Source organism: Molossus molossus, unplaced genomic scaffold (assembly GCF_014108415.1).
Source record: "Molossus molossus isolate mMolMol1 unplaced genomic scaffold, mMolMol1.p scaffold_m16_p_14, whole genome shotgun sequence".
In the NCBI taxonomy this organism is placed as follows: Eukaryota; Metazoa; Chordata; class Mammalia; order Chiroptera; family Molossidae; genus Molossus; species Molossus molossus.
Window position 1 is genome coordinate 63749606 of NW_023425349.1, and position 144179 is coordinate 63893784.

Genomic DNA, 144179 nt, shown 5'->3' on the forward strand with positions numbered 1-144179 from the left:
AATAAATAAATGTCAGTACACTTTGTAAAAGATTACATAAACATGTAACCTTTTCAAACATTACCTGAGTTACTGGTTTCATATACTAGAAATTTCTCTCACTGACATTTGCCAGGACTATGACTATTAGAATAAATTGCTCACAGATATGTTATTTTTAAATGTTTTCTCACATACAAATGTGTGGGAATTCTTAATAAGAAGCAGTGAAAATGAAGCTTAATAGAATAATAGAAAGAAACTCTATGAGATGATGCTTATTTTTGGTTAACTTTTCATAAAATAATGTCCTAGAATAATAAAGGGAAATGGTTATTACAGTACCATTTTTTTTAAAACAAGACTTTTACATTAGAGGCCAGACTCTGGGCCCACTGATGTGTCCTAAAATGTCCTTGCTGAAAGACTGCTGCCTGGACGTCCCACAAGCCACAGAGGGACTTGCATCTGGGTAGCAGGATGCTGGGAACACAGAAGAGGTAGAAACCCCTGTCAATCACCAGGAGGTCTGTGTTTGCTCTGAATAGAGAGCGCTACTCATTGCAAGCGTGAGTCCCTTTGTCCCTTGGAGGCATTCTTTAGTAGCCAAACCTTATGACAGAGAGAAGGAAATGCAGGGAGGCCTCATTTTATAATTCGTTTTATACTACAGCTGTGCACAGGTTTAAAAATCATTCTTTGATTTTTCAATTAACTCTCCTCTAAGGCTGATAACGCCTGAGGGTTGTGCCGAAGAGAGATTAGAGACAGGATGTAGCAACTACAGAAGAAACAACACTTGTTTTCGTCTATGGTCAATATGAAAAATTACCCTATTTGGTGAATGGAAACCTATTGCATGAGAAACACACACATATGACAAAATGCAAACTAAATGGCTCTTTTATACTCAAAGGAAAATTCAAGTTATGTTTAGAATCGGGTCCTCTCCAAATGCAACTGAATGACAAGCCCTGTGTCTCCCAAAAGAAACATCTCCTGTAGACAGATAAAAGGAATAATGCCTATTTGTTTATTTCTCTTTTTATGCTATATGGCAAAACTTTTGGAAGCTAATCATTTTTATGCACGGTAACTGCATTTCTCAAACAGTACTCTGAGCACTCTTATTTTCTGAGAAATATAAGGAGACTCTGGCCACAAACTGCCAGTTTTAAAAAAAAAAATATTAGTGACACATTTTTTCTAATAATTTGTTTTTAACAAGTATAATGTGCTTTCACTGTGTGCTACTATGATGGGAAGTTCTTTACATGTATTAATTCCTTTAATCCTCACAATTTTGGAGGTGAGTGTTAATTGTATAAGGAGGCCATTACACTGAGGTGGTTTTGATCCCATGGTGACCTACATCACAAACTGAAACCTAAGCCTGTAAATGCCTGTGGGTCATTAAATCAAAACCTAATGACAACCAATCACACACAGACAATTAAGCTTCAAGCAGAGCCAATAAAATAATTTTCTTCCTTTGCTTCTGTCTCTTCTCTGTGAAAGTTTTTCCCAGGACTGTTGTGAGGTGGGCCACTCCTAATGACTTCTGGTTTGGTGCTGCCCGATTCCAGTTGATTTTTGCTCAAATCAACTCTTAAAAAAGTTAATATGCCTCGGTTTATCTTTTAATATAGGTAATGTAACTACCATCACTTTACCAAAAGGAGAAGCAACCCACCCCTTGGTGAAAGGACTGAGATTTAGATAAATGGATCAGAATAGAGAAACCAGAAACACACCCATACAACATAGTCACCTGATTTTTAACGAAGGTGCAAAGTTTGCCCAATTTAATGGAGAATATGCTTTTCAACAAAAGGTATAGAAGCAATTGAACTTCTAAATGCAAAACTTGAAACTTTATGTATACATTGATAAAACTTAGAGAATGGAACCTAGGTGAAAATATTTGTTACTTTAGATTCAGCAAATAGTTTTTAAGGCTCAAAATCATGGGGGTGGAAATGATTGAAATCTTATCAAAATTAAAAACTTTTACTTTGCCACATTGTTAAGAGAATGAAAAGACAAACTGAAGACTGGGAGGAAATGTATGCAAATCACATTGATGACTAAGCATATGAATCTAGAGAATATAAATAACTTAAAATCAACAATAAATATAAATAGATAAATTACAAAACTATGAAGAGACATTTTGACAAAGAGGATGTATACTTTATGGGTGGCAGATAAACACATGGAAAAACACTCAACATCATTAATTATTGAGGAAATGCAAATTTAAATCAAAATGAGATACCACTACACAGTCACTAGAATAGCTAAAATGAAATGAAATTAAACTGACCATAACAAATGCTGACAAGGAGGCTGAGCAACTGTAATGCACACACATCGTTGGTGAGAATAACAAGAGGAAGAAATATAATCTGAGTTATGGGCAAGAGAAAATGGCTAATATACTTGGAATAACAAATACAATGACAGCAATGATGTTTCCAATGTGTCACCATAAATTTACACTAGAATCACTGAGGGACATATGTATTCAGAAGGCTCCTTGCCCTATATCATTTTCCCCACCCACCAACTGGTATTCCTTGCATTTCTCCAAGTATCTAAAATAACAACCTGAGTTGAAGTTATCTTTGTTACAACTACACAACTTTTTTTTTTTTTTTTTTTTTTAAACTATTATCAAGGTTGAAATTCTGCAATATCAGTGTACCTATAGTTCTTTAATATATGTTGGCTATGGAATAGACATACTGCTTCAATTTCATATGGTTTAGTCTAAAATTCTATTAATTTTGATATATTCTTATTTTACTAAAGTACCTCTCCCAAGGTGCTGTGTTCTTCCATTTCTTTCCTAAAATACATTGCTATTGCTGACAACCACCCAATTTTGAAGTTATTTAACTAACCCAAGATCATCTCTATTTTCTCCTACTCCATCTTCCAGGATTTTTATAGCTTTGCATTTTACAATTAGATCTGTGACGTGTTTTGAGTTAATTTTTGTGAGGGGTGTAAGGTCTGTGTCGAGAGCATTAAATATACTCTATAAAATAATTTCATAATGGATACATGTCATTTTACATTTGCCCAAACCCATACAATTTTTAAGAGTCAACCCTAAGGTAAACACTGGTCCTCATGTGACTAGGATGTGTCAATGTAGGTTTGCCAACTGTGATAAATGTACCACTCTTGTGCAGGATACTGATCATGGGCAAGGTGTGCATGTATGAAGGCAGAGGGTATGTGGGAAATGTCTGAACCTTTCCCTCAATTTTACTGTGAGTCTGAACAGTTTTTTTAAAAAGTCAATTTTAAAAACAACAACAAAGGGAATAAATATAGTACTATATTTTATAGTTTAGTAATATATTTTTTTACTAAGTGGCATATTTTACAATAGATTTAGAAATGATGAAGACATAAATTCACTATTTTTGATACCTATTTTGTATTAAATTTATAATTTATAGCTATGACCCAAAAGTGTTTCAACATATCTGATTTTCCCAATCAAAAGTAATAGAGAATTTACAAGCATGTAAATGTAGAATCAAAATTTTTTTCCTGGCCTTGGGTAAATGTAGTGTTCAAAAACATCAGTAAGTCAATTTGTAGATGGAGAATTTAAGCATGGTGTCTATGATTTGTCTACTTTGTAGGTAATTATGGTAAATGACGAGGAAATGCTTTTCTGTTAGGAAAATGTCAGAATTTGAAATTTCAAAACAGAGATAGATCTTTTCTAATATATTGTTTTTAAAGTATCCTGCTTGCCATGGCCAGTTTGGCTCAGTGATTAGAGTGCTGGCCTGCAGTAGAGAGAGAGATCTGGGTTCGGTTCCCGCTAAGGGCACGTACCTCGGTTGGGTTTGTCCCTGGCCCTTGTTGGGTCGTGCTGGTGGCAACCACTCAATGTGTCCCTTTCACGTCGATGTTTCTCTCCCTCTCCCTCCCACTCTATCTGAACAAAATAAGAAAAAATGTCCTCGGGTGAAGATTAAAAAAAACAAAATAAAGTATCCTGCTTTATTTATTATTCATGTTTCGATTCTTGTTTTCTGTTGGGAATGTAGAAAAGGTTTTAAAATGTTGATTTGTCAGTGCTTCTCCCCCGTAAAGGTAGAGGGTGCCATTTATAACTCCCCAGGAAGCACAATTTATATAAAATAGCTAATGTGAGAGACAAGAAAGCAAATAAATGATTCAAATTCTTCACAAAACCCTCAATTCTATTGTTAAAAAACAAACAAACAACAACAACAAAAAAACCCCCACAAACCAAGAAGGAAACTCCCTGGACTGTAACATATGATCAGTTATTCATTCGATTAGTGTAAACTGGCAGAAATGACATTATTTGACAGGAAGTTTTGTTTATATTATTTGAAGAAAATTTTAAAAAATCAAAAAACTTGAATAGAAAGGCTTTATTTAAGCAAGAGGCTCATGCAACACTATGCTATGCTCTCAGTTAAAGAAAAGCTCCCATTAACGTATATTTATGGTTATTTAAATTTTCTTTCTTTATGTGTATTTCCTAGAGAGAAGACATCTCTGCTTGATAATTCTAAATAAAAATGAATGCTTGAGATATAGACTTTTGCTTCAATTTTTTTTTGACAAAATATTTTCTGCCTTAGAGTGGATGTATAGAAAGATAAAACAAAAGCTATAATTATAAAATAATCCAGAAATCAAACAAAATGAAATATAAACGAGAAAAATTTTTGCTGTACCTCATATCACTACTATTCTATGTCATTTTATTTTATTATATTTATTTATTTAATTTTTCTTTGGATAATTTATTTATTTTTTATTGGATTTATTGGGGTGACATGGGTTAAGACTATTATACAGATTTCAGGTGTACAATTCTATAATACATCATCTATATATTGTGTGTGTGTTCACCATCACAAGTCAAGTCTCCTTCCATCACCATATATCTCCCCTTAACCCTCTTCTACCTCCCCATCTCCGTTCCTTCTGGTGGTCACCATTATTTTTTTTCGTGTCTATGAGTTTTTTGCTTAATTCCTTCACCTTTTCATGCTTTATCTCATTGTTTTCAAATAACATTTTTGGATAAAATATTATAGTTATTCATTTTAGAAAAATCACCCAAAAAGCATAATAAAATTAAATTTACTAATGATATTCCAAGTAATTAGATATTTAGATTTGTAGGTCTCTAGTCTTTTACTCTACCAGCATTTCTCAACCTGTGGGTCGCGACCCCTTTGGGAGTCGAACGACCCTTTCACAGGGGTTGCCTAAGACATAACAGTAGCAAAATTACAGTTATGTAGCAAATTACAGTTATGTGGCAAAATTACAATTACAGTTATGAAGTAGCAACAAAAATAATTTATGGTTGGGGGTAAGCACAGCATGAGGAACTCTGTTAAAGGGTCATGGCATTAGGGAGGTTGAGAACCACTGCAAGTCTAGACAGTCACATTAGACTTTTTTTTCTTTCTCTTTTCCCTTCTGTCTTTCTCTCCATTTTTATTTAAAAACGACTTCTTTATATCATCAAAAATTCTATAAGGCATAGTGGAATTGCTATTGTTTTATAATTTATCTCTGAAACATATGTCTATTTCTAAATTTACATTTTTAAAACTGTATAAAATACATTACACATGTCTTTAATGCTTGCAGAATTTCTAAAATTAAGTAGATAAAAACATGAATATTGTTATCCTTTATTACATTTGGCAGAATAAGCTAAAAAATGTATTTAAACTTGTAATTGCACCTTTCCTAGTTGCTGATTTTGTGAAATATGATTATAAATTACATAGAAAGATAATCTTTGTTTCATCAGTACAACAATATAATCTTATAATTACTTTAATTTTCAAACAAAACCTATTACTTTTGAATATAGCATTTTTTTAAACTTGTAATTGGAAAATTGTATCTTCTTCTAAAGAGTTTGTTGATATATTTGTTTAAATTAATATACTCCTTTCTTTTTTATAATCTGCAAGCACTGAATTTATAGAATGTCATCATTTTGGGTTGTAAATATCACAAATATTTTGGGTTTTAAAAAAAATAAACCATTATCTTGTGTTTTAATTATGTGTACCATAAAGTACAGAAATGTTTATGTATTTACTGAAGTTTCCTTTCCTCATCTTTTTGTATTTTTTTCTTTATTGCTTTAAATGGCTTTCTGTACTAGAAGTTATATAATGGTAAATAATTGTTTGTTTGTGTTCTATTTATTTTTTCCCTTTTTATACTATTGTAATTCATTCAAAATAACTAGCATTCTTATTATCCTTAATTTTTAAATAATACGTCACTTTAATTTTGTTCTTTTAGGTCTAAGATTTATTTATCTAATTTTTACATTTTAATAATTTCAAATTGTGCCTAAACAACTTTCAGAGTAAAGGTTTTCTCTGTAGTAGATCATATCTACATTGGTGTAACATTTGGCAAAGCTGATTCAGATATTCTTTGTGTACAACACTTATATTATTTATCTAACATTTCCCTGTTGAATATACCAAAGTTCAAAGATGTATATGGTATAAGTTGATAGTCTAATTTTATTTTTTTGCATGTAGCTGACCAATTTTCCCAACACTATTTATTAAAGAGGCTGTCTTTACTCCACTGTATGCTCTTGCCACCTTTGTCAAATATTAATTGAGCATATTGCTTTGGGTCCATTTCTGGGTTCTCTATTCTATTCCACTGGTCTATATTCCTGTTCTTGTGCCAAAGATGTAGGTTGAAAACCACTAATAAATTGTTTCCTATATTTACATTATTTGTTACGTATTTGGAAGTTTTTTAGTTTGACATAAAATCAAAACTTTTATACATTTCTAATAAGTTAATTATAAATATAATTTTAAATATATAATATTTAAATATATAATAAATATATAATAAAGGCTTGTTTTACATATAAATATAATTTTTTTAATGTCAGTTAAATTATGTTACAGTTAACTCCCAGGAAGAAAAAATTAAAAAGTGGGAAAAGACAAATACCAACTAGGAAAAACTAATAAAGAATGTGTAATGGAACCGATTAATGCCTTTTCTGAAGAATCCTGTAAAATATGACTTAGAATAGTTCTTCAGCTTCTAACAATTTTTTATGCCCCTAATGTGTAAAAACTATCTTATCATTGAGTTGAGATTGATAAAACAGAAAATAAAGTCTATTACTGAGTGATATAACACATCACAATATGGTAAATCAACAAGTCCAATTGATTTTTGACCATGAGAAAAAACTTTTCATTGAAAAGGGTCTTGTCCTCTCAAGAAAAAAGGACCTTTTATACAGTCATATGTTTGCTTTAGACTGAATTAATGATAAAATTAAAATACACTGATATTTCCAATGCCATGCCTGTTAGTTATCACCAATACTTAAACCGAGATTAAAGTTTTTTTATTAACTGAAAATGTTGGCCTATCTAAATGAATAACTAAAGTATCCTGTTCACAGCAGATTTTTTTGATGAAAGAAAAAAGATCATTTTAATATGACCATAAAACATATGTGAAACCTAATATAGGTTATTTTTCTTCTTACCAATAGAAGTGTTGGGTTATTTTCTTTCATTTTGAACAGTTTTCATAGTGTTTTAAACCTGAATGTGACATTTTGTGTGATGTGCCTGAGTCGAGGTTGTAATGACAGAGGAAGAAAAGAAACAAATGATGAGATAGTGGTAACAACAAAAATAAAGGCAGTAATGATGGACAAAGGAAAAAGAGAAAGGAACTCAAGGAAGAGTGAACAATACCTGTGGTAGAGAACTTTTTACTTCCTCAAAACATGACATTAAGAAAAATAACAATTTAAAAACATTGTTATTTACAAAAACAAGTTTACTAATGTGTGAAATATGCTGTAACTTCTTTAAAAGGTTTTCACCATAGTCCCATGGTCTTTGACTACTTGTTCAATGGAACTGAAGGTTTTTGATAAATTATAGCTTAAATATTTTTTTCTAAAAATAATTTTCAGTTTTTCCTGTACATTTCCATTTTCCTACCCATTATCAGTCTTCTTTTCTAAAAGATATTACCCACTTGAAATTGTTTTTATTTCTTTAAAAAAAAAGTTTTTTTCTTTATTGATTTTGAGAGAGAGAGATGAGGAGAGAGGAATAGATAGAAACATCAATGAACGAGAACATCAATTGGCGGCCAACTGCATGTCCCCCACTGGGGATCGGGCCCACAACCTGGGCATGGGCCCTGACTGGGAATCAAACTGGCAGCCTCTTTGTGCATGGGTCAATGTTCAACCACTGAGCCACACTAGCCAGGCTGTTTTTATTTTTTATAACTCCAATCTTGATACTCCAACTTTCTTAAATCTTATTTAATGAATTAATAATACATTCTAAAATTTATTTAGAAAATGTCTTAAAGGGTAATTCTAAAAACAATTTAAAAAAAATATATACAGTTCTAGTGTGTATATAGAAAATGCAAGAAATTCTACAGATAAACTCTAAAACTTACTGGATAATTTTTGGGGGTTCAGGTTAATTTTTTTTTTTTTTTTATCCTCACCTGAGGACGTTTTTCCATTTTTTGTTCAGATAGAGCGGGAGGGAGAGAGAGGAAGAGAGAGAGAGAGAGAAACATCGATGTGAAGGGACACATCGAGTGGCTGCCACCCGCACGACCAACCAGGGCCGGGGACAAACTGAAACCGAGGTACGTGCCCTTAGCGGGAACCGAACCCGGGTCTCTCTGTATCGCAGGCCGATGCTCCAACCGCTGAGCCAAACCGGCCAGGGCTCAAGTTAATTTTTGAAAGTGAATTTTAACCAGAAAGCATGTATAACAAGTGAAATAAAAATACCATTTTAGAAAAACATGCTAAGACCTGAATAATTTAATTATTTCTTAACGTATAATATTTTAAATGTCTATATGAAGAAGCTTTCTGTTGCATAATATTTCACCATAGGCTTTATGTTTTGGTAAACATTAAATTTAAATAGATGTGCACTTCTAGTGTTTATTTAAGAGCATCTGAAATTTATTTAATAATTTTAGGAACATTCCTTGTGTATATTTGTAAGATAACTAATGGAGAGAAGACAGAGATTTTGCTCTGTTTACCCTGGCTAATGTTTTGCCAGCTGAAATTCAGTAATACATTTCTATAACATCTATCACCATGATAGGAGTTTTGAAACACACCTTAGGATTACAAAATGTATCTCTTAAATTCAGACTAGATGTCAGTAGAATTATTTCAATACATTTTAATTCCACAGTTTACCTTTAACTTGTAATCACACTGGATTATTATTGAATATCCTCAGACGAATTTATTTTCTTTCTTTGTCATAATGAAAAATATATTCATATACAGTTGTATTAATTTCCTAGGGCTGTCAAAATTACCAAAAACTGAGTGGCTTTAAAATCAGAAATATATCCTCTCACAGTTTCAGAGACAAGCAGTCCAACATCAAGGTGCGGCAAGGCCATGCTGCCTGTGTAACCTGTGGAGGAAAAACCTCCCTCGCTTCTTCCTAACTCCTGGTGGCACTCATCACATCCTTAGTGCTCTCTGGCTTGTGGTAGCATAAGTCCTACTGCTGCCTTCATCTTAGCTTTCTCCTTTTTTTCTCTTTCTTTTATTATGAGTTTGTTGTTGTTGTTGTTGTTGTTGTTAATCCTCACATGAGGATATTCTTCCATTCATTTCCAGACAGAGTGGAAGGAGAGGGAAGAAGAGAGAGAGAAAGAGAAACACTGATGTGAGAGAGGCACATTGATTGGTCACCTCCTGCACGAACCCCCCGACTGGGGCCGGGGATTGAACCTGCAACCTAAGTATGTGCCCTTGACTAGGAATAGCACCTACAACACTTTGGTCCTCAGGCTGATGCTCCAACAGCTGAGCTGAACTGGCCAGGGCTTTTGTTCTCATTCCTCATATGGCCATTTTCTTAGAAAGACACCAGTCATACTGATTAGGGCCCACTCTACTCCAATATGGCCTCATTTAATTAATTGCTTCTGCAACAATCTTATTTCCAATAAAGTCACCTTCTGAGGTATTAGGCGTTAGGATTCCAACATAAGATTTTGGAGGGATGCATTTCAATCCATAACAATTGTGAAATATATTTTGGAAAAATATATAGATACTCAATGGGACATCAAAATTGAAAATAAATTGCACTACATTTCTGCAGGAAACCAAGAGTCACCTTGCAGGCCCCTCCTTGTCAGACTGAATTCTAAATGGTAGAGTTGCCCAAGGACTCCATCCGTAGCCCTCATTTCATTCCTACCTTTCCTCTTTGCCCAGTTAATCTCATCATGATGATGACCATTGGCCTCAATTCTTTCTGTAACATGTGTCCAGGTGTTCTGAGGATCAAGTGAGTGAACATCTGTGGGGCTTTTGCTGGTACACTAGATGAGGTTAGGTGAATATTAGTACTGTTTAGTACAGAAGAGCATTAACTTAAGTGACATCTTTAAACTAAGTTTAAAGAACCTGTTGTATGAATTCTAAATTGAGATTTCTCACTTCTTAATATCTTTTTCTTCAAATAAACTCAGTGTAAAACACAAAGTATTCTGTAAAGTAGATAGGTGTCACCTAAAGTGACAAAATAAACAACACTGACAGAAGTGATAGTCACCAAAAAAAGAAGAGTGTGAGTCATCCATGTAAAAAGATGGAAAATTAGGGCATGAACACTGATGTAACAGTGCTTTATACAAATAGTCATAAATAAGAAGGGAAAAAAGAACAGATCAAGTTTTATCTAGAAAATTCTCACAGGCCTTACAATACATGAACTTTCTAAATCAGTAAGACTATTAGTAAGAGAAGAGCTTTTGTCTCTCCTTCTGGTTAGATTTTTTTTTTTTTTTTTATCCTCACCTGAGGACATTTTTCAATATTTTGTTCAGATAGAGTGGGAGGCGAGAGAGAGAGACACCGACGTGAAAGGGACACATCGAGTGGTTGCCACCCGCAGGACCCAACCAGGGCCGGGGACAAACTGCAACCGAGGTACGTGCCGGGGAACCGAACCCGGGTCTCTCCGGACCGCAGGCTGACGCGCGAACCGCTGAGCCAAACCGGCCAGGGCTCTGGTTAGATTTTTAAAAATTGATTGACAGTTGAAATAATATAAAATTTGAATTTTGGTTACTCAATGATTCTACTCTTCACACTGTCTACACACACACACACACACACACACACACACTTTAAGTTTGAAACTAATTGAAAATCTAAAAATTGGAATTTATATGAGTTTTATTATTTAAAATTATGAAATGAAGATATTGAATGACATAGGGTAATCACTAGACAGGACAGAGCCCTTTAGAAAAAGGTTTATTAGCCCTGGCCGGTTTGGCTCAGCAGTTAGAGCTTTGGCCAGTGGTCTGGAGAGACCTGGGTTCGGTTCCCGCTAAGAGCACATACCTCGGTTGCAGTTTGTCCTCGGCCCTGGTTGGGTCGTGTGAGTGGCAACCACTCGATGTGTACCGTTCACATCAATGTTTCTCTCTCTCTCTCTCCCTCCTACTCTATCTGAACAAAATATCAAAAAATGTCCTCGGGTGAGGATAAAAGAAAAACAAAACAAAACAAAACAAAAACATCCTCTGGTGGGGGTTACCAAACGACAACAACAAAAGGGCAAAGGAACTGAATACACTTCTCCAAAGGATGCGCAGATGGTCGATAGCCATGTGAAAAGATGGTCAATGTCACTAATCTTCAGAGAGATGCAAATTCAAACCACAATATCACCTCACACTTGTCAGAATGGTTATGATCAATAAATCAACAAAGTGCTGACAAGGATGTGGCGAAAAAGGAACCCTCATGCACTGATGGTGGGAATGCAGACTGGTACAGCCACTGTGCAAAGCAGTATGGAGGATCTCAAAAAAAAATAAAAGTGGAACTGACTTATGACCCAGCAATTCCACTTCTGGAAATATATCCAAATACATCCAAAGCACTAATTCAGAAGAATATATGCACGACTATGTTCACTGCAGTCTTATTTATAATAGCCAAGATTTGGAAACAATACAAGTGCCCATCAGTAGATGAGTGGATAACAAAGCTGTGGTACATTTATGCAATGGGTGCTACTTGGCCATAAAAATGGAAATAGTTTAGCCCTGGCCAGTTTGGCTCAGCGGTTAGAGCGTCGGCCTGCGGTCCAGAGAGACCCGGGTTTGGTTCCAGCTAAGGGCACGTACTTCGGTTGCAGTTTGTCCCTGGCCCTGGTTGGTCGTGCGGGTGGCAGCCACTCAATGTGTCCCTTCACATCGATGTTTCTCTCTCTCTCTCCCTTCTTCTCTCTCCCTCCCACTCTATCTGTAAAAATATCCTCGGGTGAGGATAAAAAAAAAAAAAAAAAAAATGGAAATAGTGGAAATAGTTTAGCGACAGCATGGATGGACCTAGAAAATATTATGCTAAGTGAAATAAGCCAGTCAGAGAAAGTAAATACCATATGATCTCACTTATATGTGAAATCTTAGTGGCTTATCTACACATTTATAATACACATATAAAAATTCGGACTCGGCCTGGCCTGTTTGGCTCAACGGTTAGAGCATCAGCCTGCGGTCCAGAGAGACCCGGGTTCGGTTCCCGCTAAAGGCACATACCTCGGTTGTGGTTTGTCCCCGGCCTTGGTTGGTCGTGTGGGAGGCAGCCACTTGATGTGTTCCTTTCACGTCGATGTTTCTCTCTCTTTCTCTCTCTCTCTCTCCCCCTCCAACTCTATCTGAACAAAATATAAAAAAAAAAAATGTCCTCGGGTGAGGATAAAAAAAAAAGAAAAGAAAAATGTTTATTAGCATATAGTGACATAACTAACTGGGGGGTTCTGCCTCATCCTGCATGGGCAAAAGAGAGGGAAATGAAAGAGAAAGTGAGATGAGTGAGAAGGGATAAGAGATGAAAGAAGAGAGCAGAGAAAGAGAGAACTGAAAAGATAAAGAATGATGACTATGGGCCTGATCATGACAAGTAGAAGAATATGGTTAAAATATAATGTAAATAAATTAAAATGTCTATGCCCAGACTTGCTGCATGATTTATTTTCAGGTAAGAATCCGATAATGATGCTGCCCATCTTAACAAAGGAAGAAAATTTTGACCTTCAGAATTCAATGTGCATATATTTAAGAATAAAGAGCCCTGGCCTGTTTGGCTCAGCGTGTCAGCCCACAGACCAATGAGTGTCTGGTTAGATTCTGGTCAAGGGCATGTACCTTGGTTGCCGTTCATTCCCAGCCCTGGTTGAGGTGGTGCAGGAGGCAACCAGTCAATGTGTCCGTCTCACGATGATGTTTCTCTCTCTCTCCCTCCCTTGCACTGTATCTGAAGATAAACAGAGAAATATCCTCAGGTGAGGATTGCGAAAAAAAAAAAAAGAATGAAGATATATAATTGAGTGAGGGGGCATCCTGGAGCACTGCTCGCAGTAAGCCACCATTACCTCACATGGCAGCGGACTGCAGGTGCACTGCTCCTAGAAATGCAAATAAGGCCAAACTGGATGCTCCAGTCCAACAAATCCTCCAGCTAAGTACACCCATATAAGTGAACCTAGTGAAATGAGAAAAGAAACAATTCAACCAATACACACCATACAGATAATAAATTGTTGTTGTTTAAAGCCATAATGTTTTGGGCTCTTTGGTTTGTAGCAGTTGACAACCAATGCACTAACCAAACCAGGCATAGAGTGAAAAAAATATAATTTATGGAGATTTATTTTTTAATAAATCTATGTTGGCCATTTATTTTCACTATGATTATAATATATTATACAACAATATAGAATAGACAGTGTTGCTACCCTCATAGAACTATTATATGATCCAGCAATTTCAGTTCTGGGTATATATCCCAAAGAAACAAAAATACTGTGTCAAAGATATATCTACACCCCAATATTCACTGCCTCATTATTTACAATAGCCAAGGCATGGAAACAACCTAAGTGTCCACTGACAGAGGAATGATAAAGAAGTTTGATGCACGCACACACACACACACACACACACACACACACAAAGGAGTTTCATTCAACAATAAAAAGAAAAAAAATCCTGCCATTTGTAACAGCATGGATAGGTACTGAGAGTTTTATGCTCAGTAAAATAAGTCAGACAGAATAAAAACAAATATTCTATAATCTCCTTATACGTGAAATCTAAAAACAAAACAAAGCTAAACAAACAAAAAGAGATCGGATTTCAGATTTGTGGTTATCAGGAGAAAAATTGGATGAAAGTAGTCAAAAGATATGGTGATCAAAAGATACAAACTTCCAGTCATAAAATAAATAAGTACATGGGATGCAATGATGACTACAGTTAACACTGTTATATAGTATATTTAAAAGTTATTAAGAGAGTAGATCCTAAGAGTCTCATCACAAGGAAAAACAATCTATCCTTTTTATTGTATCTATATGAGATGATGGATGTCAATTCAACTTATTGTGGTAATTATTTTCAACATATGTAAGTCATGTCATTATGCTGTCACCTTAAACTTATACAGTGCTATATGCTAATTATATCTCAATTAAATGGAAGGAGGTGCTAATTCTTAACAAATTTTATTAATTTTAGAGAACAATAAGATGAAATCCCTTATTCTATGTTGCATAAATGTAGAATGTGGAAGCATGTCTTTAAATGTTATGCTTCTCTAAGCATTTTTTTCTACCTATTTTTCTTCCACAAAGGAGCACTTTGAAAATTAGCTGTACTTCTATAAATATGATTTAGATTCCTTAGGGAGAAAGCACTTGGAAAACAGAATGTGTAATGCATTTATTCAGTAAATTGTTACATCAAATCATCATCTATAGAAATGTTTATTGAGTTTGCAAAGTGCAAAACCATAAATATATCATCTTAAAATAAAATCTTATAAAAACAGTTTAGGAGGAAATCGGTCACCATTAATATTAACTTTTCTAAGTCTCTACTTTACATGACTTTTAGCAGCTAGAGTCTATCTATATTTGCAATTCCTAACACATAAGTGAGATTAAATTGATTACATTTCATTTTGTTATATTAGCGATTTTCCTTAAGAATGTTTTAGTGATATTCCTTTCCATCCACAACACAATTATCATAACTTCCTCTAGCTTTATGAACATTTACAATTTATGATGTATGACTAGTAGAAATCCTTCTACTTCCTCAAATTAAAATTATAGAATGCATTTAAGTATTCACTTATAGTATTAAAAAATTGTGAAGCTCATCATGAGCAAGCCATATGCCTGAAAATTCATCCACATAAAACTCATGAAGTCAGATTAAATGTAAAACTCAAGAAAACTGATTAATAGCCCTATGTCCCAAAGAAAAGACCTCAGAAGAAAGTTTGTAGCCTGAACAGTAGCCAGAGTAATTCAGGGTCTGGGAAATGGGCACTGGAGTAGTTGTGCAATTACTTGATTAATTAATTAAAAGGCTGTGGAGCGCCCTGGCCAGATTTTCTCAGTGGTTAGAGCATCGGCCCGCGGATCAGAGAGTCCCAGGTTTGGTTCCTGCTAAGGGCATGTACCTCGGTTGCAGTTTGTCCCCAGCCTCGGTTGGGGTTGTATGGGTGGCAACCAGTAAATGCGCCTCTCTCACCATCGATGTCTCTCTCTCTCCCTCTCTCTCCCTCCTGCTCTATCTGAAGATGAATGCAAAAATATCCTCAGGTGAGGATTAAAAAATAAATAAATAAGGCTGTGGAGTAACTGATTCAGTTCCTTGTCTAAGAACAGCCAGTACCCAAAGTTTTCTAAGGGGCTAAAGCTACAAGCCACTCCTAAAGGGTCGGTTTTGAAGTGAGAGAAGGGCATTGTCTTACGTGACCTACACCACTGTCAAAGCAAAGTAACTCGACACCCAGAATATCATCCCACTAACAGAGAACCGGCTTAGCCACACACACAGCAATGGATATCAAGTGACTTCTCATAGAAATCTGTATTTTTTCTCAGGGAATAGAGATTCTTATCTTAGATGAATAAACACAATTGAATTATCAATAATAGTCAAAATAGGTGGTTATTTATAACCACCAATAACCAATGTAGCTGGAGAATATATATAAATATCTAAAATGCAAATATATATTTTACATCTAATTCATTTAAATGAGATTAGACTATCATGTTTAAATACAAAAATAAAAAGTCATTTTCTTGTTTTTGACCCTTTCCATAAGGAAGAAAAAAATGTGTCAATAATCTACTTCTGCTTTAAAAAAATGAGTCTTTTAACTGCTTAAAATTTTTTTCTTTGATATTTATGTTTATATTATTTTAAACTTATATTTCTGATTTATATTTTGCAAAAAATAGAAGTTTTAATTTAATTTTTAATAGGGCTACACATTAAGAAAATCAATATAAATGATAGACTTCTTGTTAAAACTTAAGTGTTACCCATCAAGAAAATATAGACTCACTATAATTTGGATGCGTCACTAGATTATTGTTAGAAATAATTTTTGCAAGAATAGCTTTATAATGTTGAATAGCATATACCTTTCCGCAGCGTATGAAAAGAAGAAAAAATCGCTCATTTTTATCTTAGGAGATTTTTCCAAAAGGAGGTAAAGAAGCCTGTGGCCTTCCAAACCTCAAAGTGCTAGGGTTCCATTAACTAGTGATGTGAGTCAAACACAGTATGATCGAAAACCTCACAACCTAAATAAGGAGAGAAAAGGAACAGAATCAGTCTATGAATAAATTGATTCTAAAAAAGGGAATGCTTTACCTATAAAGCCTTTGAAAGTCTTACTAAAAACTTCAAGAGGTGGGTGGTATGCTTAATTTTAAACTTCAACCTAGTCACTGAATATCCAAACAGACTTTTAAATTAAGTTTGGCAGTGGAAACAGGAGAAAGCTCAGCTTCTCTACACAATACTTTGGAAGAGCTTTTTTAAGGGACGTTTTTGCTTTTATTCCTACAAGGAAGGAGTTAGAAATCAGGGATCGGAGAAAAGTCAGAGGAGAAAAGAGGGAACTTTGGAAAGCTGAGAAACGTTACAGGAAGCTTGAACCTTGTGGTAGAAATTGTGAAAATAATTTCTAAAGACTGGGATACTTAGAAGTCAAATACAGTTGTTTCAAATGCTGAAGGTTATGGTTTCAAATCCCAGCTCTGCTACCTAACTATATGACCCTGGGGAAACCGCTTAACCTCTCTGGTCTATTTTCTCATCTGTAAAGTGGTGATAACACTAGGACCTGCTTCGAAGAGTTGCTGTGAAGACTAATTGACTAAACATTTAGGAGATAGGAATACTGCTTTTAATTCCATAGATTCTCTTTGTGTTGAGGTTGCAGAGTAAGCATGCTCTTACTCGGATGGCTGTCCGCGCGATACTTCGTAGAAAATTTGGGGTAAGCAGACTGCCATCTAATCCTCCCCGTGGCATCAGTGCTACAAAGAGAGGATCTTCAGCCCCAGACTACTTTTGAAGCCTTATTGTTTAGTAGCTCCTGTTCTTACATTCAGAGACATACCTCGTAGGTCTACACTGAACTTTTCTCAAGCTCGCGTGTGTGCTCTGTGTTCCTTGCACTCCAAAATGCCATGACTGCCGTCGTTACCTTATATCACGAGAATGAGTAGAGCCATGGACTCCAGGCCTGAAACCTGAAATATTAATTTACCATGTGTTAATTTAAGCAATCTGATATGCAGATATAGACAATTCATAAGTCTGATATTTTTTGTACATTAAAGAATATTTCAATAGGAAGATGTGAAAATGTTCAGACATTTTCCAAGTGTTGCTCTTCTGTTGATTTCTGTTTATGTATTATAGAAGTATGACCCATCAGTTCTGCAGCGAATGCTTGGTTTTCTGTTAATATTTTTGCGACTGGGCTAAAATGATTAAGCTAATAACATGCAATAGAGACAGGTGATATGCATCTAAAAATCTGTTTTCTAAAACAAGAACAAAAAACAACATGTGATTTTTTAAAGGCTTAGCTTAAGTTCTGTCTATTCCTTAACTAATTTGAACAAAATAAGCTGATGAACAAAATAGACCCAGAAACATGGAAGTAGGGATCAGACTAAAAATTCTCAAAAGAAGAGGTGGGGGGAGGAGGAAGAGATAAACCAAAGAACTTATATGCATATATGCATAACAAATGGACATAGACAACAAAACTGTGAAGGGGTGGGGGACAGAAGCAGGGAAGAGAATGTCAAGATGCAAATGGGTGAAAAAGGAGAAACATCTGTAAAAAAAAAAAATAAGTTAAATTTTAAAAAGGGGGTGAAGGGAGCTGAGTATTGAGTTGATAGCAGAGATAATAACAACTGATTTTGCTTTTGGCATCCAAACATTAAGATTCCTGATATTAATCTCTAAAAAAATTATAAATATCACTATCTCCTACCTAACATGAGGATTATTGTTATGTACTGAATAATATCCCACATACTCCTAAAAATTGAAACCAAAAGTTATCCAATACAGTGTTGATTTCCATGTCCTGGAGAATTAATAGTGATGGAGCACAAATCAGCAGTTGCCAGAGGTTATGGCTGGAGGAAGGCTTTCGCTGTAGGACAGTGACATGAAGCAGTTACTTTGTGACAACATCCATATACTTCATTGTGGTGGTGGTTACACAAACAAATATGTGATAAACTTTCATATGACTATACACCCCCTCCACAAAAAATAAAAATAAAAAAACAGTACATGTAAAAACTGGTGAAATCCAAATATGGTTTGTAGTTAATAGCAATTAACTGATATAAGTTCCCTGATTTTGATAATACGCTATGGTAATGTAAGATGTTATCATTGGGGGTAGCTGTAAACGATGCAAATGAACTGTGTACAGTTTTAACCTCCTGTGAGAATAAACTACTTCAAAAGGATAAACATTTAGAATATATGTACCAAAAATAATTTTATTTGAGAGTAATTGGCCTGAACTTTGATTTCTATCTTGAATTAAATTTTAATTTCAGTTAGCTATTGACACAATTTCTAGTTTATGGCAATAAAACCAAATTCTAAGCATTTGAGCATTGGTTTGTTTGTTTTGTATTATTTTTTTCTGATTTCTATAAAAAGATGGCAAAAGTAATATGTAAGATCCTAAATAATGTATAATGGATGTTAAACTACCATGTGGTTCAGATAATAAAATAGTTCCTGGGATTGTAAGGAAGGAATTTGTGGATAATATCTGGAGAACATCATGTTATGTCTCAAATTATACATCTGACTGTTGCTTTGATTTAAAGTGGACTTGGATATTGTTTCAAGACTTGAAGGACCATACCCAGGGTCATTCTGTGTGTGTACGTGCGTGTGTCCATATCTGTCCAACCAACTGCAAAGAGGAAATATCACTCTGCATTAAAAGTAATACTGTGGAAAAGAATTCAAAATTTTTTCATTGCATCTACATACGAGGAGATAGTTACACCATTATCCATTCTGTGCATAGAAGAAAAGTACTAGAACGTGTTTCAGAAAAAGTAATTATAAACATTTCCTGCTCTTTCTCCCCTACTACATAATATCAACTCTATGGACATATCATTACAATTCTCATTTCTTTATCTGAATAATGAGGATTATACACAACTTATTTTATCACTTCCAGCTCTAACATATAATTCTGTACATTTTAATAAGAGAAAGTACTACGCTTAAAATAATATGCTTTATTTACAACAAAGTTAAGTGTTAGCACTATTAACTAAGCGACTGTAGGAAAGCTATTTAATCCCTTTAAGTTCTATTTCCTCATTTCTAACACAGGTAAAATAATGTTTATTTCACAGATTTATTGTAAAAAATAAATAAGATAGTATATTTAAAATATTTTGCATATAGTAGCATTATCATTATTATGAAATAAATATCTACTATGAAAAACTGTATAAGAAGCCAAGTTCATGCTAGAAAATAACAAGCTGATACTTGGAAAACCACATTATGTTCACTAAGAGAAAAGTCCCATTTAATTAAAGACTTTCCTTTAAATTTGGTAGACTTTTTTTCACTTCATTCATTTTCTGAAAAACCTTTAAGCAGCACCACACTGGCTCAATAAATTTTTGAAAAATGAAGTAGAAAAATAAAAGCAAGTGCCAACAAAAAAATATATATTCTTCATTGGGGAAAATAAATGCGAGGAGTTTTAAGAAGTCCCTTCACTCATTCCATCTATATTATCGAACTCCTAATACTTGCTTACCACTGATCTAAAACCCTGGAGTTACAGCAGTAAAAAAACAGGAGCCACTTCCTGCTCTCGAGAGGATTACATTCTTGTAGGGCATACAAACAAAAAACAGAATCAATAAGGAAAATACATAATGTGTTTGATAACGATAGGCGCTAAGGAGAAAAGCAACAGATACTGGGGAAGGGAATAGGAACATAGTAAGGGTAATAATTTTAAATAGGTAGACAGGGAAGTCCTCCCTAAGAATGTTACATTTGAGTACAAATCTGAAAGAAATGAGGGAAAAGAGCAAATGCAAGGTTACAGACCCAGGGAAATTACTTTCCAGGCTTGGGGCACAGGAACTTTAAGAAGATCAGGATGATGACAGCAGAATAGGGAGATGAGGATGAAAAAAGATAATCATAGAGATAAAAGTGGACCAGACCCTGTGGTGCCTCATACTTGTTGGTTGAAAATAAGAAGGTAGCATCTACTTGAATGAATGCCAAGACAGTCCTGAAATGCCACACACAGAACGTCATACAGACAACCAACCAGCTTGTCCATGTACCATGTTGGTTTGAATAATGAAAGTCACTTGAGAATGGTTCACACATGGTCATTATTTTGCTGCAGATTACTACTTGGGGAAAGCAACCTAGGAGCTACTGGAACATAGTAATTATTGCCTGGAAATTTCAGGGAGGATAAGGAATATAAACAAAGATTATTTAGCTTTGTCTCCAAGGGCCATGAATTGTCTGGGGTTGTGGGTAAAGAAAGTTATCAAATCCATTGGCATTTTATTTTTATATTTATGAGTTGATATTCCATTATAGAATGAATGAAAAAAAATGAGGGGACTTTTTTTAGAGAAAATACACGATTTTTTTTCTCCCATGGGTGCTGTTTATTATGGATACAAAAATAAATATGTCAAAATTCATGGCCCAAAAAGAATTTTCCATCTAACTGACTGATGTTTTTTGGCCAAAGAGGTACTAAATATGGAAACACTTTGTGGATAATTTTAGTTGTTTAGAGAGCAGGAATACTTTTTTATTTTTAAATCATTTTTTTTTTTTCCAATTACAGTTGACATACAACTTTAATCTGGTCATTTAATTCATCTTCTTACTTTATTTTTCAAAATGTCTTACCAAGTTAGCAACTTACACAGCTAACATGTGGCACAGATGGGGTCTGAATTTAGTTCCTCAGAACTCCAAAATCTTTGTTCTCAGTCTACACCAAAATCCCTTCAGGCTACAGGTGTGGACAGGAGCAGGCTTCAACCATTGCCATTCCCATTAAGAACCAAACAGAGGCATAGAAACAGAGGCCAAACTGATGATTGCCAGAGAGAAGAGTGGGAGCGAGGATAAAATATGTGAAGAGAAATAGGTCAATAGCATTGTGATAAGTTTGCACATGACAGATAATTACTAGACTCAGCGAGGTGATCATTGTAAGGTATATAAATGTTGAGTCACTATATTTTATATCTGAAACTAATATAAAATTGTATACCAACTATACTTAAATTTTTTAAAAGAAAGAGAGAGCACTAGATTCGACTCAAATGACTTAATGCATGGCAGAAATCCTCTTTTTACCTAATAACTACAGAGTGTTTCTATTGAAATTATAAAAAGGAGGTTGATCTTTCAAGTTGGTAGAGAGTAGAAATTGTGTAGTCAATGGCATATGAGTAGCTCCAATGGACAGAGAAAGAGAGACATAATATAAATAATGGGCATATTATTTTTCTGATATTATCTAGGGATTCTCATCAGGCTTCTGAAACAAAAATGGCTATACATTTTAATAAACAGGAGTACAACACATTAACTATTATAAAAGAGAACTGCAGAATTCTGCAGTAAGATACACACATATGCCACATTTTAATGTGTAAATGAACAAAAGAATAAAAAACCACCATTGGGACACCTGACAAGTTAAAATGAGAAAAATCAAATAATAAGCTAATAATGGCTTTCCTCATTGAAGGCTCACAAGGGTAAGATAAACCAGCTGCCATTTTGTAGCTAGAGAGTTAAATACATGTACAGAAAGGTCTACAAAATGAAATAATGTCAGGTTTGTAGCTATGATAATTTATAATTTTATAAGCTAAGAATATTTTGATGTATATTGGATTATTATATCTATGAACTGCAGAGTGATATAAATTAATTCCAAAAGTCACCAGTACCACAGCTTATAACTTATTTTATACATCATGTGTTATCCTGAGGACATAATTCTCTTAATATGTTGAATTTTATTTTAAAATATATCTTCTTTGACAGCTAGAGTGGAATAAACTTTTTTCTCCATAAATAAAATCTGTGTTATCAGATTGTTTAATTCCAAATTCCATCAAATCAAGTTCTGTCTCCTGTTGTGGATTAGAAATTCATAAATATCCCCTTCTAAACATTTATGGCTAAATGCTTAATATAGAAGTTGAACTGTATAGCAAGTCTAACTGCTTGCCACGTGAAAAACTTTTGAGTGACAGTGATTACAGGTCCTTATCAAGTTAAAAATTAGAGTTTAACTTTCTTTTATTTGCATTTGAATAATGAAAAATGTGTCTGTACAATAAGAAATATTTAAACTGCCAAAGGAAATAGTTTGCTCTTAAAAGATTATACTAATTAATTGTGGTATATTCACATTTATATTTAGGGATGTTTGCTTTTAGTGTTGTTTTAAATTATTCCAACATGTATCTTAATCCACACCCTTTCAAAAAAAAGTTAAACAATAATGTTTTATAACACTTTTAGTATATTTTAAACGTATTAGTTACCAAACCAACAAGTTTTTTACTTTAAAGTTTAACAACTTTAAGAGATTTAATGATGTTTTAGTGAAAGTAAAAAAAAAAAAAAAAAATTCCTCTTAACAGAATGTGAAATAAATAGTTCATTCTCAGGAATCTTAAATTCAACTTCATGGTGATAATAACTGTTGCTATAGACTGATATTTTCCCTACAGCTTCAAGTTTATGAAATCATATTTTGGGTCTTTAGGTAGGCAAATGCATTTTAGGTGATCTAAAGAAAAACTAGAATGTTCTAAAATGAGTGATTTGAAATTATCTGTATCATATGAAAAGTTAAAAGCAAATATTTTGCATGAGATTCCTAGAAGAGCCAAAGAAAAGTAATCCATATGTACATACTAAAACAGCCTACTATTTTCCATATATCCTTAAATAAGTCTCTAATATTTTGCATATACTCAGTATTCTTAGTGCTCTAATTATATTCTAGGGTTTTAAGACATTCACTGTCTCTTCTACTTCTATTGCATCTTCATTATTGTTTAGCAAAGTTGATGGACAGACTTTTGGCCCATAAAAATTGCTTTTTAGATTATAGAAGCTAGTACGATATCGAATATTATTTCTAAAAGACAAACATTTCAAATTATATTTAATCATTTGGTTCCAAATGTATTGTTTCCTTGGGCTTTTGTCAGCAAAATATTCAAATGATCGATTCTGTGTGTATAACCTATTTTTAAAAACAGCTAAAATTTCTCCTACTTTATAGTATTTGTTTATAAAGTAATTTAATTTTCACATAATCTTTTATGTGCAAATGTTCTAGTAACTTCCATTTTATAGAATAAGAAACACATTAAAAATTTACATTATGGTCCAAATAAAAATGTTCCTCACCTTTAACCATTAATACCACTATACATACTAAAAAGGCTAAAATAAATATTACATATGTAAACATGTATGTAATTATATACACACACACACCTATATATATATTACATATAATATATATATTACATACACATATACACAAAATACATATGCACACAGAAACACACTGACATATAACTGCTGGCAAAGAGAGAGAAAAACTGGAACTTTAGTTGCTGGGAGAACACAAAATGGTACACAACTGTGTAAATGAGTTTAGCAGTTCCTAAGAAGTTCAACTAACACTTAACAATATGACTCAGAAACCCCACTCCTAGGCTTTTCCCCGGAGAAATAAAAGGTCATATTCACACAAATACTTGTATATCTGTATTTACAGCATCTTTATTCATATGGGAAATTTGAATTTGAAGTAACCCAAATGCCCGTAACTAGGTAAACAGATTTTTACAACTGGTCCATCACAGTACTTAGCAATGAAAAGGAACAAACTGTTGGTACACACAGCTTGACTGACTTCAAGAAAGTATGCCTAATAAAGGAAGCCAGTCTCGAAGGGTAACCCATTGCATGGTTCTAGTATATGGCATTCTCCAAAAGAGTAATTATAGTTGTGGGGCACAGATCAGTAATAGCAAGGGCTGAGGTGTTGGAGGGGGGTGTGACTGCAAAAGAGAGCAAAGGGGATGTTTGGAGTGATGGTATGCTGAACTGTTCGGTACATTGTAGTAGTTACACAAATCTAAATGTGTGTTAAAATTAATAGAATTGTACACCTAAAGAAAAACTAGTCATTATTACTAAGTGAAAAATAAAGAAATAAAAAATAAATAAAAATATATATGCACAAATTATAAATACATGTGTATATACATATATATAATTACACAAAGATTATAATGCTAGTAAGTAGTGAATCTAAGATTAAGTATTGTTCTCTGATTCTGTATATAGCCCAAACTTGATGTGGGAAATTATTTATGAATAAATTCTACCTGTATGTAATTAGGTATGTCTTACACACACACACACACACACACACACACACACACACACACACACACATCATGAACCTGTAAAGAGAAGCAGCAGCAGCCAAAGGTAATACAGTATATTGGGTTAGTACACAGGGACATGAAATTTGTAAGCTAAAGTGAAAAGAATACAGGAAACAAATGACAAGGCTATAGGTCTAGCATGTGACTATTACTACGGTATACCCACAATTGAATTTGCATCACAGCAATAACGTTAAGTAACTAGGGAGATCATGGTAGATGAGTGATGACAATTTTGTAGCTCAGTTTGCCCTTCTGCACTGGGACACATATGGTGTCAACTATCCTTGTGTGCTGTCTGCTTGTGAAGCGGTTCTAGAGTTTGAAAAGGTGGCAGGAAGTGGTAGGACATGAGAATACAAGTGATCCAAATAACAGAGTCAAGGAGAGTCTGATGCAGGATTCATGAATATTTATATACATAATTTGTCTGCCATTTAGTGACTTTCTCACCTTAGACAGATCATGGAATCTCTCTACAATAAGTTTTCACCTTAACATGAGGGAATAATAGTAATCCTTACCTTATGATGTTATTAAGAGGATCACAGATAATTAATGGAAAAACATAGTCAATTATAAGTAAAACATTTGCTTTATTTGCCTTTTTAAAGGTAATTCTATTGTTTAAAGAGACAATAAATACTGTATACATTTGGTAGGAATTCTGATTATAACACAATGATAGTGAATACAAAAGGACACTATAATAAAGAATACACTTTTAAATTATATATGAGTGCACATAATCTATATAAAGCAAACGATTGTAATTGGTAATGCTTTACATGATAATAATTAACAATATAGGACTTCACTTGAATCTTTGGTATTTTTCTAACTAATTAGACTCCATCCCAAAGACAAAATGATAAAGTAGCATCCCCTTTCAAAAACTGACCTTAAGCACTGTGACGATTTTTAAAGTATTCATGAAAATTGTGATCTATTTCCTTACATTTCATTATGCCAAGTAAATAAATTGGAGCAAGAAAAACATTTTAGAAATAGTTAGCTAATTTGGACACACCTTCTGATATTATTCACAAAAAGCAGTTAGTCTATTTTTTCTCTTAAATTCTATGTGACAGTGATTAAGATTTAGTTTCTTATTTTAGCTCACTTAATGATTCCAAATTCCCCACCAGACACACTTTTCCAATTAAAGTATTAATCAAATCAGATACTATCTTTCACTAGCAGCAAAGTGAAATCAACTAATTTATACTGAGCACTTATTTATAAGGTGGACTAGGTTTATGGGGGAATAAATAAAAGGAATAACTTATGAATTCTTGTTTCAAAGAGTGATATGAGCTGCAATCTGAAAATAAGCTAGGGAAGTTTCATGAAGGAAAATCACTAAACTTGGTGTTTAGAGAATAGATAAGCAGAGGTCATGATGTACCCATCAGTTTGAGTGAATGGTATAAACATATCAAAGGCAGAAAAATATAGGATTTACTGAGAATGACAGGCTGGTTTAAGGACTTTGAGAAAGGCAATAATTGGAGGTATATCACCATAGATTGTTTGGGACAAGATTTTTTTGGTTTTGGAATGCTAGGTTTAGGTGTTTTAACTTGATGCTGTTTTCAACATAGAAAGTCACTTAAAATGTCTGAGAAGGATGAAAGTTTCATTAGCGAAATAGTGAAAAAAATAGAGGTGGAAACATCAGTTAAATGTGTTTAGTTTTGTTTTTTTAATGAGGACAAGAGATACCTACTGTTGTCAACTACAGTAGTAGTAGAAGAAAGGAAAGAGCATATTCATGCTTCAAATTCTGAAGAAATGGAGTCATTAGAACCTAGGAATCCTGGAGTTGAAAGTGAAGTCAGAACTAACCCCAAAGAAAGAAAAGCTTTCAAGTCCTGGCAGCTTTAAGATTGGGGTATTAAGATGAACTGTCTGAGTGTGTGAAATGAAGTATTTTAAAAGCCTGTTGAATTTGAAGAAGCAGAACATTTATGTGAAAATATCAAGGGAATCACTGCAAATCAGAAAATGCAGACTAAACTAAAAAAAAAAAAAAGTCAGACTGTAAAGAATAATAATTTAAGAGTCTGGGGCACAGAAGTAAGAGTTGAGACTGTGGACCTGAGTGAGATCTCTGACAAAAAAAACTAACAAAGAATGTTCCCCAAGACAAGCTTGAGAAATGTCTATATATTATGTACGAGAATTTCAGGAAAAAGCATCAATATGGAATTTCAATATATATAATGAAATTTAGGGAAAGCAAACTTTTTAACAAGAATAAAATGACCAATTGTGTTGCCCTCTATAATGAGGCCAAAGAAAGTAGGACAAAAAGGAGAAAAGAGGATTGACAATTAGAAAGATTCAGTTAAGAGATTAAATTAAATTCAGCCCTGGCAGGTGTGGCTCAGTTGGTTGGAGTGTCTGCTTACACCAAAAGGTGGTGGGTTCAATTCCTGGTCAGGGCACATACCTAGGTTGCTGCAGGTTCAATCCCCCAATCAGGGTGCATATGGGAGACAACTGATCTGTGTTTCTCCCATAGATGTTTCTTTCTCTCTCTCCCTCTCTTCCTGTCTCTGAAACCAATTTTTAAAACAGGGAGAAGTTAAATTCAGAAAAACCAGATTGAAAGGAGTTAAAAACATAGTATTGATGAGCAACTGGAAGCAGCAAATAATATATTATGCTTTATAGAATGTATGCAATTGAATTAATCAGACGATTCTTGAATTAGTTACACAGAGCCAGGAATTGGAATTGTCATTGAAGCTCAGGTTGCACACAGCCGACAGTAAGGACTGTGTGCTCTGGATGCTGGAATAAGGTGACGCTGGGGACATGGAGAGCAATGGGAGTCATGAGAGCCACAGAGAGCCCGCCTAACCTGTGAGGGGAAGGTTAGGCCTCTCAGAGCAGGCAACCTGGGAGCAGAAATAAAATGTTGCTTCTGAAGCAATAAGCAGGCATTTACCTGGAGAAATGGAGGTGAATATGGGAAAGGATGAGTACTTGCTTGATGTATGTAGGGAGGTATCTCAGGAGAGAGAGGGAGGTAGGAAGAGAGAGACAGGGAATGAGAAAAGGAGAGGAAGGAGGAAGAAAAGGAGGAGTAGGAGGAAGGGAGGAGGAATGGATTTTCAAACGGCTGGGAGACTGCACAAAACAGGGTGACTGGAAAGTAGAATAGTGTGAGTTGTCAAGTGCATTAAGAAGGAAACCATGGCCTTAGAAATACTGCTAAGAAAATACAGCATTCCCTTGAGTACAATGAGCAACAGGATTCTAAGCAGAGGAGGGATATTTATCTCAATCACAAGATTAGCCTTGCTATTTTCTTAGCTTATGAAAAGGAAGAAAGTAAAAGAAAATGAACATAATCAATTGCCAATCATGGGTCAACATGTTTATTTCGTGTGTGTGTGTGTGTGTGTGTGTGTGTGTGTCTGTCTCGTCTTTATTGTTGAGGGTATTATAGATGTACCCCCTTTTTTTCTCCCCATTGTCTCCCTCCACCCAGCTCCCACCCTAGTCCTTCACCCCCCTATTGTCTGTGTCCATGAACAATGCATATATGCATACATGTTCTTCGGTTAATCTCTTCCCGCCTCCCCCCCCCACTTCCCTCTGAGATTCATCAGTCTGTTCTATGTTTCCATGCCTCTGGTACTATTTTAGTCGTGAGTTTATTTTGTTCACTAGATTCCACATATAAGTGACATCATGTGCTATTTCTTCTAGTTTTGAAATTTCTGATGCTTCCAATCATGGGAATTAGGAAACATGTAAAGACACTGAATTCTAGGTTTATGTTATTGGGTACCTCTAAATAAAAAATAAAAGTCTTGCTGGTTTCTGAACTTAAAATATGAGCAACCTTCAAACTGCATGTGAATGATTTTCATCATACAAGGAACTTTATTTGGGTCTGAGGCTCAAACCAGCATGACCTTGAGCCAGCCAGTGGGAACAAAAAGAAGAGCCACTCAAAAGAAAGGTTTGCACCTACTGATAGCATCCAGTCACATCGATGTTAAAGTAATTCTTCCCTGAATTTGAAGGTATAGAATAATGTCTGCACAGCAACAGATAAAATTCCTATCACTGGAATATATCACAAAGAAAAACTGACTGATGATGGTGCAAAGTAAATAGTTACTTGAGAGGCACTTGCCTACACAGCTAGCTTACGAAATAAAAGAAATAAAATATAAGTTTCCATCTAATTATTTAATGTGTTAGTGCTTCAGAGTTCTGAAAAAGCAATTTTCAAACTTGTTGTGTACCAAGAATAAATATGTCAATGTAGCTGTGCCATACATTTTCTTGCATTCTGGACGACACATCAACACCCATAATTTTCAAGAATTACTGACAAGGGGGAAAAATTGCCGATTGTAAAAATAAACAAACAAGAAAACTATTTTTAGAGATGGCTATAATAGACATGATTTCTTGAAATAAATCATCATATTTAAAATTCGTGACCCAAAACTATTGCTCTTCTCATCTGTCAGATTGGCACCCACTAGCACAGTGTGTGTTGGGGAAGAGATGCTTTTTATAAGATCTGTTAATTTAACTCAGAAATTAATTGGCTGAAAAATGAAGTAAGTGTATAATTTTAACATTTGTATAGCTTTATTAACTAAAACGTCAGGTGTTGAAATACATTTAAAGCTCTGTTATTCTGTTCTCTGCTGGTGTCATGTGGCAGATTCTCACTTGTTAATTGCACTGTGTATAAAAAGCAGAAAAACTAAATTGAAGGAAATAAAATATCTTATGTCAGTACTTTTGTGTATAGAAGCTTATTCCCACTATATATATATATATATATATATATATTTGCACTGCTATTACAAAACTAGCTTTTTCTGCATCACAATTCCATGGTCACACATTATTTTGACAAAATTATCCTTTTTTCAAGCCACTGCTTTCTACTGTAAATAAAATCTCCTATTACTCTACCATCAGCACTCACCACTATACAAAGATGCCAACCCAGACCTCTGGTCAGTGTGCTCAGTGGTTAGAGTGCCATCCCACACATCAATGGATCTCAAGTTCCATTCCCAGTCAAGGGCAGGTATCGGGTTTGCAGGTTCAGTCCCAGCCCTGGTCAGGAGGCAACCAATAGATGTGTCTCTCTCACATCAAAGTCTCTCTCTCTCTCTAAAAAAAAAAAAAGAAAGAAAGAAAGAAAGTGCCTTGGCTGGCTGGTTTGGCTCAGTGGTTAGAGTGTCGGCCCACAGACCAATGAGTCGCAGGTTTGATTCCAGTCAAGGGTATGTACCTTGGTTGCAGTTCATCCTCAACCCTGGTCGGGGTCATGCAGGAGACAACCAGTCAACGTGTACCTCTCACATAGATGTTTCTCTCTCTCTCCCTCCTTCCTACTCTATCTGAAGATAAATAGAAAAATACCCTCAGGTGAGGATTAAAAACAATAAAAGAAAAGAAAAATATCTTCTGATAAGAACTAACAATACCAAGAACATGCCTACCCAGACTCTCTAGAAAACCTTAACAAATCTCAATTCTTGTCACATCAGAGAGCAACTTACCAAAGTAGAATACTGATACTTTAATGAGTAACTCAGAATTGATTTTTCAGACTGTACATGATCACAAACACCAGCTTGAGAACAATTCTTTCCTCCTCTCCTTACAAACTATTAGATGGTTAAATTAAAAGACTGGATTTCAATTGACCACTTATTTCTAAATTTATAACGATGCTTACTTGTGAGAAACTATGGGATCACAGTTAATATTTCATAAACCTGATTCCTCAAACAATATTAAACATTTAGCAGATTGTACTCCTTTTAAATTCATTATAAACTGATATGTTTGCTATGAATTTTAGATATAAAAGATACTTCTAAAATTCCTGTTTTGGCCCTCGCTGGTATGATTCAGTTGGTTGGGCTGTATACCAAAAGGTGGCAGTTTGATTCCTGGTCAGGGCACACACCCAGGTTGGGAGTTTGATCCCCAGTCAGGCATGTGTGGGAGGTAATCAATCAATGTTTCTCTCTCACATCTATGTTTGCTTTTCTCTCTATATCTAATATCAATTAAAAATTATTTCTAAAATTCCTTTTCTGATTAAGATTTAATAAACTAAATGTTGAATATATATATATATATATATATATATATATTTATCAAAATAGAGGTATCTTTTTATACTCTTTACTTCCAGAGTCTAATGTTCTTGAGAATCTTTCAGATATATGTAGAAGAAGATGTAAAGTTTGCTTAGAAATGTAGTTTATTGAAAGGTGAAATGAGACTATGAATTCTTATATCACATGGCAGCAACTAGAAAAATATGTGATGATGTTGATGAAGTAAATAACTATAGTTTAGTAAGTGATTTAAATGAAAATATATGAATGAGGATGAGAAAACATGTACACCATCACTATAAGGTAGAGAATATATTCTGATTTTAATTGCTATGAAGGGTCTTGAGGACATATATCAGAATGAAAAGAAACAAATTCAATACAAATATAAACAAGAACACATTTCTTAGTTAAGTGGAGGAAGAATGGCAGAGGACTGAAAGCTGGTGACCAGTCTGCAGTTGAGCTACTACTGCCGAATGCTAGTGACTCGAGTCACAGTCATCAACGAGGAAGGCTATTTGGTGTGGGCCTGAAATAGAGGCCAGGTACAATCACGGCAAACAAGACATCCATCATGCTTTCAATATCCAGAGCCTCTGTGCTGTAAATTACCTCTGACTCAAACTGCAAAGATAAAAGGCCTAACTGCCCTAGGAGAAAATATTGCCACGTGTGGAAATGGTTCAGGAAGAAGTCTTCACTTGCTAGACACATTGGGAAAATGCCTGCAACTCAGAGAGATGAGAAATGGCCAAAAAGCAGGGGAGTCTTAGGAATGGAAACAGTAGAAACAAATTCAGGATAATATATTGGAAACTCAAGAGGGGTTGTCTATTCATTAAAAGCGTAAACACTGCTCAAAAAAGAGCCTTGTGGGACCTTGCAAATGATCTACGGACCCTGTGCCTGGCAACCCTGACTTGCTAACACATCCAACAATCCAGATTTATGAATAAGTGGATTAATCAGTAGTGAATGAAGTAAAACATGAAGGGTGATGTCCCTAAGATTTTTTTATACGCCATGTTAATATCCCAGAAAGCTTCATAGATGTGGTAGCATTGTGAGTTAAGGATTATTAACTGAGTTATATTTTAATTTCTATTAGCTTTTTCCTTATAAGAGATGGCTTTACATCCTAGGTTGTTTAATCTTCATCCCATTTTGGATATCAAGATGTTTTGTACGGAAGTTTATTTAACAAACTGATTTCTGTGTCACACACTGTACAAGACCTTGGGCAAAAACTGAGTCACAGAAACATACAGCCTACTTTGTGGAAGTGTAACGAGCATGACAGATATTTAGTAATTGGACAAATACTGAATAATATAACTAGAAATTTACTTAAAGTGATGGATAGGGGCTAAAGCAAAGGGATCTCAGGGCATATAGCCTTTAAGTGGAGAAATTATCGGTAAGAGCTAAGTTGATAAAGGAATAAAGTGGGGTGAAATGCTAGGCAGAGGGATGAGCAGGCCAATTACACTGAGACTGGAGGGAACATACGGGTGGAAGCTGGTGCAGGGAGTAAGGAAACGAATGTGTGCAAATGAGATTGGAACATGTTACAGGGGCTAATGATTCAAGAAAGCTAAGCTCTTTGAGCTTTATTCTGTAACTGACAAATGGCTTTAAATGAGAATGTCACACGATTAACTACAGTTCACCCTTGCACAACACAATAGGTTAGGAATGCTAACATTTTGTGCAGTCAAAAATCCATGTATAACTTTGGACTCCTCCAAAACTTAACTACTGAATAGTCAGGATAGGCAAGAAGCCTTACCAATAATGTAAACAGCTAATTAACACGTATTTTGTTTGTTATATATATTATATACTGTATTCTTACAATAAAGTAAGATAGAAAAGTGAAAATGTTAAATCATAAGGAAAAATACATTTTATTTACAGTATTTATTGAAAAAAAAATCCATGTATAAGTGGATCCATGCACTTTAAATCCATTGTTCAACTGTATAGTTTTCTTTATGGAAATTATTCTGACTGTAGGAGTAAATAGATTGGATAAGTAGGAGTGGGGTTGAAGAGGGGCCCCTATAATATTGTCAGTAAGAATACTTACAAGATTGTTACAATAGAGTGACAATCTTGGCTACCAACACCCTTTTCTTCATTTCTCCAATCTCTGGACATTGACCCAGGCCTCGGTGGGTCTTTTCTTAATTATATATGCTTACTATCTGTGTTATGTCTAGGTGAATTCCTCTCACATTTAATTATTTAAAAATCATCTAGATCGCAATTTCTCCCAAATTCATCTCTCTACCTGGACACAACACTTGAATTGCCAAAACTTAGCCTCCACTTTGATTTTTAATAAGTATTTCAAATTTAACATGTACATTGAACTCTTGATTTTAAATCGTCCAAAGTTGCTCTTCTTAGAGTTTGTCTAATCTCAATAATTAAGAACTTGCTTTTCCAAGTAGCTCAGCCAAATTTGTTGATAAAATGCTCGACTACTATCTTTTTCTCATACCCTGCATCTAACCATCAGAAAATCTTATTCACAATAAATCAAGGATATAACCTTGATTTGCCACCTCTGCCCCTAACATCCTAATCAAGTCACTAATCTCTCTCACTTTGATCATTCTTAATTGATCTCAGTTTTTCTACTCTACACCACTAAAGTATATCTCAACAAAATAACTCTAGGTCATCTGATACTGTTTCTCTTCTCAAAACTCTCCAGTACCTTTGAAACATATTTCAGATGTAATCCAGTACCAACACTGTGGCATATTCTATTTTCCAAATGTGGCTGTAACAACATCTACCATTTCATATTCTCTTCAGAAATGTGATCTTGCCACTTCTCCACTGAGAGGTTGAGTCCATGAGTTCATGGCTCCAATTCCTTGACTGTGGGTGGCTAGTGATGGCTTAAACTGATAAAATTTGGCAGAAATAATGATGTGCCAGTTCTAGGAACAGCCTTTGCCTAACTTAGAAACTTCCTCTTTCTGCTTCTTAAAATGCACAACTCTGAAAATCTTGTTCCTGGAACACTCCCTCTTAAAATGCAGGTCCCACCTTACAATAAGTTTAAGACATAAATAAGCAAGCCACACACAGGCTCTCAGTTTGAAAGTCCTGGATAAGCACCCAACAAATATCCAACACCAATCCAGCCAAGAAGCATCTATATATAGCCCAGTGGAACCTTCAAATAATTGCAGGTCAATCTGATGTTGGTGTGTATTCACAGAAGAAAATGCAAGCAAGTTTCCGACCCCCTCATAAAAATAGTGACATAGGAAAGGCCAACTTCCTTGTCCCTGACAAAGGTCAACAATTGAACAGTTACAGACAACTCTGAGAGACCTCTAGCATCTACTTGTGAAGTTTAGCAACACTGTGGAACAACAACAACAGGATAATTTCATAAGAAAAGGAAGACAACTTCATTCTGTCTGCATAGTCCCATCCATCAAACCAGCATTGTTCAGTGACAAGAAGAAATTTACCAGTCCCAAAGAGTTCCTATTGCCATAAAATTAAGAACAGGGTGAACAATCAACTTCTCCAGCTTCTCTGGACAGTGTGCGAAGGTCCCCCTTCAGTTTCAGTCCACCCAGACCAGCAAAGCTGAGCTGTATTTAATTGGCTAGAAACAAGAAAGCAAAGCAGAGGCTATTATTAGCTGACATGTAGCAGGAGCTATTTTAGTTCACATAGACCTGCTCAGAAGATACATTTATCAAAGGATACCACTGAGGAAGCCAGTGACCAGCATAACCTCCACATAACTAGACCTGAAGGCGACACCCCCACAGTATTGGCCAAGGACCAAACAGTTGTCGAAGCTGTGTGCCACAGGGGCCTAAACTGAAGAGATACAATGCCCCCCTGGACTTAGTGCTGAAACATGCATCTACACATGGTACCCTGGACCACTAGATCCAAGGTCACAGCAAAAATCAGCATCTCCTCACTCACAAACGAAAGGCTTCCTTAATCAAAGTCAGTCCATAAAGTTTGAAATATATGACTGTTTTTTCCAATGTAAAGATACCTGTGAGAGGCTACAGCGGTCACAAAGAATCCAGAAAACATGTGTCTACCAATGTAGGCCAGTAAACCTTCATGAACTGGCCTCCCAAAAATGGAGATCCAGGAATTGCCAGACAAGTCAAACTAATTGTTCTACAGATGCTCATAGAGCTACTAGAGAACACAGATAAACAATTTAATAGTGTCAGAAAAACAATATAAGAACAAATTGAGAAGTTTAACAAAGAAATAGAAAATATAAAAAGAACCAAACAAATTTTGGAGCTGAAGAATAATACAATGAGTGAACTAAAGAATTCAACAAAGGACTTCAACAGTTGACTTGAACAAGAGGAAGAGAGAACCAGTGAAGTAGAAGACAGGTAAATTGAAATTAATCAAAGAAGCAAAAAAGAAAAAAGAAAATGAAAAGGAGTGAAGTAAGCTTTTGGGAATTATAAGATATTCTTTAAAAAGTATGTATCATTGGTGTTCCAGAAGAAGAAAAATGGGTAAAAGGGATAGAAAGCATATTTATAAAAATAATGGCAGAGGATTCAATACCCCATTTTCAGCAATGGATAGATCATACAGACAGAAAATTAAAAAGGAGACCTTAGACTTGAACCACACTTGAAATCAAAGGGAACTAGCAGAATATATGTTTTTCTCAAGTGCACATGGAGCATTCTCCAGAAAAGATCACTATAGGTCACAAAATTAGTCTCAGCAAATTTAAGAATATTAAAACATACCTAGTATCTTTTCTGATCATAATGGTATGAAACCAGATGTCAATAACAGGAGGAAAGCTGGAAAAAAATTTTTTAAAGGGGTGACTAAGCCCTGGCCAGTTTGGCTCAGCAGTTATAGTGTTGGCCTGTGGATCAAAGGGTTGCAGATTTGATTCCTGGTCAAGGGCATGTACCTGAGTTGTAGGTTCAAATCCTTTCAGTGCACATGCTGACACCCAACCAACTGAGCCACACATTCAGGTTCACGCAGAAGGTAACTGATCAATGTGTCTCTCTCACATCAATGTTTCTCTCTCTCTCTCCCTCTCTCCTTCCCTTTCACTCTATCAAAAAAAAAAAAAATCAATGGAAAAATATCTTCAGGTGAGGATAAAAATACAAAATAACTAAACAACATGCTCTTGAAGAACTAATGGGTCAAAGAAGAACTCAAATGGAAATTTAAAAAAAAAAAAAAAAATAGCGTGAAGCCCTGGCCAGGTGGCTCAGTTGGTTGGAGCATCACTCCATACAATGAAAAGTTGTGGGTTTGATCCCTGGTCAGGGCACATACTAGAGGCAACCAATCAATGTTTCTCTCTCTATCTCTCCTTCTCTTTCCCTCTCTCTACAATCAACAAAATCATATCATTGGGTGAGGATTAAAAAATATGCTGTTAAAAAAAATAGCTTGAAGGAATGAAAATGGAAGCACAAGATATCAAACCTATGCAATGTTATAAAAGCCATTATAAGATGTAAATTAATAATGATAAATAACTACATCAAGAAAAAAGAAAGATCTCCAAAAATCTTATTTTACAACAACAACAAAAAAAAAAACTAGAAAAAGAAACAAATAATTTTAAGCCTTAAAGGAAAGATGGTTATAGCAAAGATTAGAGTGAAAATAAATACAACAGAGACAAAAATAATAATAATAGGAATGATCAACATAATTCAGAGCTGGTTTTTGTAAAGATAAACAAAATTCTACCTAGACTACCTCTGGGAAAAAATTAGTAATGAAAGAGAAGACATTACAATTGATACTATAGAAATAAAAAGAATCATGAGAGGTAGAGAGAGAAACATCAATGGAGAGCAAAACATCAATCGGCTGCCTTTTACACATCCCCCACCAGGGATGGAGACTACAACCTTGGCATGTGCCCTATCCAGAAATTAAACTGGCAAACTTTCAGTGCACATGCTGACACCCAACCAACTGAGCCACATCGGCCAGGGCTCAAACAAATATTTAAAGTAGAATTAATACTGCTCTTCTTCAAACTCTTCCAAAAATCTTAACAGAAAGAAACATTTCCATATTCATTTTATGAGGCCAGCATTACTCTGATACCAGAACCAGATAAGACCACTGTAAGTAAAGAAAGTTACAGGTGAATATTCCTGATGAACACAGAAGTAAAAATTCTCAACACAATATTAGCACAATTATTTCAATAAGACAATAAATTATCATTCACCACAATCAAGTACGATTTATCTTTGAGAGGCAAGAATAATTCAATATCCACTAATTAATAAATGAGATACACTACATTACTAGAATAAAAGATAAAAATCAGATGATCATTTCAACAAATCCAGAAAAAGAATTTCATAATTTATAACATTCCTCCATAATAAAAAGTTTCAACAAATTGAAAACAGAAGGAACATACCTCAACAAAATAAGAGCAATATATTACAAACCCACTGCCAACATCATACTCAAGGATGAAACATTCAAAGTTTTTCTGTGACCAGGAACAAGATAAGTGTGCCCATTCTCACCATTCCTATTCAACATAGTATTAGAACTCCTAGCCAGACCAACCAGTTAAGATAAAATAAATAAAAACATTGAAATAATAAAGAAAGAAAAAGAAAGAAAGAAAGAAAGAAAGAAAGAAAGAAAGAAAGAAAGAAAGAAAGAAAGAAAGAAAGAAAGAAAGAAAATTGCTCCTTTTTTTGCAGATGATATGATATTCTATATAGAAAATCTATGCTAAAATTCCACACAACAAAACAAAACAAAATACAGCTCAAATTAATCAGTAAATTCAGTCAAGTTGCAGGATACACAATCAACATACAGAAACAGTTGTATTTCTGTACACTAATAACTAAACATTTGAGGGGTGGAAGGATTGAGCCAAAAAAGAGAAAGAGAAAACATTCATGGGGATGAACAACATTGTGGTGATTGCCAGGGGGAAGGAACATGAGGTGGGAAGGGTATAGGGGGGTTAAATGATAATGGACAGAAACTGTACTTGGAGTGGTGAACATACAATACAGTGTATAGATGATGTGTTGTGGAATTGTCCACGTGAAACCTTTATAATTTTGTTAACCAGTGTTACCTCAATAAATTCAATAAAAAGAAAAATATCCTATTCATAGTAGCATCAACAAATTTAATATACTTTAGAATAAATTTAATGAAGGAGGTAAAAAATCTGTAGACTAAAAACTGTAAGAATTTGATGAAAGAAATTGAAGAAGACACAAATTGAAAGATATTTGTGTTCATGAATCAAAAGAATTAATATTATTTAAATGTCCATATTACCCAAAGCCATCTATAAACTCAATAAAATCCCTCTCAAAACTCCAATGGCACTTTTCACAAAAATAGAATAAACAATCCTAAAAATTGCATGGAGCCACAAGAGACCTCAAATAGCCAAAGTGTCCTAAGATAGGAAAAAACTGGAGGTATCATACACATACTCCCTGATTTCAAACTATATTACAAAGCTATAGTAATCAAAACTGTACAGTCTGGCATAAAAATAGACATGTAGACTATAGGAACATAACTGATAGCCCTGAAATAAACCACCACGTATATAGTTAACTAACATTTGATAAGAAATTCAAGACTACTCAATGAGGAAAATATAATCTCTTCAAAAAATGATGCTGGAAACTGGATAACTACATGTAGAAAAATAAAATTAAAACTCTATCTTATAGCACCAACAAATAAACTAAAAAGTAATTAACTTAAATATAAGAACTTGTGGGGTTGGGGGGTTGAAAAATGGACATTTTTTTAACCTTGTGTTAAGCACTCTCAACCTTGTGTTAATGCATTCTCGGAATCCTAGCCATGGTGGAGGGGGGAACCTGGCCCGCCTATGTGTATTGGGTGCTTTATTTACATGTGAAGGGTGTTACCTTTTGGCTTCAAAGTCTCTTACCCTAAAAAGCAAGAGACGGTGCTAGGGTGTATGCAGTAATGACATCTCAAGGAAATAATTTACTTAAATCCACTTGTGACCTGGGGGTACCAATCTGCAAAGAAATGGGACTGCTTCCAGAGATCTGGAGCATTTGCTACCTTGCAAAGCTCCCCCTCACTCCAAGCAGCGTGTGCACCGATCCTGGCAGGCCGAGACATGGCAAGACCTAAAATCTTAAAACTTTAAAAGGAAACAAGCACCCTGACATTGGTCTTGTCAGCAGTTTCCTGGATAGTATACCAAAAACACAAGCAACAAAATAAAAAAATAAATAACTCTGACTGTATCAAACTAAAAACTACTGCACAGCAAAAGAAAAAAATCAACACAATGAGAAGGCAACCTATAGAATTGGAGAAAATATTTCCAAATCATATATATGATAAATAGACAATATTCAAAATATAAAAGAACTCATACAACTCAATAATAACAACAACAAAATTCCAGTTTTTAAAAATTGGGTACAGGAACTGAATAGTTAATTTTCTCAAGAAGATATACAAGTGGTTAACCAAAATATGAAAAGGTACTCACAACTGTACTCACTGAGAAATACAATTCAAGACCAAAATGAGATATCACCTCACACCTGCAGAATGGTTATCATCAAAAAGATAAAATGTAAAGGGCTGTTGGTGGGGATATAAATTGGTACATGCACTATTAAAAACAGTATGAGCCCTGGCCGGTTTGGCTCAGTGGTTGGAGTGTCGGTCCGCGGTCCAGAGACCCGGGTTCAGTTCCCACTAAGGGCAGGTACCTTGGTTGCAGTTTGTCCCCTGCCCCGGTTGGGGTTGTTCAGGAGGTAGCCACTCGATGTGTCCCTTTCATGTCGATGTTTGTCTTTCTCTCTTTCCCTCCCTCCCTCTCTATCTGAACAAAAATGGAAAAATGTCCTCGGGTGAGGATAAAAAAAAAGGTATGAATGTTTCTCAAAAAATTGAAAATAGAACTACCATATAATTGAGCAATCCCACTTGTGGATATATATGTATGTATGTGTGTGTGTGTGTGTATAAATGAAGCTCTCATAAAAATATCTGCACTCCCATTTTTATTATAGGGCTATTCACAATGGTCAAGATATGAAAACAACCTATTCTCAATGAATAAATGGATCAAGAAGATGTGGTGTATTATTCAGCTATATGAAGGAAACCCTGCGATTTGAATGAACCTTGATGGCATCATGCTAAATAAAACAAGTCAGACAGAGAAAGACCAATACAATATGATATCACTTACGTGTAGAATCTAAAAAAGCCAGTGGTGATTGGCAGAGTTTGGGGTAGGGAAAATAGGAAGATACTTGTTAAAGAATACAAACTTCTGAAAGGTGGTAGAGTTTGCCACCCCAAATATACCTTTTGAAATATCGATATTAAGCTGGTTGTTTTTCAGAAAGGACTTAGGTTTAGATACAGGACCTGCTCCAGGGAGAAACTATAGATTCATTTAGTTTAATATAATCTACTGTGTCACACACAGGGAAGAACCTAGCGAGGCCCATTCAATCCAAGTCCTTTGTGTCCCATTGTTAAAAAATGGCCCAGCAAACATTTACTTACCAAACATTTGCTTTTCCATCTCCATGTGAATTACCTTCCTGACCTTTCAAGTACTCAACCACAATCCCTCCTCCACTTCTCCTTAGCTCAAGCGGGCCTATATGCGGAACTGCTCAGTTTGTCCTTGAGTCTCATATTCTTATGGCACCTTAATATATACTTATGGAGTAAATTTGGCTATTTTCTCCTGTTAATCTGTCTCATGTTAATTTGATCATTAGCCTAGCCATAACTTAGAAAGAAGTTAGAAAATCATGTCTTATGCCCCCATACTTCATGTACAAGATTAAGAAGTTTGGGGATCTAATGTACAGCATTGTGGTTATAGTTAATAATACTCTATTACATACTTAAAGTTGCTAAGAGAGATCTTTTTTTAATTTTTTTCCTTTCTTGATTTTTAGAGAGAGAGGAAGGGAGAGGGAGAGAGAGAAACATTGATGAGGGAGAACATCAATTGGCAGCATCCAGCAGGCCCCTCACTGGGGATGTGGCCCACAACCTGGGCATGTGTCCTGACCAGGAATCAAACCAGCGACCTCTTGATGCATGGGTTGACATTCGACCAGCTGGGCAAGAGTAGACCTTAAGTATTCTCTCAACAAATAATAATTGATCAATATGTGATGAGATGAAAATAGTAGCTTATGTGGTGGTAATCATTTTGCAATAAATAAATATATAAAATCAACCTGCTGCACATCTAACCTTGCACAATGTTACACGGCAATTATGTTTCAATAAAGTTGGAAAAAAGTAAAAGAATCCCAGCTGCAGCTGAATCAGCCAACAGAGCAAAGAGTTAATCATAAAGTTATTTTTCGGTAGTTGATTGCATATCAACAGATAAAGGCATATTTACCATGACCTACAAAACTAACTTGATATGGTCCTTCCATACTGCCATTATTTCATCTCCTACCACTCTCCTCCCTTATCCCATTTCAATCATGCTGATTCTTTAACATTCCTTGAACATGCCAAGTATATTCCTACCTCAGGACCTTTGAATTCATTTCTAATTATAATGCTCTTCCTTCATATAGTTATCTTTTAAAAAACAAAATACTATATGACTTCTTTACTCTCTTTACTGATCTGTTCAGAGGTCACCTTATTTTTAAAAAGTCTTCCTTAACTAATTAAAAAAATAAAAATAAAAAAGCCCACTTAGTTCTAGCACCCACTTTGCTTCTTCATTGGTTTATGCTTCTCCATAGCATGTATTGTTATGTTTTGTACTATCCTTGTTTATTTTATTAATTGTTTACCTTTCTGCATTAAAATTCAAGCACTATTAAAACAGAACCATTTTTTAATTTTTTTTTTAGTTTTTACTGCTATCCAACACATAAATAGTAATTGGCAGATCAGTACTTGTAGTATTTGAATTTATGACTGAAAATATTTAATGAATGATAAGTGGATGGAACAATAAATGAATTTGAAAGCCATAGGAAAGGAAAATACTGTGTCTGCTCTGCCCAAATGGAGGTATAGCAGCAAAAATTATGAATATAGAGAACATAAGAGAACGACCCCGGATTTGAAAAAATGGTGAAAGGTTTATTTCCACAAATGTCAAGATCTTTAAGGATATCTAATAATAAATTGGCAATTGGAAGTGTCTCAGAGGAAATCTCTTCTCAAGGGTACAGTCTAGATTATTATATGCATTTATAGTACAGATATCATGATTTAAGGCATCTGAGGGAGGTATCTTAGTCCATTTAGGGTGCTATAACAAAAATACCATGAACCAGGTACCTTATAAACAACAGAAATTTATTTCCCACAGGTGTTGAGGCTGGAAGCCCAAGATTAAGGAACCAACAGATACTGCATCTGGTGAGAACGCTTGTCGTAGACGGTCACCTTCTATCTATGTCCTCACATGGGGGAGAGGGGTAGGTAACTCTCTAGAGTCTCTTTAATAATGGCACTAATCCCATTCATGAGGACTCTGACCTCATGACCTAAGAGCCCCCTAAAGGTTCCACCTCCAAACACCACCACATTGGGACTGGGTTTTAACATATAAATCTGGGGAGGACACAAATGTTACCTGTTGCAGGAGGAAAACAGTATTAAAAGAAGAAGACCTAGAATGCAATATGTAGCAAGAAAAAAAAAGGTTAAATTATAGTAGACTATAAAGAGCCAGAAATAAAGGAATGAGAAAAATAAGCCTTAAAAACAGAACTAAAACCATGAAAATTTACATGATTTAATCAGAAGGTCAAATAACTAGAATGATAGCATTTTGATGTTCAAGGGTCTTTACGTCTTCTGCCTGATAGTTCTTTTTATAACCAGACAACTATTTCTTAAATCAAATAAATAAACAAACACAGTGACATCTGATGAACTAATAATGACATCTGTAAATAGCAAGGATAGGCATTAACTTATGACTTAGAAAAGGTATGAGTTAATATGAAAGAGAGAGAGTGAACAAAAGTTGGTACCACATGCCATTAGCTTTCCAGGAAGCCAACCTCAAATTATCCAATGTTAAAAATATATATAATAGGACATAAGAAAGGAAAACAAAGTAATTGGATATTGGGTGAGAGGTACCAGGAGGCTTTCAAACAGATCAGGAGGAGTGTCCAAAATGGTAAAAATATACTTTCAATGGATACACCATTATATCCAGAAAGGTTAAGTGCAACAGATCATTTCTATGTCTAGAATTAGCCATATTCAGAACTCAAAAATCTCAATTTAACTTCATATGCCTCCAATGCCAAGTACTTAGTTGAAAATAAAACCAATTTGCTGAGAGGTGGGCTTTGATTAAAAAAGAAAAAACAAAAACAAAAAACTGTAGTGCTGATTTGGCAATTGTAGCTGCATTCACTTTGTTGCCAGGAAAATCAGGAAAAACAAAAAGTGATGTAAGAGTTTTCCAAGGTTCTCTTCCTTACAATTCCTTTTCAGAAAACAAATAGTCCTCATCTGTTTGTTGTTAATTGTTTTTTGTTCAGTCAGGATAGTGTTCTTAAGCTTAGGGAACTCTTCCTTCCCTTGAGAAGTCAAATTAAATGTTCTCGAAAGGAGTTATGTCAGATTTTTTTTTTCTGTAGTAAGTCATAATAATCAGTTTTGTCCCCCCCCCCCCCCTTATTCTGCTTTTGGATTTTCTTTTTAAAATTTATCTTTATTGTTCAAAATATTACATATGTCCCTCCTCTTTTCCCCAATGACACCCTCCTCTTCACCTGCCCCACCCCCCACCCTGCCTTCAATGTACTGTTGTCCATGTCCATTGGTTAAGCATCTACGTTCTTTGAATGGGAGAAAGGAATAGAGAACCTGTTTGAAGAAATGACAGGAAACTTTTGGGATTTTTTTTTACTTTTATAATTCTGGGGATTTTAAAAGATAAGCAAAATATAAAATGATGTCATATGTGATTACCAAGGATAATTCTTTTTTTTTTTTTATACTCACCCGAGGACATTTTGGCATTTATCTTCAGATTGAGCGGGAGGAAGAGAGGGGAAAGAGAGAGAGAGAAGCATCAATGTGAAAGAGACACATTGAGTGGTCGCCACCCACACGACCCCAACCACGGTTGGGGACAAACTGCAACTGAGGTACATGCCCCTAGCAGGAGCCGAACCCGGGACTCTCTGATCTGTGGGCCAATGCTCTAACCGCTAAGTCTAACTGGCCAGGGCAAGGATAATTCTTATTGTCAGTTTTAATAATTGGCGTATTACCTGCTATAAAAGATTTTAAGGCTGGCATGCTTTCTATGGACTTCAGTTCAAGACTGTAAGGGAAGGCTCAAAGAGTCAAAAAATGTCTAATTTGTACAATTCTTAATCACATTCCTTTAATACAAAGTTCTTAGCTCCCTCTGGTGACACTGGTAGTTAGTACTTAAGCATTTAGATGCTAAAAGGGATTCTAGTGCCAATTACGATGTGTGTTTGGCTATGAGTTTCCCCATGCCGAGGAATGCTTGGACATCCGTTGGGTGTCCTATGATTCAACTCAATTCCAAGACTACCTACCTGGAAATATTTAATAGAATAAAATAATCAGTCTTTCTGACCCTATCTTGGTTGGATCTACCAGTTCCAGTAATATGTCAATGAGCAACGTTTGCTTAGTCCTGCACACAGATGTGCTCATCGTAAAGGGGATCTAATGTGTAGTCTGGGACTTACTGAAACAACCTTCCTGCTCAAAACTACTTCCTCAAGGAGAGAAGGAAGATATGTATAAAAATGATGATTGTTTATAAAAAGAGTTATAGGAACCTTGTGGCCTAATCACAGAAACCAAAGTTTGTTGACCAAAATCAAAGAAATTTCACCATTCGTCTCGAACCCTTGTTGATGTCCAGATGTCTGTGGTCATCAATCACCTCCTGATTTCACATCACTTCCATTTTCCCCCTTCCTCTGACATAAAAGAAGTCTGAATTCTGTACTTTCTCAAAATGGCTCTTTAGGGGCTGCTACTCTGCCATCTTCTCAGTCTGCTGGCTTTCAAATAAAGTTGTTTTCCTTGCCCCAACTTGTGACTCAACTTATTGGCTGTTGTGTGGCTAGCAGTTCAAGCTTTCACCTGATTAAAATCAGACTCCACAGATAAAGGGCTGAGTCCCCCAAGACCACGTTCTATTTCAGTTGCCTGTCACAATCCCAGTTGGTTACCTGTACTTTTTCCTGACGGCTATAAATCAGAAGTCCCCATGACCTCCACTTTAAATTCCAGTAATTTGCTTGAGTGGCTCACAAAATTCAAGAAACCCACTTATTTTTTTACCAGTCCAAAGTCTGTGTGCCCAACACTTTAAAAGGCCATAACTCAAAACTTCAGAATTTGGAGTAAAGAAAAATGTATTGGTCATGAAGGCACCAACTGAAAAAAATGGGAGACCTAATCTTCATATCCTTCAGAAATTACAGAGTTCAGGATTCTTTTATGTCAGGGAAGAGGAAATGGGAGGGACAAAAGGTAATTGATGACTGCAGACATCTGGATCCCAACAGGGGTCCCAGGAAGATGTCTGTTGAGTCTATTTGACATGAGTCCAGTCATGAGGTTCTGTAAATCTTTGATAAATAAGGGGCTGTTATTTTTTTTTTAATTCAAGCCATAAACAGAATTCCTCTAATAACTAGCATGTCTATATGCAAGACTAAGTATAAGTTATTAGCCTGAAGGTCTTGGGAACAAAGCAGGCTTGAGCAAGCTAGAGTCAGAGAGTCTGAGCACTTAACTCTGTTTCATACTCACTAGATTACTGGTTTAGTACAAAGGATACTAAAGAATACAAATCAGGCTCAGGTCCTCCCGGGAAGGGCGGCTGTGCTAGGGGACGCGCGCTGCGCGCAAGGACGTTCGCAGAGGGCGAGAGCCCGGCTCCGGGAGTGGCCCCGAGTCTGCGCCCAAAGGCTGCCCCTCCAAGAACAGAGACAGCGAGAAGACGTGTGCCTTCGAACCGGTCCGCCTGGGGAGCAGTGGGGACGGAAACCGGCACCACCTCCTGGTCTTCCCTGCAGGGAAAGCAGGAAAACGAGAACTAGCAAGAACTTGAGTGACAACCGCCTGGACTCAGATTGGAAGACTGTTCATTTGGCTATTGCTTCCTTCATTCCTGAAAAGTGAGCTGCACCTGTCTGATTAAGAAAAAAAAAGAAAGAATCTGAAAGAGAGAACAGAGACCAAAATACCCCAGCATTTCTAACATAACCATTAAAAAAAACTAAGACTCTGAGAAGTCACTTGCGGGAAAAAAAAAAAAAATGGCGGCGAAGTGAATAGAGCGACCCAGACCGTCTCCCAAGACCAAACTGGATTTACAACGAAAATAAAGGCAAACCTTCAGGAAGGGGCAGCCGAAAGACATCTTGGAGGACCACTTAACCAGAAACACCCACTCAGTCCTGGTAGGCTTGCGAGGACGGGAGAGGGGACCGAGAGCCCAGGGTCCGCAGCGGCCTGGGCAGGGGCCAGGGAACTAGACGGGAAGTTAATTCTACCGTCTTTCTTCCCACCGTGCACGGCCCTGGGAACTCTGTAGCCGGCTGAACTCCCCGCTGAAGCCGCACAGACTCCTGGCCCCCAGGGAACTGGGCGGGACCAGGGAACTCGGCGGACCGGAGAACTAGGCGGAAAGTTAATTCTACCGTCTCCCTTCCCGCCGTGCATGGCCCTGGAAACTCTGTAGCAGCTGAAGCCGCACAGACTCACGGCCCCCAGGGAACTCGGTGGGACCGGGGAACGTGGCGGAAAGTTAATTCTACCGTCTCCCTTCCCGCCATGCACGGCCCTGGAAACTCTGTAGCCAGCTAAACTCTCCGCTGAAGCCACACAGACTCCCAGCCCCCAGGGAACTGGGCGGGACCAGGGAACTCTGCGGGACCGGGGAACTTGGCGGGAAGTTAATCCTACCGTCTCCCTTCCCACCGTGCACGGCCCTGGAAACTCTGTAGCCGGCTCAACTCTCCACTGAAGCCGCACAGACTCGTGGCCCCCAGGGAACTCCGCGGGACAGGGGAACTCAGCGGGAAGTTAATCCTACTGTCTCCCTTGCCACCCTGCATGGGCCCTGGGAACTCTGTAGCCAGCTAAACTCTCCACTGGAGCTGCATAGACTCGAGGGCCCCAGGGAACTCAGCTGGACCAGGGAACACAGTGGGACCAGGGAACTCCGTGGGACCAGGGAACTCAGCGGGAAATTATTCCCACCACCTCCCTTGCCACCCTGCATGGGCCCTCATAACGCTATAGCCTGCTAAACCCTCGGCTGGAGCCACACAGACTCCCGGAGAACAGGGGACTTGGCGGGATTAAAGTGGGTCCTCCCTGGTGCATCCAAACCCAGGAGAGGGAGCCACAAACAGCAAAACACCAACACCCACTGGGAAAACTTGGCAGACTCCAAAGCCCACTGTGATAACGAAAATGGTGAGAAACAGAAACAAAAGCCAAATGAAAGATCAAAAGGCCTCTACAGAAGATGAAATAAATGAGGTGCAGTTAAGCAAGTTAACAGAATTAGAATTTAGAGCCATGATGTTGCGGAAGCTCAACAGCATGTGTAAGGACATGAGCAACATGAGTAAAGACATAGAAATGTTGAAAATAAACCATCTGGAAATGAAAAACCAACAGGAAGAAATGAAGAATGACATATCAGAAATGAAAAACACACTGGAAGGTCTAAAAAGCAGAGTAGGGGAAGGTGAGGACCAGATCAGTGAATTAGAAGACAGGCTAGAAGAAATCAACCAATCAGAAAACCAAAAGGAAAAAAAGATTAAAAAACAAGAAGAGAGCTTAAGAGAATTGTGGGACAACTGGAAACATAATAATATTCGTATCATAGGAGTCCCTGAAGAAGAAGAAAGTAAGCGAGGGCTAGAGAATATATTCAAAGAAATAGTGACAGAAAACTTCCCTAATTTGGTGAAGGAAGAAGGCATTCAAGTTCAAGAAGCTCAGAGAGCCCCAAGTAAGAAGAACCCAAACAGGCCCACACCAAGACACATAGTAATCAAACTGCCAAAAATTAAAGACAAAGAGAGAATCCTAAAAGCATCAAGAGATAAGCAACAGGTTACCTACCAAGGAACCCCCATAAGGCTCTCAGCTGACTTTTCACAAGAAACATTACAGGCTCGAAGGGAATGGCATGAAGTAATCAAGGTCATGAAAAACAAGGATCTGAATCCAAGACTACTCTACCCAGCAAGGCTATCGTTCAAAATAGAAGGTCAAATAAAGAGCTTCCCAGACAAAATAAGGCTAAGGGAGTACATTAGCACCAAACCAGCACTGCAAGAAATGTTAAAAGGACTGCTGTAATTACCAGGAGAAATGGGAAGAAAAATAGAACCACACTAAACAAAAATGGCAATAAATAAGTACATATCAATAACCACCTTAAATGTAAATGGACTGAATGCTCCCATAAAAAGACAGAGTAGCTGATTGGATAAGAAAGCAAGACTCATCTATATGCTGTTTACAAGAGACCCACTTCACAACAAAAGACTCACATAGATTGAAGGTGAAGGGATGGAAAAAAATCTTTCAAGCAAATGGAAAAGAAAAAAAAGCTGGGGTAGCAATACTGATATCTGAAAAATAGACTTCAGATTGAAGGCCATAACTAGAGACAAAGAAGCCCACTATATAATATTGAAAGGATCTATCCAACAGGAAATGTAACCTTGATAAACATATATGCACCCAATACAGAAGCACCAAAATATATTAAAAACCTTCTGGAGGACTTCAAGAGAGAAATCGATAGCAATACAATCATAACAGGGGACTTCAACACCCCGCTCAAATCACTGGATAGATCCTCTAGACAAAAAATTAGCAAGGAAACAGAGACTCTAAATGAAGCACTAGACCAAATGGATTTAATAGATATCTACAGAGAACTACACCCCAAAACTACAGAATTCACATTCTTCTCAAGTGCACATGGAACATTCTCAAAGATAGACCACATATTAGGGCACAAACTAAGTCTCTACAAGTTCAAGAAGATTGAAATTATAACAAGCATCTTCTCAGATCACAATGGTATGAAACTAGAAATCAATTGCAAGAAGAACATACAAAGACATTTTAACACATGGAAGCTAAATAGAATGTTATTAAACAATGAATGGGTCACCGAGGAAATCAAGGAAGAAATCAAAAACTTCCTGGAAACCAATGAAAATGAGGACACAACAATACAAAATCTATGGGATGCAGCAAAAGCAGTTCTGAGAGGGAAGTTCATAGCACTACAGGCCTACCTCAAAAAAGAAGAAAAATCTCTAATAGACTACCTAACCTCACAACTTAAAGAACTAGAGAGTAAACAAAAAGAAAACCCCAGAGCAAGTAGAAGAAAGGAAATAGTAAGGATCAGAGCAGAAATAAACGACATAGAGACCAAAAAAACAATCCAGAGGATCAATAAAACAAAGAGCTGGTTTTTCGAAAAGATAAACAAGATTGATGGACCCTTAGCTAGACTCACCAAGATACAAAGAGAGAGAACCCAAATACATAAAATCAGAAATGAAACAGGAGAGATAACAACTGACCCTACAGAAATACAAAAGATCGTTAACAACTACTATGAAAAATTATACGGCAACAAATTCAAAAATCTAAGCGAAATGGACAAATTTCTAGAAACACATAGTCTCCCAAAACTGGATCAGATAGAGATTGAAAACTTGAACAGACCAATAACAACAGAAGAAATTGAAGATGTAATCAAGACTCTTCCAGCAAACAAAAGCCCAGGCCCGGATGGCTTCACAGGGGAGTTTTACCGAACATTCAAAGAAGAACTAATACCCATTCTCCTCAAACTATTTCAAAAAATTCAAGAAGAAGGAAGACTTCCAAACTCGTTTTATGAAGCCAGCATAACTCTAATTCCAAAACCAGAAAAAGACACAACAAAGAAAGAAAACTACAGGCCAATATCCCTGATGAACATAGATGCCAAAATCCTGAACAAAATACTAGCAAATCAAATCCAGCAATACACCAGAAAAATTATCCACCATGACCAGGTGGGATTCATCCCAGGGATGCAAGGCTGGTACAATATTCACAAATCCATAAATGTGATACAGCACATAAATAAATTGAAGAATAAAAACCACATGATCATATCAATAGATGCTGAAAAAGCCTTTGACAAAATCCAGCATCCATTTCTGATAAAAACGCTCAGCAGTGTGGGAATTGAGGGATCATACCTAGACATAATAAAGGCCATATATGAAAGACCTACAGCCAACATCATACTCAATGGGCAAAAACTAAAAGCATTTTCCTTAAGAACAGGAACAAGGCAAGGATGCCCACTTTCGCCACTCCTATTTAACATAGTACTGGAAGTCTTAGCCACAGCAATCAGACAGGAAGAAAAAATAAAAGGGATCCAAATTGGAAAGGAGGAAGTGAAATTGTCATTATTTGCAGATGACATGATACTGTACATAGAAAACCCCAAAGACTCCACCAAAAGCTTACTAGACTTAATAAATGAATTTGGCAAAGTAGCAGGATACAAAATTAACGTCAAGAAATCGATGGCATTCTTATACACCAATGATGAACTCACAGAAAGAGAAACTAAGCAAACAATCCCATTTACCATTGCGGCAAAAAAATTAAGATACCTAGGAATAAACCTAGCCAAAGAGATAAAGGAACTATTCACAGAAAACTACAGGTCTTTGAAAAAAGAAATAGAGCAAGATGTAAAAAAGTGGAAGAACATACCCTGTTCATGGATTGGGAGAATTAACATTATTAAAATGTCCATATTACCCAAAGCAATCTATAGATTCAACGCAGTCCCCATCAAAATACCAACGGCATACTTCAAAGAATTAGAACAATTACTTCAAAAGTTCATATGGAACCAAAAAAGGCCTCAAATAGCCACAGCAATCTTGAAAAGGAAGAACAAAGTTGGAGGAATCACATTACCAGATTTCAGGTTATACTACAAAGCCACCAAAATCAAAACAGCCTGGTACTGGCACAAGAACAGGTATATAGACCAGTGGAACAGAATAGAGAACCCAGAAATGGACCCTAGGCAATACGCTCAATTAATATTTGACAAAGGTGGCAAGAGCATACAGTGGAGTAAGGACAGCCTCTTTAATAAATGGTGCTGGGAAAATTGGACAGCTACTTGCCGAAAAATGAAACTAGACCATCAACTTACACCCTACACCAAAATAAATTCAAAATAGATAAAAGACTTAAATGTAACTCATGAATCCATAAAAATCCTAGAGGAGACTGTGGGTAACAAAATCTCAGACATCTACGCAGCAGAATTTTTACTGACACATCACCTAAGGCAATAGAAACAAAGGAGAAAATGAACACATGGGACTGCATCAAACTCAAAAGCTTCTGCACAGCGAAAGATACAATCATCAAAACGGAAAGGCTACCCACTGTATGGGAGAGCATAATTGCCAATGATATATCAGATAAGGGGTTAATTTCCAATACATATAGAGTGCTCATACAACTCCACAAAAGGAAGACAAAGAATCCAATTAAAAAATGGGCAGAGGAACTAAATAGACAGCTCTCCAAACAGGACATACAAATGGCTAAGAGACATATGAAGAAATGCTCTACATCACTAATCATCAGAGAGATGCAAATCAAAACAACAATGAGGCATCACCTCACACCTGTCAGAATGGCCGCCATCAACAAATCATCAAACAACAAGTGTTGGCGAGGGTGTAGAGAAAAGGGGACTCTAGTACACTGCTGGTGGGAATGCAGACTGGTGCAGCCACTATGGAAAACAATATGGTGTCACCTCAAAAAATTAAAAATTGATCTCCCATTTGACCCAGTGATCCCACTTCTAGGAATATACCCTACGAAGCATAAAACACCAATCAGAAAGAATATATGTACCCCCATCTTTGTAGCAGCACTATTTACAATCGCTAAGATCTGGAAACAGCCCAAGTGCCCATCAGTAGACGAATGGATTAAAAAGCAGTGGTACATATACACAATGGAGTACTACGCAGCGGTAAGAAAGAAAGATCTCTTATCCTTTGAGACTACATGGAGGGACCTGGAAAGTATCATCCTAAGTGAAACAAGCCAAACAGAGAAAGACAAATTTCATATGATCTCACTGATTTGTGGAATATAATGAACATAACAGTTTGAGGACAATCTCCTAAGGAGTGGGGAGGTGAGAGAGGGATGAACCACAGAACTTATATGCATTTATGCATGAACAGTGGACATGGACAACAATCTGGGGAAGGGGCAGGGAGGGAAGGGGGAGGGGGGAATCAGTGGGGGAAAAAAGGAGAATCATTTGTAACAAAAATTAATCAATAACAAAAAAATAAAAATAAAAATAAAAAAAAAAGATGAAAAAAAAAAAGAACACAAATCAACAGCCAAATGAAGAGATACACGAGGCAAGGTCTTGAACAAATGAGGTTCTGTCCTTGTGTAATTTGGGGCCTGGCACTGAGGCACATGGAAGCTCTCTGGTTCCCCAAGGTCTCCTAACAGTATATGTAACTCTTGAACAGCCAGATAGATGGGATGAAAGGGTCAGTTATGGGGAAAGGGCAGGGAGCTTCTATGCCCTCTCTAGGAAAACCACTCTCCCTGAATTTCCAATGCAGAAGCTCTCCGAACCCCCCCATTCTGATTTTTATGGAGTTTTCATTATACTGGCATATACTTAGTCTCCAGGGACTGATTCAACCTCCAGTTCCCCCTTTCCTCTCCAGAAGTCATTGGGATAAAACAGTTTTTCATCTTCTTCCATAATTTCTCTGTTTTTCCTATTTTAGGTGTGGTCCAAAAGCCATCTTATTAACATAACAAAAGACACCTAAGCACTCCCTTACTTAGGAAATTCTAAGGGTTTTAGGAGCTTTGAGCCAGGAACTGTGAACAAGAACTAAATATATATTTCTTGTAAGTCAAAGACGCCAAATGATTTATATTGTTTTGTATGGTCATTAAAGTCTAGACAACAAAATATAGTAGAAATAATATAGATTTAGGTTTAGGCAGACTGGGATTAGCAGCCTATAACCCACCATTTATTGGCTACATTCCTTTGGGATTGTTAATTCTAGTTTTCTCATTTGTAAAATTGAGATAATATTATATGTCCTATTATCCTTAAGATTAATAACAGCATGTAAAATGTTTACCACAGGACATGGCACACAGTGCTAGTTATTATCTAAAAATCAATTGTGTTCCTGCACAATATTCACCTTTGAGATTCCAGATGAATGCATATCCATACTTACCTTTCACTGCGATGCTTTGTTTTCTTAAGCCTTCAAAGTATTGCTTTTATATGCAAGGACATGGAAATCTGCATTTAAATGGGAATCAGTGAGACAGAAAGTTTTCTCTGGGAGATGAAGGTCCTATTTTTCTTTTAACACAGGTTCAGGGGACATAGCTCTAAGCCAGAAAGGACTCCACTGGTGTCCTCTCTGCTTTGAGTTCGAGGAAGGCAGGCCTGTAATACAAAGGTATAAGCACCACTGGGTTGGTTTGGCAGGTGAGAAGTTTGCTATTTCTGAAGCATATATGTTGCTTTCTGATTCTAACAAGCCACAGGCTCTTCTCATTGCCAAAATTTCTCTTTTGTCAAGCTCCATAGGAAACTGATGTAGTACATGCTCAAAAGACATCCAATTTAAAGCTATAAAGTGGCCATTGACTTCAAATCTCCACTGCAGGTGGGAAAAAGAAAAAGTTTACAGGAAGTCAGGCCAGTCTTAAATTATGCTTATGTTATTATGAAGGGCCTTTAAAATCCCCCCCAGGGATGTTAGTTCTGTGAGAGAACAGAAGATGCCACTGAAGAAAGGCTACTAGTTCTTTCTTGTTTTTAATCCCATTATACTTTCCCTAACATGTAATATGCTGTTTTTGTCATCATCATAATTAACTAACTAATATTAAAATAGGAAGAGAACCAAGGGGAGGCCAAACATTGTAAGCATGGTCATCTGGGCAGCTTCACCAGGGAGCTGCAACTTCACACTCCTCAGGGAACCACCGGTTCATTCCCTGCAGATCACTGGAGAAAGTGATCAAAGAGGAATATGGGTGCGTGCACAGTGCAGTCAGGTGACACAGGGAAGGTGCTTGCCTGTCAGTCTGACCTGGGAAAAAGATAATGACTATAGGGTGCAGCCACTGCAAGCATGCAAAACCTTGGAAGGTTAAAATCCCCCAAAGAGTTCTTTCTCTCGTACAGTCCTGTTACTCACTCCTTCTGTGCACTAGCCTGCCACATGGCCTCAGAAGCCATGTGGACCCCACATACAATGGACTGCAGCTTGGAACACAAGCTAACCTAGCTAGATGCTGGACTGGACTATGCTGTCCTATAAAGTGGAAGCTCTGGGCAGTGGCTTTGATCTTAGCCCTGCTGAAGACAAGATTGGCTTTTTTCCATGGAGGGATAAAGGGAAATGGGACCTTAGAAACCCAGGGGTTTAATTACATGCAAATAAAAAGTACTCATTCTCCTGTACGAGTCTCAGGAAATTCCTTGCAACATCACAAGAATTTCACTAACACTGACCACAGGTGGGGACACAGAGGGTACCTCTACCAATAACTGTTTGAGGTCTTCAGGCTGGGTGTGGATTTCATTTAGTGATTTTCTATCAACCATCCTAGTCCCAAAAAAGAAGAACACATAGGCTTTCATTAAAAACAAAACAAAACAAACAACAACAACAAATAAAACACAAACCAGAAACACATTAACTTTTGTTACCCTACTTATAAAATTATTAAAAGCAACAGAAAACTCTAGGAAATGATTAGCACTTCACTGTGAAAAAAAATTTTCGTACCCACGAGACAGATCTTATGAAAGCAGTATGTTAGTTTACGATTCTTCACTGTGGCCCTTTTCCTCCAGCTAACAATACACTGTGTAACAGCTGCTACAGTAAAAAATAAATAAATAAATAAATAAATAAATAAATAAATGCTGAAGTTTATTTGTCATAAAAGAGTGAGAGACTAGGGTATGGAGAGAAGGGGCTTGGAAATATAAGGTCATGCAGAAACCCATACATCGCTCCTCTGTGTATCTCCTTCTGCCTCTGCCTAGGGTGTTAGATGTGTCTGTGAAGTTCAAGCTGGAAGCCTCCAGGATTGGTTCTAGTAACACAGGGTAGGAGAAAATGAGACCTAACTTCAGGCTAGTAAAGCACATCAAATGACTGAACTCTACTTATAAATTGACCTACATGCAAGGAACTTATACATCAACTCGATAATCTCAAAAGTTGGACGGAGAAAGCTGCTAGCTCATGGATGGTGGTGATTATGCACACGGACCACTTCGGGACTGATCTATTGAACTCAGAAATAGAAACAGAAACAACATCTGGCTCTGAACAGAAAGTACAGAAAAGGGGACAGTGTCTCGATGATTTGAGGATGTTCATATCTTTGAAAAAATTCGATATAAATATGATAGGGACCTATAAAGAAAGGACACCTGAAATAAAAGCGGAGATGCAAGGGGAGTCACTGGGAAGAAGGGAGGAAAGAAAATGGGGATGGGAAGAGAGAAATATAGATGGAGTAGAAAATATTAAAATACAAAATAAACATTAAAATCTTCTTTGAAAGTAATAAAAGTTTGAAGTAAAAAAAATTATTTTTCACTCATAATGCACAAGAACATTAAAAATAAGAAGAAAATAATAGGTAAATGATAGAGTAACAGACATCCCATCTAATAAGAAGATAGAAATTCTAAGACTTATGAGTTTTCAGTGGAAGACACATGATGAGGAATAATATCAATAATCACATGCATGAATCATTTATGACTTGCATCTACCATTATCTCATTTAATCCTCAGAAACATTCTATAAAATACATTCTTAGATCTATTTAACAACTGATGCTTGTAAGAAAATTTAAATTAACTGCTACAGAGTTAGTAAGGACCAGATACTGTAAATCAAGCCTGTCCATTTCTACAGGTGATGAACTCCCCAAGCTTTGTCTTGAGACAAGAAAATGGTAATCTCTAGAGGTAAGAGTTATTCAGAAATACACTGGCACTTTCAAGAACTTGAGCCCTGCTTCAGATAATCTAAACTCCTGTGAGGAGATTAAGGTTATTTGGGTTGCTACTGCCTTTAACATCTGACAAGAGTAAATAAAAATCCTCTTTAGATGGCTATAAACAAATTCTAGTCCTTTAGTTATTTACATAATTTTTACATTTGATATGCAGTACTACTTTACCTATTAACTGACAAAGAAACAAGATATAGTATTAATACAAAAGCAAAAACACAATAAGCAATAAAAACAGACCCAGAAGAGATTTATATGATGTCATTATCCAGATAATACTTAACATGTTCAAGAAGATAAAATATAAATAGAAAATTTGGTTGAGAAGTAAAATATATGAAAATCAATAAAAATAAGTGGATTTAACATGAAAACATACTGAGCTGAAGAGAGAATACAGTTATGTGCCACTTAATTACAAGGTTATATTTGGAGAAATGTGTCATTAGGTGGTTTTTTGATGTCAAAATCATAGAATGTACTTAAGCAGATCTAGATGATACAGCTTACTACACACCCAGGCTACATGGTATAACCTACTGATCCTAGGCTACAAATCTGTACAGCATGCACAAAATAAGATGAGATCAAACCAAGCACAAGAGAAAATGATGCAATCCAGAGATGTGCCAAATGTGAGATGTACAAGGCCGCTGCTGGTATAGCATGATATACTGTTTCAGAGCAAACTTTAAAAAAAAAATCCTCACTAGAGGATATTTTTCCATTGATTTTCAGATAGAGTGGGATGGAGGAAGAGAGAGAGAAAGAATGAAACATTGATGTGAGAGAGACACATCAATTGGTTGCCTCCCGCACAACCCTTACCAGAGCCAGGGATTGAATCTCAACTGAGATACATGTCCTTGGCTGGAATTGAACCCGCGACTCATTGCTCTGTGAGCTGACACTCAAACCACTGAGCCAAACCTGCCAGGGCAGAGAACAAACCTTTTTTATAAGGAAGGAATACAGTCTAAAATAATGATACAAAGTATAGTATAGTATATACATAAACCAGTAACATTGTCATTTATTATAATTATCAAATGTTATGTACCTTATATAACTGTGTGTGCTATACTTGTATAGGACTGGCAATGCAGTAGGACAGTAAGTTTGTTTATACCCACATCACCACAACACACAAGTAGCACACGGCCAGTAATGCATTGTGAATAATGCACAGACAACATTACCATGGCTGTGATATCACTGGGAGGCAGAACTTGTTCAGCTTCATTATAATCTTATGGGACCACTGTTGTGTATGTAGGTTTGTTATTAACTGAAATATAGTTATGAGGTGCTTGATTATAATGTGCTGGAAGAATGTTTAAAGATAATATCCAGAATGGAGACAGGAAATAAAAATAGAGAGTAAATATGAAAGAGAGGATAATACAGAGTTACAGTAAGGTAATCCAATCTGGAAAACTGGAGATGCAGGAAGACAGGAGAGATGAAATAAGCCTGCAGAAATATTTGAAGAAACAATGCCTGAGAATTTTTCAACATTGATTAAAGATATCTAGCTACAACTTTAAGAATTCAAATAAAGTGAGGGGGAAAAAACACACAAGAGAGAGTATCATAGTTAAGCTACTAAATAAAGGCAAGGAAGAACATATAGGGCGGTCAGGAATTGAAAGACCAAGATATCAGAGAGAATAAAAAATATCTGCAATATGCTCAACCTTGTCTGAAGCGGTCTCCTCCCAAGTTTGCATCAACTCTTAACAATGGACTGAGCAACCAAACAGAATTCATAAGTCTAGTGTCTTTGGAAGAGTTACAGGAAGAGGGAGACGAAGTTAACGTTCTGGGTTAGTAAGGCAGGAAAGCTTGAGGGGACAAGAAACACAGAAAAAAGAACTGTGGAGAAGTGATGGCAAATCTCGACTAGGGTTTTTTCCACCAGAAAGGATTTTCCTGTTTTCTTAGACTGTGCACAAGGATTTAGAACATCAGCAAAATGTACCAGCTGATAAGCAACAAAACTAAGAGCTTTCAACAATTCTGTTCTGCTGGAAAGGCAAAGATTAGAGTTAAAAGACCACAAGTTGTTATTTGAGACTATATGGGACATAACTTGGGAGTACAGGAAAACAAAAACTGATATACCTTAAGAAAATTACATGCCCTGGCCGGTTTGGCTCAGCAGTTAGAGTGTTGGCCTGTGGTCTTGAGAGACCTGGATTCGGTTTCCGCTAAGGGCATGTACCTTGGTTGCGGTTTGTCCCTGTCCCGGATTGGGTCGTGCAGGTGGCAGCCACTCGATGTGTTTCTTTCACATCAATGTTTCTCTCTCTGTCTCTCCTCCTCTCTCTCCCTCCTTCTCTATCTGAATAAAAAATGGAGGAATGTCCTCCGGTGAGGATAAAAAAAAAAACTCTTTGCTACCCAAAATGCAATGTTCGTGTACACCTCCCCAGTCGAGCACACCTCCCCAGTTGAGCCCACTTGTCTAGCAGATTCTCCGAGCTGCAAAAAAAAAAAAAGAAAAAGAAAATTACAGGCAAGTTCTAAGTATTGGAACCCTTGATTGGAATACTGTGATTGAACTATATTTAAACCCTCATTGCAGAAAGATATTATCTACCAAAGAACAGCACTTTCCAATAAAATGTTCTGTTATTGTGGAAGCTGCACGGTCCAATACTGTAGTCACGAGCCATATGTGGCTATTGAACACTTGAAAGGTGGTTCCTGTGACTTAATTTTTAATTCTATTTCATTTGATTATTTTAAATTTAAATAGTCATATGCAATGGATATTTTACTGGAGAATTATTATTTTTATATATATACATTTTCAAACAATGTCTAGCATTCAATCAAAAGTTATCAGATATAATTATAGGAATAAATGATGATAACTAAGAAGTGATACAACAGGATAATAGAATCTACCAGATGATATAGTTTTCAGGTACATGTGCATTAGATTTATTAAGGAAGTTAGTCAAAGAGAAACAGGAGAGAGTATGGAAGCAGGATAGGAAAGGGACAGGAGTTAAGCGAGGGATATAATTTTAAGCAGAATCCCATCTCAGCCTGATGTCACAGAAAGCTCTGGCATGTGAACTGCAGTGAGAGGCTGTTCTACATCAAAGAAAGGGCTGGGCTTTCACATTCCTTTGCTAACAAGTCACTGGGTACAGGCTCTGATCTAGAGGGACAAACATTACCAAGTACTTCTGGCTCTCTCCATGTCTGAGCAAAATCAAGTTACCTGAAGAATTTGCAATATGAATTATTAGGATTGAAGTACAGAGAAGCAGGGGGAAGGGCGCACAGAACTAAATTAAACTTGTATCTAAGTGCTGACTGTACCCTCTACAAAACATCGACACACTGGCAGCAACCACTAATAACAGTTCTCAAATGTGATACTCAATAGTACCAGCAACATCCAGGCACTTGCTAAAAATAAAAATTCTCAGATCAGCAGTCTTGTCTTTTATCTCTCTTATATATTATTATTTTAAGTATTGTTTAAAAATCTGTAATAGGGAATTTTATTATCAAAGCTCCCTCAAATCATTCTTTATGGTCTTTTTCCCTTGCTTATTGTTTGCATCCATATTTCCTTATGGGCCAGGTTACTTTAACTCAGTGCTGGATTTTTGACATATTACTCTGATCTTCCTCTGTCTCGCTTTTCATTTATACATTAGCCACTCTATATATTCCAAGTGTGAATTTGAAGCCTAAACTATAAAGAGACATACAGAGAACAAAGGTTAGCAAAGATGTATCTGTTTTTAAGAATATGGGAAAGTTCAACAGTCTTAAGGATAGCACCACAGGAGATGGCAGCTTCTGAAGCAACAGAGGGCACAATTCTTAGGGAGATGCTCGAACGGCCCTGGAAAAAGCCCACATCTGTCATAAATATATGCCACTTGCTTGCTTTAAGCTTTCACTGAGAATAATGGCTTCTTTATTTTATTCTACATTCCATCTCATGCAAGTTCTTCTCATCAACTAGCTCTAACTGAAACCCTGCTGACAGATAAGCCTGGAAATGTAATTTCCAGTCTTTCAAATCTTTTGACACAGAGGGTATTTTAGAATGTTGGAATGAAACTGTGTATGAAATAAAGAATCTGGACACATATCATGATTATTTTTGTCTACTGGTTCCTGAAACACTTTCCTCTACATCATTTATAGCCTTAGTGTGAGTTTACAAATGAATAGTATATTTTGAAAGTTTCCCTAACAAATACAAACCTTGGTTAAGGAGGATGGGGGGGGGGAGGCTGCTGATGAAGCATAATATTATGTTTAGAGATGAAGATGCTGAAAAAATAGTAGCTCTGATTGGATTATTAGTTATTAGTCATGTCAGCCAGGACATATTTCTCCCCCTTCTTTAGCATGCTTCCCTACACATAGATGTCTCTTTAAAGAATGTTACTGTGTATCCCCAATATCACCAAATGCCCAGGTTTGCCTATTCTGAGAAATAGAATCTTAACTGTAACAGGCATATGGTGTCTATTTAGTTATAGAACATACATTATTTTTTAAGTCACAACTTTGTAAAGAAAACAGATTTGTTGAGAATAACTGAGCATATATACTCTAAAAAGAGCTATGAGTATTTTATTTTATATGTTATTGCCCTTTAGGTAAAATAAAGTACTGTTTCTTTCTGCACACATATATTTCTCCCTCACTTTTCTTCTAGTGACAAATCAGTAAAAAATTATTTCTCTTCAGTTCCAAGAAGAGGTCCTGAGTATGGCTCATCAAGCCGGGGACCTTCCACACAGCAGGGACAGTTAGCCTCTCCCCTGCCATTCAGATCATCTATTCCAGAGGACGTAACTTTGCTTCCATGAATCTAGATTTATAAGTGAAATTGCAAATCTCCCTTACCCTCCTCCGCCAAAATGCCTCTTTTCTACAAAGCGTGTGAGTTGACCTGGAATTGTCTAGACCAAGTTTTACTTGCCATTATTTGTAAAATATGACAATCATTTATGAACTCAGTGGAAAAGGCAAGTGCATTTATCTACTTTGTTATTTTTCTTTTTTCAGCCTGGGCTAAAGTTATCCACATAGTCCATTGTATTTTACTGGATTTTACTGAGCTTTGAGGCCAAAATTTATTTATAAAAACATGTACTGTTTCAAATTACGGTTCTTTCTTCACATATTCTTCTTAGACATGTGTACAAAAGAAGTAACACATTGAGAAGATTCAGGCATGTATGGTGCCCTTTAGCCAAAAACATCTGTATCAGTTTCCTAGGACTGATTTAACAAAGTACCACAAACTACGTAGCTTAACATAACAGAAGTCTACTGTCTCACAGTTCTGGAGGCTAGAAGTCCAGAATCAAAGTGCCAAAAAGTTGGATCCTTTTGGGAGCTGTGAGGGAACATCCGTCCCATGCCTCTCTCCTAGTTTCTGGTGGTTTGCTGCTGATCTTTGGGGTTCTTCAGGTCATAAATATATCACCTCAACCTCTTTCTTTTGTCAACCTATGACACTGTCCCTGTGTGTGTTTTCTCTGTGTCCAAATGCCCCCTTTTCATAAAGACACAGCCGGACTGGATTAGGGCCAGCTCGAATAGCCTCATCTTAATTTGATCATCTGCAAAGACCAGGGCGTTTTAGGATGGATGCCTGATTGAATATGATTCTACTACCATCTTTCAATTTAATTTTTTCATGCATAATATAATACAAGCTGAAACTTCAAGATCCATTTTAATTTCGAGAGAGAAAAAAATGACTTCAAAGGAATAAAATAATATTAATACATAATTACCTGACAATATTAAATAAATAGCTTAATTTTAAAAAGACACCCCCCTCCTTCCCATAGCTGAGAACGAGAGTTCTAGTAGCCCGATAAAGACAATAAATGAGGCCCTAAGCGAGCAGAAGGCGGGGAACTAACTGGAGATGAGCTCCCTCTGGACAGCGAGGCACAGAAAGGGCTGCCCTGCATTCAGGAGAGCTGGAAAATCTCTGCACCCCACTCCCATGGCAGGGGCAGGAAATCACATCTTCTTCCTGAGGATCTTGGTGTGAAACACAATTTATGTTTCCCAGTACAAAAACAAACAAATACAAAAACATGGCTACAAATTAACATAAAATTGCCATAATAAAATTAAAAATTATTTGAGAGGATCAGTAATGGAGGTATCAGACCCAACCAAAAGAAAATGTAACTCTACAAGAAAGGGAGATAATACAATGTTCTGTAAAATCTGAAAAATAAGCAGTGAAAAATGCCTAACAAGATCAAAGAAGAAATCAAAACCATATTAAAATAATACACACCAAGAGGTGACTCTAGTGAAAGACTGCCTGGGTTTAATTTCCAGATCCACCATTTCTTTGATATTAGATACTTTTCTTACCTGCTCTGTTCTTCAGTTTTCCCCTCTGAATGGTAGGGATAATAATTATAGTATCTACCTCATTAGGCTGTTGTCAACAAACACTAAAGATGTGTAGTCTATCATTTCTGTCCATAAAGAAATAAACTTAGAAATGAATAACAAGAATAGAGCCAAAAATACTCCCCATACTTTTTAAAAACTCAAACTATTATATAATCTATAGACAAAGAGCAATTATTCCCACGCTTATCTGTGGTTTTGCTTTCTGTGGTTTGTTACCCACATTCAACCAAAGTCTGAAAATATTAAATGGAAAATTTCAGAAATAAGCAATTCATAAATTTTAGTTGCACACCATTCTGAGTAGCGTGATGGAATCTATTGCTGCCCTGCTCTGTCTTGCCCAAGATGTAAATCATCCTTTGTCCAGCTTATCCACGTGTTGCTACCTGTCCATTTGTCACTTATATGCCACCAGCTTGTTAGTCACTTAGCAGCTGTTTTGGTTATCAGATACACTATTGGGGTACTGTAGTGCTTGTGGTCAAGGCACCCTTATTTCACCTAATAGTGACCCCAAAGCACAAGAGTAGTGATGCTGGCAATTTGAATATACCAAAGAAATGCTGTAAAGTATGTTATATAGTGTAGGAAAAAACATAGTACATAGAGAATTCGGTGCTATCTGTAGTTTCAGGCATTGAGTAGGGGTCTGGAACCTATCTCCCGTGGATAAGGGGAGGCTACTGTACTCTGGAATTAACCAAATTTATTTAGGACTGAGAAAGAAGGTAGTTAGAATATGTCTAAATTTCAGGAATACAGCTATATTTATAGCTACAATTAAACTTGTAGTTTTAGGTATTTCTATTGGAAAAGAAAAAAAAGGAAAAGTAATGAGTTGGCTACCAAATCTAGAAGCCAGAAAAAAATAACAAAATAATCTCAAAGAAAGTGGATGGAAGAAAGTAATAGAGTTAAAAGAAGAGATTTGCAAAATAGAAAACAAAGAGATGGTGAGAAACATCAAGAACAAAAGCTTAGAAAGAAGGCATGCATTACCAATATTAGATATTAGTAAGAGGGCAAAAGTAAATAAAGAGCCCAGCTCAGTGGTTGAGCGTCAACCCACTCACCAAGAGGTCACCGGTTCAATTTCCAGTCAGGGCACATGCCTAGATTGTGGGCCCGATCCCCAGAGGGGGGCATGCAAGAGGCAGCCAATCGATGTTCTCTCTCATTGATGTTTCTCGCTCTCTCTCCTTCTCCCTTCCTCTCTCTAAACTCAATAAAGAAAAAAAAAATTTAAGAAATATAAAGAGGAAAATATTTGCAGGCAATATGACCATTAATTTAAAAATCTATTGAAATGTGTGAAGGCAATATTAGAACTAATAAGATTTCAAGAAAATCATTGGATACAACCTGTATATGAAAAGATGGAGAGTGTTTCTTTAGGTACCTTACGCCTTCATCAACATCAAGATACATCAGTGGAAATAAAAGACAAAAGTGTTAGTCCTTGTGGAAATTAGAAACCAGACATACAATTAGAAATTTCCAGTAACAGCACATAAATCATTTTATTATTTGAATTGCTTGATAACTTTTTTTGAGATGCGATTCTCCTATAATTTGCCACAAAATTACCTCTTTAGAAGTGTCCACATCAGTGATTCTTAGCAATATTCACCCCTATGTAATTCCAGACATTTTTCTTACCCCACAAAGGAACCCGTATTCATTAGCAGTCATCCCCAATCCCTTCTTTCCCTGTCCCTGGTAAAACCTTCATTTACTTTCTGTCTCTATGAATTAGACTTTTCAGGAAATTTAATTAAATGTAATAAAATAATATGTGATTATGTGTTGGGCTTCTTAATATATTAGCAGGATATAGAAAAATTTAAACCCTGTACTTTGCTTATAGAAATGTAAAATGGTGCAGCCATTTGGAAAACAGGCTAGTGGGTCCTCAAAAAGTTAAATGTAGAGTTATTATATGACCCAGCATTTTTGCCTTTTTATTATGCTTCCATAAAGTCAACCTGATCATATTAATCAGCCACTCCCTCACTTGTAGTTATTCCATAGACATACAGAAGGCAGTATGGTGTAGTACTTAATACCAGGACTCCAATCAGGAGTATCTAGGGTTAGACTCTGTCTCCCCAATTTTCTTGGGGTTGATGTCTGTAAAATGTCAATAATATTTCCATTTTCATTGGTTGTTGTGAGGACTAAATGGTTAATTTATATAAATTGTCTAGAATCATGCCTGAAATAGATAAGGACTTCATTTATTTATTCAGCAAGTACTTTTGAACTTCAATTGTACATTTCACACTATCCTAAGTGCTAGAGATAAACTGATGAGAGAATAAGCAGAGTAAAAGACCCCACTGTTAGGAAGTTTTCATGTTATTGGAGAAAACATATGTTTTTATGTTGTTACATTTTTTATTACAGAAAATATAAATATGTTAAATATATTGTATTTATGACATATACATACATATAATTAAATCAGATGATGATAAAGTTCATGAAGAAAAATAAAAGCTTTAAGCAACAGAGAGAATGTGTGATATATGCAAGTGTGCAGTCATGAGCAGTAACTTTGTGAAGGTGACATTGCTGCAGAAAAGTCACAGAGAAGGTCAAGCAGACACCTACAGGCACAGCATTAAAGCATTAGAGACAAAGTAAAGCGATGTGCAACTATTCTGACAGTATTAGTTCTAGTGGTCCAGGAACCGCATGAAAGCCAACGTGGTATGAGCTGAGTGATGGAGATGGAGGATGAAATAAAATGAGGTCACAGAGGTAGTCCAGCAAAGCAGTGGCCCTCACTGCAGGACAAGGAACAAGAGCATGTGCTTCCTCAGGACAAGGAAAGACAACAGTTAAAAAGGAGGAGATGAGATTTTACTCAGAATGCTCCTGGTTTTACCACTGATACCCCATATTCAGGGAAACCCTGAGTCCCACAGAAACCAGGACATTTGCCCACTCACTGATGAGTACTGAAACCTGACATTAGAGTTGGGTAAATGGAAACCTTTCTTGACCTTGATAAGAGTATCAGTAAAATAGTGAGGGGAAAACCCTTATTTCCTTATGCATTCAAGATAACATAGGAGCAAGTACCAGAATTGGGTTTATGAAGAATATACAAATCTTTCAGAGTTTTTTTACTTTTATTTTTATTTTTACAAAAGAAAATAGATAATGGGAATGTGAAAGAAGGATTTACGGTTTATTTGTTTTCATTAAATATATAGATCTCTACTCCACTCTTTCCATCCAATGATTTTGTTAATTCATCAGGTATGGTATATATAATACTTTTTAAAATTCCTTCTACTCTAAACTGAATGTGTTCCTCCAAAATTCATATGTTAAATCCTTATAGCCTTTGGGAGTTGATTAGGTCATGAAGTCAGAAGAGACTCATTTTTGTGAGAACACAGAGATACAGAGGCCCTCTATGAACACGAAATCAGGTTCCCACCAGACACCAAATGTGCTCGCACTTTGATCTTGAACTTCCCACACTGCAGAACTGTGAGAAATAAATTTCCACCTAATAAGCTACCCAGTAGATGGTATTCTGTTACTGTAGCCTGAACAGACTAAGATACTCCCCAAGTAATTTTTAGGATTAAGAAATTTTGGAAATGACACTAATATTTAATAATCTCAGTCCAAAGTCCTCTCTTCTTTCTCTCAGTTTGAATCTTACATTTTCCTCAAGGCCCGTGCGCAGTTTTATGTTTTCTATAATACAGATTCTATCATACCCTCTAATTCTTTTGTTTATATGGTGCCTTTAATTGGCCAGACCCCCAGTAAACTGTAAAGTTCTCCTCAGTAGTGATGTATTTCTCTTTCTTCTGTCTCCTACTTTGTGTCCAGTATAACATATATATATACACATATGTATATGTGTGTATGTATGTGTGTGTGTGTATATATATATATATATATACACACACACACACACACACATATCACTTGCTAAATGTTTGCCAGCTTGACTTAATTTGAGGATGCAGTTCTAGTAATCTGCAGTGGTTTACCGTGAGGTTCTGGAACCAAGGACATCTCAGATGTAAGAATAATTCATGAAGATGCACTGTGCTCTGGTGACTCCATACATTTACAATATAAAATCTTCTGATGGAAATTGCCCAGGAGTACTCTGACTAGGTACCACCTACAGGTTCACTGCACTATTTTAGTTGAAAGGTGCTTTGCTATCAATGGCCACTCATTATCATTTATCTCTAAGCAATAGAAATATTCTTCTCTCCTTTCTGCAGTAATATCCAAATAGTCAAGCACAATCACAGTGCTCTCTTCTCCTAGAGGTGTAATTTGGATTCTAAGATACTCACAATGAGAAATTAGAATGCCTTTTGCTTCGTTTATAAAACCTGACAGCTTAATTCCAAATACTCTAGAAATTTCATTAATGAGAAGGGAATAAACCCTTTAACATTAAAAAGATCTGTAATTTGGCCTATTCTAGTGAGCAGAGTAAAATATCAAATTGTTTTAGGCCAAGAGACAGAATTTTTTTGTAACTTTTATGATGTAAATGTGTCAATATAATGTCTTCTGCTGTATTAAGCCAGCACATAACTGATCCAATACAGACTGTGTGATACTCAGTTGCACTGATGTCGTACCACAGAGATAAGCTTGGCTGTGGAAAGTGGGCCATGGTCCATCAGGAGCAAAAGAAAAGTATTGACCAAGCTCCATATCTTTGGAAATGACCAAGCTCCACCCCACTCCCGGAATTGCCTGCCTATAGCAGCAACTCTGAGGTGTCCCTGCTTAACCCTCAGTAACAGGAGTAGAAGAATCTAAATTGGAACTGACAGTTGGGTTTGGAATGGTAGTTCTCTATTTGCTCCAGTTTCTTTTTTTATTCCGCTTTTAGGTGTATATAGAGTATTCACTAAATGCATTCTAAATTGCAAATTCTGTGAGATCAAATGCCTGACCCAGACAATGAAAATAATGACAAATGTGATTTTCACAAGATGCTATATTCACAATACTTTCCAGAGAATATGTTTTTCCCCTTCAACTGCCTGGGCTGATGAATAGCTATACATAGTTTAGTAATAGTTCATTTCATAGTACTTTGTGCATGTATCTGCAGTGATAGACAATTTTGACAGATATCACAAAGGCTTTAGTTTGTAAATCTCGGTAGCTTTTTCTACAATTATATATTTACTGAATATAGAAAAGCAAGACAAGTTAGGATTATTAAAGACAGAAATATTTTGTTTTTATAAATGGTCAAATGAAATACAAACATATAATCAAGGTAAGACAATGTTGAAAATAACTTTTCAAATAAATTTAAAATCTAGAATGGAGTAGGAAGATTGGGCTGTGTAATGCTTAAAAGGACAGGATAAGAAAATAAAGAAATGATAGGAAGGTATATTTCAGCTCAACAAAAAGAGGATGCTCTTATGTTTATTTATAATCAGTTCAACAGTGAGTTGGTTGTTAGATGTAGTGAATTTTCCATCTCTAGAGGTATTTAAGCAAAGAAATGGGATTAAGGCAGCAGTTTTCAATCTTGTTTCAACTACACTTCCTGTTATGAAATACCTTTAATGCTGTCCTTAATAAATGCAGATAGGCTTCATAAAACAATATTTATCATTAATGCTTATGATGTATTCTGATATTTTTCTATACTAATCAGATATGTAAAACTAGGGTGATGACCCTTACAATTGATTTTTGCATGTTATTAATGTTTCATAATATACTCTTAGATATTGAAATAAATATCGTTTTCAATCTGTGTCAACCTTATGATTCTATCAAAATAAAATAGTAGTGTATAATAATTTAATGTAGAAAATAACCTTCATATCTCTATTGCTTTAATAAACTAAATCTGACTTATAACTGACTCATAGCTGGCAAGAGAGCCTTTCTCAGTCATACAGTGGAAATCTTAATCCTTTCTAGAATCATGTCAAAATCTTTGGAGGCCTGGTGTCTTAGTCTGTTCAGGCTGCTATTGTAAAACACCACAGACTAGGTAGCTTATCAACAACAGAAATTTGTTACTCACTGTTCCCAAGGCACCAGCATGGTTGCATTCCAGTGTAAACACTCTTGGTTTAGAGCCAGCACCTTCTTGTGTTCTCGGGGAGGGTGGAGAAAGAGATCTCTGTGCGTTCTCATCTACAAAGTACTAATCCTTAGGACTTATCCCTCGTGACTTTAGCATCTGTTAATACCATCATATTTGGAGGCTAGGATTTCAATATATGCATTTTGGGGACACATAAACATTCAGACCATGGCATCCAGAAAAATCAGGAGAAGGCAAGGAAAGAACCCAAGTCACCAGTTTCAGGGTAACCATTAAAGTGCTCATTGCCCAAGACTCTTGGGTCCTCTTGAGATAAGCAGCCCTATTAACTCAAGGCCATGAAGAAACAGGGGCTACTCAGTTTCAGCACTCATGGTCAAAGGTCTGGGTGCCTAGTTCCCCTGACAAGAGAGAATAAAAGATCTCAATACTTTGTGGAATCATCACCACTGACCACCCACAATCTTTGATGCTAACTCTAATGTATATATTATGTAAAATATATAATAAAAATATTTAAAAATGTGGTAACCCACTACTCTGATCTTGCATGTATCTTTACATTGTTCCTTTTTGAAAGGTTTGATGTAGTCCAATATTCCTCCATTGTACTAACTCTTAGGCAGTTTTAAAAAATTATATAAATAAAAATTACTTTAAAAATTATTTAAATATAGCATAAAAAGAATTTATATCAAAATCAGATAGACCGAAGTTAAACTCCCATGGCTTCTTATTTAATATGACTGAAAGTCCTGATTTTTCTCATCTGTAAAATGGGCCTCAAACCTACAGTGTTGTAAGATTAAGCCATAGAAGAGTGTCTAGAAACTGCTGTAGCCAAGAGGGGCTTATGGAGACATGACAATAAACTGTGATGTGACATACTGTGTGGAATCCGGAAACAGAAAAGGGCATTAGGTCATCTTAATAGAGGATGGATTTGAATAAATAATGATGTATTAACATTGGTTCAGACATTGTGGCTAATGTACCCTATTATTTAAGATGTTAAACCAGGAGAAACTGGGTGTGGTGTATAGGGAAACTCTCTCAACTATCTTCGCAATGTTCTTTCAAATCTAAAAGTATTCTAAAATTAAAAGTTTGTTTAAAAGAATGCCTAGTCACATAATTATTTAATACATATATAAGTTTCTGTATTTATATATGTGTATGTATATAGGTATATTCATGATCAATATATACACACACATCTATTCAAATACTCATAAAAGTATACATATATATATGTCATACTCATGTGCACATATGAGTACATAAGAGATAAGGGTTTCTAAAACATTTCTCTTCTTGACTTTTAAAAATTCTCAGACTACATCAAACCAAAAATCTTCTGCACAGCAAAAGAAACAATCATCAAAATAGAAATGCAACCCACTGTATGGGAGAGCATAATTGCCAATGATATATCAGATAAGGGGTTAATTTCCAAAATACATAGAGTACTCATACAACTCAACAAAAGGAAGACAAAGAACCCAATTGAAAAATGGGCTGAAGAGCTAAATAGACATCTCTCCAAACATGACACACGAATGGTTAAGAGACATATGAAGAAATGCTCAACATCACTAATCAGCAGAGAGATGCAAATTAAAACAACAATGAGGTACCACCTCACACCTGTCAGAATGGCCGCCATCAACAAATCAGCAAACAACAAGTGTTGACAAGGGTGTGAAGAAAAATGGGACTCTAGTACACTGCTGGTGGGAATGCAGACTGATGCAGCCACTATGGAAAACAATATGGTGTTACCTCAAAAAATTAAAAATTGAATTGCCATTTGACCCAGTGATCCCACTTCTAGGAATATAACCTAAGAAGCCTGAAACACCAATCAGAAAGAATATATGTACCCCCATGTTCATAGCAGCACTATTTGCAATAGCTAAGATCTGGAAACAGCCGAAGTGTCCATCTGTAAACGAATGGATCAAAAAAGCGTGGTATATATACACAATGGAGTACTATGCAGCGGTAAGAAAGAAAGATTTCTTATGCTTTGAGACGACATGGAGGGACCTGAAAGTATTATCCTAAGCGAAACAAGCCAAGCAGAGAAAGACAAATATCACATGATCTCACTTATTTGTGGAATACAATAAACATAACAGTCTGAGGAATAGGTTAGACCCAGAGACATGGAAGTAAAGTACAGATTGACAACCCTCAGAAGAGGGAATACTAAAGAGAGGGAAGAGATAAACCACAGAACTTATATGCAGGTACATGTAACCAATGAACATGGACAACAGAGTAGGCTACAGGGTGGGGGGATGGGGAGGAGGGAGTCAATGGGGAAGAAAAGGAGAAACATCTGTAACAAAAATGAATTAATTGAAAAAAGAATTATCAAAATTCTTGAAAGTTACATGAAATAGAATAAAGAAACAATGAATTTTTTCTTCAGTTTCAATTTTAAAATTTTGTAACAGATTTACTTCAGTTTTCTTGGACTTTGTGAGAACTTAATAATTAAACAGATGCCGTTTACATAAGTCTATTAAACCAATGACTAAATCATCTTCTAAAGATAATAACCAGTTTGTCTTCAAATGAAGATGCAGTTTTAGTAATAGCAGACCACAGGACTCAACTGAAAGCCAGTATTCATAACTCAGCTTAATTGGCTATTAGTAGGTTCACCCTGTTGATATCGTTAGGTCAGAATTCTCCACTCTTAGGTAACAGTTAATTATTATTTGACATGAAAGCTAATTTTATCTCACATTTTCTTCCTTAGGACTCAAAGTATAACTTTGAATTACTAGGTTTGAAATTACTGAAATTCTTGACAGTTAATGTAGATAAATCCACAATATTGGAATAATTAAAAAATATCCATTTAGTAACATAGCCTGACATCTCTTTTCTTAGATCAAAATACCTAAAATGTAAAAGAGTTTTCTCCCATTCACCCTGCTTCTCCCAACAAATGCAGCTGACAGATGCCACATTTTAGGAAAATATACTTTGGAATTAGAATTGAGGTAGATATTGGCCCAGCCATACATTTGTGTGAGCTTTGATCTCCTCACCTGCAGATTAGCGATGCTATAAAATCTGACATTTTGAAAGGACTAAATACCTCTCAGGCAATATGGTCATCAGCCCAGGTGCCTCCCTAACCTTCACCATCACCTTCCTGTAACTATTCCATGAGTGAATTTTATTCTATTCATTACTTTTTTCTCCAGTCTCTCAGCTTCATGTACAGTTCTATACAGGACTCAAAGACAACCTTTCTATTTTCTAGATTTTTGTAATCCCCTCCATAGTCGTTCATCTTGCCTGAAATTCAAAGGTAAGATGATAACATGAAAACTAAACTACCCTTGACCCCCACCAACATTTTTATTTTTTTTCTTTATTGATTTTAGAGAGAGAAAAAGGGAGAGGGAGAGAGAAATAGAAACATTGATAAGAGAGAACATCAATTGGCTGCCTCCTGCATGCCCCTCACTGGAGATCTGGCCCACAACCTGGGCATGTGCCCTGACCAGGAATCGAACCGGTGACCTCTTGGTGCCTGGGTAGATGCTCAACCACTGAGCCAAACCAGTGCCAGGTTTAATTATTGATCATATGTTAAGATTGCTAGGTAATGGCTTCATGTATTTGGCAAATGTTCATATATTAATTATTAAATATCAGAACCTCTCTGATTTTAAAAAATAATAAATTTATTTGAATTCACCTTTATCTTTCTGTGGTGCCCTTCATTTTATTTCATGGTTAAAGGGGGGAATGGCACTGACCGAGAGGCCGCAGGCTGGGCACATGTATATACACATTGATTTTCCACCAAAATAAGCCTCATGATTATTTTATTTTAATACGTCTTTGTGAATTTTGAAGAACACTAGGTTGAACACTACTATCTTGAAGTTGGAGATTCACTACCTGCAGTAGTTCTATGGCTTTCATTGTGAGTTTTTATGATGTCTATGGTTATGCAATATTTTTTAAATTTTTTTAAAAATTGTTTTTGATTGATTTTAGAGACCAGGGACCGAACCCACCACCTTGACGTTATAAGGGTGACACTCTAACTAACTGAGCTACCTGACCAGGACAATATAATTATGTAACATTGTGTTGTCTTTTAAAATTTTACCTAAATAGCAAGAATTATATCCTTTGTTACATAAATGAGTATTCAAAGAAGAGCATATATTTTTTAAAAAATTAATGTAGTAGAATTCTCTGTTACTAAATTAACTCTTTTTTCTTTTCTTCAGCTATAGTCTAGTCTTTAAAGAATGTCAGATACCCTCTGAAAAGGGGAGAGAGGGTTATTGATCCTGAAGACCAAGGCTTGGTTTACTTCTAGAAGCGACAATCGGCAGGGTTTTATTTCCCAAAACTGAGGCACTTGGGGTAATTAAGTGGACTTTGTGAGAGGGGAAGGAATGCAGGTGCAAGCTTTGAGAAATAAAGGGACAGGATCTCACATTCGAGAGAGTTCTCTGAGAACGGGAAAGAGAACAGAGCAGCAAGGTTCTGGGTGGCAGAGAATGGAACTGAGCTTAAAGGTGATGCTCTGGAAACAAAGTGCCCTCAATGAAACAGATCCTTCAACAGCTTCCAGCACTTGGTTCTTGTCCTTTCTAAGCTGGAATGGGACGTGCCTGACGGGAGAACAATAACTATCACTCATTTTCTACCTTTGTAGTTCTTAATCATTTTTAAATTTTGTTTCCATGTCAATAACTGAATGTGGCTGCCTACTGGTTGTCAGGGCAGGCTGCCCCAAAATGTCCCGTAAAGGCATACTGATGATTTAGAACTAAAAACAATTAAGAAGCCAGCAACAGGAGAGGCAGGAGCTCTCTCTGACTCTCCTCTGTCTTGTTAAATGCATGTAGCAAATCTCCAAGGATAGATGCACTCCCTGCTCCTGAAAATTGAGAGGCATTATCACAAGAGTTTAAAAAATCCAGTCAGAAAAGCCTGTGTAAAAAAACCTTGCAGCCCTGGCTGGTATGCCTCAGCGGTTAGAGCGTTGGCCTGTGGTCCAGAGAGACCCGGGTTCAGATCCCACTAAGGGCACGTACCTGGGTTGCAGTTTGTCCCTGGCCCTGGTTGGTCATGCGGGTGGCAGCCACTCGATGTGTCCCTTTCACATCGATGCTTCTCTCTCTCTCTCTCTCTCTCTCTCTCTCTCTCTCTCTCTCTTCCTCTCTCTCCCTCCCACTCTATCTGAACAAAAAAATGGAAAAATGTCCTCAGGTGAGGATAAAAACAAACAAAAAAAACCCAAAAGTCGAACCTTGCAATGCCTTTACTAATTCACAACCTAAGACTAAACCTTGCATAGATTCCTCTCTAACGAGAACTAACTTTTCATCTTGTCAACTTCTTATAAATTTTTTCTTTGCATAAAAGGTGCCTAATTTGATCATTTTTGAGCCTCACTTTATGACATGAGCATCACATTTGTGATTCTTCCGTGTGCATGTATTAAATTGTTTTTCTCTCCAGTTCAATTAGTTTTGTATTTATTACTGTTCATCCATAAGAACTAAAGCAGGGTAATGATGGGTAGTTCTCTCCTTCTCCAAAATGGGCAACGTTAGTAATGGAGTTTGTACACTTAGGGGCCATGATGAACAAGACACGAGATTAAATCATGCACAGGAGAAAATGATGCAATCGAGACACATGGTAAACAGGAGACACAAGAGGCTGCTGCTCCTATATCACATGCTGTTTTACAGCAAACTTTTTTTTTTCAATAGATAAAGAGAGTATGCTCTGAGACTGATTTAAAAAGCATAGTATAGTATGTATAGTAGATACATAAACCAGTGACAGAGTTGCTTGTTATCATTACTGAGCATGCTGTACTATACATTATTGTATGCACTATACTTTTATATGACTGGCAGCACAGGTTTGTTTACACCAGCATCCCCACAAGCACCTGGCACTGCACTGTGACTTTATGGTGACTACGATGTCACTAGGTGATAGGAATTTTCCAGTTCCATTACGACCTTAAGGGACCATCATTATATTATATACTCGTTCTGTCATTGACCAAAACGTCCTTGTGCAGTGCATGACTATAATGCCTGACATTGAAAATTATGGCTTGTTATTGATTTGTGCTTGGAATCAGATTTGACATGATTTTGACATGATGTAATTAAGTATTAGAGAACTATGGTAGTCCTTGCCTTTCAACTATTATAGTGCAGTTCATATTTGTTTCACAAGTTTGGTATTTTGTTTTTTAGTTTGTTTCAATTTCTCACTGTACCTCTGCCAGGCCCAGATATCTTATGTGTTTATTATAAAATTTCTTAAATATATATTCCAGAATAAATTATGGTTATCCTAGTTCTCTTTCCCTAGATATAGAACTGTTCTCATTGCTAAGTATTATCAATACCTCTGAATTTTTTCACAATGCACATTTTTCTTACCCTTGCATTAGGAGACATAAACTTATGTCACTAGAAGATGCAAATTCCATTTAATAAATTATAATAGTGTTAGTGTAAATCAACTGTCCCTTTGTACTTGTTATAATAAAATAGTATTTTAGCCTGTTTAAAAGCTGTGTAAAATTAGTAAATTTCTTAATTAAAAATTATTTTGTTCCCCTAAAATGGTACTGAAAGATGTATCAAAATGACAAACATCCATGTAATTGTTAGTCATTTTTAGTAAGAACAAAAAGTGTGTGTGTATCTATATCTATATCTATATCTATATCTATATCTATATCTATATCTATATCTATGTCTATATCTATATAGATATAGATATATAAAATACAATGTCTAAGAAAATGAATTTGGGCATGATGCTTTTATCTCCTGATCAATTATTTTGCAATCATCTGGAACCATCCTTATTCCTTGCATTCTATAAATCTGTTTGCCTACAGAAAATCTAGATCAATATACATGATATAAACATTAATGCAAGTATCAAATAGATGATTATAACTTAGAATATAAAAATAAAATAGTTAATATAAATAGAATACTAAAAAATATGCCCTTGAAAAGGGGAAGGAATGTGAGAATACAGCAAACAAAGAACATATTGAGGAAATTGGGCGTAAGTAGAAAGGAAGCACACTTAAACCTGGCGATTACAGTAAATGTACATCGTTTTAAAAGGCTAAATACTAAATCTTCTGGAGGACTTCAGAGGAGAAATCAATAGCAATACAATCATAGCAGAGGACTTCAACACCCTGCTGACATCACTGGATAGTTCATCTAGACAAAAAATTAACAAGGAAACACAGACTCTAAATGAAGCATTAGACCAAACGGATTTAATAGATATCTACAGAGAAGTACAGCCCAAAACTGCAGAATTCACATTCTTCTCAAGTGCACATGGGACATTCTCAAAGATAGACCACATATTAGGGCACAAACTAAGTCTCTACAAGTTCAAGAAGATTGAAATCATATCAAGCATCTTCTCAGATCACAATGGCATGCAACTAGAAAGCAACTGCAACAAGAACAAGCAAAGACATTTGAAAACATGGAGGCTAAATAGCATGTTATTGAACAATGAATGGGTTACCATGGAGATCAAGGAAGAAATTAAAAACTTCCTGGAAACCAATGAAAATGAACACACAACACAAAATCTATGGGTGCAGCAAAAGCAGTTCTGAGAGAGAGGTTCATAACACTAAAAGGCCAAATACTAGACAGAAATGATCAAAATAGATAAAAACATGATTCAACAATACTGTGGATATATATAATATCTAAAGTCAGATATCAGTTAAAATAGAAAGGTGAAAAAAGATATTACATGCAAAAACCAATCATGAGAAAAGCTGGTGTAACAGTATAACTAGACCGAATATATTTTGGGATAAAGAATATATTACCAGCACCAGGTTGGTGTGGTTCAGTGGTTAAGCTTCAACCCATGCATCAAGAGGTTGCTGGTTCGATTCCCAGGCAGGGCACATGCCCATGTTGTGGTCTTGATCCCCAGTGGGAGGCATGCAGGAGGCAGCCAATCAATGTTCTCTCTCACTGATGTTTTTATCTCTCTCTCCCTTTCCCTTCCTCTCTCTCAAAAACCAATAAAGATAAAAATGTTTAAAAAAAAAAAAAAAAAGAATGTATTACTAGTAAAAGGGATTTGGTACCCAATTTCCAATGTGGGGGTTTGGGAAGTTTCCCACATACCACCAAGCAACTCTTTGGACACAACCTAGGTGTCCTACAATTACAATCAATTCTGATACTATGCAGAAACAGCATCAGATCCCACAGTTTAAAAGCTCAGTCCTTGCTTCCGTGTCTGTGGATCTGTTTTATTCATCAGTTAATTTTGTTCATACATGTAAGAATAGGACAGGCTGATGAATCTCAGAGGAAAGGCGGAGGTCGAAAGAGATTAAGCAAATAGTTTATATGCAAATATGCATAACCTATGGACACAGACAATAGTGCAGTGAAGGACAGAGGGGGGCCTGTTAGGGTTGGGGGGCAAAAAAGGGAGACATTTGTAACACTTTCAACAATAAAGAGAAATTTAAAAAAACTAAAATAAACTAGGGTTTTTTATGTTGTATAAAAGATAAAAAGATGTTCGCTGAGGTTAAATAACAACCCTGAAATACTGAATGTGAATTGGTAATATTAATAGAAACTCATAATGGCATTTTAAATATATTTTTCATTGTTGTTGTTAACTTTGTCTCTTAAAATTGTCAAAAAATAAAATGGCCAATTTAACGATCAAATTTTGCCCTTTAAAACTCTTTCCAGCTAATGTAATCCATGGTTTCTCATAGATGATTGGTTACAGGTCTACACCAATAAAAACAATAGATGTCTCTGGAATATCTTATCATATAATAAAGCAAATAAGTTTTCATAGACATTCAGTATTATATAAATTATCTCAGGAGCCAATTTGACGACACTCTCATTGACTCAATGATAGGAAAGCTTAATCATCAAGAATACTTGAAATGCATAGAAATACATATCATTTTCTTAAATCTATGAGATCATATTAAAGTACTTAAAATATTATAGATAACAGTAACAATGACTGATTAACATTATAGGATTCTAGAGAACCCAGTCATTACTTTGAAAACTGGAAAGACAAGGTAAGGATCAATAATTTGTTTTGCCTTTCTATGCAAACGGTATTACTGGATAACGAAATAATTGAGAAAGGGAGTTCTCTTTATAAGAGTATTCCAGTCTTAATAAAGAAGGAAGCATAAAACTGAAATCAGTAAAGAGAACATGTATCTAGGCAATGATCACTAAAAAGAAGCAATTATACATAGAGGCCTCCAGATGGAAATAAACGAAAGCAACTAACCACTGCATAGTCTTACCAAAAAAAAATCTTAAACTAATCAAAATTCTAGAACAGTGTATTGATTTTAAAAATATATATATGAGCGTTGGCCTGCAGTCCAGAGAGACCGGGTTTGGTTCCCGCTAAGGGCACGTACCTCGGTTGCAGTTTGTCCCCCGCCCTGGTTGGTCGTGCAGGTGGCAGCCACTCGATGTGTCCCTTTCTCTCTCTCTCTCCCTCCCACTTTGTCTGAATAAAAAGTGGAAATGTCCTCAGGTGAGGATATATATATATATGAGACATAAGAAGATGTCAAATGCCATCGCAAGGATGTGGTCAATAGAATGTAGATTAAGGGATACAAAAAACATCTGTTATTTTTACCAAATACATTGTAAGTAAAAGACAAAAGAGAGATGTGTTTAATTGTATTTAAGTTTCACTTTTCAGCACTGTAGCCATTTGCCATATGCAGCTATCTAAATTTACATTTACACAAATAGAGAAATAAAGCAGTTCATCATTCATACTAGCACATTACATGAGTGCTATAGGTACAAGTGCAGACAACATACCCAGAACTTTTCCATCTTCATGGAAAGGTCTATTCAATAGCAGTGCTACAGATTGAAAGGACATTCAGAGCTCTATTAACAAAATATAATGTGTGTATTTTATTTGGATCCTGAGTCCACAAATAAAACAAAAAGATATACACATTTATGAGACAAGGAAGAAAATTTTAACAATGACCTGATATTTCATTGTATTATAAAATTATTGTTAATTTTAATGTTTTGGAAAGGACTAGAGTATATTTTATATATCCTTATTTTTTAGAGATGAATACACATATACTTATGTATAAAATAAATGATGTCCTAAGTTTGCTTCAAAATTAATACAATAAGAAAAACTAAATGGGGGTATATATGAAAAATGTTTGACTATAACTGATAATAATTAAAACTGGATGTTGTGCAATGAGGGTCAGTTATAATATTCTCTTTCTTATGTTTGTTTGAAATTGTTCATAACAAACATTTTTTGAAAATATTACGCTAGGGAAATATTAGGGCTAGTTGATAAACTCACATTAAAAAAATGCAACCATTTATGATTATAAAAGTCAAGCTTTTAGAGTCTGATAGTGGATAATAAAACATATGTTATCTAGATACTAAATGATTTTATTTCATATGTCAGTATAAGCAATACATCAAAAGTAAAATTATTTAAACATTTAAACTTGTTAATTTTTATATGCTCTTTTTTTTCTGTGGTATTGTAGGCATTCAGAACAATATGTTGTGACCATGTAGAAACTCTATTTCTTTAACATGACCCTTTCTCTTTTCTGTCAGCCCACTCGCTTCCTTAATCATTGAGACTTAGGACATTAGCTTCTGGTCAGCATCAAAGTGTCTTAAGAACATATACTTAGGTATGTTGACCACAGAAACAGAGTTTCATAAAACTAAAGTATCATCTTGAGCTCAGTGTGTTTCAGCCCTAGCCCATGAAAGGAGAACAACCTATCAACCACACCTTTACAAAACTAGGCAAAAAAGACTTCAAGGTGTCCAGCAGGACAGTAGAGCCCACGACTCCACTCTCTAAATCACCAGGATCAATAATTTTTCCATTACACAATCTGTTCCTGTGCGGGCCCCCGGGCACCAGGGTTTTACAGCTCTACTTTACCTGTGACTCTGAGCCTGGTACCATTTTCTTCAAAGAAACCTTTCCTTTCCAGCTGCAAACTCCTGTGCACATCTTACTGGATTTGATGTGTACAGGCAAATGAACCCCTTTAGTCTGGTAACAGTTTGCCTCTGTGACATGGGTACCGTTTTGAGCTGAGGGCAATTTCAGGCTTGGGCTCCAGAGAAACTTCTGCCCCTCCTTTAACTCCCAAGAAAAACTTAAATTAGGGCCTTGCCCATAGTACGAGATTATCAGAGATAAACTGTTTTGACCCATATATAGGGCAGGGAAAACATCTAATTACTAAATAAACATCTGCTGTTCTTATCATCTCATAAGGGATACTTTGAAGCCACCAAGGCAAGGCACTGGACTCACCCTGAGCTCAGAATGCCATATGTATGTCATCTTAGCCTTCTGTTCCTGAGGCTCTAATGCATGCGGGGGTCTCTGACTCCTCACATATGTGGGGTTCCTATACACATGAATGTATCAAAGTTGGTTACCTTATCTTGCTAATCTGTCTCCTATTTCTTTGATTATTAGACCAGTCAAAAGACCCTTGATGGTAGAGAAAAATTTCTTCCTCCCCAACTATTAAATTAATTAATTAATTATTTTTTACTCAGTGTTATTGAGTTAGAATTAACAAATAAAATTGTATGTATTTAAAGTGTATAATGTGATGATTTGATAGATGTATACATTATGAAATGATCATTGCAATTAAGTTAATTAACATATTCATTAGCTCACTATAGTTAATAATACTGTATGATGTACTTGAAATTTCCTGAGAGTAAACTGTAAGAAATTTCATCATACACACAACAAATTGTAATCTCCTTCATGGTTGTTCATCTCGCTTAAACATTGGTCTTCAAACTTCAGCTAACATTACTTTTAAATAAATTTGAAACAACTTTATTTTGGCACATTTAAAATTTTCTTTATGCCCAGATAGTGTAGCTCAATAATTGAGCATCAACCCATGGACCAAGAGGTCACCAGTTTGATTCCTGGTGAGGTCATATACCCAGGTTGCCAGATTGATCTTCAGTGGGGGTTGTGTAGGAGGCAGCCAGCCCATTGATGTGTCTCTCTCATTGATGTTTCTATTCCTCCCTCTCCCTTCCTCTCTCTGTAAAAAGAATCAATAAAACATATTTTTTAAAAATTTAAAAATTTTTGCCCTTGCTGGGTGGATCAGTTGGTTGGAATGTTGTCCCATGCACCAAATGGTTGTTGGTCTGATTCATGGCCAGGGCACATACCTTGGTTGCAGATTTGACCTCTGGTCAGGGGGTATACAGGAAGCAACCAATCAATGTTTCTCTCTCACATCAATGTTCGTTTCTATCTCTGTCTCTCAAAATCACTAAAACATATCCTTGGGTGAGTATTAAAAAAAAGAACTTTAACAAGTTTTATTTTATTTTATTTATTCCCTTTATGTCCTTTATTTTGGTTTTGTGGATAAGTAAATAATAAAAAATAAATTAAATAAAGGCACAATTGAATCCATAGCTCAAAAGTTGAATTTTATATGGCATTTTAGCCCAATCAAAAAGTTCTATTATTTTTATGGAACCCCTAAGTGTTTCATTACTTTGATTTAATTATCCATTCCATCTGTCTGAATGACAGTCAGACTTACAAAGGATGATGACCATCATTATTCATCTTTGCTAAACCACCTACTTATTGATTGAAAAGTCAAAGGAACATGTTGCTGTCTCATGCTGTACCATCTCATGGTCACTGCTTCATCCTCAATAGGATTAGAGGTCAAATCAGAAGGAGAGAGTGATGTACTTGTGAGAAGCAAGAGATCTAGAAAATAAACTGTCAGTCATCAATTCTAATGGAGCAGCTTCTGTATTTGTAGAACTGAGATACAAAATAGGGTAGGTAACATGAAGAAAGATGCATGATTCTGCCTTCCAAAAGATAAAATAAGGTTGATATTGTAGATAGGATATACATCATTTCCATTCCCAGTTGCTCATCTCTTACATTTAATAATTTCTTCACTGGTCTTCCTGTTATCTTTTTTGTTTGTTTGTTTAATCTCCTCATATTGATCATACATATCAAGGACAAAGTAATCTTCTGAAAGTTATTTCTTTGTTAACATCACCATAATGAAAATTTCCAGCATGTTACCACTTAGCTAACAATTGCAACCCAAATTGTTCGTGATAACAGGCAAGGCCCCTCAATATATTGGTTCTAACCAGTTCATCAAAATTCTTCTGCACCACTTTTAAACTAAAGCTGTTTAGCCAATTGGGACATACTTTTAGAACTTCACATGGTGTATTTGGAATAATATACCTTTTCATCATAAATCACTCAAAATGCAATTGAATGTAATGTCTTCTCTGATACTTTCTCAGGTCAAACTATCCTGGAAAGACTTGTCCCTTCAAGCCACTTAGTTATACCAGTGACATAGCACTTGTCACATAGTGTGTTTTACTATAGCTCTTTGTATGTGAATGCTCAGAAATAATCCCATGGTATGTTTGAGAAGAATATATGACAGTTAATCTTGTTCTCAAAGGATAATTAACCATTTAACTAATGAATAAGCCATGTGGGAGGTCAAGAAAAGATGTAGAGGCAGAAATGGCAAAGCCATGTATACAAAGCAGCAAATCGGGTCCCTTGTTTTCATGAGGCAACTGGCAATAGAAAGAAACTAAATCAAGTCAGATATTATCTCTGAGTTTCAGTGTCCTCAACTGTAAAATGAAGACAGCAATACTGTAATTATAAGTATGAGATTCCGTTATATAAACAGAGCATAGTTCCTAACACACAGTAAATGCCCACTAGCTTCTAGTTTCCTTCGCTTTCCTCCTTCACCTTCTTCTCCATCTATGTTTCCCTAACTGGATCAATTTGCACAGTTTAGTATTACTAAGAGTTTGGATAATTTTGAGTGTTATTGTTTTTAACAGTAGAATTACAGTTATGCTGAAATTAGGCAAAGCCTACCTTTTGGTCTTGTTTTCGGCTAGAATTATGATCTTGTACAGTTGATTCACTTCTCTGTCACTCATTTTCTTCAACCCTAAAGAAAGAATATTACATTTGATACTTCAAAACTTTCTAGTGGCAGCATTCCATGATATTCTCTCAGGTATTTTTCATAAGCAAAATAATTCCATTATAAAATATAAGTGGCCTCTTAGAAGTCAAAGCCATTTTCAAAGCATAGATCATGTTTCTGGGTCCAGTCCATTTTATTCTCGTCTGCAATTACATAGAAGAAAATGATTAGTGGCCTTGGTTCCTAGGAGTTTTTGATGTAACAGATTCTAAAATTTGTAATTCATTGTGTATTTTCTCCTCAAATCTTGTTAACTATTAACATTTGTTCCTAATTTTTAATTTATAATTTCTTATTATTTTTCCTGAAAAGAATCACCAACATTTTAAAAGTTACAGGCCCACTATAATTTGGATCTGCCCTGTCTTGTTAGGTACCTGTCAATTTATCATTCTTTCTTGAAATGTACCATTGAGAATACAAATAAATACAGAAGATAAAATCCCATGACCTACATAGATATATATTACATACCAAAATTTAAAAGAGTTCAAATGACATAAACACTGATTACATAAAATAAAGCATTTCGCATTAAGTGTTATGGGATAGGGTAAAATATGGCTTGCTTGGGATAACATTTTGTAAATAGTTGTTTATTTTATTCATGTATTTGTAGCATAATTATTAAGCATTATTTTCAATTCCTACATGAACAACAGCAAAACCCTCTTAAATCCATTTGCACAACGGAGATGTTTAGAACTTCTTATTTCATTAATTCTAAGAGACATGTTTTTAGATCCAATTTAGCATTTCTTAATTGATGTTCAGGTGGCAGTCATGACATAAGTGTCTCTACCCACATGTGAAAACTTGAATAGTGCTCCTGTGTGGGTAGAGACAACTATGGACAACTAAAATTCTTTGAAATTTCAATAAACAAATATTTTAAGAATCATATGAAGAAGAACTATAATTCCAGGGTATTGTTTCAAAATCTTCCATGGTACTTTCTGGCATGATTTTTAAAATGTGTCTATACATTCCTGATGGGAATGTAAAATGGTTCCACTACCGTGAAAGACAGTATAGTAGTTCCTCAAGAATTTAAACGTAGAATTACGTAGAATTTCCATGCAAAATGATTTGAAATTTAAAGTGATTATGGCTAATGGATCATGCCATTTCCTCTAAGTTCTTAGATTGTATATTTCAGAGAAAACATGGACATAATAACTCTTGAGAAGACATTTTGTTCCCTCCTCAATTCTTGATAAAGAAAATGTTTGCATTAATTTAGCAAACACTTTCTCTACATTGATTGATCTATTTCTATTATTTCCACATCTATGATTTGGTTGATAATTATTCTGTAGGTTATGCTTAGCCAAGATAATATTAGCCATGTTATTTGTATCTGTACATGTAGGAAAATGACTTCTTGATTATTAAAAAAGGTAGAGTTTTTAAAATGTATCAAGGTTCAAATGGGCAAATTTTCCTCATGAACAGATAATAGATTATAGGAATATTTACTAACAACTTTATATTCTTTGGGGTTGTTTGTTTAATGTAGTAGTTATGATCAATTTAACTGTAGCTACAGTGGTGATTAGATCACATGTTATAAGTTCATATGTTAGAAATAATCAAATTAAAATGAATATGAACACTATGAAATAATGGGATGGTTGTCTTTAAATAGCACTTTTTTTAATATGTTTTTATTGATTTTAGAGAGAGGGAGAGAAAAACATCAATGTGAGAGAGAAATATTGATTTTTTTGTCTCCCATACATATCCCTACTGGACACCGAACCCACAGTTTGGTTATATGCCCTGACCTGGAATTGAACTGGTGACCTTTCAGTACACTGGATGATGCTCAACCAACTGAGCCACACTAGCCAAAGTTAAATAGTAATGCTTGAAAAATATTCCCTTTTAGAAATATTACTAAAGTTACCCATATATTCTGTCCCTTTGACTCCAAAGCCATACAATGAACAGCTTACAGAAATATAATAGAAAATATTATCAGGAAAAATGTAAAGTTTTGCCTAGCCATGAAATTTACAGGTCTATATTATGTCTACTTTCCAGTAAATTTGCTGCTATGGTATTTAAAATTTGGTGTTTTTTTTTTTTTTTTGTGGTTCTTTACATTTCCATTGTCTTCTGTATTCATAGTAAAATTCATAATATACATGTATTGGTTATTTACAAATGCCAAAATTGTGACTCAAATATCACAGAACTTTCACATAGCCAAATTGAAATAAACAAAATTTTAAAATAAAATGACTTTGCGAAAATGATTGAAACCATACTCTTAATTTAGAACCTGCTTTTCCTAAACATACTTACAGGTTATAAACTTCACTGCTTCTGAAGTGAGTGTTACTGGAGAACCACCAAGTGAAAGGGGGCTCTCCCCTCCTCAGCTCTTGTCATTCTCACAAGAAATAATTCAGATGAGTGACAGAAAGCAGTGTTGAAGCAAAGCAAGTAAAATTATTAAGGAAGCAAAACAAGCAAATTTATTAAGAATACACTTGGCACAAAGTGCTAGGGTGCAAATCAGCTAATCTGAGCACCCACCTAGTAGGTGTTCAAAAGTTTTATACTGTTGGTTTTGAGGTTCCCCTGCTGGATAGACTAGATTCCAAGGTCCCTCCTTTACATTGTTGTGGCTTTTCCCATAATTTATGAAAACATCTGGCAAAGTTCCAAGACTGCTGACTTCTTAGTTCAGTGGGTGAGATAAACAACCCCCCCACACACACCTTTTTTTCTTCCCTTCCTCCTGCTCTAGGAGCTATCCATCCTGTATAACATTACTCTTCAAGTGATACCATCCAAATGCTTTTGGTCTTTTTGTTATGTGTCATCAGATTTCATCTGTCCTTAGGTTTAGCTGGCACAAATGGCATTAATGTGGTCTTTGTTCTGTGTTCTCCCAGGCCAGAGTGATTTAAGCTATGTATTCTTTGTTTAATGAGGAGAGGTATAAACCATTTACTCTCAAGTGTCCTTGGATGGGGAAGATAAAGTCTTGTGATTCACAAGCTGGCTGCAAGCTCCCCAAACTGTGGCCTTGTTTAACTTTCTTAATTCAGTTTCCTCATTCCACTTGCCCAGGATTTTTCTAGCTTCTTACTATCCTGCCACAGTGAGTTCTAATATCATAATTATTTCTCCTCCCTGTGTTATAGAAACATGAAGCGTAGAGTGTGATCAAGAGTATATTTCTGCTTTGGCCTAAATTTGTTTTCCAGAATGTTCTCAAAACCTAGCAGGATATTTCATAGTGGTTATTCCTTTTAACATTTGTGCTGTATGCATATATTTAGGAATCAAAAAAATGTTAATTTTTATATATAAATCTGCCTAAAGTAGTCTTTTGGATGATATTGTTACCTAATGAGATATGAGAAAGACTTATTTCCTTCCAAATTGTTATGTAAAATGTTTGTTTCCTGCATTATTAGTTAGTGGAATAACAGTAAGATTTATATTCACTTTTTCATATTTCCATTCTCTTCCGCCCTCCATTTGATAAGCTCTCTCAGCTGCAGGTTATGTCTTGCATTTCTGTGTGGTTTTGTAGCTTTATTTCCTCTCCCACAATCTCCGTTCACTCATTATAAATATTTTCTCTCTCTCTGTGGTGGTAAAGGAAAGGCATTTTAACCTCTTTGGGATCAGAATCATTTCTCCTTTGCATTCAGATGAAAACTGACTCCCCACTGTGCAATATTATGAAACTTCCTCTGAAAATCCATTAAATATTTCCTTAGGAGCTGGGAAAGGGATAGGTTTACTATTTAAATTATTTCATATTTATATTCCCTTGGGCTGCAATATACTTAAACTTCTACTGCTCTACGTTTTCTTTCATATCTAAGTATAAATGGAGATCTTTAACTAAGAAATTATTCAAAAATCACATGAAGATAATCCAACAGTTCTTTCATGCTTGCTCCTCTAATACTTTCCTGATATTCTTTAAAACATAAACAATTCTATTAGTTCAAGATGATTCCTCTTTAATGGGGGTGGGAGGTAGGGAAGCTAAATTATATGTCTAGCTATTCTTTCTAATTTCCTTAATAAAAAAATTGTTGATTCCAAGGGCATCATGAGCTATGAAAAGTTATTGTGCCAAGACAAGAAATAGAGTTTGTATAAAAATATATGAAGACTAGAAATTAATTAACCATCACTATATCTTAAATTATAAGTTTTCTTAATATGGCCCTAACCTATGTATGATTGTTTCTATAGCTTCCAAATCTCATATTAATATATTCAAGTCAGATCAAAATAATTTCAAATTATTTTTATATAAGAACTGTTACAAACCAGATAAAAGATAAATAGAAAAATCTTACTTTGAGATGGATTTTTTAAATTGATGAGTACTAAATGCATAGTTGTGTAATTGCACATTTTTAAAAAATTTATTATAGGTTATTTATCTTTTTAAAAATCTGTTAGGTTATAAATCCTATTAGGTAATAATTGCTATGATGGTCTACTAATATATTTTTGCAAAGTGAAAACGAAACATTTTAAGTAGAGGAATTCTGGTTCAGTTCCATTATCTAAAGACTCTGGTTGTTTTCACTCATATCCTTATAACAAGAAAATGCTGGACAAACTAAAATTCAATACATTTTGAGATCCATCAAAGAACTAAGGTTTTAGGCTAAAGGGCCATCCCCAAATCTGGAGACATAGGTGCACTCAGAGAATTACAGCCAAATATGCCAGCCTGGAGCAGAAGCTCATAAAGGAGAAAGGATAGGAATATGTAAATAATAATTTCTATAAATCTCTGGAGACTGGGTATATGTTAACATGAGAGTGAGAAACTCCTGCAGACCATACTACAAAGGCTACAATACTTTCTAATAGGTTGTGTCCTTAGAAAGCACAGCCGGTTCTTACTATGAAGATTTGAAAAAACCCCTTCATAGCTCTGGTAGGGAAAGGGGAAGAGTAATCATTGTGAAATACCCCAATAGTTTTCTCTATAGCAGAGGCCTACTCTTCAGGAAAAACAAACAAACAAAAAAATGTATTAAAGCCTAATCTCATCTAGGGGCAGGCATTTCTCCTACCGCAGCCTGCTAACAGTCCTGTCTTGCCTAATGGGGGTCTAAAACTGTTAGGATTTCATGAAAGAAGATACGGAGCAATAGACGATACTGTTCTACCATTGAAGAAATATTTGTAATGATTACAGGCCCAAGATACGAGCCTATTAAAATACTAAGATTTAGTGTGGCTGGTATGGCTCAATGGTTGAGCGTCAACACATGCACCAAGAGGTCACCGGTTCGGTTCCCAGTCACATGCCCAGGTTGTGGGCCCAATCCCCAGTAGGGGGTATGCAGGAGGTGGCCAAGTAATGTTCTTTCTCATCGATGTTTCTCTCTCTCTCTCCCTCCCTCTCCCTTCTTCTCTCTCTAAAAATCAATTTAAAAAATTAAAATGAGAAATAGGTTCCCATATAAGAATGGTAGATTTCAATGGAATGAACTGCAAGACATAAACATTCTCTGAGGGGAGATCTTAGAGTTAGGGTCAAGAGATAAGATAAAAAAAATAAAGAAAAACACCAGAATAATTTGAGACTCTGGAATGTATAACTGCATTAAACATTAAAATGAGCCCAAATTCTAGAAGCCTATTTCATATAAAGTTTTTTTATCATCAGTATCCGATAAAATATATCTACTTTTTATTTCAAGAGAAAAATTACAATGTATGCCAAATGGACAAAAAAAATTTAAAGAGCAAAGCATTTCTCAGAATCAGATTCACATATGCCACAGGCCCTGGATTATCAGAAAGGGAATTTAAAATAGCTGATTAATTCATTAAGGGCTCTAAGAAAAAACAGACAACATGTAAGAACAGATGGGTAATATAAGCAGATGAGAAATTCTAACAAGGAATCACAAGCAAATGCTAGAAAGCAACAACTATGTAACAGAAATAAAGAATGCCTTCAATGTATTCATCAATAGACTCAGCACAGTCAAAGAAAGAGTCAGAGATACTGACTATAGGCAGTAGAAACTTTCCAAAGTCAAATACAAAGAGAAAAAATAAGAAAAAGGACAGAGCAAAATATTTAAAAACTATGCTGCAATTCCCAAATTTGTTACTTATGTATAAAATTACTTATGTCTATATAATCACAATGACTGAGAGAAGAAAGAAGAGAGCAGCAGCAATATTTGAAATAATAATGGTTGTGAACTGTCCAAAATTAAGGAGAGGTATCAAACCACAGATTTATGAGCTCAGAGAAAAACATTCAGGATAATTACAAAAAAAGATTTGTTTTTTAATTCTCACTTGAGGCTATTTTTCCATTGAGTTTTTAAAAGATAGAGTGGGAGGGATGGAGGAAGAGAGAGAGAGAGAGAAACATCAATGTGAAAGAGACACATCCTGCAACTGAGTTATGTGTCCTTGATAGGGAATCAAAGCCTCAACTCTTCAATCCACAGGCCGACATTCTAATGCTGAGCTAAACTGGCCAGGGCCCAAAAGGCTGTTGTTGTTTTTTTAATGTATACCTTTATACATCATATTCAAAATGTAAGATATAAAAGACAAAGAAAAAGTCTTGAAAAACAGAGAGAAAAACATCTTATCTATATAAAAATAAACATAATAATTACAGCAGACATCTACCTAATCAGAAACCTTTCAAACAAGAATAAAATGAAACATTTACGGTATTGAAAGAAAAATCTACAAACCTTAAATTCTGTATCCAGTGAAATTATTCTACAAAATAAAAGAGATAATAAGACATACAGAATTCCTGGGACAAACAATATTGAGGGAATTCACTGTCAGCAAATGTTGCAAGAAGTATTAAAAGAAGTTCTTCAGGCCGGAAAAAAAAAGAAGGAGAATACTAGAAAGGTATAAATAAAAACAAATAAAATATTTTATTTTTCTCATTCTTATTGAATTAAAAAATATTTGTTAAAAGCAATAATAGCAATAATATATACAATAAATAAAGCACATGTGTAAGTGAAAATGATATACCAATGTCACATGGGGTAGGAGTGAGGAATTGGGAATACTATGATATGTTTTAAGGCATCAGCATTATTCATATACTATTATTTAAAGGTGTACTCCTAATAATTTAAAATATATTTTTTAACTCTAGGATAAGCATAATTGGTATAACAAGAAAAATAATTGATTCATAAATTTCTACTAAAACACATATGACAGAAAAAGAGGGTGAAAAGAGATGTCAGGAAAACAAATGTAACAACTAGAAAATAGTTGCAGACATTAATGATATTAACTATACAAGTAATCATTTTAAATGTGAATAGTCCAAATACAACAAAGTCAGAGATTGTAAAAATTTTAAAAATACAACGTATGTTACCTAAAATAAATCATTTTTAAATATAAAATGCACATAAATTAAAGAGATGGAAAAAGATATATCATGCTAACATTAATAAAAAGAAAGCTGGAATGGCTCTATTAAGCTCACAAAGCATACTTCACAAGAGAGAAAATTATAAGGATAAAAGAAGCATCAAGTTATAAAAATGTGTAATTTCTCTAAGAAGACATAACAATTTGAAATGTGTATGCACCTAACTACAGAGTAGCAAAATATAAGAGGCAGAACTGATATAAGTGCAAGGGGAAAAAAAAACAAATCCACTATTATACTTGGATATAGCAATACCCTTCTGTGAGTAATTGAATAAATCAAGCAGGACCAATATAACTAAAGATATAGATGACCTAAACAGCTCTATCAATAATGTGTGAATTGACATTTACAGAATAATCTATCCAATAACAGCAGAATACACATTCTTCCCACGTTCCTTTGGAACATTCACCTAAGGTAAATTAATTCTGGGCCACAGATGGTATTAAGCTATATATCATTAACAGTTGTTTTTTTTTTTTAAATCCTCCAATATTTAAAAATCATAAAGAAAAAAGAGTTGGAGAAAACTCTCAAAAAAGAAAAATTAAGTTTTGAATTAATAAAAATTAAAATATAACATCAAAGTTTGTGGGATGCAGTGCAAGAAATGTTTAGAGGGAAATTCATAGCCTTGGATCTAACATAAATAACCTAAGCTCCTTTAGAAAACTAGAGGAAAAAATAGCAATTTAAACCTAAAGCAAGGAAAAGAAAAACAATGAAAATTAGAGTAGAAATTAATAAAATTGAAAATAGAAAAAAATTAAGGAAACCAAAAATTGTTTCATTTATAAAAATTAATAAAATAGATATATTGCTGTTCAAGCTCAACAGGAGAAAGAAATTATATGAATTATCAATATCAGAAAAGAAAGAGGGTAAGTAATTACTACTGATATCATGGATACAAAAGGGTAATAAAGAAATAGTATGAAAATTAAATACCCACAAATTTGACAACTTATATAAAATGAACCAATTGCTAGAAAGACAGAAACTACCAAAAACTCAAATAAAAAGAAATAGAAAACTGTAACATACCTATATTTATTAAACAAACTAAATTTACAATGAATAACTTTCAAAATAAGAAAGCATCTAACCCAGATGATTTTGATGAATTCTACCAAAAATTTAAGAAAGAAATGAAATGATAGCAATTTTTCTACAGTTTCTTCCAGAAACAGAGGCAATGCTTCCTAACTCATTGAAAATAGGTCTAATAAGATCACACAAAGCTGACTTCAGAACAAATAAGGTTATCAAGGCTAACAGGAGCATTGATAATAAATGCATCAATTCCTCAAGAAGATATTCTAGGGTAATATTACTTTAAAATTAAAACTAGTTAAATATCTTATAAGGAAAAAACCCTACAGATTAATATCTCAAGTGAATTCTAGATGCCAAATCATCAACAGTAAATTAGCAAATTTAATCCTGAGTGGCAATGTATGGAAAGAATCACATACCACAAGCAAATATGTTTTATTGCAGGTATGCAAGACTGGTTTCACACTTGAAAATCACTCCCTATAAACCACCACGTCATCAAGCTAAAGAAGAAAAATCATATAACCATATTAATCGAGGCAGCAACTATTTGACAAAATCCAATACCTTTCTGTGATATAACCTTCAGCAAATTAGGAATGTAAGAGAATTTACTCAATTTGATAAAGAACATCATGTAACACACACACACACAAAATCATACAAAATGTTGGGAAACTGAATGTTTTCCCCGAGATCAGAATTAAAAAAAAAAAAAAGGTATGTTCTCATCACTTTTATTTCAACAATATACTGCAATTCTAATTTTTCAACTAATAGTGCTAGAACAAGTGGACATCTACATGCAAAAACATGAACCCAAACACAGACCTCAAACTTTCAATAAAAATAAATCAAAAATGGATCACAGACTAAATGTAAAACCAAAACTATATGACTTCTATGGAACCCTGGGTTTGGTGACGAGTTTTTAGATATAACATCTAAAGCATAATCCAAGAAAACAAACTTGGTAAGATGGACTTTAGTAAAATTAAAGACTTCTGCTCTGTGAAACACACTATTAACAAAATGCAAGATGAGCCAAGATTGGGAGGAAATATTTGCAAAACACATATTTCATAAAAGACATATATTTAATATTTACAAATAACTCTTAAAACTCAATAAGAAAACAACTCAATTCAAAAATGAGCAAAAGATCTGAATAAACATTTCATCAAAGAAGACATACAAATCTCAAATAAACATATGAACAGATGTTAACCATCATTTGTCATTAGTGAAATGCAAATTAATACAACAATGCGCTACCACTGCACACTTGCTAGATGGTTAAAAAAAAAAAAAAAAAAAAGACAATACTATTTGTTTTCAAGGATACCGAGCAACAGGAACTCTCATTTATTGATGCTGGAATTGTAAAAAATACAGCTACTTTGGAAGACAAAATTTTCTTGCAAAGCTAAACATAGTCATACCATACAATCTGGCAGTCATACTCTTAGATATTTTGCCAAATGATTTGAATACTTAAATCATGACAAAACATGCACACAAATATATATTATATATATAGCAGTTTTATTCAACTTTCCCAAAATGTGGAATCAATCAATATTTCCTTCATCAGGTGAATGGATAAACAAGTATGCATACAATATAATATTATTCAGCAATAAAAATGGAATGACCTAACAAGCCATGAAAAATGATGAATTAAATGTATATTGCTCATTGAAGAAAAGCCAATCAGAAAAATCTACTTAGTGTATGAGTCCATTTGTATAACATTCTGGAAATGTCAGAACTATAGAGATGATAAACACATTAGTAGTTACCACAGATTTGGAATGGAAGGTGTTCAGTAAGTAAAGCATATTGCAATTTTGTGGCAGTGAAACTACTCTGTGTAACACTGTGATGGTGACATACATTTTGGAAGTCAGTGGGTTACAGGATGGAATGTATGATATGGCAAAAAATGTAACTTTTACAAATGTGTGAAACAATCTCACAGAAGGAGGTAGGGGAAAGAAGCCAGCCTAAGTGATTTTGGAAATGAGTGGAGGTTGTAAGATCAAATTCAAACAGAATAGTATGTAATCACAGTACTCTAGTTGAGTTGATATTTCCCACAGAGATAAGAGTCGAAAATTCTAAAATTAGTCTACAGTAGAACTGAACAATTAGGTAAATGGATGGCAGATGGCTGGAGCCAGGTTTCTCACAGCAAGAGGAGCACAGAATTGTCCATGTGATAATGGATTAGAATCAGAGACATCGGTATGAACTCACAATGAACTTAATATACATGTAGATGGAATCACATACAAATAATTACAGATATGTGTATATACATGGGTTAGAATACACACATATATTTTCTCGTCCCAGCAACTGATTGCTGAGAAGCAACATCCTAGTAAATAAAGAGCACCCAAAATACCACATCATGGTTTTTAATATATTTCAATAGAAAGAACCAAGGCTTCTTGGAGAAATGACTGACTCTAGGGTTGGAGCAGTCAACATATAAGATAACCTGAAGCTTTTGTGGTGCCATAAACAAAGAAAGTGTTTATAAAAACCATCAGGGATGCCAAGGAAACACAGGACTCAATGAGTTTGCGAATAGTAATGTTTGTTAAATATCTGAGTTAAGTCTAAATAGGTGTTAATATGGTTAAAATTTGAATATAAAACCAAAATGGAATATTCTAGTAAAGCATATATTATACAATAATTTATTACTAGTAATAATAAATAATAGTAATGTGACCATCTATTAATAAGCATTATTAAATTACGAGAAGAAATAACAAATAAAAATGAAGAAATTAGGTATGCCTATAAAGTTTAAATAATCCATGAGTATAATTTAAAGTATCAAATATAATTTTAAAACACTGGATTTCTTCTAAACACCATTTACACAAAGCAAGCATAGATTGACACACAGTCAGATGATAATAGATAATTATATAGATAGGTAAATAGGCGGGTAGATAGGAAGACAGATGATAGATGATGATTGATGATGATAGATAGATAGACAGATACATACATACATGCATGCATGAATGCATACATACATACACAGCATATTCCCTGAAGTTTTTATACAGTAGGGTGAATACTATTCCTACAACAAAGAAATGTTGCTAACATTTTTAACATGCCTCTTCCTATCCCAAACCTTCCCTCTATCTTCCATAGTGATGGTACTTAGTATTTTGAAATAACATAAAATAAGGCAGAAATTGTTTACTGACAATATTGGAAGGAAGATCCTGATATAAAATCTTTATGTATGTATTTATTTATATTGGAACATAGGGGAACAAGTGAAAGAAAAATTCAGGTTTTGAGTTTAAACAAGAAATTATTAGTTAATAATTAATTTGAACAAGATATTCTTGAATTGGGTAGATTATTAGCTATTTCTCAGAATGACTGCTTGAGGGTAAACATTGTTTCTGGATAATAATGCATATTATTTTTCTGCCAAATTTGAGGAATCAGCTATACAAAAAATGATAAAACATAGTTTTATATTTTATGTAAGTGACACAATAGAAAGCTAAGTTTAATTCCTGGGGTCTTTGAGATTATTTTTTCTGTTTAATAAGGATAAATCGATATATTAGCTAATTTTCATAAGTACTGTATTAATCCATTTTATTTTCAAAACTATTCTGGTTCTCTCTAGATTTTTTCTACTGCTCTCTACACAGCAAAATGTATTTCCTCTTAGAAATGCCAGGCACAGGAGTGTGGTTATGATCCTTAATCTTTACAGTGGTATTTCATTTTTGTTTGTTTTGTTCTGTATCATTTTCATATAGTTCTGAAATTTTCGTAGCTCACAAAAAAAATGCCATTATGGTTCATCTTTTCTACTCTTCATTTGGATTCTTTTTAAAACACCATAATTGAAAGTATCGTATGTTTTTTAAAGCTGAACAGGTGAAAATTAATATTTTTTCAAGTTTAAGGCTATGATAAATAAAAGTCCATTAAGAAAACTTTGTATAGCTTTAGTCCATGCACAGTGGTAAGGTGGACATTTGATTCCTTCTTCTGGTCTCTCTCAGAGGAGAAACACTCAATTTAATAATCTGTAATTTTCTCTCAAGACACGATTTAGCACCATAAACATGGGCATTTGTTGTTGAAATTTCTTCTGTCAGAAGTTGCTTAGAGTGTCTTTCTTTCCCTTTAGACCTAAAGTGCTCATTCATTACATGTATTTCCATTTCTGAACAAAATTCAACATTTGGTTAAAGCACTTCTGGGACTCATGCTATTAAATTACTTGAATTAGGAGGAGTTTTAAAAAGTGCACAGTTCTTTATGTTATCCTTTCCTAAAAACATAGAATGTTATCTGTAAAAATGTCTGGTTTTTTTTCCATTATAGAGAAAAATAAAAGTAATAGGCAGTGAAATGAAGAATATATTTAAGAAATACAAAATTTTAATAGTTCTTTTTTAACAACTGAAAATGGCCAATAGATCTTGTTCTTAGTTGACTTCAGCAAGAGTGATTTTTCTGAAAAGTGAAAGCACAAAATACATTCATAAGGTACAATGGGAAGATAAGGACATAAGAACAAGGAATAAAATCATATATTATAATTATTATTATTATTATTATTTGCCTTCAGATAGAGCGGGAGGGAGGGGGGAGGAAGAGAGAGAGAGTGAAACATCAACGCGAGAGAGACACATCGAGTGGCTGCCACCCACAGGACCCTAACCAGGGTTGGGGACAAACTGCAACCAAGGTACATGCCCTCAGCAGAAACCGAACCTGGGACTCTCCAGTCCACAGGCCGGCACTCTAACCGCTGAGCCAAACCAGCCAGGGCTAAAATCAGATGTTATTTTAAAAACACTTACTGTGTAAGAAGAGTGTGACTGTTGAGTCCAAGAACGGATTATTAAAAGTAAATTTATGCATATATTTGTGGTCGCATCTTAAGACATTTATCCACGTTAATCTGCTTATAAAATGAGTTGAAATGTTGAAATGTTGGGTAAATGTAATTTTTCCAAATGTTTTCTCTTTCCCACTTTAATCTAAATAAGCAGAATAACATAATAATGAAGGGACAAGCAAATGTGTTTGGAGGACTGGGAATAATGCTACTAATAATTATTCTTTTTAAAAAATCAGTACAATTCTTTTTTAAATTATTTAAAATTTATCTTTACTGTTGAAAGTAGTACAGATGTCCCCCCCTTCTCCCCATTGACTCCCTCCTCCCTGCTCCTACCCCCTCCTGCTTTCCCCACTACTGTCCTTGTCCATTGGTTATGCATATATGCATATACATTCATTGGTTTATCTCTTCCCACCCTCTTCTTTCTTTTCCTTCCTTTTAAGGTTCCTCTGTCTAAAAACCAATTTGTACTTCTTAATCCCTTCACCTTTTTTGTCCATCCCTCCAACCCCTGCTCCCATCTGGCAACCAACAAAAGTTATCTGTGTCTGCGTCTGTTTCTGTTCTGCTTGTTCAATTTGGTTGTAGAATAGGCTTTTAATTTCTTACACTCTTTCTTCTCCATTGAGTATTCCCATGATGAGATATTGGTACACTTGAAGTTGTCCCAGAAGCCCCTTACACTATTCTCATTTTGGATTCATTATTCTTTTTGCTGTTCTGACTGGGTCTTTTCTGCTTCCTTATCTTCCAAATCTCTGATTTGATCCTCTGATTCATCTATTCTACTGTTGATTCCCTGTAATGTATTCATTTTAGTTAGCGTATCCTTCATTTCTGACTTTGTTTTTTATGCTTTCTATGTCCTTATTCATGCCATTAAAGTTCTAACTGAGTTCCTTGAGCATCCTTATAACCATTATTTTGAACTCTGTATCTGGTAGTTTGCTTGCCTCCATTTCATTTAGTTCTTTTTCTAGAGGTTTCTTCTTTAAATTGGGACCTATTTCTTTGTAACCACATATTAGCCTTCCCAGTGACCCAAGCTGGGTGCTCCAGATGCACCCCTGTGTGGGCTGTGTGCACTGACCTATTGTAGTTGAGCCTTGATTGCTGTTGGTTTCACTGGAAGGAATTGACCTCCAGGCTGATGGAATCTGAAGACCAGCTGCCACTACATTGGAGGAGATGCTGTTCAGGAGTTGACCCTACAAAGCAGGACTTGCTTCAGTGGAGCTTTGGAACTTATAGAGTCCACCCCTTGAGTGCGTCACTCATGGAGGTGATAGGGTTATAATCTGGCATGGTCTGAAACTGTCCATCACCTCTGGGGCTTTCCAAGAGGTACAAGGTCAGCCAATGCTTGTGTCCTGCCTGGGGCCACGTGGCAGGAGCTACAGAGAGATCTGAAGATGGCTGCTGCTCGTGTTGGGCTTGGAGATGCCCAGGAGAGGCCAGGCTGCAAACCATGGCCAGTTGCCATCAGTGCTATGCTGGGGCCACTTAACAAGAGGTATGGGGTATGCAAAGTCAGATACTGCTTCAAAAATTTTAGGAAATTCTGAAGCATGAAGCAAGAGAGGCCATTTGTATGAAAAAGTCACTGGAAAGAGCTAGGGTTGGCCCACAAATTGGGTAGGGTAGGGTGTCAGGGAATCACCAGGGTGTGTCAAACACTGTGAGCCAGGTTTATGGAGATTCAGTTATGGTGCCCGCCTGCTGACTCTGTGAGAAGTGGGCTCAGAAAAGGAACAATGGTCTCTGCTAGCACTTCTGTCTGATGGAAAGCTGCACCTCCACCCCCAGCTCTCACTCTGATGCCAGACAATTCAGTTTCTCCTCATATATCCCTGGTTCCCTTCTATCTGCTGCCCCAGCACTGGAGCTCAGAGGGAGTGAGTCCAAGAAAGTTTATGCTGGGGCCCTTTAAGAGAAACTACTTGGGACTTCAGGAGTGTGCTGTCTCATGTAGCCACAATCCCCACTGGTTTTACAGAGAGAAGTTATGGGCACTTCCTCTTCCTGGCTCTGGAACCCTGAGCTGGAAGGCCTGGTGTGGAGCTGGGACCCCTTGCTCCTCAGGGGGGACCTCCCGATTTTTATCTGCTACCAATGAGTGTGGGACTAGCCCATTCCACGTCTCTACCCCTCCTACCAGTTTCAATGTGGCTTCTTTAAATCTAGCTCCCAGCTAGAGTTCAGGAGGTTCTGCATGATGACTGTCTTGCAGTTTAGTTGTAATATTGATGTGGTTGTGGAGGATTTGAGCATTGCATTTACCTACACCATCATCTTGACTGGAAGTTAATAATTATTCTTATCTAGCAATACATTTCTATGAGCCAACTTTATCCCACCATTAGAATATACAACTCCAGAAAGTCAAAAGGGAAACAAGTCAGGACATTAAAGTTTGTCAATGTGTGGTCAACAGACCACCAGCATCAAAGTCATTTGGATACCTGTTACAAATACATATCCCCAGGTCTCCCTTAAAGGCATATGCAAACATTTTATTTTTAAAAGGGACCAAAGTAATATTTATGGTCAGGTAAATGAATAAAATAGAAGTTTGGGGCCATGGGGCTAAGGAATGTTCATTTGAATTAGCAAGATAGAAGTTTGGGAGCCCTGTTACTTAATATCAGTTTTCTTTTCACAATAGTGATTGGTGCAGGGGAGGTGGTGAAGTACTTCTTTTAGGTCCATTCTAGCTCTAAGAACCTATCATGATGCAAAATGCACACAAAATAGAATTATTTAAATTGACAAATAATTATTATAGGGGTCATGATTTAAGATGAGATCTGAAAATGTCTTGAAACTTCCACTTCTATTTACATTTCCTGTTTTTCTTATTATCATAATTGTTGTTATTTTAATAACAGCAACTTTAAAACAAAAATTTGATTTTATAGTCTTACATGTTAAAATATTATGTCTTACCCAGACAAAAATATTGATTATTTTACCTAGCTTCTCTCTGGAAATTTCAAAAGTTTTTAAGTGATTAAATGTTTCTCAACTTTTGTTGGCATTCTTACTCCACATGAAAAAAAAAGCATGTTAAAATAAAAGAGACTTTTGGGATTTCCTATCCCAAATGCTCACTTTAGACTTTCGTTGTGGACAAAAATGAAGCAATAGATTATACCAACTGAAAAAAATTAATAACCAGACAAAATATAGGAAACTATGTTATTATAAGATGTTGAACATCGGCCAACAATGAAGTGTGACCTCAAGATATGGGAAATAGACAAAGCAACCTGCATTATTGCCTCAGCTTACTACTTAGAGAGCATTTCCTGGCAACAAGATGGCAGTGGTGTTGGGAGTGGGGTACCCAGATTGAACTCAGTAGTTCCCTGAACCAAAGAGATGGGGCTAGATTTCCCGAGAAGGCCAAGCAGGCTAGAATTTACAGGACAGAGTACCAGAGAACAAGACAGGAGGGAGTCATGCAAAAAAAAAATTAAAATGTTTCAAAGATTTGGAGAGGACAGCCTTCATGTCTTTAGCTGAGTTCCAATCAAATCACGGAGAAAACTACCTGGAGCCAGGAAAAGACCTACCTAAAGGAGACTCCCCACAAACAAAAAATCTTCAGAATTCATATAGTCTCAATAATAATCTCTGTTCCCACCAGTCATAATGCAAAAATTTCATAATTCTCAGGGCATTGTGTAGAATATTAAGAAAGGTTTACCTTGGCAGTTGGGCACATTACACTTAGATTAAATGGTGTTCAGGTACCATCTAACAAAGCTTATAAACAAGACCAGAAAGGGTGAAACTATTTCCAAATAACCTCACTGCAACCCAGAAGATAGATCAAAGCAATTATAAGAATACATATTTTCCACATAAATCACAATGGCTGGCATCCAGTCAAATTTACCAGGCATTCAAAAATGCAGGAAAATACTAAAAATTCTACCCTTTACTATTGATACTGTAGCACATGAAATGTATTTCAAATGATCCAGATTTAATCTGTTTAGTTTTTGCTAAATCTTTTTAATTTAATAATAAAAAAGGGTCTAGGTAAAAGAAAGATGTCTTTTATGTGAAAGGGATAATGAGTTAGAGAAATTGGCAGGATTTTTTTCTTATAAAAGAGTTTAAGTGAGAAATAAGTATTATAAGAGCAATATACATTTTATATTGACAGCTGCCACAAATGAACAAAAAAACAACCTTGCAAGCCACCGGAAATAGTTGAAGTTCAGACTCTGAAGCTAGATTGGTCAGAATTCAGTTCTTTCACTTACTGGCTGAATTATGTTAACGAAGTAAATTCCCCTTTTTGCTGAATCAACTTCCTCATCTTTACATAGATAATAACGTTGTCTACCTTATTGAGTTGATATAAGGATTAAAAGAATTAATATTTATGTAACAATTAGAACAGTGTCTGGCTCATTTTAATCACTGCATAGGTGTGATAAATGACAGGTGGATGACTTAACATCTTCCCAATTTTTTCCCTCTTAAATGTTACATATTTTTAAACATTTTAAACTCATTTCCCTTTTTTTGCCTTTCATATATCCTTTTGATTTTAAAAATTATTTTAGTACAGAAATTATTATTACAGAAAATATATTCTTATTTTTATAAGACTCCATTTTATAGAGTGATGCATCACCTTTCCACTTAATCTTTTATTATGAACATTTTATATATTATTATTTTAACTTATTTTGTTAATATAATTTAATATTAACTTATTTTGAGAGATTTCTCTTATAAATAATGCTGTAATAAATGCCCTTATGATAGTTGCTTATAACCTCTTTTTTTGCTCAAAGGCCTTCCTGTACTTTGGCTTTGACTTCAGCAATGCCTCCACCTCAAACACATGCAGTCCCCTCTCCCCTAAGCAAACCTCCTGACAGACACATGTCTTCTTGCTCCTGTTTCTCCTCCCAGCCTTCAGCAAATGCCTCAAAAAATTCCCCACATATGCAGCTTAATCTCATCTACCTCACAGACTCATACATAGACTCTTTTTTTTTTTTCCCTTTTCCAGAGCATTGGGTAGAATATATATTTTTTTAATATTTTTCTTTATTGATTCCAAAGAGAGAGGAAGCAAGAAGGAGAGAGAGACAGAAGCATCAATGAGAGAAAACATCTACTGGCCGTCTCCTGCATGCCCCCTGTTGGGGATCGGGCCCACAACCTTGGAATGTGCCCTGACCGGAAATCAAACCGGCAACCTCCTAGTACATGGGTGGACACTCAACCACTAGCCACACTGGCCAGGCTAGACTCTTTCTCTTAACTGAATTTATTGGGGTGACACTGATTAATAAAATTTTTTAGGTTTCAGGTGTACAATTCTATAATTCTTCATTTGTATATTGTACTGTGTGTTCACCACCCCAAGTCAAGTCTCCTTCCATCACCATTTATCCCCCTTAGAGCATCTTATAGCTTCCCTCACTCCCGTCCCTCTGGTGATCACCATGCTATTGTCTGTCTATGAGGTTTTGTGTTTTGTTTTGTTTTTGTTAATCCCCTACATAGACTCTTAAGACTTTATTGTGTCCACTGCTATTCTACTGAAACTGTGTTGTAAAATATCACAAGTATAAAATTGACACATCGGTCACTTTGGTATTTATGACACCAATATAATAACAAATACCAATGGCATTTTTTTTCTCTGTAGCACATAAAATTGCTGATTAAAACCCCACCACCTTTTCCTCCATATTCTGTTCCTTTGAATTTTATGACTTTCTTAAAAAAAAATATATATATTGTCTTTTCACTTGTCAGTGACTGAAAACTTCAACAAAATGCTTTTGTTAGATAGGACAAGGATCAAGGTCTGGGCAGTTCTTACTAAATGGTATTCTTGCCAAATGTTAAAATGTAGCATGGTATTTTGCAGACCCAGTTATAACCTGATGAGCTTGATGGGAACTCAACTAGATAAGTTTAGCCAACTGCAAAGAAGAAATCAACCTATTATTAACCAAATAGTGTATATAAGCAATGGCTGAGCCTCCCTTTAAGGAGACAGGGCTTTGGATGTGAATTTCCTTTATTGGCAGCAAATAAACAAAACTACCTAAGGACAACATCTCTGTTTTAAATAGAATACAAGTGGCAAACCCCTTGAGTTTGATGACAGTGTGATTAAAAAGTGACATGTACATGTTTACACAACCTAAATGTGTAGATTATACAGCTTCAGGTACTGCTGAACACAGGGCTGAAGTTCTACCAGGAATCTCCCTCTGACTTCTTATGCCGGCTTTTTGAAGTGGGATCTCCCCTTATAAGTGAACTATCTAACAGCAGCTCCACACTTAACACTGTACCCCCACAGCAATTCTGGCCAAAAAATAATAATAATAATAACCCCTCTTCCACTACACTAAATTTCCTTCCGAGTCTCACTGGCCTGTGTTTGTTCATGAGCATATCTCTCAAGCACCCATGACGGCTGGGTGCTATTGAGTCACAAGTTTTGATGAATATCCATACTCATCACAACAGACACCGCATATAAACAGTATATGGAATATATAACAATTATTCATATGTTTATGTACTTAACAATATATTGCTTTTATTCCATTTCCATTCTCCTCCAGGTTCCATAACTCTCATCGGGAATATTACACTCTTGTCTTCATTGGTCTCCTGGCTCCTCATCCTGCTGGGCATTTGTGCTGTTACACTCTTCCTTCAGCACCATTTTAAACATGTCACTCTCACTGCTAGTACATTTTCAAAGGTTTCTCATTAACTGTTAAAGTCTACCCAACTTAGATTTTTGTTTAGATCCTTTCATAATGTGACCTTAAGTAATTGTCTGGTATTTGATCATAGCCTCCAGCTTCCTACTCATGACTTTCCTGTGAAGTTGCCACTCTTTTTATCCAAATTAAGACAAAGATCCTCCCAAGTGACCTTTAACAGGCCACTTGACTTTTCAGCACTTTTGTGGTGAGGACAAATAAAAATGTAGCTCTGCATATTATTTGATAGGTTGCATTGTTGAATTTCTCAGTGCAAAAAAGTTTGGGCTCCTCAGATGAAATGCATTTTATCAGTGCAGAATATTGTGTCCACTGAGCCAAAAATAACCATAGGTTAATAACTACCCTAGAATCCTAATTGAAAAACCCGGGTGCCGTCTAGCAGACAACTTCATGGTTGTGTTTCAGTTTCCTACATGGAATTAAACTTTTACTCTTTACCTTTAAAGTGTCTTTACAAGATTAATGCCACCATATAGTGCTGTCCTTTTAGATAGGTGGGTTTTCATTGAAGAAAAAAAAATGCAGAGTTTAACCAGTTCTCTTCAACAACTCTGAATTGTTTCATGGTATTGATTATAATATATCTAAATAAATCCCTTGGGAAGAGATAGAAAACCAACAGGAGCTTCTGTGTTATTCCAGTTCCAAAGAAGCTCTATTTTTCCAGCTTTGCTTTTTGAGTGAGTTTGGCAGTGTGTTCCTAGCCCACATCCTGAAATAAATTACCACATGAACCCAAAGCAACATCTTTGATTTTTAAACAGAAAACCTTCTTTATTCCATTATGTTCAGTTGTAAAGAATGTCTCTCTTGGACCTAAGAAGATGGGTTGTGCCTTCCCAAAGGACACTATTGCTCTCTACAGATAATGAAGCCTAACTGTCTACAGGCCAACACTACTGTCAGTCAACTCTGTTACTCTAGTGCCAGAGAAACTCACATGACCCTAAACCTCTCCTTCACAGCTTAGTCTGATCTTCTTGGCTACTATATACTGAAAAACAACCTTGATCTACCTTTGGCATTTTCTCAGACACCTGTGACTCATGTTCCAGGAGCCTTTCTTTGCAGCTGGATTTCTCACACTTCTAGAATTCTTTACCTGTCCAAGCCAGATCGGTCTTACTTGTCTAAATATCCCTCCTGCTTTAGTTAGATAATTAAAAATTATTTTTTAAAAAAGATTTTTAAAAATTGATATTTAGGGAGAGGAAAGGAGAGGGAGAGAGACATCAATGTGAGAATGAAACATCATCCTGCTGCCTTCTGCATGTCGCCTACTGGGGGTGGAGCCTGAAACCCAGGCATGTGCCCTGACCAGGAATTGAACCGGCAATATTTTGGTGCACAGGATGACGCCCAAGCAACTGAGCCCCACTGGCCAGGTCTAAAATGAATATTTTTAAACAATTGCCATAACAAGAGTAAAATTTGTTACTATTATTTTTACTATCATTATTGTTGTCAGGTCATACAGCATAGGAGAATGTTTACCAACATAGGCTATGAAAATAAACTGCCTAGAAATGAAGGCAAGCTCTACCAAGTATTTGCAACATAATATTGATAGGTTTACTTAAACTCACTAAGCCTCAGTTTTTTTTCATCTATAAAATAAGACAATTTACAAAATAGAATTATAATAATCAAATGAAGACACATATGTTCAGGAGTCTCCAGCGTATCTTGTTCATTTAAACAACACAGTCAATCTTATTTACTCATTGCATTTAACATGAAGCCTGCCAGAACCTTCAAGGTAACATAAACTGTAGCTTTCTAATCTTAGTAGCTAGCTCAGGAGTAGCACGGCGTAGTCCAGAGTTAATCTTAGGCATTATGATTTCAAACCTATGTTCTTCGCATGTTGATTATATCTCCTCACAATTTATGATTACTTACCAAAGGAAAGGTCTAGATAGATAGTGATGATAAGCTTTAACGTAGCCTCTTCACTTCTGTTTTCTAAGTAAAAAGTTAAGGCAAGAAAAGATTTGGGCTTTTTAGAAAATAATCAAAGGTTCTAGAAATACCTGATAGTTTGTCATCTGGGTTGATTTAGCCTTCTCCATACATACATCTAAAAGTGCAGATAAAGTGAACTAGAAAACTCTATAAACCATATGTATGTGCACTTACATGTTCCATACTTAGTTTAAATTTAGGTTTATCTCTGAAGCAGTGGCTCTTAAAATTCTAGTGATATTATCTGACAAGTAGTATTATGCTATTAACATAATATGATACATTGTATTATTCTACTTGGATTGCTATAACAGAATGCCATCAACTGGGTCATTTAAACAAGAGAATTTTATTTTTACAGTTCTAGAGGCTAGAGGTCCAAGCTCAAGGTTCTAGCGAGGTTGACTTATGCTGAGGCCTCTGTCCTTGGCTGGCAGACGGCCACCTTCTAACTGTGTCCTCAAAGGGCCTCTTCTCTGTGCACAAGCCTCTTAATGTCTCTTCTTATCATGAGGATACCAATCCTTCTGGTTTAGGACTTTACCATTATGACTTCATTTAACATTAATTAGCTCCTCAGAGAGGTAATTACTACAAACAGACTTAGATCAGGAGTTAGGGCTTCAACATTTGAATTTGAGGGGCACACAATTTAGTCCATAACACTGTCATGTCCTGTTAATCCAAATTAATGATCTCTTTTTAAAAGGAGAAGGTTCATTAAAGGAAAAGTACCTATTCTTCAATTTTCATGAAAAGGTAGTATTTTAATAATACTGGGCCTATTTTTCCTTAAATGTATATTTCCCATAAAATTCATTAACCAATAGACTATGACAATTAAGATGAATACTTGATCACTATTATCCATATTAATATTCATACAAAATCACAATTCATATATAATTGCATGACTGTAAACTTACACGTATTATTTTAAAAATGTGTGGTGAATTCTGAAGTTCCACATGACTCCAAGAGTTAAAACAACATATTGTCCATTTTTCAATAGATTTTTTTTCTCTCAAATGTATAACAATATCTATATATCTAATAAATGTAACTGTACTGGCTTCTGTGACACATCATCCTGATTCCTATTAATTAATGACCGAAATATGTTTTCTGTAAACTGCTGACACTACTTCCAATGGAGAGCTTTCAGTTGTCACCCCTCTTCAAAAGGGGCCCTTGCCTAGAGAAAGCTGTTCAGCCGTGTGTCACACCCTATGCGCCAAGGGAAGCTTGCACCCAATGACTGACCTCCTCGAATGCACAAACACCCATTCTCCTCAACACAACACAGGGCAATTTGAAGGACCAGTCCAGTGTCATAGCTCCTGCACCTCAGCCCAAATTCTCACTCTGCCTACTCCAACTCCCTTTCTTCACCTTCCCAAGAGCATGCTAGAGGAACCCAGACAACCAGAGTAACAAGTACTCTTTTCAGCACCGTTCGAGGCATTCAGCAATGAGACCAAATACAGTGATACCTCGGTTTTCGAACATAATTCGTTCCAGGAGGACGGTCGAGAACCAAATTGTTCGAGAACCGAAGCAATGAAACCCAATAGGAAATAATGGAAACTGGATTAATTCGTTCCAAGCCCCAGAAAATGCCTATTTACTGGCCTAATTTGTATATAATATGTAGAAAAACATAAGTCTCAACAAGAAATAAAAGTGTACAGTATATCTAAGGGTTAAATTCAGTGTAAAGCGTGACTCTCTCCACAAAGCATGACTCTCTCTCTGCACTCACACTGATGACGCAAGCAAGGCGCGCTGGGCCGAATGAACGCCATTCGGCTCATCTCGGAAGTTCGAGTTCCAAATATTTGTTCGGATTCCGAGACAAAAGTTTCTCGAATCTCCTGGTCGAATACCGATTTGGTCGAAATCCAAGGCGTTCGAGAACCGAGGTATCACTGTAAGTGTATTTCTTCCCTTCAAACAGTACAGAGACGTGTTTTCAAAATTGCGGGTAATTAAATGATTTTAGTCCGGCGTGATTACCTTTTTTTAAAAAAATAGCAACAAAGTTAAGAATGTCAATGGTCTTCCAAATTAATAAGAACAAAACTTCGTTTGTGAAATTGGGTTCCAGTTCTTTAGACTGATTTCTCTAGGCAATCCAAGAAAAATATAAAATCAAGTGAATAAACTCTCTTCATGGAAAAAAAAATAAACAATTATAGGACAGTAATTCTATCAATAAGCTTTATACTGTGTAACATGTTTATAAATTGCAGATCTATTTGACTCCTACTGCTAAAATTGTGTCAAAATGACTTTGAGTTTTTTAAAGGTGTTGTATCATTCATCCCCCCTGTTGTAGAGGTTTACTGAGGGTCTTCATGTGCTGGGCACTGTTTTAGTTCAGTACTATAATCCAAGTATTAGCCTAATGGCTGGAAGATCACAGGCCACTGAAAACTACTTTATGCATAAATAAGCAATGAGCACATAAGGGTTCATGACACCTGAACTTAATTGCCAGTTCTGTCATGAGTATGAGTTGTGGAAATCTCTCTTAACTTTTTTGCTTTTCAGGATGCTTAACTGTAAATTAAGACTGAAGATAACAATAGGTATATCACAACATGTGCAATGAGACTTCAGTGAGATAGTTTATGCAAAACATTAATATAAACAATAAAAAATAAAATTTTGGATTCATTTTCTCTCATTCATATGATATAAAACACAATACTATATTTAATATTATCAAATGCTGATCAAGACAGTCTTAATATTCTCCTCAGCTAGACTAGATTTTATGCAGGGTTCTTCATGAATCTAGCCCCCCACTCCTCCCCTTCTATAGGACATTTACTTTAGAAAAGCATATAACTACAAATTTTTTCTCTGCCCCATAAGATGTAAATCTCTTTAAAATCCAGTTTTACAACTCAGGGCTATCTTTCTCAAGGACTTGGGAGTCATTTCTTTGAAATGTGATCATTAAGGTAGATAGGGCACCAGTCCCCCAGTCTCTGCAGAAGGTTGGGTGCCCTATTCCAAGTTGTAAAAGTACCTCCTCTTATGAACATATGAGAAAGTTTACTTTTCCTTCTCTAAAGCTAATTAGCAAACTAGCTAGCCCTTGATGTCTCTTTCATCCCAGTGTTTAATGACTTTTTAAAAAAATATGTTTTTATTTATTTATTTTAATATTTTTATTATTTTTTTTTCTTTTTTAGAGAGAGAGGAAGGGAAAAAGAAATAGAAACATTGAAGTGAGAGAGAAGCATTGATTGGCTGCTGCCTGCACGCCCCCTACTGGGGATCAAGCCCACAACCCAGGCATGTGCCTTGACCGGAAATCGAACCGGGACCTCTCAGTCCATAGGATGGTGCTCAATTCACTGAGCCACACCAGCTGGGCCATCCCAGGCTTTGAAGACTCTCCCACATTTGTTTCAGTAGAATTGAATACAAACCTAGTCCTGCCCATCCCCTTATTGTCTTGAATCAAGTTTTCCTTCTCTGTTTAACTTAGGCTGGTGCCATATTTGCTTTGACAATGCCAGCTTCAATGTATTACCCAAAGCTCTCATGTTTGAAATGTTTTAATATACATAAGGGAAAAATGCAGAAGGATAAAGTATGCAGTGGAGAAATCTAATGAGAGCCTGAAAACTGGTAGAAGCTAGTTGAAAAATATAATCATTAAACCCTGGCTGTTATCCATGAAGTTACAGAGATAGAGAGGTGAGAGCCCTCTCAAAAATTATAGCACCTCAGGTTATGACAATTTTCAGCTAAGAGGCTCAGACTGAGGAGGATATACTTGCTCAATGTTCCAATGCTCATATTTTCCCCCAGACATATTAGAAAAATAAATAATGACAAGGAAGTAGTATCCCCCAAATTGAACAAATGTCAAAAAATATAGCTACCCTCCTGAGTGTTATTGTGCCTTGCTGTCTAACCCAAGCAAAATCATCATTCCTTCTGTCAAAACACACGGAAAATAATGTGTGAAGAATAGAAGGGAATCTTTCATATTCCCAGTGATGAATTAGCACCATAATGGTCCCAGTACTCAGCTACCTATTCTCGGCAAAGTCAAGCAAACTGAAAGATTATATAGAGGATGCCAAGACTTAATAACCTCTAGAAAGGATAGTTATTTTTAAGTCCCACTACGGAGTTGCTACAGTTTACAAGAAGGTTGACTCAAAAGAATCTTCTCACTATAAATATTCATGTGTATAATTATTTCTTGCTTCCTAAACATTGGCACTCAATGTTTGAGAAACTGACATTAACACGCTTATTAAAAATGTTTTGTTCTTCTCTATTAATTACAAATGTAATACCTAAATTGAAAAGAAAATTTAGAATATATGAATAAACAGAAAATAGAAATCCAAAATCATCCACAATTTGGTGATAATTACTATTAACATTTCCATAAAATTTACTCCTATATATATATATAGAATATTTACCATAGCTTAAGTTTTTAGCTTGTAATATAAAGCAGTCATTGTGGTAACTACTATATCAATATTAGTGCATTTAATTCTCATAATAGCCCTATACAATAGGCACTATTCTCATTCATATTTTACCAAGGAAACAGGCACAGAAAGGTTAAGGGACTTGCCCAAGTTCACAGAGTTAGTAAGTGATCAAGCCAGATGTTACTTAGGCATTCTGCTTTCTTGGCCCATGTACTGACAACAAAATCTTTACAACCAAACCCTTATTTTAAGAAATTTGCTTTGCCAAAGTTTTTTATTTTGTATACAATTGAATGTTAAAAATTTTATAGTTACATTTTTGGATACTTTTCCACTTATCTGCCTAGAATAAATCTCTATAACAGGGCTGCTTAATCAAAGAGCATGCCTATTTTTAAAATGTTGATATATATATTGTCAAATTGCCCTCAATACTGTTTTACCAATTAATTTGTTTATACTGTAAGAACCCCTTGATTTTCCTTCTTACATTAGGGTTTCTACTCTACCCCTCCCACCAATCACTGTATCTGAAAGTTTCAAACAAGAAGAAGCACATTGGAAATATAAATTATACTTTACTAGTTCTTTATTCCTGTCAAAGGGCACTGTAAAAAACACCTGTATGAACTTCATTTTCTAGTTGTTTTTAATGTATCTTTGAAAATAACTCTTATTCTTAGTTTAATTTCTTTAATTTTATTAATTCAGAAAATAGTAGGAACTGGCTACTCTCTAGGAACAGTCAATTTAAAGATACATAATGCTGTTTCTTCCCATAATTAGCTTGTTATGTAAGGGGGAAGTTATCTATGTAAACAGCTAATGTGTGTGGGATAATAAAGGCTGTGTTAATGATAACACAAGCAGAGTGCTATTGTATTACAGAGGAGCGAATAGAAACATACTATTCATTCTGATTGAAATGGTCCAGAAGATTTCTCTGTGTAGTTACCTTTTTTAAATTAAATTTATTGGGGTGATGTTGATTAATAAGATTATATAGTTTTCAAGTGTACATTTCTGTGATACATGATCTATATATTGCATGTTGTGCCCACCACCCATTTTGTCCCCATCTTCTATTACCATATATTTAGCCTCCTCTACCCCTTACAACTCCTCCACCTCTTTCCCATACTGTTGTCTGTGCCTATGAATTTCAGTTTTATATCCCACCTATGAGTAAAATCATATAGTTCTTAGCTTTTTCTTACTGACTTATTCCACTTAGCATGATATTCTCCAGGTCCATCCACGTTGTTTCGAATGGCAGTGATTCATCTTTTCTAATGGCCTAGTAGTATTCCATTGTGTCTATGAACCACATCTGCTTTATTCAATCATTTATCAAAGGGTACCTCAGTTGTCTACATGTCTAGGCCACTGTGAATAATGCTACAATAAACATAGGGGTGCATATGTCTTTGTGGATAAATGTTTTCAAATTTTTCATGTAGATACCCAGAAAAAAGGTTCTGGTCATTTAATAACTCTATTCTTAATTTTTTTGGAACCTCCATACTGTTTCTCATAGTAGCTGTACCAGTTTACATCCCCTCCTTTCGAGTTGAGACATAACTGAAAAAGAGCATTTGGCAGGTGTAAGAAGGTTAAAGGACATACCCCAGCCAAGAAACATGATAGAGCAAGTCAGAAACACGTACAAGTACATAATGTTGGCTGTTATTTTTAAATTATGAATTGAGGGCAGTTAGCAGAAAACAGACACGGTTTTTCTAGCTATAAATACAAATTGTATTACCTATTTATGTTAACAGTTTTTTTCTGTCAGCTTTCTTTCATTTTTTTCCTTTATTTATTTATTTTTTTTCTAGAGAAAGAGGAAGTGAGAGGGAGAGAGAGAGAGAAACATTGATGAGAGAGAACATCTATTGGCTGCCTCCTGCACACCCCCCCACTGGGGATCAGGCCCACAGGGGCATATGTCCTGACTGGGAATCAAACTGGCGACCTCTTGGTTCATGGGTCGATGCTCAACCACTGAGCCACACCAGCCAGATGTTCTGTTTGCTTTCATTCAACACTGCCCCAAAGAGGACCAGGTATTTCCATTGATAAAATTTACTCTTCATAAAAAAATAAAATAAAAAAAAAAATGATTATAAGCTTGTCATTAACAAGAAAGTGGTAATCACTATTTTTGTACCCAACAATGTTCTAGACACTACTGAAACCCATCTAAGGAAGGGAAATAAAAAATAAACAAATAAGTAATTTAGAAAATAAAACCAGACTTCGTGATAGACAAGATGCAACTAGCCAGGCAAAAACCGGGGAGCATGTTGCAAGCAGAAACTACAGAAAGGAGGCACCTGTCATAAAAGGCTAAGTGATCCTTACAGTGATGCCTGATACCTTCAGTCTACATCAAAATTAGCATCACATTTAACCTCTTTGTAAGATTATGTGACACCTCTTTATTCTTTTTTTGTCTGCTAAGGAAATCTATACCAAAAATTTTTTTAAATATTATTTGATTTTCTAATCTCACGTGCTGAAGAGTTACAAAATTCTTCCTCAGTCATTAAATACCCTCTTTAAAACATAATAATAATAATATCTTTATTGTTGAAAGTAGTACAGATGTTCCCTCCTTTCTCCCCCATTGACCCCACCCCCACCCCACTCTCATCTCCCCCCAGGCCTTCACCCCACTGTTGTCTATGTCCATGGGTTATGCATATATGCATGTAAGTTGTTCTATCATTTTCCGACCCCCCTGCCCCCTCCCCCTTCCCTCTGAGATTCCTGTCTAAATACCCGGTTTTTTATCCCTGGGTGCGGAAGAACTAATATAAATTTCCTGTTAGTACTGCCTTTCCCATCCAGCCTCACATTGCAGCTTCTGCCTTATTCAGTCACATCTTATAAGGGTTCAAGGACTCTTTAAATATTACACTCAAAGCAATTTGATACAGCAATATCAGATGATGGTTCTTTCAAAGATTTTTTTCCCTTGAGAAATTATTATAAAATGACATTTCTCATTGAAATCCACCTTTTATTCTGTGTAAAAATCTGGGCTTTTCTCATCCATATAACTTTATCTCAGTTGGATTACATTGACATTTATAAGTAGCTTAATGCATTCTTTTGATTTATTTTCCTTTTTTTCCTAGAGTACTATGCATTTTTTAAGAATACACATTATGGGATAATACTATCAGTATAAAAGTTTATCTAACTATCATAATAAAAATAATGTATAAAATTTACATATATTTTTAAAGCTATTAACTATGTTGACACAAAAATTGTTTTTCCCTTACTCTAATGGACCCTAAGCTACACAGGGCAATCATCACCATCTATGTCCGTGGAATAATCCTAGAAATGAACATTTTTAGGAATTATGGTGGGGACTTGCACCCAATTTATGTGAATATCACCTTTAAGGAAAAGAGGACAAATTAGCTATTTCTCAAATGTGTCATTGTGCCGTGGCCATTTGAAACTGTTTCCAAAAATGTTTAAATACTCTTGCCAACACTATAAAATGAATACTAAGTGTTTGTACTTGTCTAGCTTGAGGAAGAAAGTTCTTTGGGGTTTTCAAGTTGTTTGGAGATTGTCACTTGATGTATTGCTTTAATCATTTTGTTGTTTTAATCAATGTGCACATTTGCTCAGAGAGATCTGATGAGCATAATATAATGAGTGCCAAAAATAACAAGCAAGAAAACCTCTGGGTCCTCTCCAATTCCAAAATATAATGTAATCTCTGAACCAAATGAAGGTGTCCCTGGTCCAATTTGTTCGAGGCAACATAATCAATTTGTCTCCTCCCAAAGAGAAATAAAGGAAAGGAAAATGTAAAGGCGGTTGGAGCCTTAAATATATTCACAGATGCTCTTAATGCATCAAATAAATGTCACTTTTACCTGAGGAAAAATACGTTAAAAATAAATGTTTCAGAGATACACAGCAGTGTCCTTTTAGTTAATGTTCTAAAGGAAAATAAAATACATTTAAACATCTGGAGGTAAATAGTTGAATGTACATTTAAAATTCTTATTGAAATAACATATAATTACGCTAACAGTTATGATACCAATTACCATTTATTACATGTTTACTAAGTGGCAGGCTGCATATTAAAAATGTTACACCATGGGGATGTAATGTACAGCATGGTGACTATAGTTAATAATACTGTATTGCATATTTGAAAATTGCTAAAAGTAGATCTTAAAAGCTCTTATCACAAGAAAAAAATTATAACTATGTATAATGATGAATATTAATTAAACCTATTGTGATGATCATGTCACAATGTATATAAATACTGAATCATTATGTTGTACACCTAAAACTAATACAATGTTGTATCTCAATTATACCTCAATTTAAAAAATGATTAGGATTTTTAAAAAATGTTACCCCATTTTAATGCACACAAGAATCTGAGAGGAGAGGTATTTCTTACTTCCATTTTTTTTAAATGAGCAAAGTGAGGCTTAGAGATTTTCAGTAATAAAGACAGAATTAGAACAAACAAAACTTGTTCAGTTAAGTTTTAAGAACCTTGTTCATTTTCAGAAAGCCTGTCATAACTTATGTTGTGCGTGTGTGCGCATGTAATTATGCTTCAACAAGACACAGCTGTTTCACCTTCAACCCTTCCATGCCCTCATCTTCTTCCTCCTCTCTCTATCTTATATGCATTGCTCCCTCCTGCTGTACCCCAATTTGGCAGGTTCTTAAACTTTCCTGAATGTTTGTAGTTTCATTTTGTTTGTTTATTCATTGTTAGTGTAATAATATTCATTTGTTCCTCTTCTCTGTGCATATTCCTGCCTTTAAAAATTGGCTCAAGGATCTATTCATTAAATCTTTCTGTGATCCTCATTAAAATGTCTATACTACCCAAAGCAATCTATAGATTCGATAGGATTTTCTATCACAGGTTTTACTGGATATTTATGACATGTTATAACTAAAATTCTCTTTTCCATACACTCCTGGGATCTTTAATGGTGGTGATTTTTCTCTTTCATCCCCATAACCTCATCCTTAAGTGTGTCATGGGTTTAATTCTGGCCAAGGGCATGTACCTCAGGTTGCCATTCATCCCCGGCCCTGGTCAGGGTTGTGCAGGAGGCAACCAATTGATGTGTCCCTCTCACATTGATGTTTCTCTCTCTCTCCCTTTCTCTCCCTCCCACTCTAACTGAAAACAAATTAAAACATATCCTCAGGTGAAGATTAAAATAATAAAAATAAATAAATAAATAAATTTCTTATTGCTTTACTACATCTCACAACAGAAAATCTAGTAGGAGAGAGCTAAGGGTAAAAAATAAAATAAATAAATCTAACTATTACTAATAAGAATGCAACAGCAACTAAAAAATAATATATCTTGGAATAAACTTAACTGAGGAGGTAAAAGAAAACTCAGAAAACTATAGAACATTGAAAAAAATAGAGGAAGATACAAACAAATAGAAGAATATATCATGTTCATAGATTGGAAGAACTGACATCATTAAAATATCTATAATACCCAAAGCAATCTATAGATTTGATACAATCCCGATTAAAACACCAATGGCATATTTCACAGATCTAGAACAAATATTCCAAAAATGTATATGGAACCAAAAAAGACCCAGAATAGTCACAGCAATTTTGAGAAAGAAGAACAAAGTTGGAAGGATCATAATACCAGATATCAAATTATACTACAAAGCCATTGTAATAAAAACAGCCACAAGAACAGGCATATAGATCAATGGAACAGAACTCAGATATTGACCCAAGACATTATGCTCAATTAATATTTGACAAAGAAGGCAAGAGCATACAATGGACAAGGACAGTCTCTTCAATAAATCATGTTGGGAAAATTGGACAGGCAGGCACATGCAAAAAACAATGACACATAAGAATAAAATCAAAATAGATAAAAGACTTAAATGTAAGTCATGAAACCATTAAAATCCTAGAAGAAATCATAGGCAGCAAAATTTCAGACATTTCTTGTAGCAGTATGTTTGCCAATACATCTTCTAAGACAAGAAAAAATAAACAAATGGAATACACCAAAATAAAAAGCTTCTGCACAGCAAAAGAAGCTATGAACAAAATGAAAAGGGATCCCACAGTGTGGGAGAACATTTTTTGCCAAGGATGCAACTCAACAACAGGAAGACAAAGAACCCAATTTAAAAATGGGCAAAGGACCTAAATCAGTTGTTCTCAACCTTCCTAATGCTGTGATCCTTTAATACAGTTCCTCATGTTGTGGTGACCACCAAGCATAACATTATTTTTGTTGCTACTTCATAACTGCAATTTTGCTACAGATATGAATCGCCATTGGAAAGATGTGTTTTCCAGCGGTCTTAGGTGACCCCTGTGAAAGGATCATTCAACCCCCAAAGGAGCCACGACCCACAGGTTGAGAACCACTGATAAATAGTTCTCTAAAGAGGACATACAGATGGACCCCAGACATATGAAGGAATGCTCAACATCACTAATCATCAAAGAGATGCAAAGCAAAATGATAATGAGGTATCACTTCACACCTGCCAGAGGGCTGCCATCAACAAATCAACTAACAGACAAGAGCTGGTGAGGATGTGGAGAAAAGGAGACTCTAGTACACTGCTGGTGGGAATGCAGACTGGCACAGCTACTGTAAAAAACAGAATGGAGTTTCCTCAAAAAATTGTAATGGAATTACCATTTGAACAAGTTATCTCACTTCCAGGAATATACCCTAAGAAGCCTGAAACACCAATCAGAAAGAATATATGCACCCCCATGTTCATAGCAGCACTATTTACAATCGCTAAGATCTGGAAACAGCCCAAGTGTCCAGTAGTAGATAAGTGGATAAAAGAGCCATGGTACACAAATATACAATAGAATATTATGAAGCAGTAAAAAAGAAGGATCTCTTACCCTTTAAGACAGTATGGCTGGACTTGAAGAGTATATGCTAAGTGAAATAATCCAGTCAAAGATAAACATCATCACATGATCTCATTTATATGTGAAATCTAATAAAACAAAAAGTGTGTTTATAGTTGTGAGTACAAACACAGTTTATTCTTGTATTATTATTTATTAATTATTGTATTATTTTCATATGAACAACTGTAAACCTACTTTTGCCCCATCCTGTATTCATGGTTTTAAAAGAGAAAAGCAAGCCTAATTTATTTTTATTTTTCTTAGATTAAAAGTCACAACTATTTTTTAATCTTTCTTATTGAAAGTATTTCAGGTATCCCCTTTTTCCCCCAGTGACCCCTCCACTCCATACCTGCACCCCCAGAGCCGTGATGGCACTACTGTCTGTGTCCATGGGTTATGCATATCTGCATATAAATTCTTTGCTTAATCTCTTCCTGCCACCCCCTTCCCCCTTCCCTCTGAGATTCATCAGTCTGTTCCACGATTCCATGTCTCTGGATCTATTTTGTTCATCAACTGAAGTAACCTAGGTTAACACAATGCCTATAAAATGTCACATAGTACTTTGCACAATAAATTGGATTTAATTTGGTTAGCAATTTGAAAATATAAAAAATTGCACTACAAATAATAATGGAAGACTCCCCTTCCTTTCTTTGACCCTCTTTTTTTTCCTAAAAGGGAGTTGAAATTTTGAGAACATTTTTCCAATTTTTTTCAGTAGGCTATTTTTTGCACAAGGCAAGTGTATAGTTTACGAAATCATGTTTATCTAAGCACCATCAAGGCAAATGAATGTTAAAAAAAGAAAAAGGCAATGTATTTGCAGATCCAAATTCAAAGTAATAGCTTCCATTTACCTACTATGTTTAAAATATACTCTAGCCCTGGCCGGTTTGGCTCAGCGGTTAGAGCGTCCACCTGCGGTCCGGAGAGACCCGGGTTCGGTTCCCGCTAAGGGCATGTACCTCGGTTGCAGTTTGTCCCCGGCCCTGGTTGGTCGTGTGGGTGGCAGACACTCGATGTGTCCCTTCACATTGATGTTTCTCTCTCTCTCTCTTCCTCTCTCTCCCTCCCACTCTATCTGTACAAAAAAATGGAAAAATGTCCTCGGGTGAGGATAAAAAAAAAACAAAAATAAATAAATAAAATATACTCTATTGGCATGATTAATATGATCTCATTATTATTATTTTAATTTTTCAGATGAAACCCCATGTGGATCACAGGAATAATTGACCAAAGTTATATAACCAATGTGTGTAGGAAAATATATTCAATTCAAGTTTGGCTCACTGTAAATCTTAAGCTATATCCTATCTAAGACCATTTGAGGCAAACTGCTACAGTGAACGAATTTTTATTTGTCTATAGTCTATGGCAGTGGCAATACTTTATAAAATATAAGAACATGCTTAATTGGTTATTGACTAATTAGATATTTTTAGGTAATAGGAATGGACACTGCAATGAATACCACAAGGATACTGCAATCCTCAACATCAAGATACCATTGATTGACCTACAACAATCATTTTAATAGCTTTCTTAAAAAGAAAAATATTGTATTGTAATACAATACTGTTTCAGAAGGAACATGTAAAGAAAGGCAGCATTTGTTTATTTTTCGTAAAGAAACTGAAAAAAACAGAACTGGATGCATTATCGTCTGCTCACTTCCACATCGTGAAGCAGAACCAACCACACAACTGTCCATGCACGCTCTCCCCCACCTTATACAGATCAATCCTAGTCTGTCCCTGAAGGTCTCTGACTGAGAGTACTCAAGTCAGCAACAAGTCCAAATAAGTTTCTTGGGCTTTGTAGTAAATAATTCTGAGAAAAAATTTGCAGAAGTTTCCAAACATAAGTCTCCAGCTTCAGCAAGCCCAGAATGGGTCATTTCTGAGTAAAGTGGAAAATTTTAGGTTTGCATAAGTAAACTGTTCCTTCACTTAATTCACTAAGTGTTCTCCCAGCTGGACTCAATAAAGAGGATGAAAATCTGTGTCTTTAAATATATTAACAAGGAATCAGTGCAGGGAATAAGGAGATCAAAGTCATGATGCCCAGCTCAGAAAGGTACCTCTGTATCATCTGAGCATGGGCGGGATCAGCTGCAGGTACATAGGTGAGGGAAATTCATGTGTCCAGTAAAAATTTCAACCTCGTCAATTGGCTCTTTGCCTGTCTACTTTTTAGTGACACTTATGCATCTTATTTATAGCTATAATATTTTAGATAAAATCTTAGAAAATATTTGATTATATATACATGTTTTAATGTTTTAATCTTCTTAGGAAATTAGGTTTAAAATATTCTGAGTTTATAGGGATTCATTCTGTACCCACTAAATTTATGCCTTAAGACAGAATTTAGTGCAGTCTAGCAATTAGAGTGTTAAATGTGAACCCTTTAAATAAAATTATGTTTTTTTTCCTTCTGCCACAAGGTGAGGTACATGGATGCCAAGGTGTAATTTTCCCAAGGCTGCTTCTTCAGAGCAGGTTGATCTTTAAATTAGTTCTGTATTGACAAATTGTGTTTCTTCCAAGGGTTCTATTTATGTTCACATTTATTGCACCTTATTACATGATTTTTTGGAGTTCAGGGGCAAATAGAACTTTAGTAAGATTCAACAATGGCAGCAGCAAGAACAAAACCCTTCTTTACTGGACATTGATTATGTTATTTGGTGAAATAGGTATTTTTTTTGTGTGAATAAAATTAGTTGAATCTCAAAAGAGAAAGTATGGTCTTTATTCTGACTATTAGGTTAATTTGCCATTTATATAAATAGATGACCTGGTCTGTGACTTCTGGTATTCTCAATGAGAGAATTTTATCTGTCCAAAATATTAGCTATTTGTAGTCAGGAGCAAGAGTCAGATTCTAGTATAGCTTGTCAAATAAACATTAACCACATGACCATTCTATGATCATATGGATTAAGCTTCTAATATAAATAGTGAACTATATAACTTATCTGTTATATTCTATATAAACTTCTACAAGAATTGTTTTTCATTTATTACTGGGTATTTAGTACATATTTCAAATGTTTGTAGCATATACATTCTCAACCTCTCACTTTCTCTGTAAAGTGATAACAACAACAATAATGCAGGTGCATATTTTAATTTGCTTCAATATAAAGAAAATGTGTGTGTGTGTTTTTTGTTTTTTGTGTTTTTTTTTTCCAAAATTGACCTGAAAAATATTAGTAGCTATTTCATGCAGCAGGAGAATGACAAAATTTAAGAAACGCTTACATGACTAGAGGTCCCTAAAGGGTGAAAAGTACCTGGAACATCCTGTAGTGTTTTCCCCACCTCCACGCACACAGGGACCAATTACACAGATTGAGCATGACTTGACAGAACCAAGGGTGAGTTCAAGGAGCCCCTGAGAAGGAATCGAAGAGTAGATCAATACACTTCTGGCATTAAATGAAAAAAAAAAAAAAAAGAGGTAATTAATACAGAAGGCCAGCCAATAAACTGGGCAATTGTGTTAAGGAAATGATGTGGGACTTTTGTGGCCCTAGAATTTACTCTGTAATCTCATGGAAAGCTTAAGGTTAGTTGGGATTCTTTTAATAAAGTGTCCTCACTTAGTTTACATGATTCACTAGCTAGATACATGGGAAGGAAGAACAAATAAAATTGTAATTTTCACTATAATAACAACTGTTTAGCATAGACAGAAAAAAAGAACAAAAAAAGTTTCAATGCCAAGCCATGGCTGATACTGTCAGTGTTGCGGGTATTTATTTCATTTGTAGATTATATTCCTAATTATCTGAAAATGTATAGCTGTAATTCTATATACATACTTCTTCATAAAATCACACTCTTAAAATACCTAAACTAAATCAAATTTTATAATGAAAAATTATCAAGGGATCAAAAAGATTTTCAAAACTGCTATGAAAGCATCATAACACATGGAGGCTGTTTTTAAATGATATAATTAATTACAAACCTTGTTACATATGCATCAATGAACAGATGTGAAAATAAGATATAAAATGTTGATAGTGTCTAAATAATAGTCCATAAAACTCTGAGAAGATTTTAGGAAATCTTGTGTCTATACTCTGAGGCAGTTCTTGTCACTTGGCAATGCTATCATTCAGATAATGGTCAACTAAAAAGTTTCTCTCTCTCTAGACACAGATTACAGTTGTTATAGGTCAGGGATCTGGGCATGGCTTAGCTGGGTTCTCTCAGGGTCCCACAAGGATGAAGCCTAAGTGTGTTGGCCAGAGTGCAATGTAATCTGGACGCTTGGCTAGATAAGATCTGAATCCAAGCTCCCCCAGGGTTTTTGGCAGGTTGTTTCCTAGTAGCTGTAGATTCATGACAAGTTTCTTCTTGAAAAATAACAGAGAGAATCTTTGCTGCTTTGTATTTCTAATTTCAGGGAAAGTCTGCACCTTTTTGAGAGAGATCATGTGATTAATCAGGTCCACCAGGATAATCTCTCCCTTTTGATTAATTTAGATGCAACTGATAGGAACCTTCATTACATCTGAAAAATTCCTTCGCTTTTGTCTTCTAATGTATGCATGTTTACCACATTCAAGGGGAGAGAATTATATAGGTCCCACACAGCAGGAGACAGGAATTTTGAGGGGCATCTCAGAATTCTGCCTATCACACCTGTCTATCCCCTCTGTCTCTGAGCAGATCACCTAGCTGGAGGAGGGCTTGTAATTTTTAGCAAATGCTTTTGTTCTTACTGATTAGATATTTGAAACACAGGATTAAGTGCAAAGACCAGGTTATTATTGTTAAAAAAGCTTTAAGTAGTCCAGCTGGTATGGCTCAGTGGTTGAGCATCAACCCATGCACTAAGAGGTTGCCAGCTTGATTCCTGGTCAGGACACATGCCAGGTTGTGGGCCTGATCCCCAGTGAGGGGGATGCAGTAGGCGGTCAATTGATGTTCTCTTTCATCAATGTTTCTATCTCTCTCTCCCTCTCACTTCTTCTCTCTCTAAACTCAATAAAGAAAAAAAAATTGTTTAAAAAAAAAAGTTTTAAGAAAATCATTGCTTTATCATCTCTGATCAGTTTATTTTTGTCTCTTTTTTCCTTTTCTTTTTTCTTTATTGATTTGAGAGAGAGAATAAGGGAGAGGGAGAGGAGAGATAAACATCAATGAGACAGAACATTGATTGGCCGCCTCCTGTATGCCCCACACTGGGGATCAGGCCCACAACCTGGCATGTGCCCTGACCAGAAATTGACCCGGCAGCCTCTTGGTGCATGGGTTGATGCTCAACCATTGAACCACACCAGCTGAGCTTATCTCCTTTTTTGATTAAGATATAACTCACGTACAACGAAATGTAGAGTCACATACAGATCTTAATTGTAGAGTTTGATGATTTTCACCAAATGCTAAGACTCAGGTAACTCTCACCCAAATCAAGATATAGAGAAACATTTTCATCAGCTCAGAAAGATCCCTGGTGCCCATTCCCAGAATATAACCCCCTGTACTCACAGAGGCAGTAACAACTCTGATTTCTTTCTTCATAGATTTGATTCACTTGTACGAAAATACGTTTGAAATCATTCAATAAATATTTTGTCAAATATATCTTGAAAGTTCCTATTTTTAAAATTCCAATTATCATTGCTTGTTGGTAGAATATCAATTTGTTTGCTGATGGTTTTAAAGTGGCATAACTGGTTAGATGGAAAACTTGAGCAAAATGACCCAAGAAGCACAAAAATCACCACTGAGACCATCTGCCTTGACTTTTTCTAAAGCCAAGGCTTATCAAACAGCTCTTGATGGTTCATCCTGGAGACAAAATGTGTCTGTGTGTGAATAAGGACCTTGGGAAGCTTGTCCCTCAGTTTTCCTCACTGCCTGCTTTTACACACTTTCTCTTGCTGCCCTGAATCATTGCATTTTAGTAAAAGCTGAACATGAATATGCTCTGTGGAGTCTTATGAGTACTTGCTAATATCTGAACTTTTGAAATCTTAGAAGTTCCAATAGTGTTGGGGTTCTGTTTGTTTTAGTAGCTTCCTTCAGAATTTCTAGATAGGTATTTTGGTGGATAAAGTGAGTTTTACTTTTTCCTATCCAATTTGGGTACGTTTAATTTATTTTTCTTGGCTTGTTGCTTTTTTTAACTTATTTTTCTTTCAATTTTCTTTTGTATTGGTTTCAGGTGTAGAACTTAGTATTAGACAACCATATACTTTACATAATGTTCCTCAATATTCCCAGTACCCCACTAGCCCCTACATAGTTATCATAATATTGACTATAATCCCTATGCTTTACTTATACCTTTATGATTATTTTGTAACTACCAATTTGTTTTTCTTAATCCTTCACTTATTTTATCCTGTCTTTCCTCCAACTCCCCTGCCCTCTGGCAACCACCAGTTTGCTCTCTGTGGCTGAGTCGGTTTCAATTTTGTGTGTTCATGTATTCTGTTCTTTAAAATCCACATATAAATAAAATCATATGGTATTTGTCTTTCTCTGACTGACTTATTTCATTGAGTATAATACCCTCTAGGGCCATCCATGCCATTGCAAATGGTAAGATTTCATTCTTTTTTATGGCAAGTTATATTCCATTGTATATATGTATCACTGCTTTTTTATCCACTCATTTATTGATGGGCACTTCGGTTGCTTTCATATATTAGCTATTGTAAATAGTGCTGCAATAAACAAAGTGGTACATATATTATTTCAAATTAGTGTTTTGGGTTTCTCCAGATGAATACCCAGAAGTGAAGTATAAGTCAGTTGCATTTTTAATTTTTTTTAGTAAACCCCATACTGTTTTCCCTAGTGGGTGCATCAATCTGCATTCCCACCAACAGTGCCCCAGGGTTCACTTTTCTCCAGATCTTTGCCAGCACTTGTCATTTATGGATTTATTGTTGACAGCCATTCTGATAGGTGGCAGGTGATATCTCATTTTGGTTTCAACTTGTATCTCTCTGATGATTAGTGACATGGAGCATCTTTTCATATGTCCATTGGCCATTTATATGTCCTCTTTAGAAAAGTGTCTATTTAGATCCTCCGCCCCCTTTTTATTGGATTGCTTGTGTGTGTGTTGAGTAGTATGAGTTCTATTTTTAATTTTTTCTCCAATTTTTATTGATATATTTTTATTACAGATATTTCTCCTTTTTCTTCCCCAGACACATCCACATCCCACACCCCCATTACCCCAGCATAGTTGTCTATGTCCATTGGTCATGCATACATGCATATAAGTTCTTTGGTTCATCTCATCCATCCTCCTACCCCCTTCTCTGAGGTTTGTCAGTCTGAATCATATTCCTTCCTATGTCTCTGGGTCTATTTCATTCATCAACTTACCTTGTTAATTATATTCCATAAATAAATGAGATCATGTGGTATTTGTCTTTCTCTGATTGGCTTATTTTGCTTAGCATAATACTCTCCAGGTCTCTCCATGTCGTCTCAAAGGATAAGAGATATTTCTTTCTTACAGCTGCATAGTATTCCATTGTACATATGTACAACAGCTTTGTTAACCACTCTTCCATTGATGTACACTTGGGCTGTTTCTAGATCTTAGCTATTGTAAATAGTGCTGCTATAAACATAGGGGTACATATATTCTTTCTGATTGGTGTTTTAGACTTCTTAGGATATATTCCTAGAAGTGGGATCACTGGGTCAAATGCTAGATCAATTTTTAATTTTGTGAGGAAACACCATACTGTTTTCCACAGTGGCTACACCAGTCTGCATTCCCACCAGCAGTGAATGAGAGTCCCCTTTTATTCACACACTTTCCAGCACTTGTTTGATGATTTGTTGATGGCAGACATCCTGGCAGGTGGGAGGTGATAACTCATTGTTTTAATGTGCATCTCTCTGATGATTAGTGATGCTGAGCTTGTCTTCATATGCCTCTTGGCCATTTGTATGTCCTTTTGGGAGAGGTGTCTATTTAGGTCCTCAGCCTATTTTTTAATTGGGTTCTTTGACTTCCTTTTGTTGAGTTGTATGAGCACTCAATATATTTTGAAAATTAACCCCTTATCTGATGTATTATTGGCAATTATGCTCACACATGTAGTGGGTTCCCTTTCCATTGTGATGGTTGCTTCTTTTGCTGTGCAGAAGCTTTTTAGCTTAATGTAGTCACATGTGTTTATTTTTCCCTTTGTTTCTCTTGCCTTAAGTGATATATGAGTGAAAATTCTGCTGCCTATAACGTCTGAAATTTTGTTGCCCACATTTTCTTCAAGTATTTTTATGGATTCACAAGTCATATTTAAGTCTTTTATCCACTTTGAGTTTATTCTTGTGTATGGTGTAAGTTGATGGTCCAGCTTCATTTCTTTGCATGTAGGTGTCCAATTTTCCCAACACCATTATGAAAGAGGCTATCTTTACTCTATTGTATGCTCTTGCCACCATTGTCAAATATTTATTGAGTGTAATGTCTTGGGTCAACTTCCAGATTATTTGTTCTGTTCCACTGATCTATATGCCTGTTTTTGTGCCAGTACCAGGCTGTTTGATTATATTGGCTTTGTGGTATAACCTGATATTTGCTATTTTGATCCCATCTACTTTGTCCTTCTTTTTCAAGATTGCTGGTGGCTGTTCAGGGTCTTTCTTGGTTCCATATAAACTTTTGAAGTATTTGTTCTAGTTCTGTGAAATATGTCATTGGTATTTTTATGGGGATTGCATTGAATCTATAGATTGCTTTTGGTAGTATGGATATTTTAATGATGTTAATTCTTCCAATCCATGAATAAGGTATGTGCTTCCACTTTTTTATATCTTCCTCTATTTCATTTTTCACTGTCCTATAGTTTTCTGCAAATACATCTTTTACTTCTTTGGGTAAGTTTATTCCTAGGTATATTAATTTTTTTTGCAGCAATGGTTAGATGGGATTGTTTTTTTTAGCTTTTCTTTGAGTTCATTACTGGTGTATAAGAATGCTGTGGATTTCTTGATGTTAATTTTGTATACTGCTGCCTTACCAAATTTATTAAATTTAGCAAATTTTTAATGTAATCTTTAGGGTTTTCAATGTATAGAATCATGTCATCTGTGAATAATGAGAGTTTTACTTCCTCCTTTCAAATTTCAATCCTTTTCATTTTTTCATCATGTCTGATTGCTGTGGCTAAGACTGCCAGTACGATGTTAAATAAGAGTGGTGGAAGTGAGCATTCCTGTCTTGTTCTTGTTCTTAAGAGAAATGCTTTTAGTTTTTGAGCATTGAGTATGACTGTAGGTTTTTCACATATGACCTTTATTATATTGAGTTATGATCCCTCTATTCCCACATTGCTGAGCATTTATATCAGAAATGGCTGCTGGATTTTGTCAAATGCTTTTTCAGCATCTATTGATATGATCATATAATTTTTATTTTTCATTTTGTTTATGTGGTGTATCACATTTATTGAGAGTCTTGATTACATCTTCAATTTCCTTAGTTGTTATTGGTCTGTTCAAGTTTTCTACCTCTTTCTGGTTAAGTTTTGGGAGACTGTGTGTTTCTTGAAATGTCTCCCATTTTTGCTTAGATTTTCCTTTTTTTTTTTTTTTTGCCAAATAATTGTTCATAGTATTTGTCAATGATCCTTTGTATTTCTGTGGTGTCTATTGTTACTTCTCTTTCAATTCCCTTTTTTTCAATTCATTATTTTTTTCTTTTTATTAATTTTAGAGAGAAAGGAAGGGAGAGGGAGATAGAAATATCAATGAGAGAGAACATCGATTGGCCACCTCCTGCATGCCCCCCACTGGGGATCTGGCCCACAACTCGGGCATGTGTTCTAAGAATCGAACCCACGACCTCTTGGTGAGCCACACTGGCCAGATTCATTTCTTATTTTGTGTATTTGGGTTCTTTCTTTTTGTTTCTTGGTGAGTCTAACTAAAGGTCCATCAATCTTGTTTATGTTTTCAAAAACCAGCTCTTTGTTTCACTGATCTTTTGAATTTTTTTTTTTTTTTTTTTTGGTTTCTATGTTGTTTACTTCTTCTATGATCTTTACTAATTGCTTCCTTCTACTTTCTTTGGGGTTTTCTTTTTGTTTGCTTTCTAGTGTTTTACGTTGTGAGGTTAGACAGTCTATTAGAAATTTGTCTTGCTTCTTGAGGTAGCCCTGTATTGCTATGAACTTCCCTCTCAGAACTGATTTCGCTGCATCCCATAGATTTTGTGTTGTGTGTTCATTTTCATTGGTTTCCAGAAAGTTTTTAATTTCTTCCTTTATTTCCTTGGTAACCCAGTCATTGTTTAATAACATGCTATTTAGCCTCCATGTGTTCAAATGTCTTTGCATGTTCTTGTTGTAATTGATTTCTAGTTTCATGCCATTGTGATCTAAGATGCTTAATATGATTTCAGTCTTCTTGAACTTATAGACTTAGTATGTGCCCTAACATGTGGTCTATCTTTGAGAAAGTCCCATATGGACTTGAGAAGAATGTGAATTCTACAGTTTTGAGGTGTAATTCTCTGTAGATATCTATTAAATCCATTTGATCTAGTGCATCATTTAGAGTCTCTGTTTCCCTGTTATTATTATTATTTTTTAGAGGATCTATCCAGTGATCTCAGGGGGATGTTGAAGTCCCCTGCTATGACTGTATTGCTATCAATTTCTCTTATGATGTCTTCCAGAAGATTTTTAATACATTTTGGTACTCCCATATTGGGTGCATATATGTTTACCAAGTTTATATCTTCCTATTGGATAGAATCTTTCTGTATTATGTAGTGGCCTTTTTTGTCTCTGGTTATGCCCTTCATTTTAAAGTTTCTTTTATCAGATATGAGTATTGCTACCTCAGCTTTTTTTTTTCCCTTTCCTTTTGCTTGGAAGATTTTTTTCCGTCCCTTTAATTTCAGCCTATGTAAGTCTTTTGTTGTGAGGTGGGTCTCTTGGAAACAACATACAGATGAGTAATGCTTTCTTATACAATCAGCTACTCAGTGTCTTTTGATTGAAGTGTTCAATCCATTTACATTTAAGGTTATTATTGATATGTACTTATTTATTGCCATTTTTATTTATTGTGCTTATATCTTTTTCCTATTTCTTTTACTAATTACAGCAGTTCTTTTCACATTTATGCAGTGCTGGTTTGGTACTAATGTATTCGCTTAGCCTTTTTTTTCTCTGGGAAGCTCTGTATTTGACCTTCAATTTTGAATGATTGCCTTGCTGGATAGAGTAGTCTTGGATTCAGATCCTTGTTTTTCATGACCTTGATTACTTCATGCCATTCCCTTCTGGCCTGTAATGTTTCTGTTGAGAAGTGGGCTGAGAGTCTCATGGGGTTTCCTTTGTAGGTAACCTGTTGCTTATCTCTTGCTGCCTTTAGGATTCTCTCTTTGTCTTTAATTTTTGTCATTTAAATTACTATGTGTCTTGGTGTGGGCCTGTTTGGGTTCTTCTTACTTGGGGCTTTCTGTGCTTCTTGAACTTGAATGCTTTCTTCCTTCACCAAGTTAGGAAATTTTTCTGTCACTATTTCTTCAAATATATTCTCTAACCCTTGCCTATTTTATTCCTCTTTGGGGACTCCTATGATGCGAATGTTATTATGTTTCCAGTTGTCCCACAGTTCTCTTAAGCTGTCTTCCTGTTTTTTAATTGTTTTTTCCTTTTGTTTTTCTGATTACTTGATTTCTTTCACCCTGTGTTCTAATTCACTAATCTGGTCCTCAGCTTCCTCTACTCTGCTGGTTAGTCCTTCCAATGTGTTCTTTATTTCTGCTATGTCATTCTTCATTTCCACTTGGTTGGTTTTCAATGTTTCTATATCTTTATTCATGTTGCTGATATCCTTACTCATGCTGTTGAGCTTCCTCAAGATCATGGCTCTGAACTCTACCTCTGATAATTTGCTTAGCTGCATTTCATTTTTTCATCTTCAATAGAGTTCTCTTGTTGTTTCATTTGGGGTTTGTTTCTTTGTTTCACCATTTTGACTATCTCAGTGGGTTTTGGAGCCTGCAAAATTTCCTTGTGGGTGTTAGTGTTCTGCTGTTTGTGGCTCCCTCTACTGGGTTTGGATGACCCCAGGTAGGCCCACACCAAATACTACAGTCAAGTCTTACTTTCCTGGTTAGATTTGCAAGCCCAGGAAAGGTTCAATTATCCTCTAGCTTTTTTCTGGTGGCTAGTAGTCTCAGTCACTCAGTGCCTTGGAATGTAGCCCTGGTGTTCTGCATAAGAGGATTCCCAGAGGGTGGGATAGACGCTTGTTGTTATGAGCCTCAATTTGCATTTCATTGCCTCACCTGGGAAAGGCTGAATCTCTGGTGAGGGGGGGGGGGGTGTTGCTGTTTTTCCCTATAGCTCTGGGAAAGAGCACACTGGCCACCATCCTTTGTGGCCACAACTCAGCTAAAACTCAGTGCCCTCCAAATCCCGAGTGTCCCCACCAAGTTTCAGCCCAGACTGCCCTCCCTCTGCCATAGCCCCCAGGTGAGTGGCTGTGGCTATTTTAGCGCTCTGTTCATGCTCTCTGCGCTGTGGAGCGGGCTTGGTCTTCATTCCCCTAGTGCTGCTCACAACTAAGACTGCTGCTGTCCGTGGGCTCCCAGCCCACCACCCTCTCGTACTTCCACAGATCCTACCAGTGTCCCTGGTTATATGGTCCTGTCCTGTGGCTTTTCTGTTACTTTTTTCCATGGATTTGTCTTTATTTTAATTATAATTCCCCTTTGGTCCTGGGAGATCGTCCCTGTAGCTTCTATTCACTCCACCTCCATTTTCACATCCTCTACTCCTATCTTGTGAGCAGTTGGGCTGCACATGCCTCTCTGGTGCTTCAGCACCCCACAAGCCCCATGACTAACTAGATCGCACAGTCTCTGCTGGTTTGCACAGTCCTCTCTGGTGCTTCAGCACTCTACAGGTCCCGCAGGTAATTGGATGGCACAGTCCCTGCTGGGTCCCACAGGCCTCTCTGGTGACCCCGCACCCTGCACTTCCTGAGGCAGGCAGCTGGATGGCACCAGTCTCTCTGGGGCTCTGGCTTCCCACTGCACTTGTGAGCCTCTGTGGAGCCCCAGGTACCGCTGCTGGCGCCTGGGGAGTGCTGCTGTCCCATGGGGCTCAACTCCTGCTCAGCTTTTGCTGTTGTTTTTGGGGATGGGTCTCAGCTGCTGGTCTGTGCTTCTGTTGCCTGGGGATGTATGTCTGCTCCCCAGCCTCTGGGTGTATTGCTGGGTGTATATCTGGACACTGACCAGGCTGCTACTATGGGGGATGGTGCTGGACTCCCAGCTGTCCAAGGCTTTCATGACTGGTGCCTTGGGAGCTCCACTACTGTGCACAGATCTGTGTTGACACAGAGTGTCCACTGGTCCGATGGTGCCAGGTGCGCTGTTGGCTCAGGTTGCTGGGTGCTAGCAGCTTCCACTGCCTCCTCCCAGGGAAGACCTGGGATCCTCCGAAATGATGGGACCTCCTGGCAGCGCCGAAAGAAGCTCCCTGAAGGGCTGCTTACCGTGGTAGCTGGCTGCTCCAGTCCACAGCATAAGAAATTTCTGCTCCGAGGCTCTGCACTGCTGGGATTTGGTCGTCCACCTTCACGTCCATTCACACTCTCTCACACACTTGATCACTTTCTCACACACTCACCCTTCCCCCGGTCCTGCCCACCACCCTCTTCCAAATAAATGTCTCACCTTCTATTTTGAATGATAGCTTTGCTGGATAGAGTAGTCTTGAATTCAGATCCTTGTTTTTTATGACCTTGATTACTTCATGCCATTCCCTCTGGCCTGTAGTGTTTCTGCTGAGACATCAGCTGATGGCCTTATGGGGGTTCCTTTGTAAGTATCCTATTGCTTATCTCTTGCTGCTTTTAGGATTCTCTCTTTGTCTTTAAATTTGTCATTTAAATTACTATGTGTCTTGGTGTAGGCCTGTTTGGGTTCTTCTTACTTGGGGCTCTCTGTGCTTTTTGAACTTGAATGCCTCCTTCCTTCACCAAGTTAGGAAAGTTTTTTGTCACTATTTCTTTAAATATATTCTCTAACCCTAGCTCATTTTCCTCTCCTTCTTGGACTCCTGTGATGTAAATGCTATTATGTTTCCAGTTATCCCACAATTCTCTTACACAGTCTTCCTGTTTTAAAATTGTTTTTTTCCTTTTGGTTTTCTGATTGGTTGATTTTTTTCTATCCGGTTGATTTTTTTCTACCCTGTCTTCTAATTCACTGATCTGGTCCTCAGCTTCCTCTGCTCTGCTGGTTATTCCTTCCAATGTGTTCTTTATTTCTGCTATGTCATTCTTCATTTCCACTTGGTTGGTTTTCAATGTTTCTATATCTTTACTAATGGTGTTGAACTCCTTACTCACGCTGTTCAGCTTCCTCAAGATCATGGCTCTGAACTCTACCTCTGGTAACTTGCTTAACTGCATTTCATTGATCTCATCTTTGATAGAGTTCTCTTGTTCTTTCATTTGGGATTTGTTTCTTTGTTTCACTATTTTGGCTATCTCAGTGGGTTTTGAACACTGCCAAATTTTCCCTGTGGGTGTTGGTGTTTTGCAGTTTGTTGCTCCCTCAACTGGGTTTGGATGAGCATGGGAGGACCCATGTTGAACACCACTGTCAAGTGTTACTTTCTTGGGTAGGTTTGCATGCTCAGGAAAGTTTCAGTTATCCTCTATCTGTTTGTCTGGAGGCTATTAGTCTTAGTTACTTGATGATCCTTGGTTTGTAGCCCTCAGCTGAATGAAAAACTCCCTCAGGTGTTCAGGGTAAGAGGATTTGTAAAGGGTGGGGCAGATGCTGGTTGTTAAAGAGCCTCAATTTGCATTTCTCTGGCCCAGTTGGGTTGGGTTAAGCTTCTGAGGGAGGGTCTTCCTCTTCAGGGCTCCAGGAAGGGGCTCCTTAAGCAAGATAGCTACTGTCCTGTGAGGGTGTGACTCAGCAAAACCTCTCAGTGCCCTCCAAATTCTTAGTCTCCCCACATAGTTCCAGTCCAGTCCACCCTACTTCTGCCAGAGCTCAACGTGAGTTGCTGTAGCTAATTTAGTACTCTGTCCCAGCCCTCTGCACTTTGGAGCCAGGTTGGGATTTTAACCTCAAGGGAGCTGCTCACAGCTAAAACAGCCTCTGTCTGTGGGCTCCCAGTTGGCCCTCTCACCCCTCTGCAGACTTACCAGGCTTGATTTAGTGTCCTTTTTTCCCTCTCCCTTGTTATATGGTTCTCTCCAGCTGCTTTTCTGTTACTTTTTCCTGACACTGTGTCTTTATTTTAGTTGTAATTACAGTTTGGTCCTGGGAGATGGTCTGTGTAGATTCCATTCACTCTGCCACCACTTTGGAATCTCAGTATGAGTTCTATATAAATTTTGGATATTAAGCTCTTATCAGATTTATCATTGTTGAATATGTTCTCCCATTTAGTAGGTCATCTCTTCATTTTGTTGGATTTTTTTTTGTTTGTTTGCTGTGCAAATACTTTTTAGTTTGATATAGTCCCATTTGTTTATTTTTTTCATTTGTTTTCAGTTGGCTTGTCATTTTTGACAGAATTCCTAGCACTATATTAAATATAAGTGTTAAGAAGTCTTTTTCTAATCTTGGAAAGACTTCAGTCTTTCACCATAAAGTAATAATTTACCTTAAATTTTTTAAAATTCATTTAAAAATAATTTTAGATATATTAGAACAGTTGAAAGACAGTAAAGAGCATTACTATATTATTTGCATCCAGTTTGCCTATTGATAATTATATAACCATGTCACATTCATAAACACTAAGAAATGAAAATTACTACAATACTATTAAGAAAACTATAGCTTTCATTTAGATTTTACCCACTTTCCCACAAATGGACTCTGTTTTTTAGAATGCATTTCCAATATCAAATTGCATATAGTCATCCTATTTCTTTAGTCTCTTTTGGTCTGTGGCAGGTCCCCAGATTTTGTTTTCCATATCCTTGACATTTTTGAAGAATTGGTCAGGTATTTTATAGAATACTTCTCAATATTTATTTGTCTGGTGTTTTGTTATAATTAGAAATAAGAAAAGGTATGTCTATTTTATTTTCCCAGAAGAAACATCTTTTAAAAAGTTAATTCAGTGATTTTGTTAGAATATATCTTAGTTTTGATATTTCTGGATCCATTTCTCAGCCTTGTGACATTTATTTCAATTGGCAGTGTGCAAGTGTGAGTGAGTGAGTGTGTGTGTGTGTGTGTGTGTGTTTATTTTCAGGAAAATTTTCTTGAACTGCAGATTTCTAAATATATATTTTTTTCTTTCTTTATTTGGCTTTTCTTCAAGGAATAATATAATTTGTACATTCACTCTTTGCTTAAATTTAATAATTGTTACTTTTTCTCTAATATTTTAACTATTTTTCGTTAAGATTTTCCTCTCAATTTAATCATCTATTTCTCTTGAAGTATTTACTTGTTGTCTTTATTTCCTGTTGGGTTCTATATAATTCAATTGTTCTGGGTCAGTTTTCTCAGGCATTTTCTGGCATGCTTTTACTATCAGTAGAAAGATTGTTCTGCAAATTATTCATTTTTTCTTACAATAATTTTGTACAGGACTTAATATTAATATATTCTATTGCTGATTATTATGTGAAATTTGTTCTGAACTTTTGTAATCTCTTGTTTCAGATAGACAAGCTGTTTAACATTTCTGAGCATTATCTTCTGCTATTTACATGTAAGGGTTAAACAACCTACGGGCTTGCTTTCTGAACTTGGCTTGTTCCTTTCCTGTATAAGTTTGCTGGGGTTGCCATAACAAAAAACCAGAGACTTGATGGCTACATACTAGATATTTATTTTCTCACCTTGGCTGGTTACTAAGTGGTTAGAGCAGCAACCTGGGGACCAAAGGGTTATGGGTTCAATTCCCAGTCAAGGGCATGGACCTGGGTTGCAGTTTCAATCACCAGCCACAGTCAGAGTTGTGTGGGAAGCAATCAATTGATGTCTCTCTCATGTCTCTCTCACATCTCGCTCTCTCTCTTTCTCCTTCCCCCTCTCCCTTCCTCCCTCCCTCTTTTTTATTCTCTCTAAAAATCAATGGAAAAACACCCAGTGACAATTCACACAAAAAATTAAGAAAGGAAAAAATATCTATTTTCTTACAGTTCTAGAGGCTAGAAGTACAAAATCAAAGTTCCAAGAAGTGTGGTTTCTCCCAAGGCCTCTCTCGCTGTGAACAGACATGGTCATCCCTTGTCTTTTGTTGTCTGTGTTCTAATCTCCTTTCTTACAAGGACAAAAGTCAGATTGTATTAGGGCCCACCCATACAACCTCACCTCACTTTAATTACCTCTTTAAAGGCCATATATCTAAACACAGTCACATTGTGAGATATTAGAAATTAGGACTCTATCACATGGATTTTTGAGGGGGTTGGAGCACAATTCAGTTCTCTTTCCCAATTTGTGTCTAGACTCCTCTTTCCTTTTTCTCATTTGTCCCTATTTTGCTCAATTTTGATTCTAATCCCAGAAGTATATCCTTAATATGGGCCCCTGCCTAGAAGGAAGACCTGAGAGATCAGTTTCAAGACTTTCTAGAATGTGCACTACTTTGACTTAATCCTTCTGACGCAGGACCCACAGTTACCCAATACTGGAGAGGGTAAAATCGCTCCGGGTTTCAGCTACTGTTCTCACCTTGGCAAAACCTTCTCTACAAGAAGAACTACCTATGGACTCTTTGAGGCTCATTTGTTTTCAGATCCTCAGATACTCTCCCAATTAGTACCTTCTTATCCCCACATAGAAGAAAAATCTGGAAGGACTATCAGTGGTTTGTCCTCACCTGCTCGTACATTGGAGTTCATAAGCTCCAACAACCAGGAAATAGCTGGGCACAAAGAGGTATGGTGTTCCAAAGAACTGCCCTAGCCCCACAAATAGGCTGTGGTGTTGTCCTCCTGAACACGACATGTTTCTCAGACTACCAGCAAGGGCCCTCTGGATCATGATGGAACAAGAAAAAAATGAGCTCTCACTAGCAGTGTCTGAGCACAGACAAAAGCAAGGGCACTACACAAGTGAGCACTGCGTGCTTGCCAATTTAGCTATGGCATCACTCTATTCTCTTCACTTCCTAAAAAGAATCATAATTCCCCAGTTATAAAATTACTCCAGTTTACTAATATCTGTCAATCAAAATCAAGTCCCACTTCTTTGGAGCCTCCCCAAATCCATCTTACACAAGCCCACATTTTACAATACATCGTTCTAATACCCCCTTACTGAGATACCCCAAGATTCTTCATGGTGTACTCTCTCATTGGCTTAAGTCAAAAAAATCAACTTCATTTGATCACAGATTTGTTCCTGATTTCATTTAAATGATGGGAGTCACCATATATTTCCAATCTTTTACTTAAGATGTCCTTAAGCTTAATGTCTTTCTATTCTAAATTGGGTATTGATCTTGATGCATTCTGATAATTTCCGGTTTTTCATTTGAGAGTTATTTAGTTTACATTCTACATGAACACTGATATGGATGGGTTTAAGGATACCATAATGCCACTGTTTTCCATTTGCCCATTTCCTATGGTCCCTTGTTCCCCCTTTCCTACCTTTATTACCTCTATTTCTTTATTATCTATACCTGCTTATTTTATCTATTTTTGGTGCTTGCTCTAGAATTTTCAGTATGTACCTGTAGCTTATCACTATCATCCTACAAATACCTTTATACAATGTCACATATAACTGCTTTACAGCAACATATTTCTTCCCCTTCCCCATTCTTTGCGCTATTGCTATGTATACCTATATGTTGTAAACTTCATATATTTTGCATTATATAATCACTTTTTAAGAAACCAAAAAAAAAAAAAAACACAAAAATCCTATTTGCATACATATTTACCATATTTTGTGTTTTTGTTTCTTTGTGTAAATATGAGTTTATTATGTCTTTAGCTTGAAGAACTTCCTTTAACATTTCTTATAGTCTGTATCTGCTGGCAATAAATTATTTCAGCTTTAATTTGTCTTAAAAAGCCTTTGTTATGTCTTCATTTGTTATAAAATTTTTGCTGGATATAGAATTCTGATTGATTTCCCCCCAGCAATTTGATTCATCCTTTTTGTCTCCTGGTTTGATTTTTTTCTGGTAAGAAGTGACCAGAATTTCTTACTGTTGTTCCCTACATATAATGTATAATTTTTCTTCCCCACTTTGGCTAGTTTTCAAATTTTTTCATTATCATTACTTTTCAATAATGTGATTATGATATGTCTGGGTGTGTTGTGCTGTGCTGTGTGTGTGTGTGTGTGTGTGTGTCCTACTTGGTTAGTTTCAGTGAACTCCTTTGACAGGTGGATCTGTTTTTCAGGAAATCTGAATATTTGTCACCATTACTTTTCAAACATTTTCTCCAACTCTCCTCTGTACTTCTAATAGCAATTATTAGATTGTTCAGGCCTCAGGTCACTGAACAGCTTTCATTTTATTTTCTATTTATGTTTTTTTTATTCATTAAATAGTTCCTATTGCCCTGCCATTGAGTTTAATGATCTTCTACAATGTTAAATTTGCTGTTAATCCATTCAGTGAATTTTTATTTCTGATATTGATTTTTATTACAATTTTACTTGATTTTTTTACATAGTTTTCATATTCCTATTGATATTAATTTTATAAATCTTTAATTATGTTCATATATTTTTAAAATGTATTTCATTTTAATAGCTGTGTTAAAGTTATTTTCTGCTGATTCCATTGTCTTCAACATTTCTCAATCTGTTTCTGTTGACTGATTTTGTTCCTAGCTATTGGTAATATATGCTGACTTCACATATTTAGTAATTTGTTATTGTATTCTTGTCATTATGGATGTTAAGTTCTTGTGTCTGATTTTTTAACAGATGACTTTTTTCTACAAAAATTAACTAACTTGCAGTTAAGCTTGATCTTTTGATGCTTATTTTGAACTTTGCAAGGGTTTTTCAGAGGTTTTACTCTAGAGCTAAATTAGTCATCTTTCTATAATTTCACCTTTCTCTGAGTACACCTGGGAAGTCAGTGAGGTGTCTTTAGTCTGAAATGTCAGAACTCAAACGGCTCTTATTTCTGTATGATCTTTTGTACTTTACCAGCATACAAATTCTTGGTAATTATTCTTTCCCAGTAGATGTTCCTTGCCTGACTTTGCAGAGATTTTCATTGTGCATGTTCAGCCTAGTATTCAACCAAGAAGTAAAGGGTATTACTATGCAGATTTCTGGAGCTCCTCCTCCTCACAGCTCTCTTCTTACTGGCATGTTCCTTCTCAAATTCCAGCTACTGCGATGGCCCTAATCTTCAATCTGTTTCTCAGCTCTTTGAGATACATTTTTGGGCTGATACAATTATGGAACGCACCTCATTTGTTTCTCTGCTTCTGCCAACATGCTTATGTACCATGTTTTGTGAAGTACACTGGTCATTTAGAAAGATAACACTGGTATCCATCCAACTTATATAATTTTAATGACTTCAGACATTCCATTTTGAATGTCCATATTTCACTAAAAAGACTCTGATGTCAAGATGGGCTAACCTGAAGCCAGGGCTTTGTATGCTTTTTAGACCAGTAATGCCCCGATCTCCTGGATGACTAACTTTACATCTAATTTTAATATTCTAAAGTTTCAAATTCCTTTCTTTCTGCTAGCATGTCTTATATCTAACTCCTGCCATAACACTCTTATAGAAGTACAAATGCATGAAACTCTAATGCAAATAAGGTATTAATTCAGAAAATTTAAATTAAAATATTTTAAAATAAATAAAAAAAAATTAAACTGTTTCTTGACAAGAAAACCTTACAAGCAAAAATAAAAAAGGAACTATTAATCATGGCAGTATCGATGTGAATGAGTGCTGACTAACTTGATGAGTCGTCACTGGTAACCAGAGTAGGCTGTAGCCCCCAAACAGGGTTGGACACTTTCTTTGAATGATGCTGTAAATCTTCCTTTTGTAAAACTAGAGCATAGAAATAACATTATTTTTCATCATCTGCAAAACCTGAAAAAATGTCAGAGCAAGGAGTTTGGATAAAGCCTTTCATAGAAACAAAACATTATTAAGTGCTCTCAGTAAGATAACACAATCCAAGCTTTCTTTTCAAACCAGATTTTTAAAAATCATTTAAAAATGCTAATATATTTTTAGTGGCTTAGGTTATTAACAAAATGCATAATAAAAACACAGGTATTAAGAAGAATAAAAAATTCCATAAAGAATCTCAAAAGGAGAAAAAACTTTAAAAATAATTCATTAAGAAGTACAAAAGATACCAGGAGCTATGATCTTTATTAAACCAATACCACCAAAACAATTTTCAAAAGGCATTTTTCAGTTGTATGTTAGCAAATATGGGATAACCTGAGGTATGAAAACTGAAAAACACAAAACAAATGTCTACCTTTCAATAGCAACAGAAGTTGTCCAGTTTGCTGAATCTAAAGGGAATTAATTAGAAACTTCCTCTCTCACCAGCAGTTTGAAGTCATTGGAAAAGGAGACAGGAGTATAGATGTGGGGAAAAGGTTTGGGAGTCATAGCATGAAAGAAATAAAGAATAATCTTCACTGAAACAAACCTATCTTGCATTTTAAAAGGGATGCTAGCAAGTCCATTCATTTTAGGTGTTCTTTAGTGTGGATCAAAGTGTGCAAAAGGAATATTCATCTTTGAAGTTAGGTTTTTCTGCTTGAATTCACATACTCATAGTGCTTTTCACTTTCAATTTGCCTTAATGAATTTACTATTTATATATTAAGTAATACTATATGCAAGCACTCTGCTAATTGCTGCAGCATACAACAGATCATAGTAAGTTCCTTGTGTCTAAGAACTCATGGTACAGCAAAAAGGGTGGGATGAGAGATTCGCAAGACCACCACAAATAGGTTTTTTTTTAGTTTGTACACTGTACATCGATGTCACATCTAAGAGGGTACTGTTCTTGTAGGCATCACAAATGTGTATACTTATTAAACCAACCTTTGGTCAATAAAACAGATTATCTTATGCTCTTGAGTATAGCGGTATTATTTTTTCAATTATTATTAAAATAGGTATTTGATAGCAGCAAACAGCAAGGCTCTGGGACCACCAGTAAAAGATTTTTCTAAGACATTCAAAGAGGATTTACTGATACAAATTATGTGTAGTCTAAATGCTAGCCTCATCTTTTCACATTCATAAAGTGAATGGGTAAATACAATACCAATTATTCCTTTGAGGGTCAATGAAGAAGTTTTCAAGAACTAAAAGCAGTATTCATCAAGTTATGTGGGCAACAGAACTACCACATGAATCAGAATATCTGCATTTGTAGAACCAGCAATACTCTTCCTGCATGCACGTGGACCAAGTTCATAATTAGCAGATGATTTGATGAGAATCAGAATAAGAGCGGTAGCATAAATACACATTCACTAGCAACAGGACTAAGATACCTTGTGTGTGTGTGTATGTGTGTGTGTGTGTGTGTGCACTAAGTCATAACTGAGTTATTCTTGATATTGAGTTCATAATATTCAAATGTTATGGATAAATGCCTAAACTCACCTTTTACAATTAGTATGTCATCGTTAAAGAAGCAATAATGTCTGAAGTCTATAGATGTAGCATTCTTGTTATATATACAATGAATGGCCATTAACACTGTTAGCCAATATGGTTCTCTTTTTCTTGATTTTCATTTAACTCTTCTGAGTGATGTATATTTCATTTATATATGTTAATACTTTTCCATTGGTCTCTGATCCAACTCCTAGTTTTCTGACCCATAAGATGCATGACTATCATTTAAATCATTACATGTCAACTTTTACATTGCTGGCAGAGTATACACAGTTGTTGAGTTGGGGGTGAAATAAAGCTTATCCAAAACTGCAGAATAATCACAGTGTATATTCCTTGAGGATCAGTCTTAATAATGATTACTAACAAAAAATGTTATTATAACTACTGGCAACCTCTCTCTAATTGTAGAAGTATCCTGCTTCTAGGAATATACCCTAAGAAGCCTAAAACACCAATCAGAAATAATATATGTACCCCCATGTTCATAGCAGCACTATTTACAATAACTAAGATCTGGAAAAACAGCCCAAGTGTTCATCAGTAGATGAATGGATAAAAAAGCAGTGGTACATATACACAGTGGAGTACTATGCAGCTGTAAGAAAGATCTCTTATCCTTTGAGATGACATGGAAGGACCTGGAAAGTATTATCCTAAGTGAAATAAACCAACCAGAAAAAGACAAATACCACATGATCTCACTTATATATGGAATATAATGAACATAACAGTCTGAGGAATATGGTAGACCCAGAAACATGGAAGTAGGGCACAGACTGACATCCCTCAGACGAGGGGGTGCGCGGGTGGGAAGAGATAAACCACAGAACTTATATGCATGTATGCATCACCAATGGACATGGACAACAAAGCTGGGAATGGGGCAGGGAGGATGAGGAGGAGGGTGTCAATGGGGTAGAAAAGGAGAAACATCTGTAACAAAAAAAAATTTTTTAAAAGTGAATGCTAAATAAAAAATAAAATAAAATGGAGATTATTAAGCTAGAAAAATAATGAGATCTTATGAAACACATGGTCTCATCACATATGGGGGTAAAACAATTTTTACTGACTCAGGCAGGGAACTGAGAAAAAAAAGAACCAAAAAAGATACCTAAAGAGTTTGTAAACCAAAAATATTACATAATTTTCTAGTAGCCCACCTGACCCACCAATCTATACAACAGAAAGTGCACGAAGAAGGCTGCTGATGCAGTCTTGTGAAGATGTGCCTCCTATAAGGTTCTGTGACTATCACTGAAAATTATGAAATACTGACCTCTAAATACCCCCCACTAATTAAATATAATATGCCGAAATGGACTGATGCCTGTAACATGAATGGGGAAAAAGTAAGAGTGGTAACCCAAAACAATTAATTGATCAAAAAATTATTTTTTAAAAAAGCCATTAAAAAAAAATAAAAAATTCAAAACCAATATATTCTCCAGATGATAATAAAATTAATGAAAAATTTGGCACATTTAAACCTTTTTCTTTCAATGTAATTTTTTTCATTTCTATTTGATTATTAAGCCCCTGCATAAGTATTCATATTAATTATCAATGGAATAAATATACCCAACAGCCATATTATTGAATGAAATGCAAAATGTGCACAATGTATTAAAACATAAAACTTCAGAGAAATCTGCACTTAAATTTGTTTGCTTTAACCAACAGACCCTCAAGGGTGTTTATATATTTATCTTGTAGTCTAATGGTGCTCATTAATATAAAAAATAAATAAATAAGAAGTTTAAAATTATCTCTAAGGCCATGTCTATCTTCAAACTTGTTAAAATCAAGGTGTTTTGGTTTCAGATGACAGAAACATAACTAATACTCATTTAGGAAAAAGTAGTGCCCAGGCCAGTGTGGCTCAATTGGTTGGAGTATTGCCCCCCTGACTGAAGGGTCACAGGTTTGATTTCCAGTCAGGACACATACCCAGGTTTCTGGTTTGATCTAATATGAAGCCATTAGTCCATAAGACTATTTAAATTAGTTAAAATTATTAAATTTTAAATTAAATTAATGAGAGGCAGCCAATTGATATTCCTCTCTCACATTGATGTTTCTCTCTCTCTCCCTCCCTCTCCTGTTGTCTCTCTAAAAAAATAAATAAATAAATTTAAACAAATAGCTTGTGAAAAGTGCAGAGTAATACTGGTTTGGGGAACTACCCAACAAGACTCAATGCCATTCCTTTCCTTTATTCTTAGGCTACATCTCTCTGTTGTAGCCTCTGGCCACTCTATATCTGCATCATCCTCACCCCTACTTTCTAGTTCCCAGTAGTTCCAACAAAATTCTTATAATTAAACTTAATCTGAATGTATCGCTGTGGCCAGTGAAAACACTATGTGATTTGGTAAAGTCTGGGCTATTTTCCAATACCTTGGGTGAGAGTGAGAACAGGTATCTCCACAAAGAAAAATGGAGGTGCTAATCCATCTTTATAATACTGCCTCTCAGCACCTAGCTTATACTATTTGGCCCTACTTAGATTTACAATAAATGATTAATCTGCATTCCTGTTTTTCAGCATTCTTAATTCCACCCTACATTGGATTATAGTTTATTTTGTTTCAAACGTGATGGCTACACAAAGAAAAATATTGCTATTCTAGCTTGTTCAATGTACCATAATCTAGTGGACAAAAATTCTTGCTTTCAATGATACCAAACCAGTGGGTAAAGTACTATATAGACCTGGTAGGTTATTTCCATCACTACCAGAGGGCTACAAGAGTGAGTCATTTGACCACAAATACTCCCTTTGAAGCTTTATATTGTGGAAATAATGTCTCAGCCCTGGTCCCAGGACAAATCTTGATCTTAGGGTGTTGCATTCAGGGAAACCAAGGAAATGAAATCTCTAGAGCAGCCCTGTCAGGTAGAATTTTCTGTGATGATGAAAATCTTTTCTAATCTGTGATGTTCAGTAGAGTAGCCACTGGTCACATGTGGCTGTTAAGTACTTGAGGTATAATTAGTATAATTGGGGAATAAAATTGTCAATTTTACTTAATTTTAATTAATTTAACTTTAAATAGTCCTATGGACTAATGGCTTCATATTAGATAACACAGCTCTAGACAATAAACCACATGAGGTCATGCTCTGCTGATCACTGTTATATTCTCATGCTATACAATTACTAAAGAGTAGCAAGGACCTAATTTTTGTTGTTGTTATTGCTAATAATAACATTAATAGCTAACATTTCTTAAATATTTCCTGTAAGCCAGGCACTGTGCTAAATTCATGTAAATATCTTTTCAAAGATGCTCCACATCTAACCAATTAATACAGAGCATTTCTTAGAAGCCCAGAATGTTGTGGCAGACAGTGAAAGACTCCAGCCCATTATAACCTATGAACTGAGTAGCCTCAATTCAACAGAATAGTCCCCTACTAGAATATAATATGTATACTACCACCACTCTTTTTTTAAGCTTTATTAAGATATATTTGATGTACAAAGGACTGCACATATTTAATGTATAAATTATGATGGTTTTGTACACATGCATACATCCATGAAACTATCACCACTATCAAAGCACTAAACATATCCACCACCTCCAAAAATTTTCCTATGTTCTTTTGTGCTTGTGTATATCTGTGTGTTCAGAATACCTAACATATTTAAGATGAGCATTACTGTAATGTTAAGTATAAGTACTATGTTGTACAGCAGATCTCTGGAATGTGTCCATCTTACAAAACTAAACTCTATACCCTTTGAGCAGTAACTCCCCATTTCTACCTCCCCCCAGCCTCTGGCAACCACCATTCTATTCTTTGCTTTTATGAGTTTGTTTATTTTAGATATCTCTCATAAGTGGAACCATGTAACATGTCTTTCTGTGACTGGTTTATTGAACCAATCATAATGTCCTCTAGGTTCATTCATGTTGTAGAAAATGGTAGGATTTCTATATTAAGGCTGAGTATTATTTAGTATAGGGATACACCATATTTTTTATCCATTTATCTGTCAAGGGACAGTTGTATTACTTACATATCTTAGATATAGTGAATACTGCTACAATGTACCTGGGGGTGTGGATATCAATTAGGGATCTTGATTTCAATTGTTTTGGATACACACCCAGACGTGACATGTTGAATCCTATGGTAGTTCTATTTTTTTAATATTTTGAGAAAACTCCATGTTGATTTCCATAGTGGCTGCACCATTGTACTATCTCACCAACAGTATATAAGTATTCCAATTTCTCCACATCTTCATCAATGCTTTTATTTTGACTTTTTGAGAGTAGCCATCCTAACAGGTGTGAGGTTGATCTGCATTTGATCTGAATTTCTCTGATGATGAGTGATTTTGAGCACCTTTTTATGGCCATTGGTATTTCTTCTTCAGAGAAATGTCTATTGAATTGCTTTACCCATTTTTAAATCAGGTTATTTGAGATTCTTTTTTTTTTTTTTTTTTTGCTATTGAATTCCTTATATATTGTGGATATTGAACCCCTTGATAGATGGTTTGAAAATAGGTTGTTTTCCTCTCTGTTAACTGTTTCCTTTCCTGTGCAGAAGCATAGCAGTCTGATGTAGTCCTACTTGTCTACTTTTGGTTTTGTTGCCTGTGCTCTTAGCATCAAATCCAATAAATCACTGTCAAAACGAATGCCAAAATTTTCCTTATGTTTTCTTTTTTTTTTATAATTTTTTTTTTATCCTCACCGGAGGACATTTTTCCATTTTTTGTTCAGGTAGAGTGGGAGGGAGAGAGAGGAACAGAGAAAGAGAGAGAGAGGAACAGAGAGAGAGAGAGAGAGAAACTTCGATGTGAAAGGGAAACATCGAGTGGCTGCCACCCGCACGACCAACCAGGGCCGGGGACAAACTGCAACCGAGGTACGTGCCCTTAGCGGGAACCGAACCCAGGTCTCTCAGAACCGCAGGTTGACGCTCTAACCGCTG